This window comes from Helianthus annuus, chromosome 10, assembly GCF_002127325.2.
Source record: "Helianthus annuus cultivar XRQ/B chromosome 10, HanXRQr2.0-SUNRISE, whole genome shotgun sequence".
Classification (NCBI taxonomy): Eukaryota; Viridiplantae; Streptophyta; class Magnoliopsida; order Asterales; family Asteraceae; genus Helianthus; species Helianthus annuus.
The window spans coordinates 170,910,788-171,054,966 of NC_035442.2; the positions used below are offsets into that span (position 1 = coordinate 170,910,788).

Sequence of the window (144,179 nt, forward strand, 5' to 3'; positions counted from 1 at the left end):
GTTCACTTATAGGCGAGCATGTCTTCGCGATACACTAATTCTGACCCATTTACTTTGACTAGACATTTCACGTCGCTTATTTGCTTTGCGATGCATAACCGCCATCTTTGCTTTTGATTGCTTTTGCTTCATCTCATTCTCTTCATCCAATCATCTCACTCGTTTCATTTCATGTTTTTCTCTTCTAGAATGCCTCCTCGACGCGACAACCAGATAGCTACTGCCGAGCTGGCGGAGATTATTGCGCAGCAGATGGCTGCTCAATTTCCGAATCTCTTTGCTCAATGGAACCAGGCCAACAACAACAATGGTACATGCAAATACAAGGATTTTAGCTCGGCTAAGCCACTCAAGTTTAGTGGTTCTGAGGGAGCAACTGGGCTTCTTCAGTGGTTCGAGAGCATCGAGAACACTTTCCGTCATGTGCAGTGTCCTGACAATCGCAAAGTCGAGTTTTCTTCAAGCGTGTTTCAGAAGAGGGCTCTTACATGGTGGAATGGGGTTATGAGAGATCAAGGTGCAGAAGTTGCTCTAGCTCAAACATGGGCTCAACTGAGAGCTCTTATGATGAGGGAGTTTTGTCCTCGTCATGAGCAACGAGCGTTGGAGAAAGAATTTGATGTGTTGAAGCAAGATAGTGGCGAGCACAGGGCTTATACAGATAGGTTTGAGGAGCTGAGTCTTCTTTGCCCGACTATGGTTACCCCACTCGATAAGGCCATCGAAAGATACATCGACGGCCTACCTGACTCAGTACAAGATATCCTTACTGGTAGCAACCCTACCACACTCCGTCAGGCAATCGAGTTATCGGCGACGTTGACTGAGTCGCAGATCCGAAAGAATAAACTACACAGGAAGGGTGACAAGGGCAAGAAGCAGTCGGCAGACAAGGAGGACAGTAAGAAAGGTCAGAACAAGAAGGGAAAGGACTCTGGTTCCTCAAGGGGGTCAAGGAAGCGTAAGGCTTCCCAAAATTTTGCTGTGACTGCCCAAGCTAACCAGGCAGCTCCCAACCAGCCTCCAGCAAAGAAACCCTACTCAGGAAGTGCACCTTTGTGCAATCGATGCAACAGTCACCACCAGCCACAATATCAGTGCCGTTACTGTACTAACTGTGGGAAATCAGGCCATCTTGCCGATGTTTGTCGGTTTGCTCAGAATCACGCAGTCCAGAACCCTGCTCAACAGGTTGCTCAGCAACAGGGTCAGGCTGCACGACCAAACTACCCACCAGGTGCATGTTATAATTGTGGGGATCTGACCCACTACAGAAATCGGTGTCCAAGACTAGTCAACCAGAACCAGAATGCAAATCAGAATCCGGCACCGGCTCGAGGTCGAGTCTTTAACATGAATGCACAAGAAGCACAAGCAGACAACGAGGTGGTGAACGGTACGTTCTTTATTAATAAATAGCCAGCATCTGTTCTTTTCGATTCGGGTGCCGACAAGAGCTTTGTGTCATTGTCTTTTGAGACAATGCTTCGCGTGTCTAGAACGAAACTAGGTAAACCTTTGACAGTAGAGGTTGCCAGTGGTGAACCCATTGTTCTTAATTCTGTTCTACGCAACTGCCAGTTGAACCTTAACGACCATATTTTTCCTATTGACCTCACGCCAATGCAACTTGGAAGCTTCGACGTTATTGTGGGAATGGATTGGTTATCCAAGCATCGCGCAGAGATAGTTTGTTTTGAGAAGATTGTTCGTGTGCCGCTGTCTACAGGCGAGATCCTACAGGTTCGTGGTGAGAAGCCTGCCGGTGGTCTCAAACTCATGTCTTGTTTTAAAGCACGGAAGTATCTGCGAAAGCACTATGTGGCTTTCTTAGCACATGTTACAGCAGATAAAGGCAAGGGTAAGTCTATTTCAGATATTCCTGTCGTTCGGGATTATTCCGAAGTATTCCCTGAAGACTTACCTGGTCTACCTCCAGCACGCCAAGTCGAGTTCCGTATTTATCTCGTACCTGGTGCAAATCCCGTTGCCAGAGCTCCATATCGTCTTGCACCGTCCGAGATGCAAGAGTTGTCTAAACAGCTGCAGGAACTCTCCGACAAAGGTTTTATCCGTCCTAGCTTTTCACCCTGGGGTGCTCCCGTTCTCTTTGTAAAGAAGAAGGATGGATCTTTTAGGATGTGTATCGATTATCGTGAGCTTAACAAGCTTACCATCAAGAATCGATATCCCCTACCTCGCATTGATGATCTCTTCGATCAATTACAAGGCGCATCTTACTTTTCAAAGATTGATCTACGATCTGGATATCATCAGCTTCGTGTACATGAAGAAGACATTCCCAAGACAGCGTTCCGTACTCGTTATGGACATTACGAGTTCACAGTCATGCCATTCGGTTTGACTAATGCTCCTGCTGTTTTCATGGACTTAATGAATAGGGTCTGCAAGCCTTATTTAGATAAGTTCATCATTGTTTTCATTGACGACATTTTGATATATTCTAAGACGCGAGCTGATCATGAGCAACATCTTCGTCTTACATTGGAACTCCTAAAGAAAGAACAACTTTTCGCCAAATTCTTCAAGTGTGAATTCTGGCTTAAAGAGGTCCAATTCTTAGGACATATTGTCAACAAACAAGGTATTCATGTAGATCCCTCCAAGATCAGTGCGATTAAGGATTGGGATACACCTACTACCCCTACTGAAGTTCGTTCTTTTCTTGGTCTAGCGGGTTATTACCGCCGCTTCATTGAAAACTTCTCAAAGATTGCAGTTCCTCTAACTGCTCTAACTCAGAAGAACAAGCCATTTGATTGGGGAGTCAAACAAGAGGAAGCGTTTCAGACCTTGAAACAAAAGCTTTGCGACGCACCTGTCCTAACATTGCCTGAGGGCAACGATGATTTCGTCGTTTATTGCGATGCATCTAAATTGGGTCTTGGCTGCGTCCTGATGCAAAGAAATAAAGTCATAGCATACGCATCAAGACAGTTGAAGATACATGAGAAGAACTACACCACTCATGATCTTGAGTTGGGTGCAGTTGTCTTCGCTCTTAAGATCTGGAGACACTATTTGTACGGAACAAAATGTGTGGTTTTCACTGACCACAAAAGTCTTCAACATATCTTCAATCAAAAGGAACTCAACATGAGGCAAAGACGTTGGGTTGAACTTCTAAACGACTACGACTGCGAGATTCGCTACCATCCTGGTAAGGCGAATGTCGTAGCCGATGCATTGTGTCGCAAGGAACGTATTAAGCTTCATTGTGTACGTGTCCAATCTGTTATTCAAACCGATATCCAAGCTCGTATTTCTCAGGCTCAACAATCTTGTGTTTCACAAGGTTTGATGAATAAGGAATTTCCTTATCACATAACACATGCTCTTGAATTAAAAGACAATGGATCGTACTATTTCATGGACCGTTTGTGGGTCCCAAGCCAAGATGATCTTCGTACCTTGCTTATGGATGAAGCCCATAAGTCTCGTTATTCCATTCATCCTGGCTCAGACAAGATGTATAAGGATCTTCGTATTCAGTATTGGTGGCCTGGTATGAAGAAAGACATTGCCTTATACGTATCAAAATGCCTTACTTGTCTTAAGGTTAAGGCTGAACATCAGCGTCCTTCTGGTTTATTAGAGCAACCAGAGATCCCAGTTTGGAAATGGGAAAACATTACTATGGATCTCATTACTAAACTCCCGCGCACAAAGAAAGGTCACGATGCCATCTGGGTAATCGTTGATCGTCTTACTAAATCAGCGCATTTCTTGCCAATCCGTGAGAATTATTCGGCTGACAAACTTGCTCAAATCTACGTGGATGAAATTGTAGCTAGACATGGTGTTCCTTTGAGCATCATTTCTGACAGAGATGCTCGTTTCACTTCTCATTTTTGGAGAACCATGCAATCTGCTATGGGGTCCCAACTTAATCTGAGCACAGCCTATCATCCGCAAACGGATGGTCAATCTGAAAGAACAATCTAGACACTGGAGGATATGCTTAGAGCTTGTGTGATCGACTTTGGTGGTAGTTGGGATTCACATCTTCCGTTGATTGAATTCTCCTACAACAACAGTTATCACTCCAGCATCAACATGGCTCCTTTCGAGGCTCTCTATGGTCGAAAATGTCGTTCACCAGTCTGCTGGAATGAGATTGGCGAGGCTCAACTTACTGGACCTGCCCTCATTTTAGAGACAACAGAAAAGGTAAAGAAAGTTCGTGATAACCTTCAGACAGCTAGAAGCCGTCAAAAGAGTTACGCGGACCTAAAACGTAAACCCTTGGATTTTCAAGTCGGTGATCGTGTATTACTTAAGGTCTCACCTTGGAAAGGTGTGATCAGATTTGGAAAGAAAGGAAAACTTGCACCTAGATACGTTGGACCATTTAAGATCGTCGAAAGAATCGGTAAGGTAGCCTACAGACTTGAGTTACCTCCTGAACTTGGAAATGTTCATCCAACCTTTCACGTGTCCAATCTCAAGAGGTGTTTAGCTGATGAAAACCTCCACATACCGCTTGACGAAATTCGTGTTGATAAAACACTGAAATTTGTTGAAAAACCGGTAGAAATCATGGAACGTGAAGTCAAGTGGCTCAAACGCAAGCGCATTCCTTTGGTCAAGGTTCGATGGGAATCTAAGCGTGGACCCGAGTTTACTTGGGAACGTGAAGATCAAATGAAAGCAAAATATCCGCATCTTTTTCAATCAGTTTCCTCTAAATAAATTTCGGGACGAAATTTCCACAAGTAGGGGAGACTGTAACATTTGTGCCTGTAATCATCATGAACAGTTCAATTATCAATAAAATAATGTTATTTTATCCCAAAGTTTGTTTGGTTGTGTTTTTGCTTTTTTCATGTTTTGACTTTTGTTCAAATTCAAACTCTACATCGTTTCTGGAGAATTATACGCAAACTGGTGCGTAAACGTACTCAGTTTAATGCGACAAATACTCCGGAACATCAACATATACTCAACATACCTTAAATAACCTTTACATAACTTAGAAATAAGTTTTGAAGGCTTTGGTATAGCAAAAACAAGTTAATTCGCTTACAGGGACTAAACTTGACAAACTGCGAAAGTATGCCAATTTGAACTGTAACGGACATTCCGGAACATGTCCATAAGTTAAACATACCATAAATATCCTTTACATAGCTTAGAAATAGGCTTTGAGGGGTTTGGTATGCTAAAACAAACTTTTGGATCATTCAGGGACTAAAAGTGTCAAAAAGTGCATAAGTTTGCACTTTCGCGCATAACTTACGTTCTGAATACATCCGGACATCCAAAAATTTATGTAAGCATCATTATATTATGCCTTAGTGTTTGGCATGAGAAAAATCCATTCGTCGCGTCATTTGGATCGTCTTTCACGCTTATGCGCATTCCGTCGTAATTAAGCGAACATCGCGATCGTACGGCCAAACGAACCGACATCCGACATATTTTTGGGCATGTTTCATGTCCACAATGTTTAGGCATCATTTTAGGGCCTTAAAGATGGCTTTACAGGTCTTAGAAGGGCTGGAAATAGCTTAAACACGCAAGAGGGACCAAAAGTGTAAATTCTGCAAGTGGTGCAGATCAGAGAGGGCCAGGCGGCCCGCGTGAGTTTTGCCCAAATGTGAGGCGGGCCGCGTGAGGATGTCTGACAGAAGATTTTGCATTTAATGCAGAATCTGGCCTTTCGTTCGATCAAAGGGCGATGCCTTTTCACCCAAATGGAGGGCCAAGGGTCAAGTTCACTGAATTTAACCCCTGGACACATGTACGCACGAGATCAAGGCACGATATTCGATAAAACGATCCTAACGGTTCCACCTTTCCTATAAATACCCCCCCCTTTAGTGTAAAAATCACAAAATCAGATCTTGAAGCTCTAAGTTGAAACCATTGTTTCATACCTGAGCTATTTGATCTTGATTTGCACTCGGGGACCCTCCGTAAGTCTTCTTTCGCTCTTTTATTCGCTTTTCGAGTCCGAAAGTCAACGTTTTGTTGACTTTCTGCATTGACCAGCTTATGGTCGATGCGAAGTTCATGGAACTTCATAACGTGAGCGTGATCACGATGGTCATGGTCCGTAGTGACCATACCTACTGATCACCACGTTATCTAGGCTCGGTGACGAGTCGTAGTTTCGGCCAAAATGTGCATTCTTGCATATTTTGTAACCAAACTACTCGTGGGCATCAAAGCCGTTTGTTTTGATGTCAAACCTGTTTCTAAACTTAGTTAAGCATGTTCTAACATGCTTAGCTCGTCACTTTTAGTTTAGTGCTTATATAGGGTCGTAAGTTAAGCGATCTAAACCATCGCTTATGCTTTCGAACCCGACCCATTTGGTCGGTCATTAGGACCTGACCAAACACATTAGGTGACCATAGCTATAACCTTCCGAGGTTATACCTTGTGGTCACGATGTTAGGCGTTCCAGACGCGTTCTACGCGAGCGACGCGTTAGGGTAGCGTAAGCTACCTAAACAGGTCGTGATGGACCGTAAGCACTTAGGTTAAGTTTCATTTTAGTATGTAGGCTTTGTTGAACCATATTACACGAGTCTCCATACTCGTTTGGTTTACGAACCCGCGTACTATCCGATCTTCCGATTTGGTCCGGTATATTAACATAAGCTACCTATTAGGTGCCGTTGATATTCCGTGATCTTTAGCATTATCTGGTTATTATACAAGGAACTCAAAGCAATCTCAGGTGAGTACATAGAACCCCATCTTTTACTGTTTTCCAAACTGTTTTGGGGTGAAACACATGTGCCTATCTGTTACATTCATGCTTTCCATGTTTTCACATCATATGCCTGCTATGTTGTTAGTACATTATAGTACACGATTTCATTACATTTTATGCTATGTATGCCCATTGTGTGCGTACTTAGTACATTGATTTACATGAACATTTCTGTTGCATATGTTTACTCAGCATATGGACACATTGATTTACATAAACATTTCTGTTGCATATGTTTACTCAGCATATGGACACATTGATTTACATGAACATTTCTGTTGCATATGTTTACTCAGCATATGGACACATTGATTTACATGAACATTTCTGCTGCATATGTTTACTCAGCATATGGGCACATGCCTTCATTTTGTTATGACATTTGGTTTGTTTAACATGGGACAATACATTCATTAACATTAGCTACGCCGTTCGTTAGTAGGTAGTGGTACCATAGGAATTGACAACTCCCATTCCTGAAGTCCTGGGTTTGATAGGACTGGAAGGAATGACCGAATTCGATATACATAACTTAGATAAACCTTTAATTTGTTTAAGGGTTTATCGCCGCAGTCTCAAGGCTTGGATGTATGCATAGTTTACAATACCGCATAAATGTTAATATCAATAGAGCATGCATTTTCCGCAGAACATAACGTTGATTTAAACCACGTTTTACTTCAACGACTTGTTTTGTGCATATGGTTTAAGTTGATACATTTCGCTTACCATACATGATACATTTTGGGATGCACAATACATGATTTACATTGAACATAAACACGTCGACATTGACATACACACTTGGTGGTTTACATTTGAACATAAACATTTGACATGATTTACAATAACACTTGACATTTGGTTTACACATGAACAATTTACATGGTGGATTGGTTTGGGTAAGTGATTTAAGTAACGTGGCGTATGTAATATGATACAAACATGGTGGATACGCCGCTGGTACTTCCTATATATAAATGTTTGTATAATATTACATATCGTGGCGTTATCTAAGTCATTTCAGTTTAGACACATTACACTTTACATAAGTAACATATTCTTCACAAGACATTATTTTCACAAACAACTTATCTTACTCAACTCATTTTACTTGGTTATTCGTTTAACCTTGCACTTATCTATACATACCGTTTGATGTTATCGTTTTTTTCAAATGATTTACAAAGCAAAACAAATTACAAGGTTCATGACTGACTGTTATTAAACATTCTTTAAAACTCAAGTCATGAACCCCATTTTCACAAAACCTATGTATCTCACAGGCATTTTTATGCTGACGTACCTACTTTCACATGTGTTTTCAGGAGCTATTCCATAGGACGATGATCATGATTCTAGGGCGGACCTGTGCCTTAGAGCCTAAAAATGAAGTTTGAACTAGCTTAATTATGTTTTGATTTCCGTACTCTCTTTCCAAGACAATGTAACACCTTTGTTTATAAATAAAATACAACTTGTATGCCATGGTTATGAAACAATTTAATTCTGTCCACAACACTCCCCGGCGTTTCCGCCGCGGTTGCATGTTATACGCGGCCGGGGTGTGACACCTCCTCCAACCAGAATTCGCACTTGGAGAATTTGGCGTAGAGCCGGTTCCCCTGGAGTAACTCGAGAACCAAACGTAGATGTTGCGCGTGTTCGGTTTTCGTTTTGGAATAAATCAAGACATCGTCGATGAACACGATGACGAAACGGTCAAGGTAAGGCTTACACACGCGATTCATCAGATCCATAAAAACCGCGGGTGCGTTGGTTAGACCAAAGGGCATAACAACAAATTCGTAATGGCCATAACGGGTTCGAAAAGCGGTTTTAGGAATGTCTTCCTCTTGAATCCGTAGCTGATGATATCCTGAACGCAGATCGATTTTAGAGAAACATGATGCACCTTGTAGCTGGTCAAACAAATCGTCGATTCGGGGCAAGGAGTATCGGTTCTTGATGGTTAGCTTATTCAATTCCCGATAGTCGATGCACATCCGGAACGATCCATCCTTCTTTTTTACGAAGAGGACTGGCGCGCCCCAAGGAGAGGTGCTTGGGCGAATAAAGCCTTTTTCGAGTAATTCCTGGAGTTGATTCGAGAGTTCCCTCATTTCGGATGGTGCGAGTCGGTAAGGGGCTTTAGCAACGGGGTTAGCTCCAGGAATGAAGTCGATGCGGAAGTCGATATCATGACTTGGTGGTAGTCCGGGAAGATCGTCAGGGAACACCTGAGGAAATTCACGAACCACTGGAACGTCTTTGACTTCAACTTTCTTTTTCTTTTCCTTCTCCGCTACTACAATGTTGGCCAAGAAAGCTCGGTATTCCTTGCGGAGATACTTGTTAGCTTGGATGCATGACATAAGCTTAAGACCTTTCGACGCTGTTTCACCATACACACACAATAGATCACCATTTGCGAGCGAGAATCGAATCATCTTTTCAAAGCACACAACTTCAGCATGGTTTTCACGAAGAAAGTCCATGCCTATTATGACATCAAAGCTTCCGAGTTGCATTGGAATAAGGTCAACTGGGAAAATGTGATTGTTGAGTTCGAGAGTACAATCACGGAGTACTGAATTAATGGCAATAGTTCTTCCCGTAGCGACTTCGACTTCGAATGACGAGGATAAATAAGAGCGCTTACGACTAAGGAGCTTCTCGAATTCAAACGACACAAAGCAGTTATCGGCTCCAGTATCAAACAAACATGATGCATAAATACCATTCACAAGGAACGTACCATTAACCACGTTGTTATCCGCCTGAGCCTGATGGGCATTGATGTTGAAGGTTCAGGCATAGGCTGCTTGCTGCTGTTGCTGAGGCTGCTGTTGCTGCTGAGGCTGCTGTTGCTGCTGGGGTTCTTGCTTAACCACCCTGTTCGGGCACCTGTTTGCAAAGTGGTTAGGGTCACCACATGCAAAGCAGACTCGAGCATTGGCTGCTGGTGCTTGAGCTGCTTGTTGGCCTTGAGGGGCAGGGAGTAGAGCTTGGTTGACAGTGGCTTGAACTGGGGCTTGACGGGGACCATAGCGACAGTTCGCAGTGAAATGACCGTAAAGGTTGCAGTGAGCGCAAAAACGACAAGCCAGACCCACTGGATGATGATAAGAGCATGTCGGGCAGAGTGGGTGAGGGCCTGTGTATGCACGCTTCGCTGGCGGTGCATTGATCACTGGAGCTGAGCGCTGGTGCTGCTGCTGTTGAACTGGTACAGCTTGAAGAGGAGCAGCAGTAGTTGTCACAGCACAGTTCTTGTTGCTGGAGCTGTTGTTGTTGTGCTTCTTCTTCCTTCTCGACGACTTGGAGGGTTGAGCAGATGAGACGGTGGGTGTTGCGGTGGCTTGGTGCAGAGACTTGGTTTGCTTATCCCAGAAACCAGACTTTACTCGCTTGTCATTGATCTCAGCGGCGAGTAGGTAGGTTTCTTCGATCGTTGCTGGCTTGGAGGTGTGAACAAAATCTGCTACACAGTCTGGCAGAGCTCGGATATACTTCTTGATGGTCATTTCTGGAGTCTTGACCTGATCCGGACAGATGATACTGAGCTGCTTGAAGCGAGCAGTGAGAGCAGCGTTGTCTCCGTCCTTCTGCTTAATGACCCAAAATTCATCCTCCAGCTTTTGGCGTTTATGAGGAGGGCAGAATTCATCGATCATAATTGCCTTCAGTTCCTCCCATGTCAGCTCGTAAGCTGCATCATTCCCACGCTTGTTTCGTTCAGCAGTCCACCAGTCTAGGGCACGGGACTGGAAGACGCCAGTAGCATTGAGAGTGCGGAGATTTTCGGGCATCCGCTTTGTCGCAGAGTGACTTCGACCGAGTCGAACCAATGAAACATGGCAGTAGGGCCATCCTCACCGGTGAACTCCTTTGGTCCGCATGCTTTAAACTACTTGAAGCTAAAGGCAGCCTTGCTGGAATCCTTAGGGTATCAGCATGAGATCCTTCCGACGACTTGCTAGCGTTTTCATACACCTCACTCACAGCTTTCGCCACGGATTTGGAGATGATAGCAGCGAGACGTCTGTCTCTCTTTTCTTGGCGGGTCAGATGTTGACGTGATCCAGACGACGACATGGTCTGCAATAGACATCGTCACAGGACTCAACACAACGTAATTGAATCTCACCTCACACGTCTAGATTACTAAAGCTTAGGAACACGTCGAACACACATCACGAAATCTCATAGACATAAAAGCACAGAATCCACATAACCACAAAAGCACATAAGCAAGTAGAGCACAGAAGCACATAGTCACGGAAAGCACATACGCACTAAATCACAGAGGCAGGTAATGTCACGTAATTCCCCTATAAGCACATATAGCATTCTGACTGCCTCAAGATCCTATCATTCAAAGCTCGCGTGTCGTTCGTATAGCATATCGAATAGCATCGTATTCTCCTAACTTAGTCGTACAGCATAACATAGCATAATATCGTCTGGATTGCAGCAACTGGAGATCAAATGGGGATAGAATAACAGTACGAGTCGTGTGTGTTGATCGAAATGGTAGTAAAATCAAATAATGACCAAAATATAAATACGTAAACAGATAAAGCACACCAAAAACACATAAAATCAACGAGTCATCCGAGTACGCGACTGCGGTTCTCAGAATCAAAACACATAAAATCGAGAGATAGATTGTCTGCGGCTACTAGACATCGACTACCCTAGGCAGCTCGACTATTCACAGTTAGACTTGTCATCATTTGCGACTTCTAGAGGTTGTGTTTCTGCCTCGATTCTTGGGCATTCCACACGCGTTCCCTAGGTCATACTTGTGAGTTCAGGTCGTTGGAGTCCGTCGAGGCCTTGGTGAGATAAATAAAGTCCAGAACAAACTGCCAAGGTTAGGGTTTCACCCCTTGGCTTAGCAATCTCTTCCTTGTTTTAAGAAAATTTAAGGAGATTGAGCAGATAATTTCGTCGAGAGTTCACGGTCTTCACACCTATTCTTGATGAAAATTCTCCTCATACATTTTTGGAAAACAATGCGATAAGCATGAAATAATAGATGAAATCAGCATTAGTCAGGCAATTTAGTCAGGAGTTTGCGGCTTTCACGCCTATTCCTGACCAAATCGTTTAACTTTAATTGGAAATTCGGGTGCAGTGATAGTGAAGAATTGCAGAATAAGGCACATAAACTGGGTCTGTTGGTTCCTAACTATAGTCTAGGTCTCTAAGACAGCGACCCGGACTAGGTCGTGTCTAACCTAATTCCCTATAGTTATGGCTCTGATACCAATCTGTCACACCCCAACCGATGGCGGAATCATCGGGGCGTGGCACTGAGCGAAACAGATTGTTCAGAAGTTTCCATAACAACTATTTATATAATCCAGTTAAAGATACGTCCCATACCGTATCCCGAATAAACAAACATGTCATTACAGATAATCATCCAAACAAGAAATTCCGTTCCGACAACTCAGATTCAAATATTATTACAGCAATTGTTTATCTGCTTCTAGACCCCTATTCTGTTGACTTTCTGGCTGTAATGCTAGAGGACAAGATCTACAGACAACTATGCCTCAGACGCTTGTTCTTGGCAGACAACTATTTGTTGGGGGCTTCTAGAAAATTATTCTAGCCTCGCTTTCCTAGCAAAGAAGCATCCTAATTACCTGTCACATACGTTAAAATAAAGTCAATACATAAAATGTAAAGGTGAGCATACAAGTTTGATAATAGCATATAGAGTTCGAATAGTTTACGCATAACCAGCACGTACACAGAGGAGAACGAAGCATGTTAATTATCGACATGGACCTATCGATACCAATGACTGCGGGTTGACCGTCGTAAATCGATTGATTAGCTTGATTAGCATGTTAATTATCGACATGGACCTATCGTTCACACGGGGGTTGATTGATGAATCGATTAGCTTGATTATTGATTGATTAGCTTTATCGCGTTGTTACTTCCTACTATTCACAGTCGTAAATCGGTCGCATTGATTAAACATTCGATCATTTCATTTAGACAACACTTACTCCACATAATACAAAAAGTAAAGAGAAACATTAACAGTCAAAGAAGTAAAAGTTGACTTGGACTTTGACTTTGACATTCGAGAACACGGGGTGTTACATGAACTCCCTGAATTCTGCCTTCAATATGCCATAAAAGTGATTGATCTTCATTCTTTCAGTCTTCACAAAATCTCCACAGAACTTCATCTTATCCATGAAAGTGTTTGATATCTCGTTTATGGTCTCGTTTTTCTGTCGGAGTCGTAAGAAATCCTCCTGAATCTTATTAATGGCCGACTGAGGACAATGATATCTCATGAAAGGTTCCTTAAATTCTTGCCAAGTCATCATTTGGAGTTTATCCTCACCTATTTCCTTGCTATGCGCATCCCACCAATCTTTCGCCTGGAAAGAGAGTTGACCAGTAGCGAACATCACCTGGTCTTCCTTTTCACACCTACTTCGTATAAATACGGCCTCTATATTGGAAATCCATCTTTGGCATGCGATTGGGTCAATTTTACCATCATACGTTGCAGGATTGCATGCCATGAAATCTTTATATGTGCATCGTCGTTCCTTGCTTTTAACTTTAGAACCCTCAATCAGTTCCTTCAATTCTTCTATCTTGCTGGTCATCATTGCATCCACAATTCCCAATACCCGCTCTCCACTTCTTGAGCTAATTGTGGAAGATTAGCTTGCATAACCCCTTCTGCCACTTCTGTGACTTTGCTATTAAATGCTTCTTGTCAAGTCATATCATCGCCATCCTCATTAACGTTTCTTGCATCGGCCATCTACACATTGTCATGTTTACGTTTAATACAAATCATAAGCTTTCAATACATCATAGTTCATTAGTCCGTATTTACTTCATTCACATTCTTACATTTTAAACTTTACTCGCCTTTTGAACTTTCATCATTCATTCGTGTCATTTGACACATTACTTTCGAATTTTATAAATTTCTTTCTATCGTAACCACTAATCGTGGTTACATATATCTTATTAGGCCTTATATAGACCCTACACGAACATTTAATAGGCCTTCGAACAATTTGGAAACTCAAAATACGAAAAACAAAACAAAACAAAAAATTTCTCAGCGGACTTGATTTCCGCTAGCCGTCGGCGACGGCCTCACACCCCGTCGGCGACGGGCTCCCTAAATGTGGCGTCGGCCACTTGTCCGTAAACAGCAACTTAGGGCGTCGGCCCAAAAGGGGGCGTCGGCGACGGCTGGAAGCCCGTCGGCGACGGCCTCCCGATTTGCTGAAACGCTGCTGTGCTAATTTTTGCTGATTCGACCATTTTCCGGGTTCGTTTTTAGCCATATGGTTCCTGAAACTCCCCGTATGGCCCCCATACTTACTCCTTTACGTACTTAGCTTAAATATTATATCCCAAGCACAATACACATACTAGCGTTTTACCAAAAACTTAAATTGTTACCTCATGGCGATTTTGGAGCAAGCACACTTTCGAACGAGCCGTCGGTTTGAGTTCAAGCATCACATCATATGCTCAAATCCCTCAAAACTTGGCTCTGATACCAACTTGAAACGCCCTAACTTATCATTTTCAAAAGATCTTAACGTGGATAATAGATGTTAGAAATTTCGGCATAACCCGTACGTAAATAGACCACTAACACCTGTTTTATACGATAAACCATTTCTACATAAACATCTTGACAAAAAACCCAAAACGGAACGTTTAAGTTGTTTACAACAAGACTACCACTAATAAGTTTTTAACCAAACCATAAAGACATCAAAATACTACACACTTTAAAATATATAAGACCAAAAGTTTAGACCACGGTATATTCACTTATAACGGAAGCGTGTAGTGGGCGTAGATCAAGTGTGCTCATTCCAAATCGTCCGACCCCCTAGATTGAGGATTTACCTACATTCAACATAAACAAATAATTTAGTATTTCCTCACTAGTACATCTAAATAATAAACCGATTTGTTTCTTCCACGGTATTACATCATTCAATTACTTAACTAACCGTTAAACGGTTCGTTACATGCTTGCCTCAAGGTAGAGACTAAGCATACTTTTCCTAACATACCGGCATACTAGTAACATTACATAACTTCCATTCGATTCGTTCATGACGAACAAACATATTCTTTACATTCTTACCTCATTCTCCGATCCAAGAAGGACGGATCGAGTAGACTTTCATTCATTACATACATAACTTCCCATACCAGGTTCAACTAAAAGAACCGGATATGATGCATTATCTTTCATAACTTATTCATTCCTCACAATCCGTTTATGACGGATCTTACTTTTGCTTTCGAAGAACCATAGATTTCAAATCTCACAATTTTAACATAACAACACAATTCAAAAATGAGACTATTAAACATATGACAACGTTATAGAAGATGATGTACACTAACGTACCTCGATCTTGTGAGCTTTCCGACTTCCTAGTGTTGGAACCTTCTTCTTTCACACCTATAACAACACGTTCATTCACTTATTTAGTTCAACTAAATTTCATTCATTCTTCTTCCAAATCACACATATTATTCTTTTAATCATTCCATCAAACACTTGGCGGGTTTCGCATTTACGGGACATTTACCCAACTAACTAAAACATGTTTTTGGGCTAGTTCTTTTAATTATTCAACAATAATCAAGCAAACCTTATTCTATATCAATTTATCTAGTGTTTATACACCATTAACAGAATTATTCATCAATGATTCACATGCATGACACTACATGGTCATCCTAATTCACATCTCAATTTCATAAAGTGGGTTTTTTACTAGAATCTTTCAAATAACCTAAAATCAAACCTGATTCTTGTTCTAGAAGGTAATCCTAACTCAGATTTCTCACATTTAGACACAAGAATTCGAGATTGGGTTGAACCCCTCATTCTACAATTCATGATTCCAGAAATTAAACTTACCACTTCAGAAATTGAGGCTAGCTACTCGAATTTAGGGTTCATGCATTAGATTTCTCCTTTGATTCAGGTTCAATTGCATGATTTGATGATGTTAGGTTTTCACCCTTTTGCCCTGCTCCCTTGTTCGATCGACCAGAATCCCCTCACACACTCTGTGTGTGGGTTTTAATCCCTTTTATTTTAATTACCTCAATTTTTGATATGTTACACCTTTAGTCCCTCAAGTTCACTTATTTATTTAAATTTTAGACTTCACCCCTTTATTATTTATATCATGCATCAAAACCCCATTAACTAAGTTAAGTTTTTTAAATAAACTTTTTTACTTATCAAGTAAACATTTTTGGGGTGTTACAAATATCTTTTGATAACGCCTTAAACAATACGAATGCGGTAATGCGTTTAAAATTAAAATACAATCCGATTTGTGAGGGTATTTTTTTCCATAGTCGATGTGTTGCACACATCATAAATTTGGCCGTTCAAGACGGTTTAAGAGTTATTGAACCACAAAAAGAAGCTTTCAAAAGAATGTTACGAACTAATACGAAGTATATTTAGTAACACGCAAAGACATGCAAAATATGTTAAAACTTGTAAGGAAGCGGGTCGAATATGCTTAGGACCCAATTGGGACGTTGCTCATAGGTGGAACTCGACTTGCACCATGTTTGAAAAAGCTATTTTGCAAAAGGAAAGTTTGATAGAATTTCATAACCTTTTGGCTAGTCGTAGAAAGTGTTCTCCTTACCACCCATTGGGTTGGGCTACTATTGAAACGATTACACGAGTGCTTCAAGTTTTCAGAACATCAACAAAGACTTTATCGGGGGTTTACTATCCAACAAGTTCATTGGTACTTCACAATTTGTTTAAAATGTGTTTGAAATTAAACGAGTTGTCAGTTAGAGGTAGACCATATTGTGACATGGCGGATACGATGAAGAAAAAACTAAGAAAATATTTTAAAGAACTACCGGCGGTTTTCACTTTTGTCGCCGCTCTAAACCCTTGTTTTAATATTTTTGGAACCGGGTCTTTGATTGAAAAAAATTGCACATGAGTTGAATTTAAACACCACTCAAGAACCAAACTTTGGTGAAATCGCAAAAAGTCGTTTCAACGATCAACTTTCAAAATTGTTTGATGTTTATGTAACAAAATATGGTACAACCTCGTCACACATTTACGAGTCAATGAGAAACGCCGCTTTCGGTGAAGGTTCAAGTCAAATGGAAGATACCGATTTGTATGTTTATAACCAATTGTATGATGAGTCGAATCAAATGCATCGTGGTAACACTAGTAGTAGTGAACTCGGTCGGTATGGTGGGTTGAACTTTCTACAAATGATGAGTTCACAAGACTTTAAAAATTTTGATTTGTTGGCTTGGTGGAAAAGTAAGGAAGATCAATTTCCGATCTTAGCCACAATGGCCCGAGATTTACTAACGGTCCAAGCTTCCACGGTATCTTCGGAAAGTGTTTTTTCTATTAGTGGTAGAGTGATTTCGATAAGGAGGACTCGACTAACACCAAAGGCGGTTGAGATGTCGATTTGCTTGAAAGATTACTTGGATGCAGCAGAGAGATGTCAAGACACATGCTCACTCGAGGGAGAATTAGATTACGAAGAAGAAGTTTACGAGGACGAGGTCCAAGCTGAATTGATAACCCCAATGACCGACGAAGAAGCCGAATTAGATGAATTCCTACGCAATAGTTCGAGTTCGGGTTTGGGTTCGGGCGAAGAAGATTAAACAAGGCTTCTCAATATTATAGTTCCACTAAATATATATATATATATATATATATATATATATATATATATATATATATATATTAGTGGACCTTCTTGCGGATTAATATTTTAAGCTTATGTAAAACCGTTTATCGTTTGTTACGTTTATCGTTTGTATTTTCATTATTATGTAAAACCGTTTGTTGCGAGACTTAATGAATGTTTTAGCTTTTTATACTTTAATTGTTAACTTTTTATATAAAAAGCTGAATTTAAAAAAAACAGCAAAAACAGCAAAATATGCTGAAAAACAGCAAAAAAAAATAGTTCTGTGAACATTCTGTTACAATTCTGCAGCACCGGTTTTTTACCGGTTTTTTTAATCAGTTAATTTGTGAATAATAAAAAAACCAGTTTTTTTATCAACCTATTACAACCAGTTAGGACCGGTTACAGATTTTCCTGGTAGAAACCGGTTAATAACCGTAACCGGTTATTGAAAAACCGGTTTTTTTTGTATAAAAACCGGTCCGGTTAATAACCGAAACCGGTTATAAAAAAAACGAGACTTGTACACCTCTATCCCCACCCCAAAAACCTAACCCCACCCCCTCCCAAAAAAAACTAAAAAAAACCTAACCCCCACCCCAAAAACCTAAACACCCCCCCCCCCCCACCCACCCACCCAAGCTAAATGCTAAAAACTAAACCCCCAAAAAAACCTAAAAAATCTAAAAAACACACAAACTTTTTTTATTTTTTTAAATATTTTTTACTTAAACAACATCACTGCCAATATAATCAAACAACACCCATTTCATATAGAATACCCAAACTCAAACACCCATTTTATATAGAATACCCAAATCAAAGGAAAACCCAGCAAACATAATCAAACAAACATGCTGTAGAATACCCAAATCAAAGGAAAAGCCAGCAAACATAATCAAACAATCATGCCTCTCTAATATAAACATCCAACACCCATTTCATATAGAATACCCAAATCAAAGGAAAACCCAGCAAACATAATCAAACAAACATGCTGTACAGACCCATCAGGCTGGATGAGTCCCAAAAATCAAAACTCATTCAAAAAACAAAATGTGAGATTGCAAATAATAACAGAAACAAGATCGAACCTTTGGACCCCCACCAACCACCTGCACCAGAACCAGCACCGACTCCCGAACACCCCACCGCTATCACCGTCTTCTGCCACCTCCCACCACCTCCTACCAACACCTCCCCACCGCCGTTCTCTTTCTCTCACCTCGGTGAGAGAGAGATGAGAGAGAGAGCCTATCAGAGAGAGAAACACCCTTCAAATGCATCCCACCATCGGCATCCCACCACCGCCGTCGTCCTCTTTCTCTTCATTGAATATGGGTCTTCATTGAATCCGGGTCTTTATTGTATCTAAAGTATCAGCGGATCCGGATCTTTCTCTTCATTGAATATGGGATAAGAAAGGGGGTGGCGAATGGGGGCGGCGGTGATGGTTTTCTCCGGTGATTAGGTTTTGAAGGAGTCTCCGGCGGTTAGGTTTTCTCCGGCGAGTTTCATGTCTGGTTTGGGAGAGATGAGAGAAAGATGAACATAGAAATCCTATTATAACTTCAAAATATGAAATGAAGAGAGAGAGAGGGGACATAAATGAGAGATGATAAGTGAAGTCTGCAACTTTAATAGAAAGACAGAGGAGTGAGAAGAATGATTTGACACTAGGGGGTAAATGACCAATATACCCTTTAAGTTGGCATATTCTGATTGGTTAAGAGTGGTTCTCGCGGTTCTTACAACTGGAGATGGTTTTCATTTTAGCGGTCCCCTATATATATATATATATATATATATATGGGGCCGCTAAAATAGGAACCACCCCCAGTTGTAAGAACCGTGAGAACCACTCTCAACCAATCATATTATGCCAACATAAAGGATATTTTGGTCATTTACCCCATATGTCAAATCTCCCCAACCTCTCTCTTCAAAATATAAACCCTTCATGTCTGCCATTTCTTATGCATCATCTTCTCATCCTCTCTCTCTCCTTATTTTCCTGCAACATACACACAAGCCGCACCCATACACACTGCCCCCCTTTCTATCTCCGGCGACACTCGGCGTCGGGTCTCCGGCCATTCACACACCTCCCGAACCACTCATCTTCCTATGCTACACACCATCCTAACTGCACCCATCTTTCTCCGATGAGATTTCCATAAAGCCAACAACGACTCCAGCAACCTGTCGTGATAACGTTTCCAGCCACACTCATCCTTCCCCATCCACTCATCTCTCTCTTGCATACGCTCTCTCTCTCTCTCTCTCTGGTCCACTCTCCTCTCTCCCTCTTCTGTAAATACAACCGGCCACCACCATGAATGGCGGCGGCACGGCGGCGTCAACTGACAACATCATGGTGACGGGTTCTTGGATGACGATAGTAAGGTGATTGATCTTTTCGGGTTCAATTATGGGTGTTGGGTCTCGGAGCAGGAAAGAGGCAGCAATAGACAACACACACATACTGCTTCAGTCACGAGTATGTTCACCTCTGATTATATTTTCATTCTTTGTAATGTTGATTTTTGGCATGAAAAGTATACATAAGAGGAGACAAACTGTTAGTGTAGACTACATATGCTTGTTGATATGTTGAGCTATTAATTTGGGGTTTTCTGTACATAAACTAGCTGTGATTAAATTAGGAATTTGGAGTTGAGAATCTACAACCACCATCATCTCTCTTCATATCTCTCCTGATTTTTGATGTTGAAGATGATGATGTCTATTGCTTCGGGTTCATGTTCGGTTTGGCTGTCGAGTTAGCGGGTCAGATTTCGGGTCGGTCAACAACGGTCAACAGACTTGGTTCGAAGTCCGCCGGCAATCGGTCAGAGATTGTTCGGGTCAAACTTGGTTCGGTTATGCTTCAACGAGTCGGGTTAGGTCAATAAAGTCAACCTTGGTCAGCGCCTCGGTTAACTGTGGTCAACGGCTTCGGTTTATGTCTCGGGATTCGGGTCAGTTTTGGAAGTCGGTCAGCTTCAATTTCGGGCTCGGTCGAAGATTGGTAAAGATTTTACGGGGCGATTTATTTCGTTATTTTTATAGTTCTATTTATTTTCGTGAAAACGAGCTCGAACCGATTCGATCAAAGTATTCTTACGTTTTGATATAGTTGACAAAAATTGATATTGTGATTGATAATTGAATTTTGAAAATTATAACAACAACTTATGTTGTCGGGGCGACCAAAAACAGAGGAAACTCTAACCATTTTTTTGTAACGTAAAACGTAAACTTTTTAACGTAAAACGTAAATTTTTAAATGTAAAACGTAAACTTTTTAACGTAAAGCGTAAAACGTAAAACGTAAACTTTTTAACATAAAACGTAAAAACATAAATTTTTTTAACGTAAAACGTAAGCTTTTTATCGTACAACGTAAAACGTAAACTTTTTAACGTAAAACGTAAACTTTTTAACGTAAAACGTAAACTTTTTAACGTAAAACGTAAACTTTTTTAACGGAATACGTAAAACGTAAAAAGTTTAACGTAAAACGTAAAAAGTTTAAAAAGTTTAACGTAAAACGTAAACTTTTTTAACGTAAAACGTAAACTTTTTTAACGTAAAACGTAAACTTTTTAAACGTAAAACGTAAACTTTTATGTAACAACTATTTAACGTAAAACGTAAAACTTTTCTACGTAAATTGTAAAACGTAAAAAACCGTGTGATAAAACGGCGTCTAAACAAGGGGCGTGAATACGGGCATAAAAAACACCACGAAAAAAACGGGATGTAAAAAACGCCGCGTTAAAACGGACGTAAAAAACGCCGCGTTAAAAAAAACGATGCTTGAAAAAGCCGAACGTAAAAAACGGCGTGCAAAAACGACCCGTTAAAAAACGATGCGTGAAAAAGTCAGGCGTAAAAACGGAAAACGTAATTTTTTAACGTAAAACGGAAAACGTAAACTTTTTAACGCAAAACGTAAAATTTTAACGTAAATGATGGCGCGTTAAAAAAACGACGCCTGAAAAAGCCGGGCGTAAAAAAACGGCTCTTCAAAACGTTTTTTTTTTAAACAAATCTTAAAAAAAATATAATAAAAATCTAATTTCAAAAAATTCTTTAACAAAAAAATATGTTTCTTAATAAAAAATAATTAAGACAAAAAAGTAATTAATGAATTAAACAAAAAAGGTAATTAAAAATTAATAATTTAATATACATAAAAAGACAAAAAAACAATTTTACTTATTTACCCTTTAACAATAAAATATTAAAAACATAATAAGACAAAAAGTTTTTAATATTAATTTTAACTACTTTCAATCTCATCCATCCATCTTCTTGATCTAATGGCCAGAAAGTGGTTCTCGTGGTTCTTACAACTGGATGTGGTTTTCATTTTAGCGGTCCCCTATATATATATATATATATAGGGAGCCGCTAGAATGAGAACCACCCCGAGTTGTAAGAACCGCGAGAACTACACCCCACGGAGCGCCGTTCGCCATGATTTTTTTTTTTACAAGTAGATGTGTATATTATAAACACAGCCGTAAAAAATCATGGCGAACGGCGCTCCGCGGGGTGTAGTTTTTTACACCACAAGTTTGGTGAAAAAAAAAGAAAAAAGAAAAAAAAATAAAAAACACCAAACTTGTGGTGTAAAAAACTACACCCCACGGAGTGCCGTTCGCCATGATTTTTTACGGCTGTGTTTATAATATACACATCTACTTGTAAAAAAAATCATGGCGAACGGCGCTCCGTGGGGTGTAGTTCTCGCGGTTCTTACAACTCGGGGTGGTTCTCATTCTAGCAGCCCCCTATATATATATATATATATATATATATATATATATATATATATATATATATGTATATAAACGGGATCGAGAGAAAACGCTCAAAAGTGTGAGAACGCTTCCTGGCCCAACACGTGTCACCCGGCTTAGAGAAGGGCGGAGGGGCTTTTTTGTCCTTTCATCTTCTGCTTTTCCAGTTCCGCTTTTCCCGATATTGTTTTAATTTTTGGTTTTTAAGATTTTTGGCGTTAACCAAATTCAATAATTTATGGCGTTTTAATGATTTCATTGTATCAACATTTTGACGTTTATGGCGTTTATTCACATCGTATGCCATTGGAACCCTGGGGGCAGGAAATCTATTTGAATGACGTTTTTCAAGGGGTTTTAAACAAGATGGCTCATTGTTCTATTATTTTTTATAAACATTTTGGCGTTTGGGTTATCTTGGCGTTTTACAATTGTTGGATTATATTTCAGCCACAGTAAAAAAAAATACAAGCGAAGAAAATAAATTAAAAATCCTAATCGGATCTCTCTTCACAATATTCACTGTCATCAGTCTCTCTGTTCTTTAATAGTACAAGAACTGACACCAAAATATGGCGTTTTATGTAAAACTTAACAAACCCATCGGTTTGATTATTTTCCCTGCTCGTCTGTTGAAGTGGCTGTTTTGTGGATGTTTGGGGACATAGATCTATGACGTGTGGGTGGGTTTTTCGCTTTTTCTTCATGTTGATCTTCATCTTTATCATCATCCCACTCTTCAGTGTCATTGATCTCTTCTCCTCATCCAAGCCTTCTTCAAGAACAAAAAATACAAAATGCCATATGACTGTGTAGGACCGTTCTAAGACCCGAAAAGTCAGTCGAAGTAGTTCATCTTTACATACGAAGGCGGAATCAACGTAAGTAAAGTAACAACAGCTAATCCTTTCAATTCCTTGTGTTTATATTGCTTTCTAGTAAAATTTCAGCAGAGTTTCGGCACCGTAGCACACACATACGTCGTTACAAATGAAGAACCGCCCAAGCCTATATATAGAGATCTTGGGTCGCTTATGTGACATGTCATAAAAGCGATCCAGCACCTTTGTCACATAAGCGATCCAGGCTAGTGTCCTAAAAGCGGTCCAAGACTAAAACCATGACACAAAAGCGGTCCTAAGTCTATATTACACAATATTTACATTTTGACCCCTATAGACCAATCTTGACTTCAGACTTTTTGTAGACGCAGTCAACAGACATTCCGTGCATCAACAGACTCCCCCTTGGATGTTGACGTAGTCTTTTTAGCATCTTCAGATCCATAGTCTTCAGTCTTTGTATTTTCACCAACTTTGTCTATCATCTCAAACATTCTTCACAGGTTCCTGGACTGACTTCTAGCTTTATCTACAAGCTTCCCATTAGCTGTTGATCCAGACTCCCCCTCTCACTGACTCCCCCTCTCATTATGCTGGAATCTTGAGATGTCTAGATCAAGCTTTTGCAATAAGCCTCCGTTAGGAAATATCGTCCAAACCTGTTACTCAATCAATAACATTACAATCTATCTTTTCAAACAATAAACACTAATACAATCAGTTTTAGAAATCCACTCAAGTTTTCAAGTTTAAATTAATAACCTTGAATACTTGATTAATCTACCAAGTTCAACTTAATGACCCTGGTTGATCTTTTAACGAAACAAACTGATTTAGTGAAACAATTTTCCAATTTTCTAAAAAAATAACAAGTATCAACTTAATGAACTTGTTTATAACTTTGAAAACAAACATTTTCCAACAATGTAAGCTCTCCTCGATCTTCGGCTCAGAATCTCCTGCATCTGCTTCATCTTTCCAGAATCCGACAATCAACTTTCCACTCTGGTTTGTCGAAAATAAAGCAGAAAAAAAATCTTTTTGGATTTTAAGATGATCTAAACTAAGAAATGAAATAACAGAAAACTTAAATTGCAGAAAATAACCTATTTACAAATTTGTTTTTGGCGAGCGTGTCAGGGAATCATATCAGCTTTTCAGACAGATTACAAGTATCGTTAAGCTACATAACATACTCAAATTTAAACAATTCACTTCGATTGTCGATATACTGATCCATCTTAAATTCTCATACAAACCTCAATCTATTCAGGATACTGTTTAAGTGTTTTAAGAACATAGATCAATTCATGTGTCCCACCTCTTGAATATACTCCCGTATCCAGAATCCCAATATTCAGTCTTACAGGCAAGAATACTACAATGATGTCTGTACATAAATTAGGGTATGCGAGAACTGAGGGATCTCAGGTCAGAACTTCCGTTCAGCAGAGAGATATCAGCTTCGACTTTGCAATGTGTTCCCTTTAGAGAATCTTTTAGCTACAACAACTGATTATCAATTTTATCGTCTAATCAGCTGAGGGCTATAATGCTATGTTTCAAGCATTTTGGTGAAAGTATTAGCCAAGGACTAGGTCAGAACCACCGTTCAGCAGAAGTCCCGGAATAATACCCCAGACATCATAGAGTATAACCGCCTAGTATATCAGAATACGAGACCTTTCAAACGAGATTTCAGGGGTTACCTATATATCCAAGTAGTGTTCCCCACGAATTTCACCAGTTTGAATTTTTTAGGTTTATATCCCGAATAAATCTACTAAATGTACGAAAACCTATCGACATATCATTAGTGAGACTGTTTAACTCATTTTGTCTTTCCAAATCTTTAGCATACTCTAATTGTCTAGCTGATGTACTATCATTTTCCCTATATACACAAACTCTTTTTCAATTTTATCATGTTTTTGGATTTTAGCATTTTTTACTGTTTTTGTATTTTTCTGAAAAATAAAATATGTACACAACTAACTATCTCCCCCTAAATACCAAAACACGTAAAAAATCGACAAACCATCGCAGATTGTTTCTCATCTTCATCCGCAATAGTATTCTCATCAACGCTCACAACCCCATCCGACACCGAAAGCAATTTCATACCATTAAGTTTTAACAAATATAGAAACCTATTTTTATCAAAAGCTTTGGTATGCAAATCAGCTTTTTGTTCGTCAGTGTGGATTTTCTCAATTCGTATCAACTTTTTCTCGAAGCAATCGCGAATAAAGTGATGACGAATCTCAATATGTTTAGTTTTAGCGTGATGTACTGGATTTTTAGTTATATTAATCGCAGCCTCATTATCAACAAACAGAGGTGTGTTAAGAAACTGCAAACCGTAGTCGCGCATCTGTTGCTGTATCCACAGGATCTGAGAGCAGCAACTGCTAGCAGAAACATACTCCGCTTCACATGTAGATAGCGCCACAGATGTTTGTTTCTTACACTGCCAAGTAACCAATCTCGGACCAAAAAACTGGCATCCTGCAGTTGTTGATTTCGCGTTAATTTTGCAGCATCCGAAATCCGAATCGGAAAACCCTTCGAGTGTAAAATCGCCTTTGCGAGGATACCACAACCCCAATGTGGGTGTGCCTTTTAAATAACGTAAAATCCTCTTCACAATAATCATGTGCGATTCTCTCGGGTTAGACTGAAATCTTGCTGCGAGGCACGTTGGGTACATGATGTCAGGACGTGAAGCAGTTAGGTACATCAAAGAACCTATCATGGATCGATAAAGTGTCTCATCAACCCTGTCTCCGGTGAGATCTGGATGAATCCCATGATTAGTCGCAAGTGGGGTAGCAGCTGGAGTAGAACTTGACATTCCAAATTTCTCCAGAATATCATGCACGTACTTCGTTTGATGAATGAAAATCCCTTCAGGAAGTTGTTCAACTTGTAATCCCAGAAAGAATTTCATCTCCCCCATTGAAGACATTTCAAATTTCTGCTTCATCACCTGTTCGAAATCTTTGCATAATTTTTCATTCGTCGACCCAAAAATAATATCGTCTACATAAATTTGTACTATCAGAAGATGACCATTAACGACTTTCGTGAAGAGAGTGGCATCCACTTTTCCACGTATGAACTGGTTAGCGAGTAGGTGTTGAGACAAAGTCTCGTACCAGGCTCTCGGCGCCTGATGTAGACCGTACAACGCTTTGTCCAGCAGATAAACTTTGTTCTTGTGGATTGGGTCAGTAAAGCCCGGCGGCTGACCAACATAAACCTCCTCTTTGACCTTCCCATAAAGAAACGCTGATTTAACATCTAACTGAAATACTTTGAAATTCTTCCAAGACGCAAATGCTAGGAAAATTCTGATAGCCTCTAGTCGTGCAACAGGAGCATAGACTTCGGTAAAATCAATCCCCTCCTGTTGACTAAAGCCCTGAACAACGAGTCGAGCTTTGTTCCTTACAACCACTCCTCTGTCGTCCCTCTTACATTTGAAAACCCATTTTGTATTGATTTTTCTTTGACCATCCGGTAAATCAACTAACTTCCACACACCTAACTTCTCAAACTGACTTAATTCTTCTTGCATCGCTATGACCCAAGAGTCTTCAGTAAGCGCCTCTTTGTAAGTTCGCGGTTCGACCTGCGAGATAAAACAACTTAATGAAAATTCAGTTTGTAAAGGTGCTACTGTAGAATAAAAACATATTAAGCCCTGGTCAATTTGACGTCTCGTTCGAACGCCCGATTGCAATTCTCCTATTATCAATTCCTCTGGATGATACGAAAGAGTTCGCGGCATCACTTCGCTTGGAACATCTACATTTCTATCCAGATTAGTAACATTCTGCTCTGCATCTTGTTCACCAACTTGGTTTGTTTGACTTGACAACTGGATCTGCTCCCCCTCAAGATCTGAATCACCATGGTAAAAAACTGGCATGTTTTCAGCTTCTTGATCATCATTCACCTCCGACTGATTACCAGGAGCAACTTCATCATCATGTTCACCAGCGTTACTAGGACCTGCTTCAGCATCATTTGAAGTCTCCCGAGGTCTGCTAGAATACTCTGCTGGAAACCTGAGCGACGATTCATACTCTCGTAAAATATCCAGCTCATCAAAGAAATCTTCCTCTTCCTCGGATTCTTCTCTCATGTCAAACGATTCCCAAAGTTTGTCATAATTATAACGCCATGAATCACCAGGATTCTGAGGCGGCATAGTATAACCTTGACATTCAACATTTGCTGCTTCAATAATACGCTTTTCACTTGGAACAAAGACATGCCGTGTAGGACCTGAATATCCAACAAATATTCCTTCAAAGTTCTTTGAACCAAACTTGCCATTCGGCTCTATTACCGTACAGGGTGACCCAAACGGTTCTAGATACTTCAAATTTGGCTTGCGTTTATTGATAAGCTCAAAACACGTCTTGTTGAACTTCTTCACAGTAAGAACTCTATTGAGAGTATAGCATGTAGCAGAAACAGCTTCAGCCCAGAAATTGATTGGTAACTTGGAATCTGCAAGCAACGTTCTGGCTGTCTCTATTAGTGTCCGGTTCTTGCGTTCTGCAACTCCATTTTGCTGAGGAGTGTACGGAGCACTAAACTCATGCAGTATACCTCTTTCATCACGGTATTCCTCCATCTTACTGTTTTTGAACTCAGTACCATTGTCACTTCGAATTCTACAAATCGGTCTCTGGTACAGATTCTCAATTTTCTTAAACAAAACTACCAAACTATCAAAGGTTTCGTCTTTCGTTTTCAAGAACATGACCCACGAAAATCTGGAGTAGTCATCAGTCACGACCAAACAGTAGGAATCTCCTGTTATACTCTTAACATTCACTGGACCGAACAAATCCATGTGAAGTCTTTCCAAAGGTCTCGAAACTGAATTGACTTGTTTTGTAGGGTGTGACTTTTTCTTCTGTTTACCTCTGACACAGCTTATGCACTCCCCTTCCAGATGAAAACCTTTAATATTCACTCCTGTGACCAAGTTGTTATGCACTAAGTGATTCATTTTCCTTGGGTGAATATGCCCCATCTTTCTGTGCCATAACCATGACTCTTTTTCCGTTGCTCTGGACACAAAACAATGAGCCTGACCCGTGGTTGTAGTAGCAACGCTCATGTCCAACACGTACAGATCGTTGACTCTTGGTGCCCTCATGATGATCCACTCTTCAGGTATCACAAATCCTGGTTTCAAGATCAAACATTCTTTGTCGGTGAAATGAGTAGTATATATCCTGTCACAGATCTGGGAGATACTCAGCAAGTTGTTCTCCAGCTCAGCAATGTAGTTTACTCTCTCAAACGTGATAATGCCATTTGATAATGTTCCTTCACCTATGATCCTGCCTCCTTGATTACCCGCAAAACCCACGTAACCACCATTAATGTCATTCACATCATACAGCAATGCAGTCTTCCCTGTCATATGCCTTGACGCTCCACTATCCATTATCCACCTGGATACAAGTTTTGGAAGATCCTGCACATAACAAATCATCATTTAAACAACTTCAAGAAAGATGCCGATTCATGCTTCGCAATCCAAGAAGCTCCGGCAATTCAAACTGTTTAGTCAAACATGGTGTCCACCCAGGCCTTATCAGCCTTAGGTGTAACCGTGACTTTAGCAATTTGAATTTTGAAATTCTTAGACTTAAGAGGTGGATATTGTGCATCATAATCAACCGTAATTGATTCTTCAGCCTTTTTCACCTCAGAAATTGAATCTTTCTTCTCAACTTTTGGTTCAATTTTAGGTTTCCACACCTGTTGAGCTACTGCAACCCTCTTATAAACTTTATCATTTTGATTTACCAGCTTCTTTACGGGTTCAGTTTTTACTTTCAAATTGTCAATTTGAACATTTTTCTTCCCAACAACTTTCTTCTCAATATACATCGGTGTTTTACCCTTCACGTCAACTTTCTTTTGTTGAACCTTCACAGCTTCAGTCTTAGGCTTCACATATGTACACTTTCGTGCAATATGACCAACCTGTTCACATCTAAAACACATACGAGTATCAGCTACCCTACTCGTGCCTTCAGACTGAGCCTGTGAAGCTCTCTTCTCAAAAAATTCTTTGTTTGATTTTGTAAAAATTTCTTTTTCTTCATCAGCAAGTGAACTTGAACTATTCACAAACCTTTTCTTTTCGACAAACCTCTTGTTTGCAACATTTCTTTTATGAAATGGTTTAACCCCCTTATAACCACCCGACCAATTGTTTCTGTTGTTATTGTAAAAACGTGGTGGATAAACAGTTTTCTTGTTGTAAACCCTCTCTTTCTTTCGACTCAAATTGTTCACTGCTGACAACTCAACTTCGACCAGTTTGAAAACATTTGTCAATTTGTTCAGATTAACATTCTCTAATGGAAATTCAGAATCCGAAAACAACTTATCCGATCCCGACATCTTGTACATGACAAGATCAGATTCATCATATAAGTTGTTTTTGGACTTTTGCTTCGGAATGTATTTATCTAGAAAACACCCATCCTCCTCAGAAGTGTCACAATCCGGCTTAAGCAATTTGTCTATCACACTTTTCACCACATCATTTTGGACACCCTCTTCATTGGAAGACGTAAACGTGACATCAATGTTCTCAGGAAGTGTAACATCACTTTCTTCCTCAATTTCCACCAAACTAGACTGCTTTTTCGTGTAATTGTCTAAAATTGGCGGTGGAACTTTGTGAAACCCTACACCCGTTCCATCAGAAAACACGTCCTCACCAGCTTTGTTTTTTCCTATAGGTTTGGGAACGATGTGCTGCAAAACAAAGCTAGCTGAGCTATAACTGTTTAATTTCAACTGAATTCTTTCATTTTCAATCTCAATTTCTTTAACCTTAAGTTTTAATTTTGCAATCTCATCCAGTTGTTCATTAATTGATTTTTCTTTTAATTGCAACACAGCTCTTAGATGTTCGTTTTCTTTGAATGTTTTTCCGTTTCGATCATCACTGTCTTTCACAACACTTTTAAGTTTCTCAAATTTTTCGGAAATCTGACAGTTTTCCAGAATTAACTTTTCATTTTCAGTTGTAATTTTGTCACATTTAGTTGTTAATTCATTAAACCGTTCAGTTGAAACTTTTAACTCTGTGTCACGATCGAGAATCTGATCTTTAAAAGTTTTAACTTTTGATTTCAGATTTTTCAATTTCTCATCATTCAAATACGTGACAGTACTACAAAAATTGCATTGTTTGTTGCAATTTTTGCAGTCAACATTTCCATTGACTTTATTACCTGACCTGGATGTTGACACACTTTGACTGACCTTCTCTTTTGACTCAGAAACAGAAATAGAATCTACCTCAAGTGCTTTCGCAGCTAGCACTTGGTCAGCCATTTTCTCTGAATTCTCAGTTGTCAACTTCCAAGTCACATCGATCAACTCCGTATCAACCATCTTTGATCTCTCAGTCTCTGCGTTTTCTTTCTTCTCTCTCTCTTCTTTTTCCTTTCTCTCTTTTTCTTTCTCCTCCTCAATCATCTTCGAAGTTGGTGTTCCCCACCACTTATGCTGCCAGTATTCATCCTCTTCTTTGTACTCCTGAATGATGGCTTCAATATCTAGCGTTTTGTCATCAATCGCCACATTGCCATACCGATCAAGATAGCACTCTCTGTCTGGATCCCAACGATTTGCTCTTCTTGCTTCCAAGTATACACCAGAAAGTCTAATAATCTTTGTTTCAGCAGTCATCTTCCTGTATTGGTACTTCTGTTCCTCTGTACGATCATCCTTCCAAGGAATCGGTTCATCATGACTTGCCATGAAAGCATAACCAATGGCATCATCTTCCGGCAAAACCTCTTTGCTCCAATCGTAACCCTCATCATCATAGATCACAGCTAAAGCCCTTGACTTTTCTCTTTGCTCCTCAGCCTGCTTTAGTCTGGGCGGCTCCGATTTATTCTGATGGTAGATTGCCTTCTTGTAATAATCGTCACGAAATGGATTTTCAGATTCATCAACGTATGCATTCCGACATTCTCGCTTGAAATGGCCCTTTTGTTTGCATTTAAAACACGTCACTTTTGACTTATCGAACCCAAGCTTTGTTGACGGACCACCAATTGATTTCCTCTCGGTAATTTCCATAAAGCGTTGCGCACGTCGAACAGCACTTGCCATTGCCCAACGAATGTCAATAAGCTCCATTTCCTCGGGGTCTATCTGATCGTAGTCTTCTTTGGTCAGATTTGTATTTCCGATCTTCCCGGCTACCAAACCTTCATAAGACTCCAAAACAGACGCTAGAAAAACCATCTGTTGCTTGGCCGATTCTTCGTCAAAGTTCTGTGCATTCTTTAAATCGATTGCAATGTTGCAAGAAAACTTCGCATCAGAACGATTTGCAGAAGACGTAGATCCACTGTGATAACCACTGTGACTTCCACTGCTTGAACTGCTTTGACTTTCTTTGTTTGTTGAAGAAACATTCTCAGCAGAAAATGCCGTTTTCGGAGAAGTAGCTTTCGGCATCAAGCTTTTTGGATAATACAGATCCAGATTCTGCTGAGAGGATGAGTGATTAACTTTGTATGCTTTCTTCAACTCTAGCTCATGGCTTTCAAGTCTCTCAATCACAACATCTGGTTTCAATTTGTCAGGAGCAATAGTGTTCTTTAACATCAGTGCGTAGTATCTCCAATCCAATTCATCAGGTAGTGAATCAAACAATTTATCAACTATCTCATCATCAGGATAATTGATCTCATGTCGAACAAGTTCCAGCTTAAGATGACCAAACCGTTCAATCATTTTACACACTGATTCATTTTTCATACATCTAAACATATCAAATTCTTTCCGGAGAAGTTTCTTCTTATTCTTTATAATCTCAGTACTTCCTATACACTTTTTATTGAGTGTATCCCATAAATCTTTTGCATTTGAGTAATCGATCAAAGAAATGATGTCTTCTCGGACAGATTGGAAAAGCAATGCTACACACTTTTGTTCTGCCACAAAATTATCAATTTCTTCAACTGATCTCAAAGCTTCACCATTCTTCTTTCCATTTGCATAGCCATTTTTCATGCTTTTCCAGCTTGGAAATGCAAATGCCATCATCCAATCTTTAAACTTTGTTGCCCACCTACTATAATCCTCTATAGCCATAAGCTTTGGGGGTTTGTTGAATGTTCCGAATGCGCTCTCGGACTCCCATACTTCTTTCTTTCTTTTTTTCGGCGGACTTTTATCTTTATTGCTTGATGACGTATCGTTGTTGTCAGTACTACCCGAGAATGCGTACATATCGCTGAACGGATTTAAGAAAATATCATCCATTTTGATTGTACCTGCAAAATCAAACAACACTTAGAAAAATTTTGGTTTTGAAAAATATCAGTTCACAAAAGCGATCCAGAGTATGTCCAAATAAACGGATCAGACACTTATGTCTTTTCGAGCGATCCAACAAAGTGTATGTATGAGCGATCCACACTTTGTCAGAAAAGCGAGTCACAACTGTTATTCGAGCGATCCAGAAAATGATCGTTCGAGCGGTTCAAGAGATGATCGTTCGAGCGGTCCAGGTAATGTCCGTTCGAGCGATCCTAGCAGTGAAAATGTCCGAAAAAGCGGTTCAAGATGTAATTTCGCGCGATTCAAACACAATTATGTTCAAATAAGCGATCCTGAATGGTTATTTCGAGCGGTTCAAGATTGAATTTCGAGCGGTCCTCGATGTTCGAAAACGCGGATCAAAGTTTTTATCTTGTTTTTACCACTTTTAATCCGTATTTTAACCTGATTCTTTCTAGGATTTGTTATTAGTGTATTTTACATGTTATACTCAAAATTCAGACAATTTCAACCGTTGGAACCACTGAAAACCGAAAAAGTATGAGAGAAAGTGAGTAGAAAAGAGAGATTTCTGCAGATCTATGCTGTCGTAGTATGAACTCCTCGTCCTGAGCTCTGATACCACTTGTAGGACCGTTCTAAGACCCGAAAAGTCAGTCGAAGTAGTTCATCTTTACATACGAAGGCGGAATCAACGTAAGTAAAGTAACAACAGCTAATCCTTTCAATTCCTTGTGTTTATATTGCTTTCTGGTAAAATTTCAGCAGAGTTTCGGCACCGTAGCACACACATACGTCGTTACAAATGAAGAACCGCCCAAGCCTATATATAGAGATCTTGGGTCGTTTATGTGACATGTCATAAAAGCGATCCAGCACCTTTGTCACATAAGCGATCCAGGCTAGTGTCCTAAAAGCGGTCCAAGACTAAAACCATGACACAAAAGCGGTCCTAAGTCTATATTACACAATATTTACATTTTGACCCCTATAGACCAATCTTGACTTCAGACTTTTTGTAGACGCAGTCAACAGACATTCCGTGCATCAACAGACTGGCATTAGTATCTTTTTCTTGAACTTTTGTCCATCTCATGCAGCAAAATCTTACTGAGTTACTCGCCTCCCCTAACAATTCATTCAGTGAAACTTGACGAATAACAATACTGAATATCCAAGAAAGCATATTAGCCATCTTTGATTTTTTTGGCGTTTTACAGTGAGTGGTGTTTAGTAGTATTGGCGTTTGTTTGTTTTTTTTTTTTTTTTTTGTTTGATCAAATGGAAGTTTCTGAGATATATCATTTTATAGGATCTCTTTTTGGCACCTAAATTAGGCGATGCGTTATTATAATAAAGTATTCGTCTTTTCAGTTACTGTTTGTAATTATTGTTTTTGACAAGTTTTATCTCTGAAGTCTGTAACACGTCCCATCTTTCAAGTTTGGCATTTTATATTATAATATAATAAATTTCCCCTATCTTCAGTTTTTCTGATTTGAAGTTACGGTTTCTAGTTACATTTTCAAGTTTGTTTTTTTTTTTATTTTTTTTTGGGGTTTTTTATAATACTTTTTGAAACTAATTTTATTATAGTTTCGGAGTTTTGGGGGCGTTTAACATGATGATATCGTTTAAACAAGCATTTTGGCTGTTTTGGCGTTTTTATTTATACAACAATCAACTGAAAAGGAAATAAAAAAAAAAAGAATTCATAAAAAAAGTTTTTTTATAATACTTGTCCAAAGTAATTTTATGATGGTTTGATAAACGCCAAAGGTGTAAGACATTTGCCTTTTTGGCGTTTTTATTAGATATGACGTTGTTTATTAAATAAAAATCAACTGAAAAAGAAAATTAGACAAAATAAATACTGATCTTCAAATCTTCACTGTCACCAGTCTCTTTCTTCTTTTGAAGCATCTTCACTGGTTGTTTCGACTTTCGTATGAAATTAGCCTCTTTTTCTATAATTTTTGTCCATCTCATGCAGCAAAATGTTATTGAGTTTACACCCTTTCAGCCAAAATGTTATCTTTTTTGGCTTTTACCGAGAAAAAGAACGCCACAAAATAAACCATCTTAAAACTGTAAATTTGATCATGCTAAAATCAATAAAGTATTGTTGTATGGTGTTGGATAACATTCTTAATCCTCAGTTAAGAAAGATAACTGACAATGTTGTCCACACCATACAGCTACACTTTATTGACAGCAATATATTTGATGTTTGGGTTTTCTGGCGTTTATCAGTCGAATGGTATATATTAATATGGCGTTTGGGGTTTTTGTTTGTGTTTTTTAACTGAAGGTCTGACTTGTTGTATATATAGGATTTTTTGGCGGTTTTTTTAGGCGGGATTTTACTATAATTAAGTTTGGCATTTTATATCTAATAGCGTTTTTAGCAGAATGCTGTGTGATTTTTGTCTTGGCGTTTTATTTTCATGAGATGGCGTTTTGTTTGGAGTAGTCAAAAGACGTTTTTACCCTTAATGAAGTGCGTCCACGTAATAAAATTGATGTTATTTACGAAAATGCCACCGCGCCAATCTAGTACATAGATTGTTTTGATCGGACGATCGATAAGCGTTCTCACCGTTCTCACACTTTCTACCGATTTCTCTAAATCCTGACCCTATATATATATATATATATGTATATATATATATATATATATATATATAATTGCGCTAAAATAAGAACCATCTCCAGTTGTAAGAACCGTGAGAACTACTTGATCCGGGGCGAGTTGGACCAATTTTTTTTCATAAACGTAGATGCGTGTATTATAAACACATTTGTAAAAAAAATCAAAAAAAAAATGTCGTGTGTGTAGTTTTGAGCACCACAAGTTTGTGTTTACGGGTACCGTAAATTTTCTGGTAAGATTTACGGTACCCGTAAACACAAACTTGTGGTGCTCAAAACTACACACACGACATTTTTTTTGAATTCTTTTTTTTTTACAAATGTGTTTATAATACACGCATCTACGTTTATGAAAAAAAAAATTGGTCCACCTCACCCGTACGGTGTAGTTCTCACGGTTCTTACAACTCGGGGTGGTTCTCATTTTAGCGGTCCCCTATATATATATAGAGTGGGGATCCTACGGAAAGTGTGTTTTTCCTAGAAAGTCTAGGAAGCGATCTAGGCCATCCAATGGGTGTGTTTAATGGTTGAGATCATCTTGGCGGCATTATGGTAATATGTGTTTCTTAAAAATAGGATTATTTAATTAATCAGAGGTAGATATGTCGTTTAGCTTGTTTTAAATATGGAAATAATTGTCATTCCATAACCACCCCACATTTCTTGCGATTTTCTCTCTCTCTCTCTCTCCCTTTCTCTCTCTCTCTCTCTCTCTCTCTCTCCCTCTCTCTTCCTTCTATCCTTCATGAAGAAACACATCAAGAAAACACATCGTATTAATCTGCTTGCTAATCTGCTTGCTGTTAAAACACAGCGTCAAGAAATCCTCCAGCATTACCAGCATGGATGGTAAAACACAGCGTATGAATCTGCTTGCTGTTAAAACACAACTGTATGAATCTGAATGCTAAAACACAACTGTATGAATCTGCTTGCTCTTAAAACACAATTGTATGAATCTGAATGCTAAAACACAACTGTATGAATCTGCTTGCTGTTAAAACACAACTGTATGAATCTGCTTGTTGTTAAAACACAACTGTATGAATCTGAATGCTAAAACACAATTGTATGAATCTGCTTGCTGTTAAAACAGAACTGTATGAATCTGAATGCTAAAACACAACTGTATGAATCTGCTTGCTGTTAAAACACAACGTCAAGAACATTCTGGTGGTTTCCAGACATGATTAAAAATCGATACAGACCAGATAATAGTAAACAGAAAAAGAAGTGTATTTGCCATATCCGCAATCAAGAATTGTGTTTGAAGCCATAACTATATCTCACGTAAAAAATGATTTACGAATAAAGTTGATCAAGATTTTAAAAGGAACGAATGAGAATTTGATTGATATTTACATCTAGTAGTAATTCGCAAATCATGGAGAATCAGTTACCATAAAATCGTGCATAGTTAGTTAATGAGATATAAATTCCAAAATTAAAATAAAATGTCAAATTACATAATTGCCCTTTTAGTTAAAATCCTTCAATGCCACATGTCACGTTCTGATTGCTTCCTAGACTTTCTAGGAAAATAAGGCTTTCTACCCAACTCCTACTATATATATATATATATATATATATATATAACACATATGTATAATTTAGTTTTTTTATACAAACAATTAAGTAAATAAACCAATTTTCTGTTTAAGCTTAATTAAATAACTAATTAAACCATTATTGATTAATTAATAATTAATTAAAGAGTAAATTGTCAAAATTGTCCCTGAGGTTTGGGCCTGTTTGGCAGTTTCATCCAAAACAAGTTTTTTGTGCCATATTGCCCTTGCATTTGGCATTTTTTTGCCATTTTCATCCAAATTTCTAATTGGGTTTGTTTTTATATTAAAATGAGAAGCACTTTTGTCTTTTAGCTAACATACAACACATTAAAGCTTGGTACAAGTTGTTAATTGCATACACATAATCATCACACCACCACCACCCTATCACCGCCACACCACCACTCAGTCACCATCATCACCAGACCACCACAACACCATCACCAGACCACCACTCAGTGACAAACATCGTCACCACCACAACCCCTCACCACCATACCACCATTCAGTCACCCCCCCATCACCACCCCACCAACACCACATTTTCACCACCGGTCGAAGCCCAAATCCAACGCCACCACGGTACTCCCATTTTCACCACCACCTCTGCTTCCGGCCGCCAGACGCCATCATCAACCACCGCTATCGGACTTCACCACCACCTCTGCTTCTGGTCACCACCAGCCTACCACCATCATGATACCCTAACCCAAATTCCAACCCTCACATGCCAAAATCAATATCATAATTCACAAAATACCTAAGTTAAATATTACATACCAATAGCTGAATTTAAACTCAAACAACACCAAAACAAAAACATATAACCAAAATTCAACAGTCACCTACCAAAATCCATAAAAAACATCACTAAAATACACACACCGGAGCACGTCCACTTCATATTCAACATCTATTCACTGGAAACAGAATTTCCTTTTCTATGACGGTGAAGGACAGTGTTGGCAACAGTGGTCAAGGCTGCGGCGACTGGGTTTACATCGGAATGATGAGGTGCGATGGTGGTCAAGGGTCAACAAAGATCTCCGGCTGCGGCAGTACACTATGGTTTTGTGGTGATGTCGTGAGGATACGATCAGCTTAAGAGAGAGAGAGAGAGAGAGAGAGAGAGAGAGAATAGGTTTGGAGAGAGAAAGAGAGTGAAGAGGTTTAGGTTTAGGTTTAGAGAGAGAGAATGGGGTGGGGGTGAGTGGGGTAGGATTTATAATTACGTTTTTTATTTTTATATTTAAAAGTTAAGAAAAAAACAAACCCAGTTAGAGGTTTGGATGCAGATGGAAAAAAAATGCCAAACGTGAATGGCAATATGGCACAAAAAACTTGTTTTGGATGAAACTGACAAACAGGCACAAACCTTAGGGATGATTTTGACAATTTACTCTTATTATAACATATATGTTAATTGTTTAAAACAGCTTATTGATTAAATAATGTGTTTTAAAATAATAGAAAAGGAAGCAGTGAGTAACCAGGGAGTCGAGTCGAACTCGAGACCTCCTAGGTTTTTACGTGGAACAACACATCGATCAACCATTGCACTGTATGCTTCTTTGATATTTGTACAATGTTAGGTTTCTTTTATATGAACACATATAGAAGATTCGCAGGATTTTGATAAAGATCGATGCTTGTTTTCTGTTTCCCTTGGGCGGAAGTTTAAACATATGGTCAAATTCTGCTTAAAAGAATAGCGGGTGGATGTTATAACACAAATGTCATGATGGTGGAGTCTAGTAGCGAAACCAAAACTTTTTAATCGGGGGTCGTAATACAAATTTTGTAGTTAGTATATTTATAAATTTGTGCTTTTAAAATAGAACTGTTTTACATTTTTTAATTATTATTTTTATTTTCATTAATTGGTTTTCGCAACGCGAACGATTTCTTTTATTATTAATTTTCATTGGAATTTGTTGGAGTTGATGAAGTTTCAATACTTTTCTTTGAACGACATGAATTTTTTTTAACGAAAAGTTTGATTACTTTTTTTTAATGGTTAAATTTGCACATCATGGGAATTGAACCCATGACCTCGACGTATTCTACACCTTATCAAACTCACCAACAACATTGGGCTATTTCCAATGGAAAGTTTCATTACTTGGTTTGGGTTTTTTAAGCAAAACATCTTACGAGAACATGAACTTTTACAAAGGCTTCATTAAAAGACAGTTTCCCCGACATATTTCGGCTGGCTAAAAATAAGGAGAGCCTTGTGTCGGATAATTTCGCGGACAGATCTGGTAATCATCGGTGGGCTTGGGATTGGATACGGGATCCTTCATCGACGGCTGAATGGGCTCAGACCGGCGCCATCATGGCCATTTTACAGCAGGTGCACGTCTTGAATGAGCGGGATCGTGTTGGATTAATCGGCTGTTTACGGTTCACGGGTCACATGTAGTGATCAAAGGGCTCGAGAAGATTGGAGGAAGCCTCCGCCGCCGGCGGGTGTGTCGGTCGGTGGAGGGCAGGCGTAAAAGAAGGGTTCGGGACTGCTATACAGCAGAAGATGGAGACCGGGAGGTGGTTCGTGTCAGTCGTTGTCATGCGGGTGAACACCGGTGTGTCTCGTAGCTCTTAGTCATGATTAAAAGCGTTGAAAAGGCTGTTCGGATGTTAGTTGCGGGTTTGTGCAGCTGTTATACAAGGGTGACAACAGGAGAATATTTTGCAAGTGCCTTGATCAACTTGTTTCGTGATAAGTCGTGATGTTAATGAACGGTGTTCAACGTTATGCCATGTTACATGTTACGAGCGTGGTGTTTTTTTTATTCGGGTTGAACCAAGACATTGGACGTGATCGAGGTGAAGATCGGGTGTCCGTTAGATGTCATAGTGGTTCGAAACCGAGGTGATTCGGTGCTGCGGTGAAGGCGTAAACAAACACCGATTAAGGAGGTGATTGTTGGATTAATCGGCTGTTTACGGTTCACGGGTCACACGGTTAACAGATCGTTGGGTCTTCGACAACAGCGAAGGAGTTCAATTTTCCGTTAAAGATGTGAGGAAGCAATTAGCGGAGAATGACGGTTTGACCGATGCCGGTCGACTGTTTAAGTGGAACAACTGGGCTACTCTGAAAGTTAATTTTTTAGCGTGGCGTGCGTTACAGGACAAAGTGGCGTCGAAGTGCGGGTTGATGGAGAGAGGAATTCACATTCAGAACCAGTTAAGTGATAGATGTGGGTTTGGTCGGGAAGATGTTAATCATATCTTTGTTTCCTGCCTGTTTGCCAAGAGTATCTGGTGGAATGTTTTTGTCTGGCTGTGAATTCCGTTCCAAGCGTCGATGCCCTCGTTATCAGAGATCTTCGAGATTATAGACACCAGCCCTGGCTCGAGGAAATGGAGAAAGATTGTCCACCTTGTGATTTTAGCTACAATTTGGAGAATATGGCTAGCTCGCAATAAGAAGACCTTCGATGGAGTTTTCATTCCGGCGAAAAAAACTCTTGAGATCATCAAGGAGGATACATATCTTTGGATGTGGTACAGAAAGAAGTCGGCTTCTCTTGACTGGAACAAATGGTCTGATTTTGACATTATTGAGCTGTTGTAATGTTGCCTAGTCCTTGTTTGTCGCTTTGCTTTTGTTGTTTGTTATTTCATTCCAGTTCCTTATTGGGTTCTATATTTATATATAGACTTTTCGCCGTTAAAAAAAAAACAAATTGTTGTAAAACCTTATATTAAATAATAACCTAATTATTGGGTAATTAATTAAGTAAATATCTTGAAAGCTGAAATATATAATAAAACATACAACTAATAATCGGTAGACACCAAAATTTAATTCATAGTTGCTAAATAGCTAATAAATTCATAGTTGGAAAATAACTAATAACTATATAATAGAAAAAGTTAAAACAAAAAATAAATAACTTACTTTGATGATGGATTCACTTTCGAGTGTTGGAGTGGGAGAGTTAGAAGAGTCTTGAGGTAGATTGGAGAGGTTTTTCTTTTTTTCTTGAACAGTGGGCAGTTGTTGACTTGGGTTATAAAGAGAGGCTATTTTTATTGGGAAAGTATAATAAATAAAAATAATATTACCAATTTAATCTTGAAAAGTGGGCCAAATTTATTTTAAAGCCAATGATATTTTATTATTGAGTCTATTGCCATTTTAGTCCCTGTGCTTTAGGCCAATTTGCCAGTTTAGTACAAAGGTTTCATTTTTAACATCTGGATCCAAAAAGGTTTCATCGTTGCCATTTTGGTCCAACTGACTTAACTTCATCCATATCTGTTAAAGCTGCCAAGGGCATTTTTGTCATTTCATTTTTCCTTTTATTAACCGTTTTTGCAATTTTGAACCTAAGGCAGCAATTAAGAAAAAAAGGATTAATAAAAAGAAAAATGAAATGACAAAAATACCCTTGGCAGACTTAACAGATATGGATGGAGTTAAGTCACTTGGACCAAAATGGCAACAATGAAACCTTTTTGGATCCAGATGTTAAAAATGAAACCTTTGAACTAAACTGGCAAATTGGCCCAAACCACAAGGACTAAAATGGCAATTAACTCTTTATTATTTAACCCATTTGTGACATTCCCTCTTCCCTGTTCTTCCTCTCTAGAATGAAAACACGAAGTCATAACAGCCATTTAACCACCGCTTGCCGTTGTCGCACCGTTGCATGCCGTCTTCGGATCGTCGCTCGCCGGCCGGAAAGCCTTCAAACATCTCTTTTTTTTTAATTTTAAAGTGTTATAAAAGAAAATCAAGAGGGTCAATTATAAGGAAGTTTTTCGGCTCAGTACTCCGGTAAGCTTGGAATTTGGCCGGCCGGAGGGTCAACTGATCACCCTGACCCTCCTGTGGTTCCGTCCTTGCTTTTATCATTTGTGAAATTATTTTTGTACATTTATTACGGGACTTGAATTGAACAGCAGACTTACTATAGTTTTAATTATTTCATAAAATTCTTATAGACTGGAAAAACTCTTAAGATCATTCGTAGTGGTGAAGTTTCTGGGCGTTTTTTGGTTTGAGAACGCCCCTCCACGCCCTCATCTCCGCCCCCGTGAGTGTTTTTTTACTAAAATTAGATTGGAGCGTGAAATATTCCACGCCGGAGAGAACTTGGAGGTGGCCAATCAAATGTAGGTTTAAACATAATGCCCAACAAATAATTTTGATGTTTTTTTATTTAATTTTATTAAACCCCTTTTTAACATAATGCCCCATAATATCCACATCCTCACTACACCCATTTTAGAAAACGTTCCATAATGCCCCATTGCTGACTGGGCTGCCACATGGCGCAAAACGCCCAAGGGTAGGGGCATTACCACTACACATGATCTAAGGATTTGTTAGAAGTTATTAAATTTGTATTAGGTTTTAAGATATATTTTTTTATAAGCTAAGTCATACACCCTCTAATAATACCTCCTAAATCTATATTTTTATTTATTATGAAACTTAAACCTTCAACGTTAAGCAAAGGTACACATTTTCCATACATACTGATATCGCTAGACGTTAGACTAGGCTACAAGCCCGTTGGTTCTAAGATACAGTTAAAAATGAGATGGGCCATATCTATGACATACATCTTATCATGTCTCTTCACTTATTGGTTTACAAACAAGTTCGTCTAAAACAAGGAAAGCATTTTTTAACTGTGGTCATTTAACTAAGAATAGTTCGTCCTCAAGTACTTTCAAGTTAGTATTAATCGGTCCGATTTAGGTGCCCAGAGAGGTGCCAAACATACCTCATCGTTGATTTGATATATTGATAAGGCGAATACCCGGTCTATTCAATGCTAGGCCGAGTATAAGGGCCACAAAAAATCTATTTTCATCCTATGAACTTTAAGGTGCATGAAGTTTCATATTTGATTTTTAAGTGGAGTGATAGAGACTTCATTTCACTTAGGTTAGTCTAGGTCAGAAGCAGACCTACGTCAAGACAACCCCCCCCCCCCTGAAAACTTTGGCAATACTGAATAAACATAATGACTCGAGCACATGGAGCCATCTTCTTATTTTTCTGTCAAAAATAAAAATAACGGACTAGCTGATATTTCTATCGGTTAATGAAAGAGCCCAATGCACAAAAAAATGCATGTTGGGTCTTTGAAACAGTTAGATCATTTTGATAATAATAAGTTTGATATGTTTTATTTTATCGAGAAGGTCTACATTTAAATAGATTGATAGATATTTTTAGATTCATAGGCTTAGTTTTTTAGATTTCAAACAACCATTCCACATTTGTTTATACTTAGAGCAGACAGTATGGGCTAGCGTCCCGAGCCACCTCAGTTGGGTGGCGCCACCAACACCACCCCACCTTAGCCAATTGGGGCTCCATCCATGGCCTCAACCATTGCCATGGCGGGCGTGAGAGGAAGAGGATATGACCCACTTGTATCATCCAACCAAATTTGTTTTTTTAATATAGTTAAAAGTGGTTTTAAAGGGGGTATTATCCCACACCGTCCAAGTTAACGATAAAATCCCTTGCTTACATAGCACATACGTGGCTACACCACCCAGCCTTATACTTTTTTTAAAGGAAAATGCTACATGAATACTTTTATATAATTAATAGACTATAACATGGATCCTTTAATTATTGGAAGTGATTTTGATGATAGAAGTCAGTATTAGACCACAAAGTTCTAAAAAATCTATCAAGAGTTCTTTGAATTTTGAAATCAAATAAATATGCAAAATTTGTTTTGTTACTCTTGTGCCAAAATTTACTGGATGATGTCGAAGAAGAGTCAAAAGAGAATCTTGTCTCATAGTGTTTGAAGAACATGATATGTCTAGTTATTCTAGTGAAAATATCTTATAATAATTAGGGTAAATTACTTTTTGAGTCCCTGTGTTTTATGGGTTTTAACCACTTGAGTCCAAAAGCAAAAAGTTTAACGACCTGAGTCCCCATAAGCATTTTCTTTAACTATTTGAGTCCAAATTTTTAACACTGTTAGAATTATTCAGTTAACTTTTGTTAAATGACCAAATTACCCTTATACTTAAAAAAACCATTTTATTATTATTAATTAAATATATAAACAAATTCCATCCATTATCTCCAGATTCATTCACATCTCTCTACCTAATCACTTTCTCTCCCAAGTTCTCAACAAAACAACCACCACCATCATCACTCCACTACAACCACCACCGTCATCGCCGCACCAACACTGCAGCACCACCACCTCCACCAACACCGCAGCACCACCACCATTGTAGCCCCTCCACCACCGCTGCACCACATCGGAAAATGCTAACGAAGAATGAAAGCCAAATCGGAGACGATTAAGGGCATGTTTGGGTAAGCTTATTGAAACAACTTATTGACTTATTGGCTTCTTGGAAAAGTCAGGATTTTGTGACTTATTGACTTATTGGCTTTTCCCCCTCACATACACCCTCTTTGCCAAACATCATTTTAGAGCTTATGACTTTTCAAAAAGCCAATAAGTCAATAAGTTGTTTCAAAAAGCTTACCCAAACATGCCCTAAAGCTTACCTGTGACTACTACCTTACATCGTTGTTGTCAGCCACTATTTACCTGCACTAGTTGCTGTTGAAGTTTGCTTTTTAAATCAGAAAATTTTTGGGGATGTGAATCAAATAGATTTGGGGGATGTGAAAGATTATAGATCTGGTTTTGGGGATTTTGGGGGACGGTGGTGATTCAGATATGGGGGGCTGGTGATTCAGAAGATGCGGAGGGTCGATCCAGACTTTAGAAGATATAGGGGTTACTTGGAGATTGGTGTCAAAAAGTGTATAAAACCAGTGTAGTACCCTCTTGTATGAGAGTTGAATGTTTAGTAGGTTCAGTTTAATCCTTGTATTTTTATTCTCATCGACAAGTATCATCATTTTTTAAGCTGTACACACACTTTTTTCTGAACTTTGACTTTTTTTTTGTGGTACAAAGATGAGTTTGGCTCCAAAACCAAGAGGCTAAAAGGAATTGGTATTGGTGCTTCTGACGTTCCTATTTCCCTTGATGACTTCCGGAAACTTCAACGATCAGACTTGGTATTGTTATTTTAATTTGTAAATTATCGTTGATGAAATAGATATTTGACTCGTTACACGTAATCGACATGTAGGAATTAAGGAAGCACTTGGAAGATCAAGTTGCAACCATTGACCAATTACAGAATGAACACTGTGTAGCCACTGAGCTTCATGAAAGTTGTATTAGCTTTATTGGGAGAGATAGAGACAAAGAAGAGAGAGAAATTTAAATAAATTAATTTTTTTATTTTTTAATGGAGGGGTAATTTGGTCATTTAACAAAACTTAACTACAAAATTCTAACTGTGTTAGAAAATTGGACTCAAATGGTTAAGAAAAATGCTTATAGGGACTCAGGGCGTTAAACATTTTAATTTTGGACTCAAGTAGTTAAAACCCATAAAACACAGGGACTCAAAAAGTAATTTACCCTAATAATTATTATGGTAACTTAAAAATGTGAGTTCAAGGTAATTGATGAAAATATTATTTTGGAAAAAAAGAAACACAAATCATGCTATACGTTGGTGTTCTGGTCTCTATAAAACAACAATCTACTTTGTTTTAATCTATGAGGCAATTTGTCATTTGTTAAATTTAAATATTCTATGACTTTGGTATGTATATTCATTTGTCACATTTAATAAAAAAAAAACAATATGACGTTAAAATTGTTACAAAACACTGTTCTCTTTTATTTTGTTTTGCTAAACTAAATTTTAGTTAAATAAAAGTAACCATTGTATATTCGTTTGTTACGTTTAATAGAAGATATGACATGAAAATTGTTAAAAAACACTGTTTTTTTATTAACATTTTGCTAAACTAATATTTAGTTAAATAAATATAGCATGTTTCTACAATAGAAAACCTTAAGGAATTAGCATAAATCAGTTCATAATTTATAAGTAATAAGTTTGAAACTGATTTTATAAACAAAAAAATATACAATTGATAACTGAAAAAATCATTTTAAAGGGTGAACAAATATATTTATTTGGTTTTATTCTAAACACATATAAATAACAATTAAGTATTATCACTTAATGACCAAACACAGTCAAACAATAAAAATAATTTTGAATTAGTACAGGACTATAGGACAGGGATGAGCTCGGTATCATCCGGTACCGAACTGGTAACCGAAAGTATCGGTACCGAAAATTCCTAAAAGTAGGTACCGGTACCGAATATACCCGGTATGGTACGGTACGGTTCAGTACCAGTACCGGTTCAGTACCGATACGGCACCGGTATTTGAGGATAAAAAGTAAAAACCGGTAAATACTAGTACCAAACCGGTACCGAAAATGTTAAAAGTCGGTACCGAATCGGTACTGAAAATGTACCCGGTTCGGTAAATTCGATACCGGTACCGGTTCGATACCAGTACTGGGTACCATTTGCTCATCCCTAACTATTGTAGACTAATAAACTACAAAGATATATATGAGATCATGTCTGTAAAATGACTTTTCTCATGAAGTAAATGAACTCTGTATTTTTAAATCATAGTTTCCTCTTTAAAAGACAAAAAATAAATAAATTTTTATTACAACTAAAAACACCATGAAGTCTTGTGATGACAAGTGGGTTTGGTAAAACAACGCATTTTCGATGTCTTTGATGAAGAAAATTATATCAGTGAGGGGTAGTTCTGCAAATTGTTGGGTGGAGACCCGCGTTAGGGAGGATCCCGACGATGGACGTGCTGATGAAATAGAATATTCTGAATGGGCCGAATATATGTTGTCGATGTGAAGCTGCATGTGAATCGATTGACCTTATTTTTACGACTTGCGGGTTAGCTTGCGTGGGGTGGCAGAGTATTAGCAATTGGTGTAGGATTACCCCTATATTTACCTTCTCTTTAAATGACTTGTTGGACATTCATAAGTTTGTGGACGAAAACCTTAGAAAGAAACAAGCGATTCATGCTATTGTGCTTGTAGCGTGTTGGTGTATCAAGAAAGTTAGAAATAATCTAATCTTCTCCAACATTCCCATAAAGCTCGGAAGGATCATTAGCTAGGTGAAGACTTATAGCTTATTAAGGATTAAGAATAGGGCTAGAAACTTAAATATGCTTCGCTGCTGTAATCTCCGCCCCCTAGCTGTTGGCTAATGGTGGGTGTTGGTTGTTGTGTTGTTTGAATGAAATGAGCTGTTAAAAAAAACTAAAAACACTGTAATTAGGGTTGTAATCGAACCAAACAAACACGAACAAGGCCATGTTCGTATTCGTTCGTTGAGGCAATTAACATGTTCGCAAACTATCCACAAACGCATTGTGTTCGTTAAGGAAATTCAGTTGTTTATGAAAAGTTTGTGAACACCGATCTCGAACACAAACGAACGCATACGAATAAAAACAAACGTAAATGGACATTTAACTTGAAAATAAAAAATAAAAACATTGTTAACCTTAAACATTGGACATAAGTAGTTAAATACAAACATCAAATGATAAATTAAAATAAGAAGTCTACTATAACAACCAAATGATGAATCAAGTTTAACTAACTTATACATAAGTATTCAAAGTTTAACTAACTTAGACATAATTATCCCAAAAAATGTCTTGAATGTTCAAATTTTAACTAATTTAGAAATAAACAGCGTTTCAAGTTTTCAATACGTTTAAATAAAAGGTTTATTATTTATTATTCTTTTAATTTAACATAATCAAACGTAAACGAACGAACATGAACAAACGTTACCGAACGTTCACGAACACACTCAATCAAACGAGACCTTTGTTCGTGTTCGTTCGCTAAGCTAACCAAAATTTTTTTGTTCACGTTCATTCGTTAAGCTAATCAAACAAACATAAACAAACTTCTCACTCAACAATTCACAAACTGTTCGCTAAACGTTCAATTCATTTACAACCCTAACCATAACCACATAATCTTTTCTTAAAATACAATATCCAACACCACCGTCACTCCAGTCGTCCACCAAAAGCTGATTTTGTCCGTTTGAACATAAAAATCTAAAAAGAAACGTTTAAAGGACTAAACCAAAACGTGTTACATTATACAGGGACTATTATTCAAACACAAAGCACCCTTACACATGTCAACGAGAGCTTAAATTCAAATTTTGACCCCTGCAAACAAACCCTCACTCCAAAATTCAAAATCACACTCACTCACTCACACAATTTCACCCCAAAATCACCATCATTCTTCCAGTTCCACCTACAATAATATCTCTCATGTTATTCTAGAGAGAGAGAGAGAACCTCTCATTGAATTTAAACAACTGTGTTTCTAGAGAGAGAAACATTCAACGCAAAATCTAGGGTTTGAATAAACTGCTTGTGAAACAGGATGAATGCGGTAGGTAGACACGGTCAAAGTCAAAGATCCGGTGCGTCTGGAGCTCATCACCAGCGGCAATACTCCGATAACTTTTTGGAAGCCACATCTTCGTCGGCTAACGGCCGGTGGCTACAACCGGCTTCCAACGCTTCTTCTGTTAGTATATTTTTTAGTTTTTTAATGTTTATTTGTTGTTTGAATTGTTTAGTTGTTTCGATTTTCGAATATTGTTTAGATCTGGTTGTTTGTTGTTGTAGGTTAGGGTTATGAATTTGATTTGTGATTGATTTGGATTGTAGGACTTTGGTTATCAAGGTGCTAGAATGTATAATAATAGTAGTAGGAATGTTGGTGCGCAAAGGTCGTTTAGCGGTGGGAGTGATTTGTTTGTTGAGGCGTTGACGCCACCGCGACAGAAGCACGGTGGCGGTGATGACAACAATGGATTTAGTCCTGGCTTGTTAGATCTGCATTCGTTTGATACCGAGCTTATCTCCGAGGTAAGTTCGACTTCTTTCCCATTGTTGGATAAGTTGTCGTGTTATATAAGTTGTCGTGTTATTCTGATTTAGATGCATTCGTTTTATGTTTCAATTTCATGTATTTCTAAGAAAGAATCAAGAATCGATTAGCATTTGATTGTATCTGTTATTGTTAGGCAATTTTTATAACCATTGTGATGGTTAAACTGAAGTTTTTTTGTTTGTTAATATGCCGACAGGTGCCTGTAACCGGAACTTATGGTGCTCCGATGTATAACAGTGATCGTGGCAGAGGCTTTGATGATGTAGAGACATATTTGGGGAATAACAAACAGGCTAGTAAAGCTCGAGGTTTGCCTGATAACAGTCTTTTAAAAAGTTTTGCTCCAGAAAAGGAGAAGGCGAGCAATGTTGCCAAGATCAAAGTTGTGGTAAGCTGATCGTAGTCCGACAATCTAGCTCTTTCAATACAACTATAATTGACGTAATTTGAAGTTATTATCTGAATGATTGTATTTGTTGTTTTTGAAGTGGCTAATGTTGGTTGAATTTCAGGTGCGCAAGAGACCCTTGAATAAAAAGGAGTTAGCAAAGAACGAGGAAGATATTATTACTACTGAGCCCCATTCCAATTGCCTTACAGTTCATGAGACAAAACTCAAGGTTAGCACTAGATAATGTCACATCTGACAGTTGAAACATGTTAATGTCACACATTTATGGCACTCTGGATATGCTCATATGCATGTGCATACTTGAAATTTCTATTTTCTTGTTTTAAAAAGTAAAGTAATTTTTGTTTTGTTTTGGATATGCATGAAAGTTGATGCATGGGCTTGACATTTTGAATGCTAAAAGTAGTGCTGTCTCTGTTTGTGTATGAATATGCCATATCCTACATATGCATAAACAAGAAGCATAAAGTATTGAGAAAAAATAAAGAAGAAATGACAAGCAGATGATGCCTACAATAAAACAAATAGAAAAGACAAGTGTGTATGAATAAGAAACAAGAAGAGAGTGATGGAGAGAAATAGAAGATAGATGTCATAATCATAGTTATTTGGACAATGAGACTGTAAATAGTGCTTTCAGATTTTTTTTACAGTTTACATCATTGGATCTCTCCAATCATCTATCTAATGTTTGTTTGAATGGATTTAACTGAATTTATCATGTTCCCAAAAGAGTCAACAATAGTCAAAAGTTGCATATAATTGCACATTATCCATCATTCGCATTCATAACATTGGTGGTCTTATCATAGTTTCACCAACTTGATCATCACCATCCTGCAGGTTGATCTCACGGAATACATGGAGAAGCATGGATTTGTTTTTGACGCGGTACTAAATGAAGAGGTTTCTAATGATGAGGTTAGCAGTTGGGTTGACCGTTGACCAGAAACGCTTTTAGTCCATTTATTTTTTAAAGTTTATAAGTTATTGTATTTAAATAATTACCTAATTATATAACTACAATAATAATCTGTTTTATAGTCTAGTGAATTAAGAGGCTGTATGCCCTAAAATCATAGTTATCAAAAGCGTGCGCTTTTGGCGCCTAGGCGTTTTTTTCTGGGCGATTCCCAGTAATTGCGCCTTTGATTCCTAGCTAATTACTGCAGTATTTTTTTCTTTATTAAGTTGTAATATCCCCTTTTTCTGCAGTATTTATAGGGATTTTACTAACAAATGATATCACTAAAGATCAAAATCTCGTTTAGTAATATTCAGTTTGTATTAATTTGTAAATTCCACTTTTTCTGCAGTATTTATAGGGCTTTACTGCAGTATTTTTTTGCTTACTCTTTTATTACTTTAATGAACTATTTGTTTTCGAATATTAACATGTTGGTTTTGAGTATTTTGTTATCTGAGACTTTTTAAATGGAGTATGAACATTTTTGTTTTGGTTTTGAGTACTTTATTGCTTTAATGAACTTTTTTGTTTTTTTTTTATTTAAGTGCGCTTTTTTTTCTCAGGCCCACGCTTTTTTTGCGCCTATCGCCTAGGCCCTAAGCGGAGCCTAAGCGCCTTGAGTGCGCTTCACGCCTTTGATAACTATGCCTAAAATACATTTATATGTTCCCATTTGACCTTTAGAAATAAAATGTAATTCTAACTGTTGGTTCTTAATGTCTTCATAGGTTTATCATGAAACTGTTGAGCCCATAGTTCCAATAATTTTCCAACGTACCAAAGCTACATGCTTTGCGTATGGACAAACAGGTACACTAGCTTTAAATAACATTTCTTTCAAAATGGTCTGGTTTTAACTTCTAACTATATTCTGTTCAGGAAGTGGAAAGACTTTCACAATGAAACCCTTACCTCTTAAAGCATCTAGGGATATCCTCAGGCTCGTGAATCATACCTATCGTAGCCAAGGTTTTCAGTTGTATTTTAGCTTCTTCGAGATCTACGGTGGGAAACTCTACGATCTCCTCAATGACAGGAAGTACGTTCCATCACTATGTTAATGTTTGATCCTACTTAAGTCTTAAGCGGATGTTTGGATGTGCATTATCGAATTATGCTAGTTAAAGCGGTAACAGTCAGTTGTCGTGTTTGGATGAATTGATTCTATTACGCTATCACTTGTTTGAAGCATTACCATTATTTCAATGATTTAAGATTTTTTAAACGAGTAAAATGCCATTTTCGTCCCTGAGGTTTGGCCAGTTTTGCGACTTTCGTCTAAAGGTTTGTTTTTTCGCATCTGGATCCTAAAGGTTTGAACTCTTGCCATTTTCATCCTGCTCGTTAACTCCATCCATTTTTCTCCTTTAAGTCAAGGGTATTTCAGTCTTTTTGGTTAACTTAAAGGGCAATTTGGTCTTTTTTAAGGGTATTCAGTCTTTTTACATAAAGTGAAAAAGACCGAATTGCCCTTTAAGTTAGCAAAAAAGACGGAAATACTCCTGGCTTAACGGAGAAAAATGGATGAAGTTAACAAGCCGGATGAAAATGGCAAGATTTTAAACCTTATGGATCCAGATGCAAAAAACAAACCTTTGGACGAAAATCACAAATTTGGCCAAACCTCAGGGATGAAAATGGCATTTTACTCTTTTTAAACCGTCAAGAAAATATCTTATTATAGCTGATGACAAAGCAATCAATTATTTCTAATTTTCTAGTATTTTAACAAAGTGATTTGACTCTTGTACAGGAAATTGTGCATGAGGGAAGACGGTAGTAAACAAGTATGCATTGTCGGTTTACAAGAATACAAAGTCTCAGATGTGGAAACAATAAAAGAGCTAATCGAAAGAGGGAATGCAACAAGAAGTACCGGAACTACTGGTGCCAATGAGGAATCTTCTAGATCTCATGCCATACTTCAACTTGTCGTCAAAAGATCTATTGACGGAAGCGAAACTAAACCTCCTAGAGTTGTTGGGAAACTCTCGTTCATAGATCTTGCTGGAAGTGAACGCGGTGCAGATACTACGGACAATGATAAGCAAACAAGGTAATATAATTTATTATTCTTTTAATATTTTATCTGTTTGTTAAATTATCGGGCCTTTTTTGACGTGGGATCTGAAATATGTGATCCAGAATGGAAGGTGCTGAGATTAATAAGAGCTTGCTTGCATTGAAGGAATGCATAAGAGCTCTTGATAACGATCAGGGTCATATTCCGTTTAGAGGCAGTAAATTAACTGAAGTTTTGAGGGATTCGTTTGTTGGAAACTCACGAACTGTTATGATTTCTTGCATTTCACCAAATGCTGGATCTTGTGAGCATACGCTTAATACCCTACGATATGCCGACAGGTAACTACCGAAAACTTGCTTTATAAAGGTGGCAAAATGGGTGAGTGGGGTAATGGGTCAAACTGGGTTTGGGGGTCGATCATATTCCCAAAACACTTCTTGTCCAATATTTTAAACATCTTATAAATAAGCGTAAAATGCCATTTTCGTCACTGAGGTTTGGCCAGTTTTGTGACTTTCGTTCAAAGGTTTGTTTTTTTCCGCATCTAGATCCAAAAGGCTTGAAATCCTGCCATTTTCATCCGGCTTGCTAACTCCATCCATTTTCTCCATTAAGTCAGAGGTATTTCCGTCTTTTTTGTTAACTTAAAGAGCTTTTCAGTCTTTTTCACTTTATATAAAAAGACTGAATACCCCTGAAAAAGATCGAATCGCCTATTAAGTTAATAAAAAAGATGGAAATACCCTTGACTTAACGGAGAAACATGGATGGAGTTAACGAGCCGGATGAAAACGGCAATATTTCAAACGTTTTGGATCCAGATGCGTAAAAACAAAAGTTTGGACAAAAGTCCGAAGGTTTTTTTTTTCCGCATCTAGATCCAAAAGGTTGAAATCTTGCCATTTTCATCCGGCTCGTTAACTCCATCCATTTTCTCCATTAAGTCAGAGGTATTTCCGTCTTATTTGTTAACTTAAAGAGCATTTCAGTCTTTTTCACTTTATGTAAAAAGACTGAATACCCCTGAAAAAGACCGAATTGCCTATTAAGTTAACGGAAATACCCCTGACTTAACGGAGAAACATGGATGGAGTTAACGAGCTGGATGAAAACGGAAATATTTCAAACGTTTGGACAAAAGTCGAAAAACTGGCCAAACAGGGACGAAAATGACATTTTACTCTATGAATAATTATTGTTAAATATGATCATAAAAGCTTTATTATTGCAAAATTAATCTTATTTATCAATAAAACGATTTTAGGAAAGCAGTTTGCGTTAAATATTTACACTATTTGTGACTTTCAGTTCATTTCCTTTTAACTAATTATTTTGTTGTGCCACTACTAATTAACAGGGTGAAAAGTCTCTCAAAAGGGAACAAAAAAGACACGACTTTTAGTTCCAAGGAACCAACAGCAGTGTCGATGTCTACTACTGCTTTACCCCGAGTTTCGTCATATGAAGATAACATGGTTGATTCATATCTTGAACAAGTCGAAGAAGACGATTATGAATCCGCAGAAGAGTTTTATGAGGCTGAACAACCGTCATGGAAGAATAATAACTCTAAAGTTGAACCTTATAGCTTCTCAAATGCACCGGATAAGAACAGGAGAACCAACGGTCAAACAAAGTCAAAGGAGCTACCTAAAGCTGAATCAAGAAACTGGAACCCTGATGACGAGTTGAATGCCCTTTTACAGGTATCTATTTTACATATATTTAAAATTTTAAGAGTAAACTGCCATTTTGGTCCCTGTGGTTTGGTCAATTTTGCCACTTTAGTCCAAAACTCAAACTTTTTGCATCTGGGTCCCCATGGTTTCAGTTTTATTGCCATTTTGGTCCAAAAATGAAATCAGGTCATATTTGTCTTATAAAATCCTGTTATTTTGTCATTTTCCGCAGGGGCAAAATGATCATTTCTTTTTTATAAATAAATACCATATTTTATAAGACAAATATTACCTGATTTGCCCCTGAGGAAAATGACAAAATTGCAGGATTTTATAAGACAAGTATGACCTGATTTCATTTTTGGACCAAAATGGCAATAAAACTGAAACCACAGGGACCCAGATGCAAAAGGTTTGAGTTTTGGACTAAAGTGGCAAAAGTAACCAAACCTCAGGGACCAAAATGGCAGTTTACTCAAATTTTAATTAGTGTAAGCACGTAATAACTTGAGGGATCAATCTCAGGAGGAGGAAGATCTTGTCAATGCGCACCGGAAACAAGTTGAGGATACCATGGATATTGTTAGAGTGGTATGCCATAAATCTATTAAGTTAATTAGTAATAAAATTTTACGAAAAATATCAATATAGTTTATTTTGTTTGGTGATTGTAGGAGATGAACCTATTGGTGGAGGCAGATGAACCAGGGAACCAGCTAGACGACTATGTGGCAAAACTGAACACAATCTTGGCTCAGAAGGCTGCAGCCATTTTACAACTACAGAACCGTCTGGCTCATTTTCAAAGGCGTCTTAGGGACCATGATGTGTTATTGTCATCTGGTCAGTAAATGGTTAGGATTTGTTGGTCAGAATATGGAAGTTAAATCAGTTGGGCTTTATACAGTATTTTGGGTTACAAAATATTCACCCTGGTTATGGGTCAAATCTTGTCATTCATTGTTGTTTCATGCTATGTAAACTCATGATAAAAGATGATTCATTTTCGATTTTCCCCCCTGATTTTGTTGTATCTTTGATGATCTACAATTGGGCTGCGTGTGGGCAATTACCGATAAAACACACACGGGCCAATGATCTCTAGATCAAGTGGTGGAAGGTTTGCATTTCTCTTGAGAGATGCAGGTTCAACTCCCACTTGATGGCAATGATAGGAGGCACAGGAAAACCTGGGCTGGATTCTTGAGCCAAACGGGTTTTACTGGTAATTTCAGTGTCGTGCCTACGGGCGGGTGGATTACTGGGTTTTCCTTGGAATTGGTGGTGGATTCGGGTTACTCTCGGAGTACTCTGTTTGTCCAGTGGGTGTCTCGAGAGTGTTCGGGATTGATTTTGTTGGCCATTCAAAAATAAATAAATAAAATAAAACAAACACTGAGTAACAAAATAAATTTCATATTTGAAAAACTATGTACTATTAATCTTTTTATTTCATTTTTGAAAAACTATCTACTATTAATCTTTTTAGATATAAGTACCTTGTTGAAAAAACCATTCCTGTAAAAAGGATATTTTTCGTACAAAGTGTAAAAAGTCTATATAGACATGATGTTTTAAATTTTAGGCATAATGTTTTATACTCTTTTGGTATGATATTATATAGAAAAACATCAAACATAACAATTTAAAACACAATTAAATATGCATGAAATCTAAAACACCATGCGAAGAATTAAATCAGTGTTTTAAATTAAATATCTAGAATACATATGATAGTGTTATAAATTGTCGTGTTTGATGTTTTTCTATATTATACCGTATCAAAAGAATATAAAACACTATATCTAAAATTTAAAATACCATGCTTACATAGACTTCTTACACTTTGTACGAAAAATGTCCTTTTTTACACTAACCTTACCTTGTGTGTATATATTTCATTTTTGAGATTAGTGGTTTCAGTCTATCTCTGCTTTTGACTCTAGAAAAAGCAACGTATAGAAAAAAAAAACAACTCTAGATATTGATTGTGCTTGAATTTTATTATTGTCATCGTGAAACATACAACCAAAGATAATTGTCTTCTTTGATCTCGTGTATTACATTAGAGTTGAATAATTGATACCATGTGAAATAAAAAAAATATATGTATTTATTGAATTTTTCACATTGAATTTTTTAAATTGATTTTTCTTAAGTTATACATTTTTGTTTATATAATCTAAACATATTATTAAAATTAATAGTAAATTTGTTATTAAATAATCTATACTATAAGAGGATTTTAAGTCGAAATTGTAGATAATAACGAGAATTAGTTTGGAGAACCAACAGTACTCATTAAATTAAAATAAGGTGTAAAAATAAGATGCAAGTAAAAGCTATAATATTGAAGGAAAGAGTAATTAACTAGAATCGTTTTTTAAATGTTAGATAGATTAGATTATATTATTCAAGTAGATTTATCATCCGTCGCAATGCGCCGGGGATTCAATAGTTATATATCATGTTAGATGGAAGACAAATGTTTCTCACATGACCACGAGACTGTGTGTAAAACCGAGAAAAAAAAATAACTAAGTCGATCTCTAACTCGCACATTGCGACAGACCTATCAAACGGGGAAAAATAGATGCGCTGCGACAGACATGTCAAACAGGAAAAAATAGATGAAAAAACGTTGAACGTCACACGCAAGTTGCGGCGTGTTAAGTCGGAAATTTAAAATGGCACGTTAAACGGAGAACTTATGAAAGATGAAAAGTATATAAGAAACTAAAGTTGAAAGTAAAAAAATGTTGAGATTAAATTGCACAAGATGAAAAGCTTTGAATTGAAAGTAAAAAAAATTAAAGGGGTTAAATTGCAAAAGATGAAAACTTTTGAATTAGAAGTGAAAAATCAAATTAATCAAAGGGTTAAAATACCAAAGATCGAAACTTTAGACATAAATTGCCAAAGATTAGAACTTTAGACTTAAAAAAGAAATCAATTAAATAAAAGAGATAAATATATTTAGTTAAATTGATGTTTAATATTATTATCTTCTAACTTGTAATAAAAGACTCCATATAATGACACATGTCATTCTCTCTTTCAATCTTATAAATTTTATTTATAATTATTTAATTATTTAATAAATTTCTTTTAATATTAATATTAATAACTAATATATAGATATCATTTATTTTTATCCTTATCTTTATCTAAGATGAATAAACAACTTTAATTTTGCAATTTAAACCCTTTTTTTTTTTTTACTTTTAACCCAAAGTTTTTCATTTTTTACAATTTAATCCCAACTCTTTTTTATTTTCAATTTTGGTCAACCATACTTATCATCTTTTCCAAGTTTTTCGTTTCGTTCTAAATTTTGTGAGTTAATGCACCGCAATGTGTGCGTGGGGTTCAACATTTTCTTCGTATATTTTTTCCCATTTGACTGGTCCGTCGCAACACATCTATTTTTCTCCGTTTAACAAGTTCGACCAACGCGCAGGTCCTGGATTGACTTAGTTAATTTTTTCTATGTTTTACATTTCGGTTTAATTTCTCTACAACGAGCGTTCGTGGTTCACAGATTTTACGTCTGCTTTTCGCTCGACGTTATTTTTTTCGTTTTTATTTATTTTTTTTTACGAGCTTTTCCGGTGTTGGTGGTAGCTGACAATGGTATAGCATTGGTACTACTTGACACAGTTTTACAACAACCGTTGCAACGCAGGGGCTTAATACTAGTTATTTAATAAAAGAGATAAATAAAAAAAATAAGGGTGAAAATTACCAGATAATGATACGTATCCAAAAAGGATTTTTGTTTATTAGTATAGAAAGAAGAAAGATTAACTAATTAAGTATAAAATGTTAAAAATTCTCGATCTATTGATAATGAACTACATTTTTTATCTATATTTGATATTTGAGGAAAATGTCATTTTAGTACTTCAGATTTGGCCACTTTTGTTACTTTAGTCCGTGTGTCATTTTCATCCAAAGACTTTGAAATCTTGCCTTTTTCATCCCTGATGGTCAATTTTTGAGGGTCGAAAGTCGTTATAAACTACCAACCTCAAGGATGAAAATGACAAAAAAAAACCAAAAATGAAAAGACTGGAATGCACAAAAAAATCGTTTTCGATGAAACATGCAAATATGCCCAAACCTCATCAACGATTTTGACAACTTACTAATAATAATTTAAAAAGTTAACATATGATTGTTAACCGATCAACTAGATGTTTTATTCAGTAATCCATTTATTGTCACCATAACATATTTAAAACGAGCCTAACTTGAGCAGCATCCGATATTTGAGAACCACATACTCTACCATATGTTTGTTATGTAGACCGAACACATGAACCAATTTAATTCCATGATATCGACGTTTTCTTATACATAGGGGCTGGTGAAGGATAATCGAAAGGTAAGAAGCCTACAAAAGCTTTTTTTTACATGTATTATGGATAAATAGTTGAATGGTAAACATTTTAAAACTGTTCTCTTAGTCTTGACTATAGTTAGTACTATTATTTTTTCTTAAATTTGATATAAAATTTGAAATAATCATAGAGTTTGGGATTGAAATTTAGTGATACTCATATACTAATATATTGGATCAATGTTATGAATAATGAAAAGTTAAGGGGGTGTTTGGAATTGCTTATTTTAGTGACTTATTAGCTTATTAACTTTTTGAAAAGTTAAAAAGTGTTTGGGTGAAACTATTTTGTGAGGGGAAAAATCAATAAGTCACCGCATTGTGACTTATTAACTTTTCTAAAAAGTTATAAATTGTTTTGAAAAGCTAAGCCAAACATATACTAATTAATATAATTAGTTTATCTATTAAATATATTATTGTATGTTATTGCATCAACATTTGCTATTTTTTCACTCAACCTAACTTTTAGCCGGACTCAAAAGTTGGCCCTTGATGGGTCGGTTTTGAGGCGAGGAGGGGGAACCAATGTGAAACCTACCGCGATGAAAAAAACGGACCACTTTTTGGTGGAATCGATTTAAAATCAGATTGATTCAGGTCGACACGTTAGTTTTGTTTCAATCTAGTTTTTAACGCACCTCTATCCTACAAGGATACACCCATTATTATTATTCACAAATCACAAGACCTTTTTTGCCTAATTAAAAATTTGCAGTACGATGCTCAGTGGCGAAGCTTGAGACTTCTGACCGGGGAGGCGGAAGTCACCGGACCTAAAATTTCTATAAAACCGGGGGTTCGAAAACGTATATACCCAAAAATTTCTATACGAAAACTACATACTCTCTACTCTACTACTGAGCGAAAAATTCGGGGGGTCGGTCGCCCCCTCCCGCCCCTTGACGATGCTACTATGCTAGCATCTAACCTAATTAACCTAGAAAAAATGAACTTGTATTTATCAACAATATGATTATTATCATAACATTAATGATATCACCATTATCATGTTCATCTATACTATATAATAAAAGAAACCATTTTTAGGACACTTGTCATCATATTAGACCATGTTTTATAGATAAGTATTATTGTAGGTTAATCTTTTCTAATTAATTATAGATAATCATCCTACTAAATATTATTTAGTTTAATTTCTTATGGATAATTATTATTTAGTTTAATCTCCTTCTTATTTATAATATTATTTATTTAACTAATAGAGTAAATTACGATTTTGGCCCATGTGGTTATATCACTTTTACTCTTTTAGCTCAAAAAGAATTTTTAACATCTGAGCCTCCAACGTCTTTTTTTCTAATCTTTTTGGCCCCTAACGTCTTTTTTCTAACCCTTTTTCCCCTAACATTTAATGGATGGGGTTAGTGTTAGGGCCCAAAAGGGTTAGAAAAAAAGACGTTGGGGCACAGATGTTAAAAAAATCTTTTTTGGGCTAAAATGGTAAAAGTGATATAACCATAGGGGCCAAAATCGCAATTTACTCTAACTAATATTATTTATCATTTATACATTTACGGATTTTTAAATACTGAGTTAAATTTACTGAGACTTCGTCAACAAATTTTGCTACAACAAAATAATCTATTTATATCAATCTAAGTTTTTATTTATACTATACTATATAATAAAGCATTAATGTGTGACACAAGTCGTTCATTGTAGATATTTATTTTATGATTTTCTCGCCTCACTTTTAAACTTATCTTATATTAATTAAATAAATAAACGAATAATGAGCTAATATTAAATTTTATACTACTTTAAATTTCGAATACCATTCTTCTATTTTTCTAATAAAATATTATCCGAAATTGTAAATTGTTAATTTAAAACATTTTAAATAAAACAAATTATTTATCACAAAAACCAAACTTTGTATTAATATATTAAATATTTTTATTTTCACTATACAAAATTACATTTACTAACTTTTTTATTATTTGGTTTATAAAATTACATTTAATTAACTCGTGTAATAAATGAGGTTTTTTAAAGATGTATTATTATATTATTTTGTAAACAATATTATATTTATTCAACCCGTGTAAGACATGTGGTTTTAAAGATATAATTTTTTTATTTGGTATATAAAATTACATTAATTCAACCCGTACAATATGGTTCTTATATATATAACTTTTTATTATTTAATATATAAAATTATATTTATTCAACCCGTGCAATAAAGGAAGTTTTTAAAGATATACTGTTTTATTATTTAGTATATAAATTTATTTACTCATCCCGTGTAATACACGGGGTTATAATGTAGTTTATTTATATTTGAAATTAGGTTTCCAAACTAAACTAACATTTGAGGGTATGTATAGTTTAATTCCAGTTTAATTCCATGATATCGACGTTTTCTTATACATGGGGGCTGGTGAAGGATAATCGAAAGGAAAAAAAGCCTACAAAAGATATTTTACATGTATTATGAATAAATAGTTGAATGGTAAACAATTAAATATGTAGTCGCTTAGTTTTGACTATAGTTACTATTTAAAATTTTAAATTAATTAGAGTTAGGGATTGTATCTTATTGATATCTATTTACTATAATAAAAAAACTAATTTTTGGATACGTGTCATTCATTAAAGGTATCCTCAAATCTCTATTTATCTTATATTAATTAAATAAATAATAAATTAATCTCATACTTTAATAAAATATTATCCTCAAATCTAAATTGTTAAATAAATATACTTTTAAAACAAATACCTCTCTTTTCTACTTATCTTTTATTAAATATATAAATAATAAATTAATATTAAATGTTATCCAAATTTATTAAATATAACTTTTTTATTATTTGGAATACAAAATTATATTTATTCAACTCGTGTAAAATGAGGGGTTTTTAAAAATATTTTTTTTTATTATTTACTATACAAAGTTACATTTATATAATCCGTGTAATACACGAAGTTTTTAAAGACATAACTTTTTATCATTTGCTATGTAAAATTAGATTTATTCAACACGTGTAACACACGGGGTTTTAAGGATATATATTTTTTTTATTATTTGGTAGATTTTTCAACCCGACTATACATGATTTTTTTTTTAAAGATACGTCGTTTTTAGTATCTAATATACAAAATTACATTTATTTAATCTGTATAATACACATGGTTTTTAAAGATATAACTCTTTTTAGATCTATTTAACACGTGTAATATATGGGTTTTTAAGGAAGTAATTTTTTTTTATTATTTGGTAGATTTATTCAACCCGATTATACACGGGTTTTTTAAAGATACGACGTTTTTAGTATTTAGTATACATATTGCATTTATTTAATCTGTGTAATACACATGGTTTTTAAAGATATAACTTTTTTTATTATTTGATATATAAAATTACATTTATTTAACCCGTACAATATACGGGGTTAATAAAGATCTTACTTTTTATTGTTTAATATATAAAATTACATTTATTTAACCCGTGTAATATACGGGGTTCTAACCTAGTACTAATATATTGGATAAGTGTTAGGTTATTGGGGCGGTATATGCCTCAAAAAACCAATCATAGCACCCAATGGTGTCGTCCACACTGCGACGAAGTGCGGTATCGGGCAAAAATAAGATGGCAGCGCCATCACCTTCACGGCGTGATGGTTTGTAACATTTTTGGTTTACACACAATTGGTCCCATCAAATCGAAGAAGAAGACAAATTGGTCCCTACAAGTCCGTCGGAAAATCGGCCGGAAACCTGCCGGAGAATCGGAGAAGAAGACAAAGGCGATTTGATTTTGAAATTTTTTTTGGTTTAACACATTTGGTCCCTGCATTTTCTCAAATATCTAAAATTTGTTTTTAAAACTTGGTTTTTAAAATTAGTTTTTAACATAAATGGTCCCTGCATTTATGAAAACTTATTTTATTTAATGTTTTTTTTATTTACTGTAATGGTTTTTAATTTAAGAATTAGAAATTAATTAAAAAGATGAAAATTAATTAATTGAGTAATTGACTACATGCTCTAGTGACATAACGCCTCATAAAGCCCATGTGTGACGTGACATGACATGTGTCGCATAACGCCTCCAAAGGGACTTTATGACTATGGATGGCCTTATGAATGATGAAAAGGCCAGTAATTGGAGGTCATGAATCTCTATCTCAAGTACAACTTTACCCATTTAAAAAATAAAAAAATAAAATACAAAACTAATCAATTTTTATCGTGAGAACTCGAAAGCTAACTAAAAAAACCTAAAAACATACCAATTTTTTTATTAAATATCGTTATTTTTTATATATAATTTTTTTTAAAGTTTTTTTATATACACAAAAACTAGCGAAAATTTGTAAAAAAAAATGGTATGTTTTTTAGGCTTTCTTAATTAGTTTTCGAGTTCTCGCGATAAAAGAAGTTTTTAATTGAACCTTCCCAAAGACAAATTATATAAATGTAATTATTCAACATATACAAAGACCATGGCAGGGAATAGTGTTTCCCTGCCATTGGTCGAAATTGGCGGCCGACATTCCCCTATTGAACCAACCATTTTATTATTTTATATCCTTTTTAAAATTACGGTTTCGCCTCAGTTTAAAATTACGCTTTTCTCCCAACTTAAAAATATAATAACCCTTTTGCCAGCAGGTCAAATTTACGATTTTGCCCTTGGTTCAAAAATTACAATTTTACCCACAGCTTATTATTTTATACCCGCTTTAAAATTATGGTTTTGCTCCCAGTTTAAAATTACGTCTTCGCCCCCAGTTCATAATAAAATTATGCTTTTGCCCCCAGCTCAAAATTACGATTTCAACCTCATTTTAAAATTACTTTTTCGCCCCTAGCTAAAAATAAAATTATGGTTTTCCTCTACCTCAAAATTACGATTTTACCCTCGGTTCAAAATTATGATTTCCCCTAGTTCAAAAAAAATGACTTTAAACCCAGCTAAACCGAAAATACGATTTCGGCCTCGGTAACAAAAATTACGCTTTTACCCTCAGACAAAATTACGTTTTCGCCCCAGTTCAAAATAGAATTTTGTCCCCCCCTCAAAAATACGATTTTACACCAGTTTATTATTTTATACCGACTTTAAAATTACGTCTTTGCCCGCAGTTCAAAATAAAATTATGGTTTTTTCCCCCAGCTAAAATTTACGATTTTCCCTTCGGTTAAAAATTACGATATCATCCTCAATTCAAAATTACGTTTTTGCCCCCAGTGCAAAATATAATATGGTTTTCCCCTAGCTAAAAATTAGGATTCTACCCCGGGAAAAAAAATTGATTTTTCCTCCCAAGTAAAAATAAAAATATGACTTTGCCCCAGCTAAAAATCGTGTCAAGGAGCTGTCTAACACGCTTTTTACTTTTTCTTTCTAGCAAAACTATAATATTGTTTTTTTAATTGATTGAGAATTATTCGACCATCGCCCCGCAACGCGGGCTGGGCATCACCTAGTTAGTAACATTTGCTATTTTTATTCCCTCAAACCTAATTTTTAGCCAGACCCAAAATTTGGCCCATGTTTGATATGATCCGCTTTTTACCTTTTAACTAGAGGTGTAAAAAAACTAATTTGGGCCTGGTGACCCACAAAACAAACCCGGTAATAAACTGGTTTGGCCTAAACCAGTTTGGGTCTAACCTGAGCCGGTGGTTTGATACAGATTTTGAAATTTATGTGTGGAGAATTGGTTCCAACCCGAACCGGTTGAATCAAACTAAAGAAACTAGTAAAAACCGGTTTAAACATTAAAACCCATTTTAAAACCCAATCCAAATCGGATTGGATGGGTTGAGGTTTTCAACCCTAAAATCAGTTCTTTAGCCAACCCGATTTGGGTCAAGCCGGGTTTTTGTACACATATACTTTTAACAATAAGTCCAAGATGGCTACCCCCATTATTATTCATACCCCCCCCCCCCTCTTTGCTTAATTTAAAATTTTTTAGTACATGCTAGCTTCTTACCTAACCCAGAAAAAAAAAAAAAAGGAAAATGAACTTGTATTTATCAACATTTTTTTCTTTGCCTAATTTAAAATTTTGTAGTCCGATGCTAGCTTCTAACCTAACCTAGAAAAAAAGGGAAAATGAACTTGTATTTATCAACAGTAATGATTATTATTATTATTATAACATTAATGATATCACTATTACCATGTTCATTTAATTATATTTAACATTAGGTGTCCAAACTAATATAACACTAAGGGCATATATGGTTCAGAAAACCCAATACACAAAACTTCATATTTTGTTTTTTTTTTTCTATGAAAATTGTTTATCATGATCCTTACTAGATGGGCCTGATTTCAAGTGATTCAACAACAAGCCCACCTTTCAAGTGAACACCATTAATTTCTCTTAAGCTCATTTTAACCTCCTCTTCACACATTCCCTGGTTGTAAAACTCACCCAATTCTATCTCCAACCATCCATCCTTTCTCTCCAAACCAACCCTAGCAACATTGTCTTCAAATCTTGATCTTGAACCTTCTTCAACCTTGTTTTCACCACAAACACGCTCTAATGATCGTTTCACGCATGCATTGTGAGACAATGTTACCGTCCCTCGCGAACAAAATTCACCAACTTCAACCAAAACCTCACATGGTACAACATCTAAACCATAGGCACGATGATGAGCGACTTTAACAATCAGATATGCTCTATACATTGTGTTTGGTGACAAAATGCGGGTGTCGATCTTTCCTTCTATTTCAAGCCAACTTGTCATTCTAAGCTCTACAACTTCAGCAAATCTGTTATAAAGGCCGGTTTAAGTTAATACAAACAAGGCCGAGATATGTTTAATACATAACCAATTTTAAGTACAGAACTCTGAAACCACATAAAAACATGTATCTGTCGTTTTTTCTCTTTTCTCCTTCACATTATATCTGGCCATCACTACGTATAAGTACTTATACAATTTTCATCGTATTCTGTTTGAACTTACTTTGTACCGAATACCTCCCTATACAAATATGTTATATACATTATACACCAACCTTGATTCGATAACGGGTTTCCAACACCAAAAGAGAGGATTGGCTGACCAAGCAATGTAAAGCTTTCTTGCACTTAGCTTGTAACACTTTTTACCCGTTGCTTTGTCTATAGAGAATGCCTAAGATACAAATGAACCAAAAATCACAAACCACCAAAACAAATAATAAAAAAAAAATTTAAAAATTTAAAAAATAAATCTTAAGAACAATTAATCTTGGATAAATGGTTATAGCATTTAAATACCTTGAGGCCATGATCAATAAAAAGTGGACTAGAAAGTTTAAAGAAAAGCTCCTTCTTAGATTTATACTTCACCGGAGACACGCTTTCCGATATGATTTCTTCGTGATCAGGTGGTAAGAACCTATCCCACAACACGTCCGACTCTACAGCCACTCTAAAGACCGAAGCCACCACCGCGGACCTACAAGCATCGCGTGGTGACCCTCGGGACAATATGTCAGCTATGCAATCTGCCGGCAAACCCTCCATGAGTTCTCACCAAAAAACTAAAGGTAAATAAAACAATGAATATATAACTTCAGTTTTATTGTGTATATTGTACACATGATGACAACATAAGGTGTAGATATGAAGACATATTAATCCGGTTATGTTTGGTGGGCTGGAGATCCATAGTTATAATTAATATAATTAAGTGTGCGCACGTTATAAATTTGGTAATGTGTCAAAGATGATATCGATGGCTACAAAACTGCAATCACGACGGCACAAGTGGGATGGGCAAGTTGGCCTAGTTAAAACAATTTCTTTATCAAACTGAGACTATATACGATGTTTGAGAACCACATACTTTTAGGGCCCGTTGATGTAGACCGAACAAATGAACCAATTTAATTCCATGATATCGACGTTTTCTTATACATAGGGGCAGAAGCGTCTTTTAGAATTCACGTACCCTGTTCGAGCTTGAAATAATGTGCCATTCCGTAATGTTTTATGATTATTTAAAAAAAGATCACATTGGTATTGGGCTCAATAAACCAAGTGTCAAGTGAGCTAAATTCTAAACCATAAAAATGATTGTAAATGGGTCTATATTGGAATTGGTATGTGTTTACTATTTAAAAAAAATAACATATACATATCGGATTTTTTTTTAAATCGCGTGCCTCTCGAAATCACGGGCCTTATGCGGAGGTCCTCCCCGCACACCATCAAAGCCACCAGTGCATAGGGGCTGGTGAAGGATAATCGAAAGGCAAGTTGGCCAGTTGAGACAAGTCACTTTATCAAATTGAGACTATATATGATGTTACAAAACGTAAATATCTTCCGGCTCTACGTTGATAATGGATATAAAGGCTAGAATCTTACGATAAGTTCAAAAATTACAAGGACCGAAATTATCATTATTTTTGTTTTAATAAATATTATTTTGACTTTTTTAATTCTTTACATTATTTTATTTTATATATATAAATATAGGTAAAGAGTACTATACAAATAGCCTTATCGTACATTACGTACGCTATAATCTCAGCCGTCAGATCATCTTCCCGCATAGTAAAATCGCATGTTGTTTTTTTTATAACATTTTCGCATGTGATAAATTTTGATGAATTCGCATGTTGTTTTTTTGTACCAATTTCGCATGTGATAATTTTGATGAAATAGCATGTTGTTTTTTTATAACAATTTCGCATGTGATAATTTTGATGAAATAGCATGTTGTTTTTTTGTAACAATTTCGCATGTGGTAATTTTGATGAAATCGCATGTTAAAAAACAACATGCGAAATTGTTACAAAAAAACAACATACGAATTCAATGCGAGAAGATGATCGGACGGCTGAGATTGTAGCGTACGTAATGTACGATAAGGGCATTTGTACGTTAACCTAACCCTATAAATATAAATATAAAGATAAAAATAAATATTAAATAATAACTCCTCTTTTCACTTCTTACTATCTTATTTTATTTATTTACTAGGTTATAACCCCGTGTATTACACGGGTTGAATAAATATAACTTTATAAAAAAAGTTACATCCTTAAAAACTTGTATTGCATGGGTGAATAAACACGTGTATTACACGAGTTGATTAAATATAATATAATTGGCAAACACATATGGTCGTCAAGATATGTTTTTTTTAAATGAACTTTGATGTATTATAACATTTTACTTTATTTTTTATTTATTTATTTATTATTAGGTTAGAAATTATGTAATACACAAGTTAACATTTTACTTTATTTTTTATTTATTTATTAATAGGTTAGAAACTTAAGTATTACGCATGGTTAAATCGATGAAATTTTAACTTAAATAGTTATTAATAAGCGGAAAAAGTAAAAGAAAACGTTAAAAGAAAAAAATGTTAATTTTTTTTAATTTTCATGTACGATATTATAGTTTTACTTTCATATTTGATTAGGTTGGTATAGTAGTAGCAGAGAAATTAACAATAAATATTTTTTTTTTTGCTCCTTTTGAACTACTGGTGATTGATTGGAATTTGGAAATAATTCTTAATTGAGTCCGGTTCGTCATCAGGTTCATTACCCGTCGATTATTAGATAGTAAATAAAGATAAAGATTATAAACTTTTATATAAACAATTAAAACTATCTTTATCTTTATAAATAATAAAAATGTTCATATATAGTTTTTCATTTTATTAATTAATATATGGTTATCAGTTATCCTTATTATTATCATCAAAATCTTTTAATTTTAATAATTAATATTTGGTTATCACTTATCGTTATTTTTATCATCAAAATCTGTTCTACAAAATTTATTTGAGACCACCTCATAAAGCGACATGTGTCCGCAAAGTGGTTTCTTTTATTATATACTATAAATATAAATTATACATGAGAGATATAAAGTGTATTATCAATCCTAACCCTTTGTTGATAAAGTATATTGTAGATTTTCGAAACCAGAATATTACATTCAAGGATTTTTCCTCTAATGCAAGAATACCCCCAAACACCCATGGGCTCATGTCATACTCGTTCTAAGACTATAGGGTATGGTCATAACTCTTATGGTCTTCATGACCCTTCACATTAGCGCCACGTCACTCACTTTTATTCCATCATTCAAAACCACTACCCTAAGGGTGTGGTCATGACCCAAACCACTATTCTCTTATTTTATTTTATTTTTGTGAAAAAAGAAAAGGAAATATTGAAAAAAGAAAGGAGGCCCATGGTTGTCATGGTTTAATCCATGCCAACCATGGTGGATGAGGCAAGAGGATAAGGTGATGTAGCAATTCAATAATAGTCCTACATGACGATTGATGACCAAACCATGCCCCTCACATACTTTAGCTAATGCAGCTACAAAAACACCCATTGCCAAAAAGTGGTCAAGTTTGTCTCTCAACAAACTAATATTGACTTTGGTTGACTATGATGCTTATTAAATTCTTTTTTAAACATTTATTCAAACAAATATTTTTGTTATTTTTTAGTATTTTTCATACTAATTTTCTTGATTTTTCTTCAAATTTTGCTATGATTATAATTATAATTTAATTAAAGTTTAGCTATGTTTCAGATATTTATAGTTTCCGACTTTGCTATGTGTTTTACTAAACTATTTTTGTAATTTTCTAAAAATAACAACTAATCAACTTTACAATAGATTTTTTTTAATTTAACTTTTAATTATTTTTCTCGATTCTATTAAGTTTTTAATTAAATTAATTTAGTTATTTTTTTAAATATTTATTTTCTATCGATTTTTATGAACCTTATTAAAAAAAATTAAATATTGATTTTCTCAAAATTTCTATAATTTTAATTCAATTATTATCTATTATATTTGAAAAGGTAGGAAATTACAAATGTAGACATCTTCAATGAATGACACGTGTCCAAAATCAGGTTTCTTTTATTATATAGTATAGATTTATAACTATGTCGACGTTAAAAAAATTAGTTTATTTTTAAAGAAAGAGGATTATTAGGTTCATACCACTTATAAGAAAAACGTCTGGAATTTAAGTTTCGCTTTAGGTTGTGTCGTTAATGACCTTGGGTCAAGTTTGTTACATACCAAATCGTAACGGGATAAAATTGTCATTTAACTTTATCTAGTTTGTTATAAATGTTGGTTTCAGTTAAGGACAAACGTGGCAGAGAGCTGTTCAATACATAAGACAAGTCTTAAGTATAACTAGTTATAAAAACTATCGCCGCGTTGCGGCGAACTTTTTTTGTTATTTAGTCTGTGCTTATATGTGTTTGAACTCACTACGATCGTGTTGCACATGGAACCGCTGACAAGAATAAAAAAAAATGTAGAAAAAAAAACACTAAAAAATAACCTAAAGAAAATCAACTAAAAAGTTGTATGGTAATGATGTTGTTCGGTACAGAGATGAACAAATAGTAATGGGTACCGGTACCGAATTTCCTGAACCGAAAGATCCTAAGTACCAGTTCGGTACTGACATTTGGCGTTCCTGGTACCGGTTCGAGACCGGTTTTTACCTTCATATACTGATACCGTAACCAGGGTATCAGTTGGCACCGAGCTCATTCCTACACCTGAAACTAAAAAAAAGTTGTACGATACCGTTGTTGTTCGTATGGTACCCGTGATCAGGGATGAGCAAATGGTACTGGATAGCAATACCAAATTTCTCGAACTAAAAGACTATCAAACTCAATCGGTACCAACTTTTGGCGTTTTATGTACCAGGCTGGTGCTGGTTTTTACCCATGTACCGATAACAAACCCGTATTTTTGATACAAGTACTGATTGCCACCAAACTTAAAAAGTAAAGAAAATAATAATTATTATAATATTAAAATAATAAAACTATAAAAACTATATATAGTATTTTAGTATATTATAATACATTTAAAGTAGTGTTCATTGCATTGGTTTTTCAATATATAGATAATTTGTGAAAGCGCATAGTAACATTTATTTGGCACTTTAACTGTAATACATAACACAATTAATTAACTACATGATCCGTTCTTCTTCCCTCTCCCATCATATGATGACCAACACTCCGTATAATAAGTAGGGATGAGCATTTGGTACCGGGTACCGGTACCGGTATTTACGGGTAAAACACCGGTAAGTATCGATACCTAACCGGTGTATTTGGTACCGATACCGGTACCACTTTTCCCCATTTTTCAGTACCGAACGGGTACCGTGCTCATCTCTACGTATAAGTAAATACAGATTCTACACATGATTCTATTTAAAACTTATTTTATATTAAATGGGCCCATGTACAGATGCATTTAAAGCTGTAAACGAACCGCACGAACATTGTTCATGTTCGTTTGTTAAATAGATATACGTGTTCACGAACTATTCATGAACACTTACCGAATGAGATTTTATGTTCATGCTCGTTGTTAAGGAAATGAACGTTTTCGTGTTCGTGTTCGTTTGTTAATTTTAGGCAACAAACGCAAACATACGTTCATAAACACAAACTAATGTGAATGAACACAAACGGAAACAAACGAACACAACGTTCGTGAACAAAAAATATAACACTGTTACTTATTGAATATTTTATTGTCGGAATTTTGAAGCATTTAAATAAAATATAAAAACTAAAAACACTAATGAACTATCGAACATAAACAAACATATTACCGAATGTTCACAAACATAAATGAATGAATGTAGCTTCTGTTCACATTCGTTCATTTAACTAAACAAACGGAATTTCTTGTTCGTGTTCTTTAGTTTAATAAATGAACGTCCCGTTCGCGGACTATTCGTTAAACTTTTGATTCGTTTGCAGCCCTGGATGCCATTGGCGAAGCTTAAGTAGGGCGAGAAGGGGCGGCCGACCCCCCGAACTTTTCACTCAGTAGTTGAGAGTATGTAATTTTCGTATAGAAATTTTTGGGTATATAGGTTTTCGACCCCCCGGTTTTATAGAATTTTTTAGGTCCGGTGACCCCCCCCCCCTTCCAGTCGAAAATCTCAAGCTTCGCCACTGCTCTATACCATCCTCGATCGGATGATGGGTTTCCAACATCAAAAGAGAGTATACGTTTAAGATAAGATCTTGTCGCCCTCTATTCAATTCAACTGCCAAACCAATCATTTTGTTAAGTATTCAACATCAACCCGCCAACACCAATAATCATTTTGTTAAGTATTCAACATCAAAATTTAAAACACATGCATTTACTTTCTGATTTGAAGGTTAATCACCAAAACACCCTTAATTAGCAATGCAAACAACATTTTTTCTCCTCAAAAAGAAACCATAAGAAAACCAACAAATGGTGACATCGCCAAATATTTAGGCATTACTTTTTTTTGAACCGAAGAAGTTTTTTTTGAACGAATTTAGGCATAACTAATTACAATTTACAAAACCAAGGAAATACGAACTGATCGAAACCAAACCAAGGAAATATGAACTGATGGAAAACATAGTCTTGTTTATAATTAGGGAACATGACTAGGGCGGATCTAGCATGGGGTAGGGGTACTACTCACGCTACCCTTCAACTTTTTTGACGAAATACATTTTTAGTGCAATTTTTTTTTCTATTTTACCCTGTTCAACCCCTCAACTTTATATCTAGGTCCGCTACTTCCATATTATAATACATATAAGGCTACTCGGTGCGGAGGACGGCCCTGGCACGTCTTCCTCACGTGTAATCATTCCATTCTTCCTGCTCTCATTCTCACTTTTATTTACTAAAGAGATACTTATTCTCATATTAGAGGGTGTTTTCAGTTTTGTAGGTTGAATGATTACTTAGAGCTCACGATAATCAGAAATTTCTCCAACCTGTGGACATAATCCAAACGATCTTGGTTTAGTGTTTCTTCACCTATGAAAGATTTTCTCTTGTTAGGTGCTATGAATAAATAGTATGATAGTAATCATTTTTCAATCATGTCTCTTAGTTGTAATTAGAGTTACTATTTAAACTTTTTAGTTTCATATAAAAGTTAAATAATCATAAAGTTATGATACTAAATATTGAATAACGATTTAGATAATTAATTAAATAGTTGTAGGTATTTTTAAACAATGCATTATATATTGTGGTATGGACGGCCGGTGTTATCTGCGTTAACATCGGCTCACCTTAAATGTTACTAGTTGTGAAAGAATTAAGGGTTAAGACCATGGGGTATGGTGGGGCGGGGGTTGGGGCTTGGGTTGGGTATTGGTTGAGATGTGGAACGGGGTGGTAGACATGAGAAACCCACAAGAACACACGGTATGGTGGGAGGGGGTTTGGGGGGCGTGGGTTTGGTGAGCTTGTGGGCTGATCGGTTGGGCTGACCCGCTGGGCAGACCCAATAACACAAATTTAATTTTTTTAATAATTTTAAATAAAGAAAATTACAAAAAAAGAAGATTACAAAAAAAAAAAAAAAAAATCCTAACTTTTATATTTGTTTTTTATCTCTTCTCTCAACGCCAAGACTATTTCTAACTCGTCACCCTGTAGGTGATCAATCGGCTGGGATAGAATTTTCAAATCATCCCGTCTTTGTTTCAGGGCATCTCTAGCGGCATCTCTAGCTTCTTTGCTCCTTCGTATTTCGGCCCTTTGTTGTTGGAATACGTTGAATGTATCCAACTTGCATGAAATGTCATCCAACTGTTCGATGTATATTCCCCTACGCGAGCCAGAACTCCCAGCTGAAGGCGACGCTGTTTGTTTTTTAGCACGCCTTCTTGAGCCATTTCTTCCATGCTCAGGCCGGTTGGACTTGGGATGAGGCCCTTGACCTTTTGGAAGACGAGTTAGTTTCGCTACCAATGGGGATAGTCGACCACTTTGGATGGAATTTACAAATCTCCCAACAATGCATGAAACGGAAGTCGGTCTTCATCTTTGATTTGTATGCGACCAGTGCATTTGTCAAAATGTCGGCTTTGGTTTCACCACTTTTAGGATTTTGCTTTGCTTTATTTAAACACCCACTAAATTTTGTAAGTTGGGTGCTTATTTCGGTCCACTTTGAGGATAAACTATCGTTTTCACGATAAGTCTCCCTACCCGTTTCTTCATGGAATTTCCTACTAACCCATTCCCACAAGGCGGTTCGATGTTGCGAATTTCCTATTTTAATAAAAAAATATTAATATATTACAAACTCATATAAAAAATAACCATTCCATTAATATAAACTAAGGTTAAGAATACCTAAAGTTAAATGTTGAGATTGTTCACACCAAGCCCTCGCCAATGCAACTTCTTCAGCATAGACCCATTTTTGTTGTTTTCGTTTGGCGGTTTCAACTACTTTATCCTCCTCGGTTTTTTTCTTATGACTTCTTTTTTTGATGGGTTTCGATGCGGAAGGACCCTCTTTGGGTGGTTGAGTTTCGGGAACGGATTCGTTTAGTGAAAGGTCGATGGAGGTTGGTGAAAGGTCGATGGGCGATTGTGAAAACGGGGTAGGTATTGAATCTTCGGTTTGTGGGAAGTTAGTATATAAACGATTCCCGATATACGATGCATAACTTGCTAATTCGGGCGTAGGAGAGTGTATGAAAAACGGACGAGCTATTGGACGAGTGGGTGGTGGGCTAGGATTATTTTCTTGGAATCCATACGGGTTGCTCGGGTTAAAAGGACGGTTGTAAGGATACATTTTTTCGTTTTGTAGAAGGAGAATTGAAGATGTACAGAAGATGTGGTTGAATGTGGTAAAAATGGAAGTAAAATGTGAGTTTTTTATAGTGAAAAAATGGAAGAATTTTTTTTTTTAAATATAGCTGTTGGCCAACGGCTCTTTTCTTTAGGCCATTCACAAACCGCCATGTCACCTTGCTCCCCGCCCGGCTTGAAACCCAAGCCCCAAGGGGCCACGCCAAAACTCCTGCCCACCCGGGGTGGTGACTTGGACGTTTTACCCCAACCCACGCCCAAACTCCCGCCCCATACCCCACGGCCTAAACAGGTAACGCTGGGCAGACCCAATAACACAAATTTAATTTTTTTAATAATTTTAAATAAAGAAAATTACAAAAAAAGAAGATTACAAAAAAAAAAAATTCCTAACTTTTATATTTGTTTTTTATCTCTTCTCTCAACGCCAAGACTATTTCTATCTCGTCACCCTGTAGGTGATCAATCTGCTGGGATAGAATTTTCAAATCATCCCGTCTTTGTTTCAGGGCATCTCTAGCGGCATCTCTAGCTTCTTTGCTCCTTCGTATTTCGGCCCTTTGTTGTTGGAATACGTTGAATGTACCCAACTTGCATGAAATGTCATCCAACTGGTCGCTGTATATTCCCCTACGCGAGCCAGAACTCCCAGCTGAAGGCGACGCTGTTTGTTTTTTAGCACGCCTTCTTGAGGCATTTCTTCCATGCTCAGGCCGGTTTGGGCTTGGCGAATCATCCAAAAGGTCCTCAAACTCTTGATCTCGTGCATCAGATTGGGCTTGGGATGAGGCCCTTGACCTTTTGGAAGACGAGTTAGTTTCGCTACCAATGGGGATAGTCGACCACTTTGGATGTAATTTACAAATCTCCCAACAATGCATGAAACGGAAGTCGGTCTTCATATTTGATTTGTATGCGACCAGTGCATTTGTCAAAATGTCGGCTTTGGTTTCACCACTTTTAGGATTTTGCTTTGCTTTATTTAAACACCCACTAAATTTTGTAAGTTGGGTGCTTATTTCGGTCCACTTTGAGGATAAGCTATCGTTTTCACGATAAGTCTCCCTACCCATTTCTTCATGGAATTTCCTACTAACCCATTCCCACAAGGCGGTTCGATGTTGCGAATTTCCTATTTTAGTAAAAAAAATATTAATATATTACAAACTCATATAAAAAATAACCATTCCATTAATATAAACTAAGGTTAAGAATACCTAAAGTTAAATGTTGAGATTGTTCACACCAAGCCCTCGCCAATGCAACTTCTTCAGCATAGACCCATTTTTATTGTTTTCGTTTGGCGGTTTCAACTACTTTATCCTCCTCGGTTTTTTTCTTATGACTTCTTTTTTTGACGGGTTTCGATGCGGAAGGACCCTCTTTGGGTGGTTGAGTTTCGGGAACAGATTCGTTTAGTGAAAGGTCGATAGAGGTTGGTGAAAGGTCGATGGGCGATTGTGAAAACGGGGTAGGTATTGAATCTTCGGTTTGTGGGAAGTTAGTATATAAACGATTCCCGATATACGATGCATAACTTGCTAATTCGGGCGTAGGAGAGTGTATGAAAAACGGACGAGCTATTGGACGAGTGGGTGGTGGGCTAGGATTATTTTCTTGGAATCCATACGGGTTGCTCGGGTTAAAAGGACGGTTGTAAGGATACATTTTTTCGTTTTGTAGGAGAGTTGAAGATGTATAGAAGATGTGGTTGAATGTGGTAAAAATGGAAGTAAAATGTGAGTTTTTTATAGTGAAAACATGGAAGAATTTTTTTTTTAAATATAGCCGTTGGCCAACGGCTCTTTTCTTTAGGCCATTCACAAACCGCCATGTCACCTTGCTCCCCCGCCCGGCTTGAAACCCAAGCCCCAAGGGGCCACGCCAAAACTCCTGCCCATCCGGGGTGGTGACTTGGACGTTTTACCCCAACCCACGCCCAAACTCCCGCCCCATACCCCACGGCCTAAACAGGTAACGCTGGTAGGGGGGGGGGGGAATGTAACCAACCAATCAAATCCTCTCATTCCTTTTTTTAGTTCAGTTATATATTATTATAATAGGTAATTGGGTAGTAAGTACTAAAAACTTAATTACATACCAAAGATGAAAAAGTGAGTAAAACATCATAACTATTTGATAATGATGTGACATTCACTTTATAACGTGAAAATAAAAGAGAAAATTACCAAAATAGCCAAGAAAAAGTTTGATTTACCAAAATAGGCACCTCATGAGTCTTTGGAGAGGGGCATCACGAATTCAAATGCGCGGGATGCCTCTTTTAAGACCCCTCATGCGTCTTTAAATATGGAAGTGACACGTGTCTCAATGATTAGGTAGACTACTCTAATGCCTCAGGGCAGACTCCTCCAACATGGGCGGATCTACGTTCATACCTACGGGTTCACACAAACCCACTCGGTTTTAAATTACTAGTAGAAAGGCTATTAAAAAAAATCGGATGAACCCATAAATAATTTGAGGGATGAACCCATAACAAAACTATTGATGCGGTATAGTGGTAAAGGGTTAGCTTTTTCAAACTTGAAGTCATTGGTTCGAATCTTCGTTTGTTCATAGTTTTTTTTTTAAGTCTAAAAGACTAAAACCCAACTTAACCAGGCAAACGCAGTGAGTGACTGAATACAATTATCTCACATTTGGGCCTTTGGGGTGGTTATTACAAATACAAACATATAATATTTTGTCTTTTTCTTTCTTCATCTTACATTGCACTCTTTGCTATTCACGTTTAGTATTAACTATATTTCATTAGCTTTCGCTTCATGTGTGATTCCTTCAATAACTTGTTCTTTTTCTGACTCCATCGGTTAGGGAAGTGGATCTTCAGACTGGAAATGTACATGGCGTTCCGTTTGATATAACACATTTACTATACTAGAATATTATCGTGTATGTTTGTTCGGATAAAGCTGGACATTGTATCACAGAATTTGCAGAGGAATTGAAATCACAAGTTTATAGGTATAGTATTTGGAACTTTAATTTAATTCTGTTCTTTGTGTTTCCAGATCAAAAATCCTACGAATCATCGATTATGAATATTTTGGAGAGGCCCTACTCTTTTGGCACTATGTACATTCAAGCTTGTCATGAAGCTTATAATTTATTTTATTTCAACGTATATTTATAAAGAACATCGTATTTATGTTACGTTTTTTTAATTTCTAATGACTGTTTTTTTTTTATTTCAACCTTACCCGACCCGAACCGTCAAAAACACCTTGAATTTTTTTTACGTCTAGTCCTATAAAATTGGAGCATCTACAAACAATGAACCCACTGGAAAAAAATTCTGGATCCGCCACTGTCCTCCAATGCCTCAAGGCAGACTCCTCCAATGCCTCAGCAGACTCTTCCAATGCCTTCATCCAATGTCTCAGTAGACTCATCCAATGCCTCAGCAGACTCTTCCAATGCCTCAGACAGACTCTTCCAAATATTTTAAGAAAATACTTTAAAATATTTTAAAAAAATACTAAAAATATTTTTTAAATATATATTTTTTTAATTTAAAAAAAATATTTTTTAAATTTATATACGTAAAGTATATTTTAAATTTTTATACGTAGAGTATTTTTTTAAGTATTTTAAAGATATCTTTACGTATATAAATTTAAAATATTTTTTTAATTTTAAAAAATAATTAAAAAATTAATTTAAATACTTTATTAAAGTATTTTTTTAAATTTTTTTATGTATTTTCTTAAAATTAGCCAAGATATCTTTATGTATATAAATTTAAAAAAGTATTTTTTTTAATTTAAAAAAATATATTTAGTATTTTTTTTAAATATTTTAAAGTATTTTCTTAAAGTATTGGAGGAGTCTGTTGAGGCATTGGATGAGTCTACTGAGGCATTGGATGAAGGCATTGGAGGAGTCTGCTGAGGCATTGGATGAAGGCATTGGAAGAGTCTGCTGAGGCATTGGAGGAGTCTGCCCTGAGGCATTGGAGGAGTCTACCTAATCATTGAGACACGTGTCACTTCCATATTTAAAGATGCATGAGGAGTCTTGAAAGAGGCATCTCGCGCATTTGAATCCGTGTTGCCCCTCTCCAAAAACTCATGAGGTGGCTATTTTGGTAAGTCAAACTTTTTCTTGGCTATTTTGGTAATTTTCTCAAAATAAAAACGAATTAACCATTACAAATAGTCTTGTTTTCTTTTACGCTAACTCAGCTTTTAACTATACCCACTCATCCATTTTTGCCTCATAACAAAATTTGTCATAATTCCTTGTTTTTTCTTTGCCCAATTTCAAATAATAATAATAATAATAATAATAATAATAATAATAATAATAATAAATTACAGGATGCTAGCTTCTACCCAAATATACTTGTATTTATTAACAAAATTAATTATTACTATTATGACACTAATGAGTAATGATATCTCAATTACTATGTTCATTTATTCATATTTGACATTAGGTTTCCAAACCAAAGAAAACAGAGGAATTTTTTTTAATCATAATCAATGACTAGATTGGCCTGATTTCAATTGCTTCAACAACAATCCCTCCTTTCAAATGAACACCATTTACTTCTCTTAAGCTCATTTTAACCTCCTCCTCACACATTCCTTGGTTGTAAAACTCACCCAATTCTATCTCCAGCCATCCATCCTTTCTCTCACAACCAATCCTAGAAACCCTGTCTACACATTTTGATCTCAACCCATCTTTAACCTTGTTTTCATCACAAACATGCTCTAACGATTGTTTCGTACATGCATTGTGAGACAATGTTACCATCCCTCGCGAACACAAATCACCAACCTCAACTGAAACCTCACATGGGACAACATCTAAACCATAGGCACGATGATGAGCCACTTGAACAATGAGATATGCTTTATACATCGTATTTGGTGACAAAATTCGGGTGTTGATCTTTCCTTCTACTTCTAGCCAACTCGTCATTCTAAGCTCTACAGTTTCTGCAAATCTGTCATAAAGGTTGGTTTCAATTAGTGTACAAACAAAGCAAAGTGTTGTTTAGATATAACTATAAAAATAGTAAAAACATGTATACTTTGCTTTAACTTTAATATACTTGACACAATTATATAACCACGTAATATATTCTTTTTCTCTCTCCCATTATATACTACATATATGGATGTTTAATTGTTTATATATAATTAACTATGTATTGAATATGGCTCTATACATATCGATTTTATACACTAACCTCGATTGGATAATAGGTTTCCAACACCAAAAGAGAGGATTGGCTGACCAAGCGATGTAAAGCTCTCTTGCACTTAACATGTAACACTTTTTACCCGTTGCTCTGTCTATTGAGAATGCCTATGAACCAAAAATTATAAACCATCAAAATAAATAATAAATAAAATAAAAAACTGAATGTTGAGACACAATTTATTTATGGATAAACACCTATGTATATCTCTGTAAATACCTTGAGGCCTCGATCAATAAGAAGTGGACTAGAAAGCTTAAAGAAAAGCTCCTTCTTGGATTTAAACGTCACCGGAGACGCACTTTCCGATATGATTTCTTGGTGATCAGGTGGCAAGAACCTATCCCACAACATGTCCGACTCGACAGCCATCCTAAACACCGAAGACACTACCGCGGACCGACATGCATCACGCGGAGAGCCACGAGACAGTATGTCAATTATGCAATCCTCGGGCAAACCCTCCATGCCTGAAAACCAAAGTTGAATGAAATAATGAATATATGACTTTAGTTTTGTTGTGTATGTAAGTATAATATTATACACGAGATGATGACATTAGGTGGAGATATGAAGAAAGATATATATATATATATATATAGGGTAGGGTTCATGAGTGAACAATGACTTATTTGTGAACAAAATGAACTTATCATGACCATTGATTTTGTAGATCTAGATTTTTTCTTTAATGACAAGATTGTAATTATCTTTTGTAACTTACAAGTATTTTAATAGACAAAAGGGTATAATTGTATATTTCTATCTTCATTTAATTAATTAATTTTTTCTCTCTCCTGATTTCTCTTTTCAATTAAAAGAAAATTTAATTACATTCTCTATATTTTTTCCTCTCTCACATATTACCTTACTTAATATTTCATAATTCTACAATAATACAAACATTACAAATATTGTTCCAGTTAGAACACAATTAAAAATATTTAATTACATTCTCTATACATATATGTATTAGATCAATGTTTGATGAAAAGATGTATAGTGGAAACAATATGTAGTAATACACAAGTGTATAAGTCTGATATATGTCGACATGTACACACTATGTAGTTGAATAATACACAGGTGGATACGTCTGGTATATACCGACCCGTATACACATATGTACTTGAATAATACACAAGTGTATAAATCTGGTTTATACTAACTCGTGAAAACAAGATGTAATTATACACAAGTGTATAAGTCTTATATATACTGACCTGTATACACATACGTTAAAAATCATAATTTAATTAGGTTTAATATTTAATTTTTAAAGGAATATAACAATTTATTTAAAAAAAAAAACATTATCCCTTCAATCTCTTATAATAAAAATAATAGAGAAATAATTAAAAATGAGAGAGAGGGAGAGTTAATTGAGGAGAAAATTAAGGGATTTTAATTAAAAGTACTTGGATAATGTCAATCTTACCCTTTTAATCTAAAAAATGATCAAGGGCCAAGATTAGTTCACTTAGTTCACTCTCAAATAGTTGTTCACTCATGATCCTAATCCTATATAGCGGTTATATATCTTTTTGGTGGCATGCTAATCCATTGTTATAATTAAGTGTGCGCACGTTACATGCTCTATGTAAGTATGCGACCGGTAATGTGTCAAAGTTGACCACTTTTTTATATATTATCAATGGCTATAAAGTATACACATCGGCACAGTGGGATTTGTCAAGTTGGTTAAATTTAAAACAAAAACTTAGCGTATTTTGTACGTATAACTAGTAGATGCCCCGCCCGCGTTGCGGGGCGATAGCCGAATAATTTTCAACCAATTAAAAAAACACCATTATAATTTTGCTAAGGAAAAAAAAAACAAAAACAATGATAAGACCGTAATTTTGAGCTCAGGGCAAAACTGTAATTTTTCAGAACTAATGAGCCAGTGTTAGGCAACTCCTTAACACGAAAAAAAATAAAATCGAGTAAACCAATTAAAACAAAAAAACCTTTATAGTTTTGGTAAAAAAAACTAAAATGATGGGAAAAACGTAATTTTTAACTGAGGGTGAAATCATATTTTTAATTCAGGGATAAATCGTAAACTAAATGGACCAACGGGCGAGTGCCAGGAAGTTGCCGGCACGAGTGTGATTTTGCACTCGGGGCAAACTTGTAACATCACCAGGAAGGCAAAATGTAAATTTAAGTTGAGGGCAAAATCGTAACCTAGCTGTGAGAAAAAAAAAAACTAACGGCGAAAGTATAAATTTATACAGGGCAAAATGGTAAATTTGAGCCGAGGGCAAAATTAGAATTTTTAGCCGGGAGGAAAAGCTTAAATTTATTTTTTAGCGTGGGCAAAAACATAACTTTGACCTGATGGCAAAATCGTAATTTTAAGGGGAAAAACTAATGGCAAAACTGTAAATTGAAACGGGTCAAAATCGTAATTTTTAACCGGGGGCAAAATCGAAATATTTAGCTGCGAATAAAAGCGTAAATTTATTTTTAAGCGGGGGCGAAAACATAAATTTAAACTGATGGCAAAAACGTAAATTTAAAGCAGGACAAAATCGTAATTTTGTTGGGCCAATAGGGAAGTATCAGGCAGCTGCCTGGGAAAAAAAACAAAAAAGAGCCTGCCGCCCTTTTTAGCCAATTGAGGCTAGAAACTATTGAATGATGACGTAATCATCATATAAATGTAGTAGTTGATAATATGTGGAATATTGGCATTTGATCGAGACTGTGATGTTTTAAATATTATCCGGCTCTACTTTGATTTGAAAAAAAGGTTAAGACCTAACGTAGTGGGGCGCTTTATAGCGTCGTCCAATACCGAAACAGGGGGCGCTATAGGGGTGTTTTTTGAAGCCAGCACGATACATATAGCGGCGTGAAGGATCTGCACATTGTTTCTCTCACTCACACACATATATATACACATACATATGTATGTATAATTGAAGGGTTATATAACCCTTTACCACTACGGGGATACAAGGGGATGTTCATTTGAGAAGAAAATTATTGAAAGAAGAAAAAGAAGAAAGGACATATTGGTAAAATACTAATTCATTTATAACTTATCTCATTAGTTTTTCTCATTTTAATTAATTAGTCAACTAATCATTAATTATCCTACATATAATCTACAAAACCTACACATATTAAAATTTTCCTACATATACCTTACACATTATAGAATTTTATCCTACACACGTCGAAATTTATCCTACACACCTCGAAATATATCCTACATAACTCGTAATTTATCTTACACACCACCTTTTAATTTATTTTACACTTTAAATTAAGTTGTTTTTTAATTTGAAAAACTATATATTTTGAAAAGGAGTTACAAATTTAAGTTAGTTAGTTAGTTATTAAAGGGGAATATTACAATTTAATGATCTATATAAAGTTTTACCAATATACCCTTATATTAAAATTAAATGAAGTAAATTTAAGCATTCTTATTGGTTGAAACTTTTTTCTTTCTTCTTCTTACAAAAAAAATTCTTCTCATTTGAACTCTCCACTTACCACTACACCCTCTTGTTATATAAAGCCCCATAAAACTCATCTCTTACGTATTTCGTCACTTGTCACATAACGCCCCAAAAGGGTCTTTATGGACCCATATTTTGATTTTCTTTATTTTAAAAATATATTTTTTCTCTAGTTCTTTACGTTGTTGTAGTTACAAATTTTAATGTGCTTGGCTATTAAAGATGAAGACTACAAATTAGTGACCTATATAGGTTTACCGATATTATAATAACGAAGCATTCTTATTGGTTTAAATTTCATTTATTTTTTTTTTCTTCTTACAAAAAAGTTCTTTTCATTTGAACTCTTTATTATATATTATTATTGTTATGCATCGTTTATATCACCATTATTTATTAGGAAAATTGGTATTTAATAAAACAACCTTTAACCGGTTGGTAAATAATAATCCAACCTACAGAATTGGTATATAATAATCCTACCTATCTACATGTTGGTACTCAATGAACTTCTGTTAATTTTTTTAACTGAAGTTAGTTTTTAAGTTTTATTTATTCCACAAACAGTCCCTGTAGTTATAAGTTACTAGTTTGAAGTTTTATTTATTACACAAATAGTCCCTGTAGTTATAAAAAAATCATAAAAATCCTAAAAAAATCATAAAAATTCTAAAAAATCATAAAAATTCTAAAAAAATCTAAAAAAATAAAAAAAAAATTATAAAAAATCAAAAAAATTCTAAAAAATCAAAAAACGGGCAGAGTTTCCTCTGGTTTTGGACGACCCCGACAACACAAGTTGTCGATATAATATTCAAAATGCAACAATCAATGAAGCATTAAATATCTATACGATTTATACGAAACTAAAATGAAACTTAAACAAACAAACCCAAATCAGATTCTGATTTTTGAAATAAACTGAAGTTTTAAACGAATAATGTTCCAACTCTTACCAGAACCGAGACGACTACGTGACCAAACTGACCCGACTAGGACCTGGATTCGAACCAAGCCTCACTAGACCCGAAACCAAGTAAACCAAAATCAAATTTGTAATAAACCGGACCTGAATCGAAGCTAACCAGAGAGAGAGAGTCGGTAGGTGTGGGTGGGTGTTTATCGGAGAGGAGGGGGTAGAGATGAAGGGGAGTGGGTGTTGTTTCGTCGGAGATGGTGTGTCACACCCCCAAACTACCACCTAGGGAGTGTCCCTGTTAGGCGTGTGACGAACTGTCAATGAGCCACTAATTACATTGAACTCACAAGTTTCAAAATAAAACTCTCTATTAAATGATAAAATTCCAATATGAGTTTATACGAAAACCAAAGTGTTCAGCGGAAGCGTTATCAAAACCATACGTTAAATATTCTCAAAACAATTGTATGAAAACCAATATTCCAATAAGTGAATCCAATCAACACGACCCATGACCACTCCAGCTACTTCAGACAGCAAGTTCCAAATCCATATAGCCTAACAACCTGCGAGCATGCAACAAGTGTATCAGACAACGCTGGTGAGTTCATAGTTTTACAAAAACGTTGGTTACCAAGTGTTTAATTAATCCATTGAAGTTAATTCCGAAAGTAATGTTGAAAACAATGTTGATAATATCCCAATACAAGACGGCTTCTGATTATTTTGCCCTTTCTCCAATGCTCCTATCAAAGCATTGGTCATGACCAGGTCATTAGTTCAACACCCGTCCTCCCAGATACGGGGTGAGGTTGCCAAACCTAAGTAGCGCTACTAACTAATACCATGTTACCTTCCTGGTAACCAAACAACACGGAGGGACTTTAAAGGTGATAGGAAGAGTATATTATCCAACATTCCCGTTTTTACCCAAAAGACTTGTCCCTCCCAGGAATACCCACTGACTGTCCCAACCACCGGGACGCATGCTCAAGAGAAATGAACTCACCTTAGGTTTGCTCGGTAAGACTAACTACCCGTTTATCAGTGGATCAAACGTCCTAGCACGAGTACCAATAATAATCAGTTTCAAGTTTACTTATACGTTGTACACATTTACTCACGTAGTATACCTTCATCAATAGACATAATATGACACTTCAAACATACACGAATTCCATCATTTAAAGTATATTCGCATACTAAGTACTACACATATAGAGTTATACCTTGCCTAACACATATCCAACATTCAAGTAACACCACACTTCAAACATACAAGAATGTGCAAGTTCATGTACTACTCGTAGCCCGTAAACCCAACATGCGAGACCCACGCCCAGTTATTTAATTCCCGCAGCCCATCCGCATCATATGTGTGGCGGCCCACCTTCTAATTTATTTGCTTTACGTGTGAAGCAGCCCAAGTTAAGTTCATTGGTGTGTGGCCCAGATTTAATAAACTAGCCCACATGTGTGCGTTCAACCATTTTGTGCGGCCCAACCCACATCTTGTTAACCCTTACTGAATCACAACCATAATTACAACCTCTACCCTTTGATCCCAGATTCATATTTCAAATCAATTCAATTGACATATCATCCATCGAACCCACTTCTATTCGGCCAAAGAATCATGTTTCAATTATATGTCATAATTAATACTTCAACTATTCTAACTTATCTGATCAAACCGATTACTAGTATTATCCATTATCACAAAAATACACATAATATCCCACCAAGACTTAAACCACAACCTATGGCATTAATTAATCGATCATGTCATGCACAGCTTTTAATACAACCATCATGTATTACACAATGAATTTCATGATTACACTATCATGCATCTATATCCCTACCATCATACATAATAATACAAATCATTAGCATGATACGCAACCCGATTTACCGATCAATAATTCGTTAATATTATCATCCATATATATCAACACCACACAATATCAAATCACGAAGCCAGGATACGCATAAAGCGGGAGTTAATTCGGTGCCGATTATACTAACCAAGTGTCCGTGAGAAAGAGAGAGAGCCGAGTCGGGAGGAGGATGGCTTCAAGTGCTTCCGGCGTCACCTTTATTCCTTCGGCAGGTCATGCCATGTTACGGCCGTGAATAGGGTGCGACCAGATGTTCCATTGATGGCTGCTGCTGTGAAGGGACGATGGGGGAAGGGCAACAGTCGCTATTTGCATGAGGCTAGGGTTAACAAGGATTGTCTAAGAGAATGTGCTTAGGGTTTGCTGCCTTGAATTCTTTTTGAAATAATGAATACATACATGCACAAACGTGCTTCAAATAAGAGGTAGGCGGTTCAGGTTGGGCTTCGGGTAGCATGGGCCGAGAATGCAAAGAAGGTGTGTGTGTGTGGGCCAAAAAGGGTGGGCAGCCTCAAGCCTAATTAGTTGTGTGCTAAACAAACGGCCCAAGTTATATTTGTTCCCTAGATTAACTATTCGACACATAAAACGTTTTGACGATTTCTTGTAGTTAACAATTAAACACAAGTGGACATATACAATCACGTTAAACGTTAAGCAATTACATTACAGTTTCCGTTAAGCAATTACATTACAGTCGTAAGTGTTTACAAGTTTTATTATCGAAGGGGGGGGGGGAGTTATGAAAGAGAATTAACAAGATGCAGGAACACGTGACTGAGAGACATTGACCTTGGAAGTCCGGGTTGTCACATCATCCCCAACTTGAAAGAAATTTCGTCCCGGAATTTGACGAGTACGCATAGTGCAGTGAAGTGATAAATCAAGATTGATGCAGATTTTCCCCGGATTGTCACATCCTCCCCATGTTACAGAAATTTCGTCCTCGAAATTTAGGCTATATTATACTCTAGACTCCAATTATGAGTTTGTCGATAATTCACTAAACACGTAGTTAAATACGGTTTCACGAAAGTTCACTAAATAATATATAAGTCACATAGCATATAAAGTCAGATAACATATAAATTCACATAAGTTATATTTCTTTATTTGTTCAGGAATAGTGTTCTAATTGTTCATCAACGTTCGAGTACAACCCATGTGTAATTCCGTAATTCCCCGAATTACCGTTATGTGAGTGTTATGCATGAATGAGTGTTTGAGGTAATAGAGTTTGTGTTAATTGTGTTAAACTAAAAATGTCTTGCTCTTAAGTAGAAACACAAGTTGAGTTAATAGGAGCTTGATAATGAAGAATGTTGTGACAAGTTATGCTAAGCTCAAGAGATGCTCACAAAAGTTGAAATACGAGTGTGTCATACATCTGTATGGCATTGCCTGATGCATTTAACATGTGTGACCGGGGGGGTTGTTGCACTAAATATAACTTGGGTGAGCTATACGCCTTCGAATTTGGGGACTTGCAAAAAGGCAGTGTTTAGTTATCATGGATGTTGTATATCAAGTAACCAACACTTCACGAAGCAAGTGTATCTAATGTATATCTAGAGCTTACCAGAATTGAGGCGAATGTCGTACATCATAAACGAAGGGTCGACGAGATAAACCGAACTGGAAATGTGTTAAGGTAGTTTGTTACAGGCTAAAATGCTCAACCCTCAAATCACGTGTGTCGGGTGCACCACCAAGATTTTCTCGAAGCAAAATATGTGAATGTGATAAAGTGAGTGTAAGAGATATATGTTTATGTATGGTATCGCTACCGGCGATCAGAACTGGTGCAGTCACCCCTATCGAAGATCAAAGGTGATGCCATCGTATGTAAGAATTCGAGAAAGAAAATATAATTTCTTGGAACAGGTGATTCAAGCAATTTAATCAATCGATTGAATGAAAACTCAAGTTAGGCATTAATCCCTATTTCAGACTGGTATCATCTTGACTCGTTCGTTCAGAGGGAAAAGAGATTTTCAGTTGATATTGATCGTGATATTTTGGTCGCAGTTGGTTGTAGTAGATGACCAGCCTTCGGTCAAAGAGAGATAAGCATGGAACAAAGAGGTCGATGAAGCTATACATGAGTATGGTGCTTTCACACAAGAGGGAATTTTGACCTTGGCATACCTTACGTAAGTAATAATTTTATTTTTATGTTCTTGCACTTGATGATCTTAAGTATGACTCATTCCTCGAGTGACGTTCGTAGAGAGTGATTTAGCCAAGCGAGGATTAGCGTATAACAGGGTTATGCAAGAACTATGGTATTCATTTTAGCACAACAAGATAAGACGCGAAGAATACACCAAAACGCGGTTATCATCAATCTGTTCCATCTAATTGTTTTAGAATCATGAGTAAAGTAGCAAATCCGATGATGAGGATGTAGCTGGTCGCAAACAAGAAGTATAAATAGAAATAAAGTGATGTACCAGTCGATGGAAGCATTACTTTGAGGGTGTTGGCGCAAGAAGAATTATCTATGAAGGTGATAGTTGGCTAAGTCTGTAGCATCTCGGTTAAATCAGAGCGTTCTCTACAGTCGTCGAGCTGCTCGTATGCGAATAAGGATAGATTCACTAAGATCCATGTAAGTAATTGAGTACGCAATTAGTTGAACATGTATGCAACCAAGTTTGAAGGTTTGAACTAAGACAGGTGTACTGGGGACATCACATATGTCGCCAAGAGGTTTCATTACAAAGGCGTGTAAAGGCGTTCAAAATGGTATAGTGATGATAACAATACATCACCATTTTCGGAGATCAATATTGAAATGATGGAGCTGTTCTTATGGAAATCCGTTTGCAGAGTTAGATATGTTAGGATGAAAACCAGGTTAGACTAACGATAAGTCACAAGGCAGTATAATGGGGCCAAAGGGAATTTTATAGTTAAGTGCAAGGGGTAAAGTATTAGTGTACGAGGGATTCTTCATACTTCGTTGATATGCTGATGTCGAAGAGCTTACACTAAGAGTCTTGTAGGGTTTAGATCGAGATAACAGGTTCTGATGAGAATCTTAGTTTCACCAAATTTCTTACATGAGTAAAAAGAAAAATAATGGGGGATTCCCGTGATGATAGCTCATTGTGTTCGAGAACATCTTCGGTCTAATAGTTGCGCCTATCAACTACCGCATGGGTTTAACTGTTCCAGTTAGTCGTTGAGTGGTTTATGAGAACTTCTACTAGCGCTACGGAAGTTATAAGCAAATAAAAAAAAATATCACAGGTTACACAAAGATTCACATGCATCCACAAGAATGGTGGAAAGAATAAGGATCAAGATTGAATAGAAGTCAATCATCGCCATAACTCCAACAGATTGTTGAATCCCCAGTTATGTCGATTAATGGGTCAGAATCCCTTTCACACTTGCTAAGCCTCACTGGGACTCACATGCACCCCACATTATTATTATGTGTGCACCCATAATGATAATGTAATTTGCATGTTTATCTCAGTTCCTCTTAGCTTGTGTCAAAAGGTTCCTTAGATTCGAGTAGCAAAACGAACGTTGTCAAAATAGTAAAGATCACAAAAGTCTAGAGGTTATGCCATACTAACACTGCATCATAAGGTAGACAAATAATTACATGTAATTAATCATACTATAGTGCTGAGTGTGTAGCCATATGCAACGTCATAAGTAGGTGTACGCTAGGCATGTAATGCATAAGGTAAATGAAAAACAAACCTTGCAATCTGAAGCTGAGTGTCATGGTCGATTTCAGAACTGTTCGGTTATAGTCTGGTTTTATGAAAACGTTTTAAAACCAAGTTCACTATAACCAGTGGCTCTGATACCAAACTGTCACACCCCCAAACTACTACCTAGGGAGTGTCCCTGTTAGGCGTGTGACGAACTGTCAATGAGCCACTAATTACATTGAACTCACAAGTTTCAAAATAAAACTCTCTATTAAATGATAAAATTCCAATATGAGTTTATACGAAAACCAAAGTGTTCAGCGGAAGCGTTATCAAAACCATACGTTAAATATTCTCAAAACAATTGTATGAAAACCAATATTCCAATAAGTGAATCCAATCAACACGACCCATGACCACTCCAGCTACTTCAGACAGCAAGTTCCAAATCCATATAGCCTAACAACCTGCGAGCATGCAAAAAGTGTATCAGACAACGCTGGTGAGTTCATAGTTTTAAAAAAACGTTGGTTACCAAGTGTTTAATTAATCCATTGAAGTTAATTCCGAAAGTAATGTTGAAAACAATGTTGATAATATCCCAATACAAGACGGCTTCTGATTATTTTGCCCTTTCTCCAATGCTCCTATCAAAGCATTGGTCATGACCAGGTCATTAGTTCAACACCCGTCCTCCCAGATACGGGGTGAGGTTGCCAAACCTAAGTAGCGCTACTAACTAATACCATGTTACCTTCCTGGTAACCAAACAACACGGAGGGACTTTAAAGGTGATAGGAAGAGTATATTATCCAACATTCCCGTTTTTACCCAAAAGACTTGTCCCTCCCAGGAATACCCACTGACTGTCCCAACCACCGGGACGCATGCTCAAGAGAGATGAACTCACCTTAGGTTTGCTCGGTAAGACTAACTACCCGTTTATCAGTGGATCAAACGTCCTAGCACGAGTACCAATAATAATCAGTTTCAAGTTTACTTATACGTTGTACACATTTACTCACGTAGTATACCTTCATCAATAGACATAATATGACACTTCAAACATACACGAATTCCATCATTTAAAGTATATTCGCATACTAAGTACTACACATATAGAGTTATACCTTGCCTAACACATATCCAACATTCAAGTAACACCACACTTCAAACATACAAGAATGTGCAAGTTCATGTACTACTCGTAGCCCGTAAACCCAACATGCGAGACCCACGCCCAGTTATTTAATTCCCGCAGCCCATCCGCATCATATGTGTGGCGGCCCACCTTCTAATTTATTTGCTTTACGTGTGAAGCAGCCCAAGTTAAGTTCATTGGTGTGTGGCCCAGATTTAATAAACTAGCCCACATGTGTGCGTTCAACCATTTTGTGCGGCCCAACCCACATCTTGTTAACCCTTACTGAATCACAACCATAATTACAACCTCTACCCTTTGATCCCAGATTCATATTTCAAATCAATTCAATTGACATATCATCCATCGAACCCACTTCTATTCGGCCAAAGAATCATGTTTCAATTATATGTCATAATTAATACTTCAACTATTCTAACTTATCTGATCAAACCGATTACTAGTATTATCCATTATCACAAAAATACACATAATATCCCACCAAGACTTAAACCACAACCTATGGCATTAATTAATCGATCATGTCATGCACAGCTTTTAATACAACCATCATGTATTACACAATGAATTTCATGATTACACTATCATGCATCTATATCCCTACCATCATACATAATAATACAAATCATTAGCATGATACGCAACCCGATTTACCGATCAATAATTCGTTAATATTATCATCCATATATATCAACACCACACAATATCAAATCACGAAGCCAGGATACGCATAAAGCGGGAGTTAATTCGGTGCCGATTATACTAACCAAGTGTCCGTGAGAAAGAGAGAGAGCCGAGTCGGGAGGAGGATGGCTTCAAGTGCTTCCGGCGTCGCCTTTATTCCTTCGGCAGGTCATGCCATGTTACGGCCGTGAATAGGGTGCGACCAGATGTTCCATTGATGGCTGCTGCTGTGAAGGGACGATGGGGGAAGGGCAACAGTCGCTATTTGCATGAGGCTAGGGTTAACAAGGATTGTCTAAGAGAATGTGCTTAGGGTTTGCTGACTTGAATTCTTTTTGAAATAATGAATACATACATGCACAAACGTGCTTCAAATAAGAGGTAGGCGGTTCAGGTTGGGCTTCGGGTAGCATGGGCCGAGAATGCAAAGAAGGTGTGTGTGTGTGGGCCAAAAAGGGTGGGCAGCCTCAAGCCTAATTAGTTGTGTGCTAAACAAACGGCCCAAGTTATATTTGTTCCCTAGATTAACTATTCGACACATAAAACGTTTTGACGATTTCTTGTAGTTAACAATTAAACACAAGTGGACATATACAATCACGTTAAACGTTAAGCAATTACATTACAGTCTCCGTTAAGCAATTACATTACAGTCGTAAGTGTTTACAAGTTTTATTATCGAAGGGGGGGGGGGTTATGAAAGAGAATTAACAAGATGCAGGAACACGTGACTGAGAGACATTGACCTTGGAAGTCCGGGTTGTCACATCATCCCCAACTTGAAAGAAATTTCGTCCCGAAATTTGACGAGTACGCATAGTGCAGTGAAGTGATAAATCAAGATTGATGCAGATTTTCCCCGGATTGTCACATGGTGGCCGACACCACCGTAACGGCGCCGGCACCACTGATTCGCCGGTCGCCGGCAATGGAGAGGAAAGAGGGTGCAGGAGTTTGAAGTGTGTGTGGTGATCTGTGGTTTGAGTCTTGAAGATAAAGCTCAGATTAAAGGTTTTGAGGAGATTAGTTTTTTTTTTTTTTTTGGTTTAGGAGGGAAACATAGAGAAGTAGTGGAAACGGCTGATTCTAAAAGGGGGATTAGGGTTCACAAGTCTTTTAGAATTTTTATGATTTTTTTTTAGGATTTTTATGATTTTTTAGAATTTTTTTGATTTTTTAGAGTTTTATGATTTTTTTAGATTTTTTAGAATTTTTATGATTTTTTTGATTTTTTAGAATTTTTTTGATTTTTTAGAATTTTTTTGGCATTTTTTTTATTTTTTAGATTTTTTAGATTTTTTATAATTTTTTTGATTTTTTAAGATTTTTTTCTGTTTAGAATTTCTACGTTTTTTTAGGATTTTTATGATTTTTTTATAACTACAGGGACTGTTTGTGTAATAAATAAAACTTAAAACTAGTAACTTATAACTACAGGGACTGTTTGTGTAATAAATAAAACTTAAAAACTAACTTTAGTTAAAAAAAATTAACAGAAGTTCATTGAATACCAACATGTTGATAGGTAGAATTATTATATATCAATTCTGTAGGTTAGATTATTATTTACCAACTGGTTAAAGATTGGTTTATTAAATACCAATTTTCCTATTTATTATGTTATGCATCGTTTCCTTGATAGTTATTTATTTATTATTAATCATTTATTATTCTACCAGATATAACACATGGCGTAACTGTCAAGTTAGTTTTTCAATATTTCTTTAAGAACAAATCACATCAATGGGCACGACTTTACAATTGTACCTTACACATTTTCAACATGTCTCACTTTTACACTAATTACTTATTACTAAATTCTATTTAATAAACAATTTTCAATTCAATATTTAAATTTATATTTGAGAAAAATGCCCGGATAGTCCCTGTGGTTTCGCCTTTTTTCACCTATAGTCCCCAACTTTCTAAAACTACCTGAATTAGTCCCCAAGTTTTCATTTTTTGTTCCCGGATAGTCCCTGTGTCTAACTTCAGTTACTTTTCTCTGTTAAAATGATGTGAAATGACAAAAATACCCTTTTCTTAAAAGGCCAAACCACAGGGACTATCCGGGCATTTTTCTCTTTTTATTTATAAAACCCCACTACCACACTTCATCTTCAACCTCCACCCACCATCACCCTCCTCCACCCTCCACCATCACCCTCTCTCTCTCCCTCTCCAATTCCGGCGAAAGTCCGGCGACTCACGGTGGAACCAGGGTTTTCCGGCCGTTTTTCATGGTGGAACCAAGGTGTACCCCCCTTAAACCGCACCTCCCGAGACCTTTTTCAGCATCGGTTTTCCGATTCAAGCTGCGGGGATGACACTTTCAGCTCCGGCAGCAGCGTTTCAACAGGTTCACTCCGGTAACATCTGAACTCGTCATCTTCTTCATCTCGTTTTTCATTAGATCCTTTTGGATCCACCCCTTTTCTGGTTCCTTACGTGATTTACAGGTGGTGTCGATAGTGGTGGTCGATGGAGACGACGATGGTAGACGGTGGTGGCGTTCCGGCAACAGCAGCGCCGCTCGCGGCGGCTTTGGTTCATACGGGCTTCAAGTTTTGGTTTCATCTAGTTCAACTCAGGGTTTCCTCGGTCCAGGTTTGGAGTCTCGGCTCGTGTCTCGGTTTGATACTAGGTTCAGTTTCTACTCGGATCAGATTCAATGTTCGGTTCCAGTTCGAGTCTCGGTTCAGTTTCTGACAAATGATTCCGGTGCAGGTTAGTCTTGGTTCAGGTTTTAGTTTTGAGTTTACTCGGTTCAGTCTCCGGTCAGTTTCATTTTAGTCATTTTTGTTCGATTCGTTGCAGTGGTGGTGACTCCGGCTCGAGTGGTGATTCGGTTCAGTTTAGGTCTTGGTGCAACTCGGTTCGGTTCCGGCTCGGGTTGATGGTGGAGGGTGGAGGAGGGTGATGGTGGGTGGAGGTTGAAGATGAAGTGTGGTGGTGGGGTTTTATAAATAAAAATGAATAAGATGCCCGGATAGTCCCTATGGTTTGGCCTTTTAAGGAAATGGTATTTTTGTCATTTCACATCATTTTAACAGAGAAAAGTAACTGAAGGTAGACCCAGGGACTATCCGGGAACAAAAAATGAAAACTTGGGGACTATTCAGGTAGTTTTAGAAAGTTAGGGACTATAGGTGAAAAAAGACAAAACCACAGAGACTATCCGGGCATTTTTCTCTTTATATTTAAACATATTTTACATGGTTTTAAATTCCATAAATTTGATAAAGAGACCTATCATGCTTCAACAATATATATACTTGGTGAAGTCTTGTTTAATAATAATTTATATGATAAAATTAAAGTTTCTTTTGACAAATGAATATGACACATTTACATCTATAAATTTAAATCTAAACTCTTCCTTTCAATAAGTGCATGTCTCTGTTAAATGAATAGTGTAAACTGATAAAATTAAATAGGACCAAAATAAAAATCCTATGTATACATCATTGATGAAAAACAAAGCAGACAAAATCATTGGGAAGGATGACACCGTTACTTGCCACATGTGTTTTTGGCTTAGTTGCCACGCGCATCTTTGGCTTTTCTAGAACATATACCAAGGATAACGATAATCTATGTTTTTAAGGGGAGTCGGGGCACCCATACGGGTACCCCTCCCGGGTTCGACGAGGCACCAGAACACCGTCGTCATCTATGCAGATTAGACGGGTTGGTTTTGTCACAAAAGTTACCCGCTATCAAATGTTGTTGTTCAATGCATATGTTGATCTTCGGATTAGCTGGTGGGTTTTGATTGGTTGAGATATTTGACTTTAAAAATAATAAAAAAAAGTTTATAACAAGGGTAAGGCACCGCCAGTGTTTTGTGGCTAAAAGATAATTTTTAAGTTTTTTGACATGGCGAGTTTTGATAGGTTGGGCAAGATTCCCAAATAAGTTGGTTGTCAGTGATTCCGGATCGCAGTTAAAAATATCAGTCACAATTACAAGAGGTGAAGAACACAGTAAATATATACAAAAGGATAGTTATTAGTTAATTATGCAATGAATAAGTTGGATAATTGATGACACAAGTTTATGTAATAAAATTTACTTAAAGAGCAGTTCGTATCACTCAACCATCACTCTCACATATAAGAACTTAGAACTTTAATAATTCAAATTATTACATATCGCCATATCGTTGTATAATAATTCTTGAATACAACATTTAAAAACTAGTAACATGTTTCGTGTAATACATGTAATACGCTTGTTCATCTTTCTAGCTGCAACGTAATATCTTTTTTTTCCTGAAAAAGATCGAATTGTCCTTTAAGTTAACAAAAAAAAAAAAAAACCTAAAATACCCCTAACTTAACGGAGAAAATGGATATAATTAACAAGCGGGGGGAAAATAGCAAGATTTCAAACATTTTGGATCTAGGTGCAGAAAAACAAACATTTGAACGAAAGTCACAAAATTGACCAAACCTTAGGGACGAAAATGACATTTTACTCTATAAAATAAGTAGTAATGAAATAATAGAGTTAGGGATTGAATCATATAGTGATAATATATGGGATACTGTTATAAATAATGATAAGTTAATTAATCAATAGGCTAAAAATGTTATTAGTATATTCGTTAAATATATTATTTTAAGTTATTAATCAATAGACTAACTAAAATTATTAGTATATTCGTTAAAAATATTATTTTAAGTTATTTTATCATCATTTGCTATTTCTTTCCCCGGCCTCAACCCAATATTTAGGCGGATCCAAAATTTTGGCCCATGTTTGAACTGATCCACCTTTTACCTTTAACAAGAAGCCCTATACCGATACACTCATTTTCACAACTAGTAATTTTATCCGCTATGTGTTACGGCGTCAAAATGTATACGGCAACGTCAAAATATATAGCAACTTGAATTTATACAAACAATCGATGAAAACATATATTTATTCACAATTCCCCCCTTTTCTTTTTCTTTGCCTAATTTGAAGAGTTGTAGTAGGATGCTAGCTTCTAACCTAACCTAGAAAAAAAAAAGGAAAATGAACTTGTATTTATCAACAATATTGATTATTATAACATTAATGATATTACCATTACCATGCTAATTAACTTATATTTGACATTAAGCTTTTCCAAACTGAATTTAAAATATTGAGTGTATGTATGGTTTAGAAAACCCAACCACACAAAAATGTAAAATACACAAAAAGTTACAAATTGTTTTTTTTTTTTTTTTTTTTTTTTTATTTATTATTTTTTTTTTATAATGAATGTTGTTAATCATGATCAATTGATCATGACTAGGTGGGCCTGATTTCAAGTGATTCTACAACAAGCCCTCCTTTCAAATGAACACCATTGATTTCTCTTAAGCTCATTTTAACCTCCTTCTCACACATTCCTTGGTTGTAAAACTCACCCAATTCTATCTCCAACCATCCATCCTTTCTCTCCAAACCAACCCTAGCAACATTGTCTTCAAATTTTGATCTTGAACCTTCTTCAACCTTGTTTTCACCACAAACACGCTCTAATGATTGTTTCACACATGCATTGTGGGACAATGTTACTGTCCCTCGCGAACAAAATTCACCAACTTCAACCAAAACCTCACATGGTACAACATCTAAACCATAGGCACGATGATGAGCAACTTTAACAATCAGATATGCTCTATACATTGTGTTTGGTGACAAAATGCGGGTGTCGATTTTTCCTTCTATTTCAAGCCAACTTGTCATTCTAAGCTCTACAACTTCTGCAAATCTGTTAAGAGATATGTCCGATACATAACCAATTTTAGGTATAGAAATGTGAAACCACAAAAAACATGTATCCATCGTTTTCTTCTCCCTCACATTATATCTGACCATCACTACGTATAAGTACTTATACAATTTCTACATGATTCTATTTAAAAACTTATTACGTATCGAATGCATCCCTATGCAAATATATAATATAGACCGACCTTGATTCGATAACAGGTTTCCAACACCAAAAGAGAGGATTGGCTGACCAAGCAATGTAAAGCTTTCTTGCACTTAGCTTGTAACACTTTTTACCCGTCGCTTTGTCTATAAAGAATGCCTAATATACAAATGTAGCAAAAATAACAAACCGCCAAACTAAATAACAAAAAATACAAAATATTAAATCTTAAGATCAACTTATTCTTGATAAATATATCTTTAAATACCTTGAGGCCATGATCAATAAAAAGTGGACTAGAAAGCTTAAAGAAAAGCTCCTTTTTAGATTTATACTTCAACGGAGACACACTTTCCGATATGATTTCTTCGTGATCAGGTGGTAAGAACCTATCCCACAACACGTCCGACTCTGCAGCCGCTCTAAACACCGAAGCCACCACCGCGGACCTACAAGCATCGCGCGGTGACCCTTGGGACAATATGTCAATTATGCAATCTGCCGGTAAACCCTCCATGCCTGAAAACCAAAAGTCAATAATAAAACAATGAATATATAACTTCAGTTTTATTGTGTATATTGTACACACGATGACAACATTAGGTGTAGATATGAAGACATATTTATCCGGTATGTTTGGCGGGCTGGAGATCCACAGTTATAATTAATAATAGAGTTAATTCCTAAAATCGTCCCTGAGGTTTGGGCACGTTTGCCATTTTCGTCTAAAATGACACTTTTGTACCAAATTGCCCCTAACGTTTGTAACTTTTTGCCATTTTCATCCAAATCACTAACTTAGTTTATTTTTTCTGTTAAGTTGAGGATATTGGATATGAAACTGTCAAATATAAAACCACAGGGATGATTTTGGCAATTTACTTAAACCCTTTTTAATTTATTTTATTTAATTATTTTTGTTACATATATAATAAAAAAGAATATATATGGAGTTTTTAGAAAAATAATTAATAGTTTTGTCACATAATTTTTATAAATTTTCATCCAAATCACTAACTCAGTTTATTTAAATTTTATAAATTTAAAACAGAAATTAATTTACAGCTTCTTTATATATAAATCAGTTTTATAAAGAGAAAACGTCATTGGTGTGCAACACATAACAATCGATTACAACTTTTAGTATTTATCAGTTGTAGAGATAGAAAAAAATTGTAAAACGTTACATATTTTTTAAATGTGTTGAGCACCTATGAAATATGTTGGTAGAAATAAAATATTTATTTAATTAAGATTATGAGTGTAACTAACTAATACCTATTCTGAATGGCTTGAGTAAAGAAACTTTTGGTTCATAGCATTATAATTACAATTTGGTGGGTAATTTTAAGGTTTGTGTTTTTCCTTAGGAGCGCATTTAAAAGAGTAGAAGATGAATTACAAACTTGGTACATATGATAAGATTTTTTTATTTGACCTTTTTAAATAAGGTCACCAGCATTTTAGTTTTATAAAATTTAGAGGTTTAAGTAGATTTTATTTTTATAAAATTGATCTATATAAAAAATTAGAAATTAATTTCTGTCTTAGTTTATAAACATCCTTCGCCTTAATAGAAAAATTAACTTAGCTAGTGGTTGGATGAAAATTTATAAAAATTAAGTGACAAAGCTATTATTTTTTTCATATAAAAATTGCATGTATATTCTTTTTTATTATATATGTAACAAAATTAATTAAATAAAATAAATATAAAAGAGTTTGAGTAAATTGCCAAAATCGTCCTTGTGGTTTTATATTTGTCAGTTTCATCCAAATATCCTCAACTTAACAGAAAAAATAAACTAAATTAGTGGTTTGGATGAATATGGCAAAGAGTTACAAACATTGGGGGCAATTTGGTACAAAAGTGTCATTTTGAACGAAAATAGCAAACCTGTCCAAACCTCAGGGACGATTTTAGCAATTAACTCTTAATAATAATTAAGTGTGCGCATGTTATAAATTTGGTAATGTGTCAAAGCTGAATTTTTTAACTTTTCATATCGATGGTTACAAAACTGCAATCACGTCGGCACAAGTGGGTTCGGCAAGTTGGCCAAGTTAAAACAAATTCTTTTGACCACCCGTAGTGAGGTTTTTTGACGTTTTTTTTTTCCAAAAAAAGCCCAAACACGCCTGGTAACCGCCCCCGGGGGTTTTTTTTTTTTTCAAAAAAAATGCTGGAGCGTGCTTTTTTAAACGCCTTCAACTTTTTCTTTGGCCAATAAGACCGTTGCCAACAGTCCAAAATAACGGCTACATTTTTTTTATTTCACTTGTATATATAGGGTCAGGATTTAGGGAAAACGGTGAAAAGTGTGAGAACGGTGAGAACGGTTATGGATTGTCATATCAAAACAATTTATGGACTAGATTGGCGCGGTGGCGTTATCGTAAATAACATCAATTTTATTACTAGAACGTGCTTCATTAAGGGTAAAAAGGGTAAACATCCTTTCATACATAAAACACCATTAAAATATAAAACGCCAAGTAAATACAAAACGCCAATTTTATTACTGCGTAGTTTTTTCTGTGTTTTAGTTAAGGTCTTGGCCTACAAAAACGCCATAAAATATAAACGCCAAGCTTGAAAGATGGGACGTGTTACAGACTTAACAGATAAAGTTGAGCAAAACTGGATACTTTATTAATTGCATTTATTGTTATAATAATATCCCGCCTAAACTACGCGCCAAAAACATCCTATAAAGAGAAACGTCTCAGCACCTTACATTGATCACACCAAAAAAAACAAAACACCATGTTTCCTAAATACCGCTCACTGTAAAACGTCAAAAAGTTAAGAAAATCAACGATGGCAAACATCGTTTCTTGGATATTCAGTATTGTTCTGCATGAACATTCGCTGAATGGTTTGTTAGGTGAGGGGAGTAAGATTTTGTTGCATGAGATGGACAATTTTCAAGAAAAAGAGACTGATGACACCCATATGTCATTTTGTCTTCTTTGTTCTTGAAGAAGGTTTGGATGAGGAGAAAAGACCGATCCCAGTGTAAATGCTATTTTGGACTCCATGATGATAATGAAGATGACGGACAAATAGCATCCACCCACACGGCGTCGATCTATGTCTCCAATATCCACAAAGCCACTTTAACAGACGAACAACAAAAAACCACACCAAAACCAAAACGCCATTTATTTGTGACAGTTCTTGTAGTTTCAAAAGAAGAAAGAGATTGATGACAGTGAAGATTTGGAAGATAAATTGCTTCTATTTTTTTTAATTTTCTTTTTCTGTTGTTTGTTATGTAATTTTCAGCTAAGAAAAAATACATTAATTCTCAAAAAAAATATATATAATAAAACGCCATATGGACAAATGCTTGTGAAACGTCATCATGCCATAAAACGCCCAAACTCCCAAACTATAATAAAATTACTTTGGACAAGTATTATTAAAAACTCAAAAGAGAGTATAAAACAATGTGCAAGAGAATAGAACAAAGTGTCATCTTTATCTAAACGCCATTAAAAATACAAAACGCCAAAATCTCAAAAAGACGGGACGTCTAACAGCCATAAACAGATAAAGTGGAACAAACAGTAACTACAAACAGTAAACTGAAGCGACGGAAACTTTATTACTAACATTTATTATATTAAAAGTTACTCCATGGGGAATTGAATTTATTTATCTTTTCAAAATGCCATAATTACCTATCACTTTATAGGACTGCATCCTACATGGCGGAAAAAAAGTCATTATAAAAGTATAACATGTAAACACAACTTAACACTCCACACATTATCTAAAACGCCACACATTATCTAAAACGCCACACATTGTCTAAAACGCCATACAACTTAAAAAAATGGCTAAGGTTATTTTATGAGGTTTGAGAGGTCGGAGAGACGTTTCACCCTAAAGTTCTCTAATAGGAGAAGTGTGAAGGTCAAGACAATCAAGGCCATACTTAATATGGATGAAGGGGTTCAGAGGGATATTCTGGCCCTTGGGGTTCAGAGGGATATTCTGGTCCTTGGGGTTCCAATGGCCAACGATTGTGAAAGAACTTGAAAGATAATAAGAAGATTGGAGAGAAAAATTCCAGCAAAAGATGATGACGACGACGACGATGATGATGATGATGATGATGATATTGACGATACTCCTTTATCAACAGTTAGCAGTTGGGTGGTGCATGAAGAAGCAGGAACGGTTAAAGTGGCTTATTGACACGGGGTGGAATATTCATTGCTGATAGAGGAAATGTTGAAGACAGAAAGGCTACATCTTCTTGAACGACTCTGTGATTTAGCACCTTCGAACGATGCAAGATCCAATGTTGTAATGATATTTAAGTATAGGCTACAGCAAAGAAGAGACGAGATGATGGCGTTATACGCCAATGCAAAATATGATGATAATGAATCTGAAGAAAGTGATGAACAAAGCGACGGGTACATCTCTGATGTAATCCCATACACAGAAGACTATTAGTTTGTTTTGATTTCGTCTTATTGTAACCTTATGAAATATTAATGAATGGTAATGAATTATTAACAACGCCACGAACGTCAAAAATTTACCGTTATAACATATATGAGATTAATTCACCTGGGAATGCCATAACACCAAAAAAATTATCTTTGTGACACAAAAACAATTAATTCAACGAGACAGATCCAACAAAAAAAAAACAGTAAAACGCCAGGTAGTTATTGAATCTAATTAACACAAAAATAATCTTAGACGCCAAAAATGAAGCAGCATTGTGACACACGAAATTGGGAAAAAAGAAGATTAAAAAGACAAAAAAGCCCCTTTGACCCTGATTATATCCCGCGCCACGTGTTCTATCAGGATGCGTTCTCACCGTTCTCATACTTTAGGGCGTTTTCTCCTGATCCCGTTTCTTTATATATATACTTACCTTACACCACATTTTATACAAACCAAAATAAAAAACCTACACATACAACCTCAAACTACAAACCATTTCTATAAAAAAAATGAATTCCGCCACTTCTTCGTCGTCCGTCGCAAATTTTTATTACAAAGAGTTTCTAGCGGATGAGGGTGACGAAGATGACGAGAATGGCGAAAGATGGTCAGTTCGGTATGTTCCAAACGAGGGTGAGGAAGAAGCGAATGACGAGGAAAACGAAGGTAACGAGAATGGCGAAAGCGAAGACGAAAATTAAGACGAGTAATATTATGTGTTTGTGTTTTATTATTTATGTAATTTTTATTTAATTAATAAAATATTAATAGTTTTAATTTGAAAAAAAATAATAATTGGGTAATGATAGGTTAGGGCATTATACCACTACACCCGTCTTAAGATAATGCCCCATAATACCCACATCCAGACTGAACCGCCACATAACGCAAAACGCCCAAAAGTAAAGGCATTATCTTCCCTTTCTACTACACATGGCCTTATCAAATTGAGACTAGTGGCGGACCCAGGATTTTTTTTTACCGGGGTCCCATTTTCGGTGTTAAGATTTTTTACAACTAAACGTTAGAATTTTCGGGTCAGTTGTCGTTCAGGTCGGGGCGGGGCGAGAAACTTAACAAAATACAATGATCATATAAAACCATATATGATCATTACTTGTTAGAAAACAAACAGTAAACAAAAGATGGCATTGACATGAAAAAAAAAACATTACAAATATTTAAAGTTATTCCTACGAAAATCAAACGGATATAACTCAGCCAACCATAAATCTTTTAAACATAGGCCAGCACAAAATTATCATCCAAGCTCAAGTTACTACACGTAAGTAATTCGGTTGTTACCTCACTAAAACTTTCACCAAACTCTTGTATTTGCATTTTTTTATAGTGGACGATGCAATAATATTACTATGTTAATATACATTATTTACATTAATAAGGATTAAATAATATTGGTATGTTATTCCCAAGAATGATCAGCCATGGTGGCAGCAATTAATCCTTCTAGAATTATTCAAAAGGGTCGAACCTAAGACCTGTTTGGAGAGAAGGAATTTACCACCACACCAACCTTCCTTTTGATGTTATGGGGTTCAATTAATTATTTTTATGGGGTCCTTATAAAAATTAACATACCGATTCTACTAATTTTTTAGAAAACATTGGGGTCCGTGGACCCCGACCCATCTTATGTGGGTCCGCCCCTAATTGAGACTATATATGATGTTACAAAACGTAAAATATCTTCTGGCTCTACGTTGATAATGATATAAGGCTACTTAGGTTAATGATACATTGATAATGATATAAAGCTTACTTAGGCTAGAATCTTGTGATAGGTTCAAAAATTAAAGGACCAAAATGATCATTATTCATTTATTTGCTTAATTCTTTACATTATATTATTACTGCGAGGTTTAATAAGGAATATTAAAAAAAAATACAGAACATTGTATTTAACATGTTGAATTTTAAGACCCATCCTATGTAAACACAGGTTTAAGAAAGAAATTTGCATTTATAATAATAATAATAATAATAATAATAATAACAATAATAATAACAACAATAATAATAACAATGATAATAATAATAATGCAAATACATGTTCCTTCGTAATTTCGAGCTTCATAAAAACTTTATAAAAATTTGAAGATTTCAACATGTTGTCGTTGTTTTATTTCGAAAACGACTAAACAAAAAGCGGAAGCTTGATCTTGACTGTGTTCGGTTCTTCGTTAAACTTGATATTCATCCATAACATCATAGCAATCACCTAAATATCCAATATCATCTCAAACGTTAGTTACATAATGCATATAACGTAGTTAGATAGCCTTCACACAAGTTTGGAGTTGAAGATTGCGAAAAAAAAAAGAAAGAACCAGGCGCAAGAAGAAAACATTCTAGCGCAATCTTGTGTCAGTTCTGACGCAATACATATGACATCAGTCAGAGGCGCAACCTTGTGCCAGGGGGGTGCAACCTTGCGTGACATCAGACCAGAATTTTTCCCTTTTAGTTCTTTTTACGAAAATCTCCGTAATTTCTTGTATACTTATCCGTTTCGCTTGAAACTTGTTTTTAAATAACCGAAACACAATTTCTCACATTTTAACCCATAATCCATGACCCGGATTCATTACTCTTACGTTCTACGCTATCGGTTCGCAGTTTATGCGCAAAATTATTTGACCCGTTTCAAGATTTGAGCACTAAGCTCAAATCTCATCCATTCTCTCTATACCTCCTATTTCAACACTGAGACTTCTACTTGCTTGTACCACAACTTTACTTGTGGTTGTTTGTTATAGGAAAATCATTATTTTTTCTGATTTTATCCTCCGGTTTTATAATTTAAGACAATGACCCATTAGGAGACATTAAGCCAAAAAGGCTTACTCCTCGGAAAGGTCTAACTTATTATAAAACTCATTATTAATCTACCTTTAAGGATCGTTTGCCCAATTTTTCATTTGAGGGCGTTTTGGTCAATTTTAGTCCTTTTAACCACGAAGGACATTTAAAAGCTTGTTTTGACCAAGTGAGCACTTTTAACCTATATTATATTTAAAATTTATTGTGTTTCTAAAAAAAACATTATATCACCGATTAAGATTATTAGATATACCTCACTTTAGGTAATCCAATGTCCACCCATGACTAGATTAACTCTCATCGGACACGTACCTGACGCGAGTTGAAGTATTGACCCGTTAGCAGTGCTTTGCAATTCGATATACTAACTCGTGGCAATGCATGCCCACAAATCATGCTTGTAATCATGAAACTTAACAAACGAAATATTAAATATTATTTTCAAATGGTGATAACATCACCATTTGACCTATTTCTTGGCTCACCCTTGCACATATCGGTATAACCAAACATTGTTTACTGTAAAAAGGATATTTAATTATAGTTTATTTCGTTTGGCCCGCTATGGTCCGCTACATAGGGTTCCGTTTATAATATTTTTTTTATATTAATAACCGATGTATGATTATTCACCACTTCACTTGCTCGACCCATTTTGGTTTGCACCATCAAGAACTCATTTTTATTCGTTTGACCAGTTACGGTTCGCACCATAGAATCCCGTTTCAAAAATTTATCATGTTTATAACCAATATATGGTTATTCGCTATTTCGTTCCCTTGACCCGTTATGGTTAACACCATGGGGTCCTATTTCTATGATTCTTTGTTTATTATCAAATTATAATATAACTAATTCTACCCATTTTGACTTGTTTCATGGCTTTCACCATGGAGGTCTCATCTTAACATTTCTCCTTTATCGCGAACATTAGTTCGTCATAACTTATCCATTAACGTTGTTTGGTTTATAAAGTAGCTAAACAAAAGCGGAAGCTTTAACTTCGGTTGTGTTCGGTTCTTCATTATGCTTGATCTTCATCCAAAACATTATAGTTATCACCTATATGCAAAAACCATCTCACACGTTAGTTATAAGATGAATAAAACATAACTTAAATACTCATGTTCATCAAAATCATCAAACAAAAAGAATTAAAGGAAGCCCGCCGTAAGCTACGACATGTATGCCATAGCCTACGGCACACGAAATAAAGAAAACAGCAGTTAACCTCTGTCGTAGCCTATGGCAGAGAGCCGTAGGTTACGGCACCCTCTTACTGCATTTTATTCTTCTTTTGCCCTTTTTTTACTAAAAATCCCGTAACTTTCCGAATACTTATCCGTCTCACACGAAATTCATTTCTACGTGTTCGTAAAACATTTACCCACATTCTTAATATGTAAACCTATGATCCAGATCTATAAGTTTACGTTTTTCGCTATCGGTTCTAAATTTATATAATTAAATATTTGACCCGTTTGCATGTTTAAGCAAACAAACCTATGAATTTACATTCTTTTTGCAAGAACCACAATATCTTATGACTAAACCCCAATTACCCGGGTTATTATCCTTGCGTTACGCACATCCGTTACCCGGTTTGCGTTTAAACCTATTTGACCCTTTCAACCTTTCAATGGCCGAACTTAATTAGTTCGAATTCTTTTTCAAGAATTCAAAATCTTTCGTTTATGACCCATTATTCGAGTCCATCCATTTATAGTCTGCGTTCCCGTTACTCGGTTTACGCTTGCCTTCGTAATTTAACCCATCAACCAGGTTATTACCGAAGTTATTACTCACGCACCTATTCTGGTATGCGTTATAACTTTGTTTTGATCCGTTTGGTTGTTCGTATGAAATCAATCATTTGGAACAAACCAAACTTATTATTATTAATTCATTATTTTGACCCATTTGGTTGTTTATGTGAAAGCTATCACTTTAAACAAGCCAAACTCATCGTAACTCTTTATTTTGACCCGTTTGGGTGTTTATGTGAAATCCATCAATGTAAACAAACCAAACTCATCATAACTCTTTATTTTGACCCATTTGGATGTTTATGTGAAATCCATCACTTTAAACAAACCAAACGTGTCGTTACTCGTATTCATCCATCCGGTTCATTCTTCTGAAATCCATCACTTTTGAATGAACCGAATTTCACGAGTATTACTTCATTATTCACATATATCAATACAAAACTATTAATGAAATCCTACGAAGCGTAAAGCCACGTACCTTATAGCTTTTCCTTCAAACGTGCGTTCGCTCCGGCTTGACTTCCCGAAGCTTCACCCGAGTTACCTAAAGAGTGTAACCCATTTATTATTAGAACATTGTTATCCACTTCCATGACATGTAAACTTGCCCAAACTTTTAATCATAGGTTCTTATTAACAATTCTCATTCATTATTCATAACTGATAATTCTTTTAGGCATTTCGTCAAACACCTTGTGGGCATAACTTTTAGCTAGCTATGTTAGTTAAATTTAGAGATTTCTACCCAAGTGATTTCATCGGCTAACTCATCGTCCAATAGTAACGGATTACAAGTAGTGTATACAAAACCCCACATACCGGCAACAATTGCATAATACATAGACTCAATCACTGTTAAGTATAATTGAAAACATTTGAGGTTTTGGTAAAACAGTTTGGTAGAAAAAGATAATGTACTCACATTGTTGACTTAGGTAAAACTATATCTTCCTGTTGCTTATCCTGGTTATTATCTATTAAAAATAAACAATGTACACACGTTAGTAAGATAACCCACATCACATTAGCCATACAAAACGAGACAGAACTCCAACGACTGAGTCAGGCAGAGCCTTAACATGCGTTACGGAGCCCTAGATCAATCGGGTAGGGTAACAAATATGTGATCGGGGGTTATAATACTTACAATGAGGTAGAGCTTCGCTTTTTAGGGGTATAATACCGGATAATTTTCACCTATAAGAAGTTGAGAGAGAAGAGAGACTGAGCGAGTTGCAACTGATGCTGAACTGCCCTATTTATAGTTGTTTTCGAAGCCGATCGCGCCCCACGATGCCCTAGGGCCATGCCCGTCGCGGGCCGCCACACACTTGTAGCTAGGTCTAGGGTTGTTGGTTCACGAGTTATAGACTTGACACGTTGTGGGGACACGTGTCACAATGCAGTGTCCGGCAAATAAAGGCCGTCGCGCCCCGCGACACACCTAAGCCTCATTCGTCGTGGGCCGCGAGCCACCTAAAATAATGATTTTGTTTGTTTTTTTTTTTTGATGAAATCTAAGTTATACGAGTCTACTATAGCGTATACGGGGTATATTTAGGGCGTTTTCGGGGTGTTAGTGGTGTTTTATGAGGGTTGTTATAACTGTAAACACATTAGTGTTAAATTATCAGACCACTACATAGCAACTATCACAATTAAGCTAGATTAATTTCATAGATTACTTATTTCTTATAAAACCCACTTTCTCATACACCAAGATGGTACTCTAACACTTGATTCTTGCTAAAACTTTCACAATTTCAGTTAAGATTAAAGCCATAGGTCTATATTACACCTTACTTAGGCCATACTAACAACAATTTCTCAAGAACTCAATCAACCAAGTTCTTCCATATACACATTATAACTCAAAACGAAAATTTCAACATACCTTGTGTTAATTATGAATGGATGAATGATAATCTCTAATCATGCACGAATTTAGGCCCCTTATTGATCTTCAATTTGATGGTTTTGGTTCAAAGAAGGATTTCTCCTTCTTTCTTTCTCTCTGGTCGTCCCCTGAACATACACAAGTGTGTGTTTTGGGGTTTAATTTCTTTTTATTAAAATTAGTTTCCTAATTGCCCATTTCAGCTCTTCATGTATTGTTTATTATAAAAAGGGACACTTTCAATGTTTTATTATCTATCAACAAGCAACTAACCAAGTTAAATTATAATAGTATTCATGTATATAATATTTACCATCAAGGTAAATATTAATGTTAAATATCAGATATTTTTAGGGGTGTTACACTGTGACATCCTCCCCCACCTATATTTGCGACACCCTCGTCGTGATGCTTGAATGCTTTATGGTTTTTCATGAGTTGTATCGCAGATAATGTCTTGCCTCAGTGCCTTGCATCCGAAACCAAGGTTGTTGTGTATACATGGTATCCTTTGATGATGTAGAGGGTGTTTATAAATGTTACTAGAACGAATTTTACCCTTCGATAAAATCCCGGACTAGCCTGTGTATCCAAGTGTTCAAGCCCAATCCCAAGCAAAACAACCTTTGAACATTTGGCATGTGACACAGCTTCCTCACCTTCAATGTAATGATGTTTGCTAAATAGTTTAACATAACTGAGGTCATCAAAATCTTTTGAAGCCCAATAAGTACAAGAAGGAAGTTGAACCATTTGATCAAACTATTTCCACATAGTATTAAGTTTATGATAATATTCAGACACGGATGTGCCATTTTGACTCAATGAGTTAATCTTTTGATATAAACCAAATATATCAAGACCCATCTATATTATCATACGTTTCTTTTAAGTCTTGCCATACTTTAGAAGCAAAGTTTGAAAAAACCTGACCCATATATAATTCATCTGATACATAACCTACTAAAGGGTATAAAATTAAGAAAACCTAACCAATTTTTTTTAGTGAAACACTAAATATCCGTCAATTCCTAGTCTGGGCAAGAGTTTTCTGATAAGAATTAGTCATTAGTCAAACCACCAAAAAAATATGGGGAAATTATGAAAATGTCAGGTTAACCAAACCACTTTTCAAATTTGTCACCCTCACGCGGCGGTGGAGAGGGCGCTCCCGAGTCTGATGCGTCCGCATATGGGATGTCACCACGTGTCCAAATGAAAGGAGTGGTCAGCGGCCTTGGCTAACTCTTTAGAGTGGTTTGGCTGACTCTTCGGAGTGGTTCGACTAACCACTCCAAGTGGGTTGGCTGACCACTCCAAAGAGTCAGCCAAACCACTCCGAAGAGTCAGCCAAGGCCAAGCCACTTGGAGTGGTCAGCCAACCCACTTGGAGTGGTCAGCCAAACCACTCCAAAGAGTCAGCCAAGCCACAAGCCGACGCATCAGACTTTTGATGCGTCAGCCGCTGACCACTCCTTTCATTTTTACACGTGGCGACATCCCATATGCGGACGCACCAGACTCGGGAGCGCCCTCTCCACCGACGCCTGAGGGTGACAAATTTGGAAAGTGGTTTAGTCAACCGACATTTTCATAATTCCCTAAAAAATATTCTCACACATGTCTAAAGGACTAGAATGCAGTGCGATGTCGTTTAGCCACGTTCCCATACAGCTTCTACACTACCACACTCACACCACTATTTTTCTCCTTCACGTGATAGAGCGTCTTTCGAAAAGCGAATTTTTCCTTTTTCTTTTCCTTTATTCTCTCCACCACTAACAATCCTTAATCTCTGCCGCCGATGTCGTCATCACCGCCACAGGAAATCTCTCCACCGTCTCCTCTCCAACCGTCAGTAATCAACGTTACAACTCCGCCGTCATCCTTTCCCCTATTTCCACCAACAAATGCAAGTTCTGAACCGGATCCATCATCACCGGTTCAAACTCGATCCGGTAATAATAATAATAATAACTCTGCATTGGTTTCTCTTGAAGTTGGAATCGGCATTGGCGGTGCGGTTGTGCTCGTGTTTGTTGCTGTTTTTGTTGTGTGGTACAAGAGGCGGAATACACGACGTTGTGCCGCAGCTGCGGATGATCAGTTAGGGTTTAAAGGTTAGTTTTTTTGGTGATTTTGATTAGTTTTTGTTCGTGTATGTTAATGGCTATAGATATTGATGTTGTTGATTTGACAGTCAATATGGAAATGCTAGATGAGTAGATTCAACTTTTAATTTATATGATTCCAGACTATCAGAAGAAAAAAGCTACATCAACTATCTATGAATCTCATTTGTTATCATACTAGAACTATTTTTACTTATTTCTTTAGTAGTTTTCGTTTAAGGCATATCTATCGTATTTGTTTTCGTTTGGATTGTAATAGTTAGTGCTTGTTTTTTCTGCACCAAATTGCTTAAGTTTTGGTCTCATATTGCAATTATGGGATATATTGTTACATTAGTAAACATTTCTTGTTGCTATGCATTTTGTAGATGGCCTTGGCGGTGCACCTCAAAACTGGCAACATAATGTTCCTCCATCAAGGGAAAATACGAATGGATTGCCTCCAAAGTTCAATAATTCGCCATCTAATTTTCAGTTATCTTCATTTAGTTCTTCAGTCGTTCCTCAACCACATTCAACAAGCAGTGCAGGCTCTGAGAAGCCCAATCCAACTAACATGGCTTATGGAAACAATAAGACTGTATTTACATATGAAGAGTTAGCAAATGCAGCTGATGGCTTCTCACAAGCCAATCTTCTTGGTCAAGGTGGTTTTGGGTATGTTCATAAAGGAATCCTTCCAAATGGAGAAGTAGTTGCCATTAAACAATTGAAAATTGGAAGTGGACAAGGCGAAAGTGAATTTCAGGCTGAGGTTGCTACCATTAGCCGTGTTCATCATAAACATCTCGTTTCATTGGTTGGATACTGCACTTCCGGGCTTCAGAGGATGTTAGTTTATGAGTTTGTTCCGAACAACACTCTGGAGTTCCACCTCCATGGTGGGTAAATTTTTCACATGTCACCCATTATTGAACTTTTGAAAGTTTTAGGGGCGGGAACATTGCGTATGGTAACATGTAACATTATTTATATGGTCAAAACATGTCAAGTTAGGTTAACCTGACACAATTTCCTTCAAAAAAAATATATATGTTTTTTTACAATAAATATGTACATTAAATAGGTAACCCGCCAACCTGACTGGGTTGACCCGAACCCGTTAGACTAAACCCAAACCCACGAATTTTATGTTAGGTTCATGTCGTGTTTTTGGTCCGGGTAAAAAATTCACACCCATAGTTTTAGGTGAATAGTATTAGGTTTTTGAAAGCAGGATCACTCAAATGAATTGCGATAATGTATGCAATGGCCACCCTAATATTACAAACAACATTTTAGGTCTAAGAGCATTCAGATCCGCCAAATTTTGTGATTGTGTCCTTTATATTATAAAAAGTGGTTGTGAGTGGAGTAGAAAGAAAATGTTACTGTTTATCTGTATATTTGAGGGGACACTGTTCATCCCTTTATAAGATTTTTAATATATTTTAAAAGTGGTTGTGAGTGGAGGGGAGAGAAAAAGTAATGATAAAGTTATAAAAAAAATATTATCTAACTGAGAGGGAGAGAAAAATGTAGTGATTTTTACTGTAATTATAGGGTAGAAATGATGGAAGAGATGTGAATGCTCTAAGACTCTATTTTGCTTCTTTACTCCCTTAAAAAGTTTTCTAAATGGACCAAGATATGGTCATTCTTTGATTGTTTAGTTTAAAAAATTCTTGACACGGAGTTAGTCCTTTTAACTTTCGTGCGGCCTTAGATAACAATCTAAGTAAGCTTTTTCGACTTAATGTCATTGGATCTATGTAGCAGAAGTCTTGAAATGGATTGTCAGGTCGCAAATAAAGTGCTTGTAATACTTGAACACACGTACGCAAGTAAAACACTTTGCATTACTAAAGAAAGTTTCATAAAGGTGGTAGTTGTTTACAAGTTGCCAGAGATGTTTCAAATGAGATCCAAATTGCCTATTTATACTACTTAGACTTGATCTAGATGGTTTCATATCTAGATGATTCATATACACAAATCTACATGCTAGTATCAAGTTATGTCCAAGTTAATGTCTAGGTATTCATACAAAAGTACCTTGGATATTTAAGGGTTCTTTCTAGAGTGTTCCGAAGTAACTTTCTAAGTCAACATTTCTAATACCTGTAAGGAAAAGTCTAGTGTCATTGATGAAATGTCTTGATGTTTCTAGGTCCTTCTGGGTAACTTTTTTGGTCTATACTTTGTACCAGATTTCGTAGAATTCCGTCCAAGTCTCGATGATTCTAGATTTGCCTGGAGAGTTCTAGATGTCGGGAATTGCGATTTGAGTTTAAGTGGGCTATGACATCCTCCCGCACCTATATTTGCGACGTCCTCATCGTGATGCTTGAATGCTTTATGATTTTTCATGAGTTGTGTCGCAGATAATGTCTTGCCTCAGTGCCTTGCATCTGAATCCAAGGTTGTTGTGTGTACAAGGTTTCCTTCGATGATGTAGAGGGCGTTTATGAATGTTACTAGAATGAATTTTACCCTTCGATAAACTCTCAGACTAGCCTGTGTATCCAAGTGTTCAAGCATAAACCCAAGCAAAACAGCCTTCGAACATTTGGCCTGTGACACAACTTCCTCACCTTCAATGTAATGATGTTTGCTAAATAGTTTATTTTGGTTATCTAAAATACTTAAATCGATGACTTGTGTTACCTACAATCTTAACTTTGCAATTATAGTTGGAATGCCTAAGCTTATTTTCTTATGATGTGTTATTATTAGCATAATACCCCAAGCCATACTATATAACTTGGTAATTATTATGGTTGGAATCTTATTATGCCCTTAAATGAATTGAAACTATATTCAAGTAGGTTACTCACTTGTAAATATTGTCTGAAAAAGGCTACATTGCAAATCTTGCAAAATCCCAAAAAGGAAAATAATGCTCCTTACTTTAGGAATTTAGGAGATAATATCCACATGTGGGAGCCTAACACAACACGATCAATTGAGAAAATGCCTAAGAAAATGCTAGAAAAAAATGTTGATATTTGTACAATATTATTACGACAGCTTTTAGCATATTGTCAACGATTGTACCGGTTTATCCATGAAAGATAGTGCTTTATTGTTAGGGTATCAACTACTCATATTTTTAGTCTTATTTGATATAGGTTATAATTCCAAAGGGTTGGTTAAGTATAAGAAGTTATGAATTGAATCAATAATTAGAAAAGAACAATGAATCAGAAGAATATATTTGGGGGAACTAGACTCAAATCATTTCATTAATTCATAAGACTAACAAAGGAAAACAAGTGCTGAAATAGTGGAAGGGAACAATTGCAGGTAGTAAACCACGTTAGGCATGGGCATGTGTGACAAGGGAACTTTGTAAACGGACAAAGCATACCCAAAGTGTATTATCTTTAGCAAATTTGTAAACGGATATCGGTTCACTTCACATAGTATTAGAACCATTTGGATGTTTGAATTTAATGTTAAGTTCAGAAACGTCTATTGTATCAAAAATCCATTTTTTCTGTCTTAACCATGTGTTGACTAGCACTATAGTCAACAATCCAATCATTATTGTTAGTAACAGTGGAACTACCTGAAAACCCCAAAACACGTTTGTAACAACCATTAGCACAAAAAAATAAACAAATTACCTCCTAAATTAGCATTTTGTGAGCTTTCATCATTATTTATTACAATTAGAAGACCTAGGAGCCTAGAAACTTGATCTAAGTTAAAGTGGGGATTAAAGAAGGAGAGGGCGGATCATACTTGTTTGACAAAGAGTTGTTCGATGTGGTAGACCTAGTACCTTGATTAATGAAATGACTTCCTTTTGATTTTGATGTGCACAAAATGCAACATATAAATTACATCAATTGTGGCTTAAAACTAACCCTTTTTTAGTACTAATGTTGGAAAAAATATGCTTTTGTCTCCCTTTTGTATTTTCAGGATTAAATGAGCTCAAAACAACGAAAGAAGCAAAAAGACAGCAAAATCTAACATAAATACAAGAAAAGGAAGAAAAGTGATATGCCCGACCCCCCGACAGCATCTCCCCAAGCAAAACAGAAAAGCTAGAAGACTGAACACGCCCCGTGAGCACGGGGCCGTGCCCAAGAAGCAGCAGAAAAGACAAACCTATAGAAGCTTCTATTGCCCACCACGGGGCCGTGCCCAGCGGACACGGGGGCGTGGTCAAGTTGCTGCAGGCGCATTTATTGTAATTGCGAATTACAATTAATGAAGAGAGAGAGTGTCAGATGGACACGGGGCCGTGCCCAGGCTTCTGTTCAGCCTATAAATATGAGTGCTTGGAGCTCTTGCTACTCATCCCTTGGCACACCACCTCTCTCACACTTCACCCACCACCCACCACCACCATAACACCATCATCCACCACCATCATCCATTGTCCATCATAGAGTGTGTGAGTCGTCTCGGGATCCAAGATTGATCGTAAGAGTTCTTGACAATCAAAGGCCATGTTTGCCTAAGTCTCTTACATCACTTGGTGAAGACAAGTGTTTAGTGTAATACTTTTTATTTTTAATCTTTTGCACTTTTTAATTGGTTTTGTATTAATGACTTTAATTACTAGTTTCTTATGTTGAAGGTGATTCTTCCTTATCGTTTGTCCGTGGTGTCTTGGCGTTATTTTACTGTCTATATAAAATAAAAGATTTTCACCATTCATATCTCCACGGTCTATATGGAGGTATGTTGGCTACCTGGTCGGGGGTTAAGGGAACAGTTTGGTAAGAGTCTTGCCATTGTTCAGTGTATAGATCCTGCAAAGGACCTGGGTCAAATTTAGTAGGACCTCCTTCAATACCCAAAGGTGTTGGATGGCGGGGGTCCAAACTCTTTGATCCCCTCATAAGTTAAACTACTATTAAAACTTTAACCCGGCTACTTAGGACTGTATCCCTGCTGACTCAGACTACTTAGCCGAGGGTAACGTCGCCTTCAAAAGAGGGGCCTACCATATTATGCATTAATAACTTAATTAATTATCTTTCAATAATCCGACCCTTTAGGATTGTATCCTTGCTGACTCAAACTACTGGGTTGAGGGTAACATCACCTTCAAAAGAGGGGCCTACTACAATAACTAAGATAATCTCTTAAACAAGTGCAAAAGTGCAAAAATAATCAAAGGTTACACTTACACACGAGTCGGATCCAAGTGATTCATCTTGTCTATCTGTTTTTTATTTTTATTTTATTTTCAGCATTTTAGTTAATTTTATTTTCTTATTTTAAAATCTTTTTTCTAACATTTTGATTTGATTAGACGTTGAGGATAAACCGGTACTAAAAGATCTTGTGTCCTTGGACGACCTCGGTATCTTACCAACACTATACTACGTCCACGATGGGTGCACTTGTCCATATGTGTGTTTAGTGTTACTAGATATCGTGTTTTATAAATTTAAAACTTGACTAAAAGTGTAAAAATGGCTTAAAATATACATCTAATATATATAACACCTCGCACACATCAAGTTTTTGGCGCTGTTGCGGGGGACACAAGGATTTTAAGAAAGTTAGGAATCAACGGCCTAATCATTTTTTTATTTTTCTTTTTATTTTTAGGATTTTCTTTAATTTTTCAACTTCTGCAGAACTCAGCACGGGGCGTGCCCGCTGAACACGCCCCCGTGCCCAATCATTGGAACTGGCAATCTTGTTTTAAGTCAGACACTAAGCTGAACACGGGGCCGTGCCCACTCAACACGCCCCCGTGCCCAAGATTCAGTTACTGAAAAAAGAACCGTAAGATCCCGACGGTTGGTAATTTCTGACACAAAAATGAGTGATAATGATTTTTTTTTACTTTCGGCACTCTTATGGTACGTGGTGTCAATTATGTGGAGGCAAACATAAAGAATTAGAATGTTATTTTCTAAATTATAAGCCCCACTATATAGACTCACCGTCTCCCTATAACCTTAAGAGGGGCGAAAGTAAAAATAATCACTATCTCTCCCTTGAATGCGTCCAACCAGATATTCTAGGAGAAATGCTCCTTGACGAGTTATTTCAATTAGAAAATCTAGTTCTAAATTGGTTAGAAGAGCTTAGGAAGGATTTCATTAATCCATCCCAAGACGATGACCAAGAAGAATTGTTGGGGTCGCATGAAAACAACCTCGTTGTTCCCGATCTTACCTTCAACTCTAGTAAAGACTTGGACGATAGTCGTCCTTGTGCCGATTGTGCCGTGAAGGACTCCCCATCGACTTCGTTCGATGCATACATAGACCTGAGCGATTCGGCATACACCTTCTTTAACAAGAGCCCGGAAAAGGGTTGGACTTGTCCACCTACAATTAGCATAGGAATCACCCTCACCGACAACCTCTTGCGTTCTCGTCTTAGTCTAGAGCAATTAAGATATCTTAGGCACTTTGGGGTTGTTCCATCAAGTAAGGAACCACCCGATCCAGATTAGTTCCTTGAAAATGAGAAACTCTATAAGACAGCTTCCAGACACGGGGCCGTGTCCAGGTCAACACGCCCTCGTGTCCACCCAAAGATTCTCCTCTGATTTTATCAGAATACGGACAAAATGTGTCAGGATTTTGTCTGCACACGGGGCCGTGTCCAACGTGTTGTCATTTTCTATAAATGCAGCATGATTCCTGCTCATTTGGACCACTTCAAAAGACAGAGATTCCTGAGATCTTCACTCATACTATCCTAGGTATGTTCTAAAAGAAGGTTCTCAAGAACCATCTTGTCTTTTCCATTTTTGTCCATTTCCTTCTTCTTCAATTTTCAATTAACACATCCATTAGAGTTGGAAACTTCATGATTTCAACCTTTAATGTGGTATTTGTAAAGTTCTTTACTCAAGGGATCTTGTCTAAAATAAGTTATACAAACTTTGTTTAAATTATTGAGCTTAAAGTTAACCTATGAACCAGGAAAATAATTTAAAACTTCCAGATCCCTTGGTTTAAAAACTTACAGACACCTAGACACGGGGCCGTGTTCATTGAACACGGGGCCGTGTCCGAGGAATTGTTTTGCAAAAATTGAACTCTTTTTGGTCTGTCTTCCCAGAATGGCGAGCAGAACAAGCGGAACATATTCATCACACGCAAGGAGCAAACGACAAGGGAGGAGATCATCAACGGCGGAAGATTCTCTTGTAAACTATGTTTACGCCCTAAGAGAAGCTATTGATAAAATGACAGGGGTGGAAGAAGCATTGGTCGACCGTATTAACCATCTAACGGTGGGACTGGAAGGGTGTCTCAGGGAGGTCAACCTCTTGCACCAGAGGTTGAACATCCTCGCATCTCCTCCTTTGGTACCTATAATAAACCAAAGGGCATGGAACGTGGTGCTTGAAGTCATCATACCAGCCGAGTGGTATGCCATGCACCCGGGACCCCCTCGTGACGTATTACAATGAGTCCCGGTAGGTGTTCTCCCTCCTCCGAGAGATGTTGAGGAAAATGAAGCCGCTTTCTTCCTCCCAAGGGAGATAGAAGAATGGCTTTGACAACATCTAGGAGATAACCTTCGGCCAAGAGTCCTACTACACCGGGACACTATTCCCGAAATTTTCTCAACAAAGAAGTAGAACTCTTTATGATAACTTTATGTACCAGCTGACCTATCTAGTTAAGAATTTTTACTTTTTAATTTTCTAGGATCGTTATGTATTTCTCTATGATTTTTAATAAGATGATGGTTTTAAGGTTTGGATGATGTTGTAAGAAATAAAACACACTCATGGTGGTAAAGGATAACAAGGGAACCGAGAAACATAGCCCCATGCACGAAAACAGGACCGCCCGACAACAATTCCTTCATTACAACAAGTTCAGCACGGGCCGTGCCCGCCCAACACGGCCTCGTGCTTCACATCCTGCAGAAAATTGCCCAGTTCAGGTAACTGGACACGGGCCGTGTTCGCTGAACACGCCCCCGTGCCCAGGCTTCTGTACATCTTCTTTAATTTTTGTCGCTGGCACCTGAACACGGGGTCGTGCCCGGTCTCCACGGGGCCGTGTCCAGGATGCCAGTAACATAGAATTTTGCTTTTATCACCATTTTACACATTCAATCAACCTAAAAACTTATTTTTGGGACACATTGAGGACAATGTGTAATTTAAGTGTGGGGGGATGCTAAAACCTTGAATTTTGCAAGTCCTAATAACAAGCCTTACACAAAACTCTATTGGAACCGCTAATCACCCCAAAAAATTTTTCAAAAAAAAAATTCAATTTTTTTACTTGTCTAAGTTTAAGTTGGGAATTCAAGTCTTAACAAGGTTATATTTTTACAAGTTTACAACCGATAGCGTCGTAATAAAAAGAACCAACATAAGAAAATTATGAAAAGGCATGACAAACTTAGTTAAAATTTGATTATATATACTTGATCACATAAAAAAAATACCTTTTTCCCACAAAAGTGAGTTTTGAGCCTTTAACGAGCATACAAATATATATCTTTACACTAAATGCTCATTTTTCGTTTCTTGTGTGAATAGCCGCTTGGTTCGTACGACTCTAGAACTTGCCACAACAATACATTCCCGGTCCTTACCAACTTAAACCCGAGTAAGTAAATGATGGAGGCATTAGGACTAACCCTTTTTCTTTCTACACCATTATTTTTCATTTTTTTTTCACCTACCCAAAATCCCCTTAGTTAACCCCTTTGAGCCTAAACCTTTTCATTTCTTAACCCAAAACCATCACCCTTTTTACCCACCTAAACCTTTTTATTTTTAACCCTTTATTTTAGTAACAACGTTCGGTTTTCTAATGACTCTTCATTCATCAAAAAAAAAAAAGAGAAAAAATTTTGATGAAACCAAACAAACAAACAAGTTCATCAAAAATAACCTTGCTTGAAACAAGTGGTTCATCAAAATAAAATAAAAAAATGTGAAAAATAAAAAAGCCTTTAAAAAAAAAAACCGAAGTTTGTTACACTTTTCGCCTTTTCTACTAACCACTAACCCAACCACCCACCTTTAGCCCAAGCCTAACTCTTCACCCAAAATGTTCTCTTGATATTTACAAAGGTATATAGTTAAAAAGGAGGAGGATTGATTGCTTGGCAAGCTTATGGTAGAAGTAAGTTCCATGCCGCTCTCGAGTGATTCACTAAAAATAGACCTTCGGCCGAGTGTTGAGTGATTCCCCCGTGAGGTATGTGAACTTGTATATAAATGGAACTTTAAAAGGTATGTTATGCCCTAATAAATAATTTATCTTATGAAATGTTTTTAAATCATGACGAATAGGATTGTAAATAAATAAAAATAAAACCTAAATAATCTTGGAATTCCCGACACTCTATGACAAGCCCAAAAACCTTCTCTTCTACCCATTCCATTTGTGAGTGAATAAAGCCACATTATAAAGAGTTTTGCTTGAGGACAAGCAAAGATTCAAGTGTGGGGGGTATTTGATGTGCACAAAATGCAACATATAAATTACATCAATTATGGCTTAAAACTAACCCTTTTTTAGTACTAATGTTGGAAAAAGTATGCTTTTGTCTTCCTTTTGTATTTTCAGGATTAAATGAGCTCAAAATAACAAAAGAAGCAAAAAGACAGCAAAATCTAACATAAATACAAGAAAAGGAAGAAAAGTGATATGCCCGACCCCCCGACAGCATCTCCCCAAGCAAAACAGAAAAGCCAGAAGACTGAACACGCCCCGTGCTCAGCGAGCACGGGGCCGTGCCCAAGAAGCAGTAGAAAAGACAAACCTATAGAAGCTTTTATTGCCCACTGACGTGCTTGTCGTGGTACACGCAAATTTAATCCAATTACAACTAATTAGCTAGCGGTAAGTGGGTATCGAACACAGGGAGTTTGTGGAATATGTGCTATCTCAATGTATGTCTAACTAACTAGATTAATCTAAATTGCAAGAAATGTAAATTTCAATGTTTGGGTTGAATGGTTTTAATTATCTAGAGTTACTAAATTAGAATACAAATCAAAGTTAAGTTTTGTAACAGGATAAGAGGGTAGTGATCATCCCGAGTTTCAAGTTTTAAGTGACAATCAAGGTTTATGTTCAACTGGAAAGAACTACATAGACATAGCTCATGCAAGATCAATTGTTTGTGATGAAAGGGAACTAAGTACTCGGATTCCTAGAACGCAAGGTTGTTACCCGATGACCAATCAACATATATCCAACCCTAATCCCTCCCATGATATCTCGATTGCCAACGGCACCAAGAACGTATGGTTTAGAACTATGATCAAACATACATAACCAATTTACAAACACCCAATCAAACACCATAATAAACTAACAACACATGCACAGTTTAATATTCCAGAAATTAAAGAACAAACATAATTGTCACAAATAAAACCTTACACTCAAGACGATCACCAAGCAAACCTAGCCGCTCATAGTGTCGTGAATCGTCATAACAATCAAACCTTTGTCCAATGGAATCAAAAACAAAGTCTTCATGTTTAGACCACTCAAGAACACAAGAGGATAGCCAAAAATCGCCCCTAAACTACTCCAAAACCGTCCACCATGATTGGCATTGAAAAGACACAATAAAACATCATAAAATAGGGCAGTTACACATTTCTCGCTGGCCTCCACCGTAAGCTACGGTGGCCACCGTAGCTTACGGTGGCTTGGAATGGCTTACAGTGGGTCTCTACTGTCTTACGGTGGTAGAAAAATGCTGGGGGCTACCGTAATTTACGGTAGCTACCGTAAATTACGGTAGGCTTCAGCATGCAATTTTGTTTATAGCATAACTTTTTCGTTTCAACTCCGTTTTCTTCACCGTTTTCGCCTACGTTCTCGTAATTTCGTCCTCTATAATGCTATCATCTTAATTCTTCCATACCAATAATTGATTTTTTTCATTTATTCTCCGTCTTTCAATCTCCAATCCAGTCGCGCCTATTCGAAGCTTCATTCCCACACTTTTAAGCCCCAATGTACCTGAAACACAAGCAACCATAGTTATCTAATTCTAGACAATTACTCGATTAAATGTGGGATTTTAATATCGTTTATACCACTTAAGGGTTGTCCTATGGACCACCCGTCACATCCCCACACTTAACCATTGCTTGCCCCAAGCAACCCGTTCAACAAAACACAATTTATTCAAGCGATCAAGCACAAACCAAGCAAACAAATGTCCTCATTTACTAACTCTTTCTTAAAATTGCACATGACACACCCCTCACAAAACTCTCCTCTCGGCGACAAGCAATAACTAGCAAAGATAAGCTAGATCACACTTAAAGCAAACGGGTGGTTACACGACAATAAGCTTGTAATTAAATCGGTCATTCGCCTAAATGATTTGCTAAATATGCACGTGAATCAAAGGAACTTAGAGGTTGTAACGTGGCAAGGCAAATGGGTTGGAAATGGAAATGGAAATACATATGCGAAATAGCTAACGATTCAACCCGGTCTTTTATTTCTAACTAAAACAAAACATAAACAACTATATACAAACTATCTCATTCATTTTTTTTTCATTTTTATTGCTTTTTCTTTTTTTCTTTTCTTTTCATATCTCTTTTTTTTCTTTTTTTTTCTTTCGATTTAATAAACATAACAAACAAGCATACTGGAACAAGATGATTATACTAATATACCGAGTCAAATACGGGTTAATTTTTTTTAGAGAAAGTAGGCACAGGTTAACAAAAGATCGGCTTCAAGCTCAAATGGGCTACTAAAGTCCAAACCCCCGCCCCTTTCGCTACCATGCTCATATATATAACTTATGAGGTCCAACCCCCCAAATCCCACACTCGCACACACCAAGACGAGGCTACCTAATTGCCCTTATCCTTTTCACATGCATATCAAGCTAAGGCCTCAAACCGCATTCAAGCACAAGTTCTAATGCACCACCACCCATTGCCACTCTCATCAAGAAAAAATGTATTCTAATAAATTCAGGTAGTGGCTCAACTCTCACCAAGAAAGAACAAGGGGATATGGGTTGCCAGTGTGTCATGCAATTTAATACTCAACTGTTCAATTTGGACCATTTTTCGCTTGATTTTTTTTTTAAAATTTCACATTTTTTTCAAAATTTCCCCTCATTACACTTGGGATACATTGTCCCCAATTTATGGTTTTGAAGGGAAGACCGCTTAAACCACTACAAAATCAAAAGTAGCTTTTCCGCTCAAACCCAAATTTCTTTTTGTTTTTTTTTTAATTCTTATTACTAAAAACACCACCAACTTTCACAAGCCATCACTAAACATATCAAAACACCACCCATCCACCCAACCATGAACATAAACATGAATATATACAATGGTGCACAAAATGAGAACAAAACATGACCTGATCCGTAAATCAACAGTGTTGGTAGTGATGCAGCCGCGGTGATCGGATAGGAACATAAGCATCTCTTGGATTCTCTGATATCTCAGCGGGGATGTTGCCAAACATCCCCACACTTGAATCATTGCATCCGCGAGGATTGAAACGTAGTGACCTGCCAAAACATAAACACAACACCAAAACAAAACAAAACAAAACAAAACAAAACAAAACAAAACACAAATACAATACTCTACATCCTCGGGCTGCCTCCCGAGAGCGCTAAGTTTAAAGGTCTTCAGCCAGACCATACCTGATAAGCGTTACGGTGGTCTCAATGCAGACTTACCCAAAACATTTCCAACAAATGCCCGGAAATTTACATGCCATCTCCATAAGTTTGTCAGTATAATTGGCATGTTTAGACTGCACTTGCGGGTTTCTCTAATCCACTTAATGATGTATACCCTGATGTCTTGTAGTTTCACCCTTCTCATCTTCTTCCTCGAATCCTCTTCCCCACACTTGTTATTTTGAAGGATTGATATGGGAAGAGGTTCGGTACACATATTCATCTCCTCAGACTGTTCTGCCTCATCATCTGCACACACTATCTGATCCATCAGTGACTCTTCATCAGATAAAGGACTCATTGGTGTGGTATTATCCTCCACAACCTCCTCCTTCATGTGAGAATAATCTCTAATATCATCAGGTAATGGTGAAAGGCGTTGTTCTATTTCTATCTTCATTTTTAAATTTTGACACTTAGAAACTAAATAGCTGATTCGATCTTCATCGGAAAGGTTAGGTGCTGATAAATGCTGCTCGAGTCTGGACAAAGTTACTTCCAATATAGCAAGCTCTTTCTCCTCCTCAGTCTGATAAGTATAAACACCCTCGGGCTCAGAATATTCTTCGGGATGATATTGTTGATATCCCTGATACGGTCTTAATATGTGTGCATCCATCATTTTTTTATTCCAATACTTTGGGTTTTCTGAATACACGTGCACACATCATAATCATAAATGTGATCACGACCGCAACAAAAACATAGACCATCCGTCCTTGCCTCATAATAAACATCCTCGTCCCGATCATATCCATCCGAGTAATAATCATCCTCCATCTCTAAGTCATAATCATCAGCGTATGATGGAGGTGGAAGCTGTGAAACATAAGACACCAGTTTTCCATGTGCCCTCCTATAGTGGGCCTCGTGGCAACCGATACATGGATGACGTGGACCCCCGCACAATATACACATAGAGAAGCTGAAATCTGTGTAATGCATTGTCATCCTGCACAACACAACTCAACTACCAAGTGTAAATCACGAATATCAAAGGAAATCTTTTTGGGATTTTTATTTTTATTTTATTTTTTTAACTAATACACAAGATAACACACGTTGCGCACTACTCCCCGGCAACGGCGCCAAAATTTGACGTGCTGTCGTAATCACGCAAATTTAATACAATTACAACTAATTAGCTAGCGGTAAGTGGGTATCGAACACAGGGAGTTTGTGGAATATGTGCTATCTCAATGTATGTCTAACTAACTAGATTAATCTAAATTGCAAGAAATGTAAATTTCAATGTTTTGGTTGAATGGTTTTAATTATCTAGAGTTACTAAATTAGAATACAAATCAAAGTTAAGTTTTGTAACAGGATAAGAGGGTAGTGATCATCCCGAGTTTCAAGTTTTAAGTGACAATCAAGGTTTATGTTCAACTGGAAAGAACTACATAGACATAGCTCATGCAAGATCAATTGTTTGTGATGAAAGGGAACTAAGTACTCGGATTCCTAGAACGCGAGGTTGTTACCCGATGACCAATCAACATATATCCAACCCTAATCCCTCCTATGATATCTCGATTGCCAACGGCACCAAGAACGTATGGTTTAGAACTATGATCAAACATACATAACCAATTTACAAACACCCAATCAAACACCATAATAAACTAACAACACATGCACAGTTTAATATTCCAGAAATTAAAGAACAAACATAATTGTCACAAATAAAACCTTACACTCAAGACGATCACCAAGCAAACCTAGCCGCTCATAGTGTCGTGAATCGTCATAACAATCAAACCTTTGTCCAATGGAATCAAAAACAAAGTCTTCATGTTTAGACCACTCAAGAACACAAGAGGATAGCCAAAAATCGCCCCTAAACTGCTCCAAAACCGTCCACCATGATTGGCATTGAAAAGACACAATAAAACATCATAAAATAGGGCAGTTACACATTTCTCGCTGGCCTCCACCGTAAGCTACGGTGGCCACCGTAGCTTACGGTGGCTTGGAATGGCTTACGGTGGGTCTCTACTGCCTTACGGTGGTAGAAAAATGCTGGGAGCTACCGTAAATTACGGTAGGCTTCAGCATGCAATTTTGTTTTCAGCATAACTTTTTCGTTTCAACTTCGTTTTCTTCACCGTTTTCGCCTACATTCTCGTAATTTCGTCCTCTATAATGCTATCATCTTAATTATTCCATACCAATAATTGATTTTTTTCATTTATTCTCCGTCTTTCAATCTCCAATCCAGTCGCGCCTATTCGAAGCTTCATTCCCACACTTTTAAGCCCCAAATGTACCTGAAACACAAGCAACCATAGTTATCTAATTCTAGACAATTACCCGATTAAATGTGGGATTTTAATATCGTTTATACAACTTAAGGGTTGTCCTATGGACCACCCATCACCCACCACGGGGCCGTGCCCTGCGGACACGGGGGCGTGGTCAAGTTGCTGCAGGCGCATTTATTGTAATTGCGAATTACAATTAATGAAGAGAGAGAGTGTCAGATGGACACGGGGCCATGCCCAGCGGGCACGGGGCCGTGCCCAGGCTTCTGTTCGGCCTATAAATAGGAGTGCTTGGAGCTCTTGCAACTCATCCCTTGGCACACCACCTCTCTCACACTTCACCCACCACCGACCACCACCATAACACCATCATCCACCACGATCATCCATTGTCCATCATAGAGTGTGTGAGTCATCTCGGGATCCAAGATTGATCGTAAGAGTTCTTGACAATCAAAGGCCATGTTTGCCTAAGTCTCTTACATCACTTGGTGAAGACAAGTGTTTAGTGTAATACTTTTTATTTTTAATCTTTTGCACTTTTTAATTGGTTTTGTATTAATGACTTTAATTACTAGTTTCTTATGTTGAAGGTGATTCTTCCTTATCGTTTGTCCGTGGTGTCTTGGCGTTATTTTACTGTCTATATAAAATAAAAGATTTTCACCATTCATATCTCCACGGTCTATATGGAGGTATGTTGGCTACCTGGTCGGGGATTAAGGGAACGGTTTGGTAAGAGTCTTGCCATTGTTCAGTGTATAGATCCTGCAAAGGACCTGGGTCAAATTTAGTAGGACCTCCTTCAATACCCAAAGGTATTGGATGGCGGGGGTCTAAACTCTTTGATCCCCTCATAAGTTAAACTACTATTAAAACTTTAACCCGGCTACTTAGGATTATATCCCTGCTGACTTAGACTACTTAGCCGAGGGTAACGTCGCATTCAAAAGAGGGGCCTACCACATTATGCATTAATAACTTAATTAATTATCTTTCAATAATCCGACCCTTTAGGATTGTATCCTTGCTGACTCAAACTACTGGGTTGAGGGTAACGTCACCTTCAAAAGAGGGGCCTACTACAATAACTAAGATAATCTCTTAAACAAGTGCAAAAGTGCGAAAATAATCAAAGGTTACACTAACACACGAGTCGGATCCAAGTGATTCATCTTGTCTATCTGTTTTTTATTTTTATTTTATTTTCAGCATTTTAGTTAGTTTTATTTTCTTAGTTTAAAATCTTTTTTCTAACATTTTGATTTGATTAGACGTTGAGGATAAACCGGTACTAAAAACTCTTGTGTCCTTGGACGACCTCGGTATCTTACCAACACTATACTACGTCCACGATGGGTGCACTTGCCCATATGTGTGTTTAGTGTTAGTAGATATCGTGTTTTATAAATTTAAAACTTGACTAAAAGTGTAAAAAAGGGCTTAAAATATACATCTAATATATATAACACCTCGCACACATCAGATTTAGAGTTCTGTAGATACCCAACAATCTCATAACATATATCCACAATGTATTCTAATTTGTTGCAATGTGTACACTTCATATTAGGATTTGGACCCCTATTAAATTTTTTCTTGTTTTCAAAAACTTGACTACTTTTTTTAAAACAACGTTTTGGGTTTGGTTTTTTGAAACAAAAATGTTTGAGTTCTTGTGAGACTCTTCCCTAGATATGATTGAGAAAGTATATTTGACTTAGGAAAGAGAGTCACTAGTTAATAAGTTTGTCCTAACTGGTTGGTACACATCATCAAGACTCTGCGTTAATTTTAACATATGACTAAGGTCATTAAAATCTTTTGAAGCCCAACAAGTACAAGAAGGAAGTTGAACCATTTGATCAAACTATTTCCACATAGTGTTAAGTTTATGATAATATTCAGACGAATATGCCATTTTTGACTTAATGAGTTAATGATGTAAACCAAATATGACAAGACCCATCTATATTATCATACGTTTCTTTTAAGTCTTGCCAAACTTTAGAAGCGAAGTTTGAAAAAAAACTTATAATTCATCTGAAACATAACCTACTAAAGGGTTAATATCTTTATAAGTTACGAGAAATCCCACTAAAGTGTATAAAATTAAGAAAACTCAACCAATCTTTTAATGAAACACTAAGATGTTGTTTGGCAACTTCTGAATGATTAAGTGCTGAACCAGTAAAAGGTCTGAACCATTAAGAAGCAGTATAATGCTTAACCATGGCCGACCCTGGGGGTGGGCGGGGAGGACCATCGGCCAGGGCCTGATATTTCGAGGGACACGTTATTTAAAAAAAACCGATATGTATATATAAAATATTTTTTTTAGTAGGGTACACACATGCAAACACCAACATAGGCCCCCTTACAAAACTATTCTTACGGTTTAGATTAGTTATGAACCCATTTGGCATTAGGTTTAGAACTTTAGTTAGCGCAATACCCAATTTCATTAAAGTCACAACCCAACCGATGGCGGAATCATCGGGGCATGGCACTGAGTGAAATAGATTGTTCAAGAGAATCCATAACAACTACTAAATGACAATATTTTTAAGGTTTAACATCCCATACTATTAAACAAATATTTCAAAATAGTCATTACAGATATTCAGTCTCAAAAACAAATTCAATTCCGACAACTCAGATTTTACTTGGTGAGTTTCTAGACTTCCTAACTTGTTCGCAGCATAACATCCAAATCAACCTGTCACATACGTTAAAATAAAAGTCAATACATAAAGTAAAGGTGAGTACACAAGTTTGCATAGATATAGTAATAAAAGCGTTTTATGCATAACCAGCATGTAATACGTAATGGGTGAAGCATGTAACTATCAACAATGCTACCACCTAACCACGAGACTGCATTATAGAGTATGTGCGACACATGTTCACCGAAGCGAACACGTGAAGTAAAGAAATGTGATCCCTAGAAACCCCTGTCACACAGGTGCTGAGTCTAAACTATAGTACTATCGTTGCTAGAGGCGGTCTAGTGTAACACTGTGTAAGCATAGTAACAAGCATTCAACAAATCACGTATAGTATGCGGGAGCGGTTAGCGTTTATAAAGTGTTTGCGTTGTGTGTTGTGTTTTGATAGAGAACGTATGTAACACCCAAAAGTGCGTTAAACGAAAATGAGTTCGAGTATACTCACAGTGTGTGTTTAGCAAGTAAACACAATTTGGATTGGATTGAAGGGAGTGCCGGATCAGCCTGCGTACGGGAACAGAAGCATAAGTCTTCCAAGTGCTGACACGGTCGAAATCAGAGTGTCGAATGTGGTGAAAAAGCGAGTTAAGTATCCGACAGACTATCCGGACGGATGGGCTCCATCCGAGCGGATGGGTTCCATCCGGACGGATGGCCATTCGGGTGGATGGTCTGTGGTTGTTTGTGAATCGTTAAAAATTCTGAAGTTTTGCTTAAAACGTTTTAACAGTCGTGATAACAAGAATTAGACCACAGAAAGCGTCAGGGTCAGGTTATGCGGACGGATGACTGAGCTGAAGTTTTGGTAAAAGTTTTTCTCAAACAGCGGTTTTGGTTAACGGTGACGGATATGTTGACGGATTCAAACAAGGGAAAATACCAAGCCTAGTTCATTCGGACGGATGGGCCTTGCCCATTTGATCGGATGCTCTGTTCTTGATGAAGAATCATGCTCGACCCTGTGGAATGAGTCGAGAGTCCGATTGAATCCCGATTCCACCATTGTTTTATAATAGTCAAAGAAAGTTTACATGTAAGTTGAAAAATGTGAAAATCCTTTAGATCTTGAATCAGTCTCGATTAAATGATGCTCCACAACAGTTTGCCTAAGCAAAACGAGTGGAAACCACCTTCGAGAGGTCTAAAATCGGTGATTTCGAGAAAAAGCTAAAGCGTGTGTGTGATTTTGATGAAGAAGATGGAGTAGAAGTGAAATGGGATGAAGATTGAAGAAGATTTGAGAGAAAATGCTTACAAAAAGGCCTTGAATTGCGACTGAGACTGGTATTTATAGTGTTGAAATGGAGACATAAGACTGGTATTTATAGTGGAAAGCGAAGTTTAAGGCGGTGCGCGATATACTGTGTCCGGATGGCTCCATCCGGACGGATGGGCCCCATCCGGGCGGATGGCCCATTCGGACGGTTGGGTTGTGTTTGGTTAGTTTTCCAACTTTGGTTCGTTTGTTAAGCGTTGCATTGCATTTTATCGAGTTGCAAGTGAGCGTTTGAGCGTATAAGCGTTGCGTTGATAACCACATAACATTCTAAACAAGTAATCACACAAATAGCACACATAACATAAATAAATCCGCGTTTCCAGTTTGCGTTGAGTTTGCGTTGCGATAAGCGTTAAGTAACAAGCATTATAAATAGCGTTTAAATGCGACAATTTTAATTAAACAAGCGCTGTAATATGCGTTGAAAATACAGTTTAACCCATAGCGTTAATCAAATCTCGAGAGTACAAGCGTTCACGAAAGAAATACGATAAAAGTAGAAACAACTGAAATAAGGGTTGTTACAGTCTCCCCTACATTAGGGAATTTTGTCCCGAAATTAAGTGGTAGACGTAACAAAGAGTTGCGGATATTTAGCTTTCATATCACTTCCGAGTTCCCAAGTGAACTCGGCGCCCCGTTTGCCTTCCCAGCGAACCTTCACTATGGGAATGCGAGAGCGTCAAAGTTTCTTGGTCTCTCGGTCCATGAATTCTACTGGCTTTTCCATAAAGTGCAGAGTCTCGTTTACTTGCAAATCTTCGAGAGGGACGTGAAGATTTTCCTCAGCTAGGCACTTTTTGAGGTTTGAGACGTGGAAAGTCGGATGTATGTTGCCGAGTTCCTCCGGTAATTCGAGTCGGTAGGCCACCTTTCCAATTCTTTCCAGAATCTTAAAGGGACCCACGTATCATGGCGCTAGCTTTCCTTTCTTGCCGAATCGGATCACCCCCTTCCAAGGTGAAACCTTTAGGAGTACGTGATCTCCGACTTCAAACTCAAGGGGCTTGCAGCGTTTATCGGCGTAACTCTTTAGACGACTTCGAGCTTTCAAGAGATTGTCTCTTATTTGGTGGATCTTGTCCGTCGTTTCTTGTATCACTCTGGACCAGTGATCTGAGCGTCTCTGATCTCGTGCCATACAATAGGCGATCGCCATTTTCTACCATATAATGCCTCGAAGGGTGCCATTTGGATACTAGCGTGATAACTGTTATTGTACGAGAATTCCACTAAAGGTAAATGCGAATCCCAATTACCACCAAAATCTATAACGCACGATCAAAGCATGTCTTCAAGGGTGCAGATTGTGCGCTCAGTCTGACCATCGGTCTAGGGATGAAAAGTGGTACTGAGATTAAGAGAAGTACCGAGAGCGGACTGAAAAGTCTCCCAGAGACGTGAGGTAAAACGACCATCGCGGTCAGAGATGATGTCACGAGGAGTCCCGTGTCGACAGATGACTTCGTCGGTATAGAGTCGTGCAAATCGTCCAACCTTGAAGTCTTCTCGTATCGGTATAAAGTGTGCGGATTTCGTAAGACGATAAACGATAACCCAAATGCTATCATGACCTGAAGGAGTGCGAGGGAGTTTCGTAATGAAATCCAAGGCAATACTCTCCCATTTCCACATCGGGATCTCGGGTTGTTCGAGTAAGCCAGCGGGTCGTTGGTGTTCGGCCTTAACTTTCGAGCAAGTTAGGCATTTCGAAACATAGAGAGCGATATCCTTCTTCATTCCCAGCCACCAATACCTGGAACGAAGGTCCTGGTACATCTTGTCGGCACCGGGGTGAATGGAATATCGGGATTTGTGGGCTTCAGTCAGCAATATCTCTCGGAGATTATTGCGACTAGGGATCCATATACGGTCGAGATAGTAAAAAATACGGTTTGGCTTATTCACTTATTGATTTTCAGTTCCATAGATTCTTTCTTCCTTCAAAGTGTTCTCGAGAAAACAAGCGTGTTGAGCGTCGCGAATGAGGGCTTCGAGATCGTGTTGGGCTTGAACGTCGCGAACGCTATTCAAATAGCTTCGCCGACTGAGGGCATCGGCTACGACGTTTGCCTTACCTGGATGGTAGCGTATCTCGCAATCGCAGTCGTTGAGAAGTTTAACCCATCTGCGTTTGCGCTTGTTTAGTTCCTTCTGTTTCAAGATGTGTTGTAGGCTCTTATGGTCGGTGAAGACCGTACACTTGGTACCATAAAGGTAGTGTCGCCAAATCTTCAACGCAAAAACAACTGCACCGAGTTCGAGATCATGGGTAGTGTAGTTCTTCTCGTGGACCTTGAGTTGGTGAGACGCATACGCGATAACCTTGTCTCGTTGCATAAGGACACAACCAAGAGCAAGGTTAGAGGCATCGCAATAAACAACGAAATCGTCGTTTCCGTCGGGAAGTGTTAGGACGGGTGCGTTGCAGAGCATGAACTTGAGGGTTTGAAAGTGTCACACCCCGATTTCCACGTGTCTCACCGGTGGGCCCGGTGGGGGATTACCGTGACGATGTTGGCAACCATATAGTCAAACCACACAATTATATAATGCACAGCGGAAGCATAAGATAAATATATAAACTCTTCAACCTCTGGTTGTAATATCAAATGTATTACAGGGGTTGAATATATTCACAGTGGATCGTAAATAAACATAAAGTATTTGTTCCATCAGATACTGCAATCAAGCTTGCGAGACTTATCACGACGCTAGGGAGCTAATACCAGCCAATTTTCGTTTAGGTACCTGCACTTAATCTTTTTGGGGAAAATACGTCAGTTTACACTGGTAAATACATTCAACTGACACATTTGAAAATGTTTATTAAAATTGATTTGAATGCACAAGGCACAAACTCTTTTATAACTTGGGAAAATTCATAATGATCTTGTGAACGTTTTACATGTTCTTTTATGCGTTCAGTAGCCCGGGTCGTGCCGGGTTAAAGATTTATAGACACACCACGTTTGCGTAAAACCGTAGTATAAAAACCAACGGCTACGTCTTTTAATTTTAATGTCGACACTTTATACCGGGTGTACGCCTACACCGGGATGTCGATGGTCGTGGCCATTTCGTAAAATGATGCCAAGGATATCCGGGACAACGGTCATTAAACCCCCCAAAGGCTTATAAGCAACAAAACTGTTTAAATGAGCCGATCATATTTAATCAATTAACCACCTAAGCGATGGAATTATATAATGCTCAATCAAGCGGTATTAATATACCGTAACCCAAGCCCATATAGGGGAAATAAGTTAAAGTATTTACCTTTGCAAGTATATTTCCTTAATTGGATTCCGATAGCTTTTACTGGGGCTCCTAATCTGGAACGAAGGTTTTAATTAACCTCTTAGAATCCTAACGGGTCGTTATAATGGCCGTAGCCTAGACCGGTTGGTTCCGATATATATATAGATATGGTTTAATCGCGCGGAAAGGCGAAAACCGAGAATGGAGTGTGATTCTGTCCCAACAAGTTCAGAGACTTGTTTTATATGGGTTAATGGTTCACACTCTGGATTTTGGGGTTCAAATGATATAATTTGACCCGTATCGGCTAAATTATGAAAACTAGTTTCATAAGCCGAACCGTGCGCGCAAAAGGCGAAACGGTTAACCATGAGAGTCGTACGCTTATTTCCTAATGTCAATATGCCTTAAATGGGTTGTGGTATCAGTAGGATACCTCCCGTGACGCCCGTAACGAGTTTAAGTTAGTATTATGCCCCGTAGGGGCTTTTCGGTCATTTTAAAGACTTTAAAAAGGGCTTTTCGAGTTCTACAGGAAATCTGAGTTTCCCGAACAGCTTATAAAGCTTAAAATACTTTATTTATTATTTAAAACCAGTAGCAACTGGAATCGGGTCAAAAGACCTTGTAGAACTCGTGTTTTGGCCGAAAAGGGCATATTCGGTATTTACCGAACCGTAGCCATAACCGCAGGTTATGAGCGAGGTAAAAATTATTAAAAATCTTTAAAATTCCCACAATATTATTTTAATACAGTCGGTAAAAGTTTTGGTGACGAAATCTTGGTTTAGATAGGTGTTATGCTAATTGCGCCGTTAATTACTAAGTTTATTTTAAATGCGCTTTTTAGCATAACTCTCATTCTAGACCTCGGATTGACGTGAAACTTTAAGGACATGCTTATAATTTAATAAGCAAGGTTTTGGTCCGTTCACGTGTCCGAAATACTCGTTTTAATTTTAAAAGGCCGTTACGGTCAACTTTTAGGCGAATGACGGAATTGCGCAAAAGACTCGGATAACTCATGAACCGACCACAGAGGTTTATACCAACATGTGACCTGGTCCTAAGAGAGTCCTAGGGTATATTTATACCTCACTAAAACGGGTCAGAACTGAAGTCAAAGCAAAAGTCAAACTTTTGCGACTTTCGGCTCCGAACCGGTTCAATATAGCAAATGATCGATTCAAACGAGCGCAAATAAGTTTATTTACTTATTATCATGTTTTATGATTATCAAAACAGGTTCCATAACATCTACATTACAGATTATGCATAAATCGCTAAAATAGCTTTCTGTTGACTTTTTAACCGCACGTTTGACTCGACATTTGACATAGTTAGAGTGGTGATCAGGGGGAACCATTTTAGAGGTTTATTACCCACATAAATACCAACTCATAACCACCTTTGATTCGTCATAAGACTGAACCATTACTGATTTATTGTAAAGTCAAACCGTAGTTACGACGGTTTGGTTCTTAGCCATTTACTAAGGAAATGTGAAACCACAAAGGGTTAGATCACTTACAGAAGTTGATTCTTGCTTAGAGAGCAGAGAAGGGTGCTTGGGAGCTCCTTAGAATGACCAGAGGTGTATGTTTAAGTTGTGTGAAAGTTATGTGCAAAAATGTGGCTATTTATAGCCAATGCCATGCATCAATGATCATTACAACCACCCACAACAGTCCAGGGATGATGGGTAGGTGTCCCAGAGGGCTATGGGTCGAGTAGGGGGCGCCCATGCCTCATTTATTGGAGATTGATCGTTCACCATGCTCAAAAGTCAAGAAAACATCAACTTTCTGCATCTGGGCACTTTACGCGACCCGCATGGGAGTTCCCATGCACTTTAACGCGGGTCGCTTGAGTTTAAGAAATCAGACGCGTATTTGAGGTGGCTCGCGGCCCGCCTCAACTTAAGCCTAACCTTCACGCGGGTCGCGAGAAGTCTGTTTTTCAGATTTTTAAAATCTTTTGTCATGATTATCAGAATCCGGTAATTAATAACGATATCTTTCGTAATGATTTACCTGACCTTTCGGGTTTGAAGGGGTAACTTTGCGGTTTGGCCCTCGGTTATTTACCGATAGGGGCCTCGTGTTATTTACCCGCATTATAAAGTCCCTTGTTAGTTTATTATTTATTTGGAAAGCCTTAACTTTCACTGTTGACGCTTTTAACCCTTCTTATACGAATTTGAGTATAACTCTTTCGTTTAAGACGGAACTTCGCGGAATTTATACAGTATATTCTGGTGAGCGTATAACACTGTTACGAAGTCTTGGGAACGTTAAAGGGTCACTCAGAGGTATAATTAAACATGTTGACACAGTTAACCCCTGTAGTTCGTAATCTCTCACTTTCTTCCGCGTTTCGCTTCCGTATGATTTATGATTTATTCGTTTGAAGGTACTAGCATTTATTTAGGGTTACTATACAGTATATTTACCCTTGTTGACATTTATAACCCTCGAATTTATATACTTTCAAGGTTTGTCAAAATCAGTCCTTTATTTAATATCAATGCCACGTGTAAACAAATGACACGTGTTAACACATTATTGGACACAAAAATTCGAGGTGTTACATCCTCACCCCCTTAAAATAAATCTCGACCCGAGATTTACTCAAATAAATAGGGGTACTTTTCTTTCATTGTAGCTTCGACTTCCCACGTATATTCAGGACCTCTACGAGCATCCCATTTGACTTTTACAATCGGTACGTGCTTTCTGCGAAGCTTCTTTACCTGTCGATCCTCAATCGACAAAGGTTTTTCTATAAACTTTAAGCTCTCATCTATATGCACATCTGTGTGTGGAATCACCAACGATTCATCGGCGAAGCACTTTTTGAGATTGCAGATGTGGAACACATTGTGAATTCCATTGAGCTCTTCAGGCAAGTTCAGTTTATAGGCAACTAATCCGACTCGTTCAATGACCTCAAAAGGCCCTATGTATCTCGGACTCAGCTTGCCCTTCTTGCCGAAACGCATCACCCCCTTCCAGGGTGATACCTTAAGCAACACTTTTTCACCTACTTCGAAGTGAAAATCCTTACGCTTTGGATCAGCGTAGCTCTTCTGCCTATCGCGGGCAGCCTTGAGACGTTCCCGGATCTGGACAATCTTGTCCGTTGTCTGGAAAACAATCTCTGGTCCTGATAGTTGGACCTCCCCTACTTCCGCCCAACAAACAGGCGATCTGCATTTCCTACCATATAATGCCTCAAAAGGCGCAGCCTTTATGCTGGTGTGGTAGCTATTATTGTAGGAGAATTCGATCAGGGGTAGGTTTTTATCCCAGTTACCACCTAAATCGATCGCACATGCACGAAGCATGTCTTCTAGCGTTTGGATAGTACGCTCACTTTGACCGTCCGTCTGTGGATGGTAAGCCGTACTAAAGTTTAAACGCGTGCCCAAAGATTGCTGGAAACTTTTCCAGAAGTGAGATGTGTATCTAGTATCCCTGTCGGAGATAATAGACACAGGTATGCCGTGTAAGGCTACAATCTTATCAACATAAAGTTGGGCTAACATATCGGAGCTATACGTCTCCTTGATGGGTAAAAAATGAGCTGATTTAGTCAGCCTATCGACTATGACCCATATTGTATCATTTCCTTTCCTGGTTTTGGGTAACTTGGTTATGAAGTCCATAGTTACGCATTCCCACTTCCACTCGGGAAGTTCAGGCTGTTGTAGCAAGCCAGATGGCTTTTGGTGCTCTGCCTTGACTTGAGCACAAGTCAAGCACTTTGCTACGTGGGCGGCTACAGACTTTTTCAAGCCTATCCACCAATAATTTGCCTTTAAGTCTTGGTACATTTTGTCTGCACCCGGATGGACTGAGTATTTGGAACTATGGGCTTCCTGGAGAACAACATCTCGTAGTCCTCCATAAATCGGAACCCATATACGTCCGTTCAGCCTAAGAATTCCATCCTTGCTAAGAGTCAACTGCTCCTCAGTTACTCCCAGCTTTTCATTAGGATAATTAGCTTCCAACACAGCCTCACGCTGCGCAGCTAATATCCTTTCCATCAAATTATTCTTAACCTCAATGCTCTTGGCATTGATTCGAATGGGTTTTACCCTTTCCTTCCTGCTCAAGGCATCGGCGACCACATTCGCCTTGCCGGGATGGTACCTGATTTCACAGTCATAATCATTCAGGGTCTCCATCCAACGGCGTTGCCTCATGTTCAACTCTTTCTGGTTGAACAGGTGCTGGAGGCTTTTGTGATCAGAATAAATCACAAATTTAATGCCATAAAGGTAGTGCCTCCACAACTTAAGTGCAAATACAACGGCACCCAATTCCAAATCATGGGTGGTGTAATTCTTTTCATGCACCTTTAATTGCCTTGAAGCATAGGCAATCACCTTGCCCTTCTGCATAAGCACACACCCCATGCCTGTGTGTGATGCATCGCAGTAAACTACGAATTCATCTGTACCTTCCGGTAATGTCAACACAGGTGCGTTGCTTAGCTTTTGCTTCAGTATTTCGAAGGACTCTTGCTGCTTTGGGCCCCAGATGTACTTTTCTTTCTTCTTGGTCAAGGAAGTCAAGGGCGCAGCAATCCTCGAGAAATTTTCAATAAATCTCCGGTAGTATCCTGCTAACCCCAGGAAACTACGAATTTCGGTAGGCGTCTTTGGCTCTTGCCAGTTCATAACCGCCTCTACCTTAGCGGGATCCACTTGGATACCACGCTCGCTCACAACGTGTCCTAAAAACTGAACCTCTCGTAGCCAGAATTCACATTTCGAGAATTTGGCGTAGAGTTTCTCACGCTGTAGTAATTCAAGAATGCAACGGAGGTGCTTCTCGTGGTCTGTTTGGTTCTTGGAATAGATAAGGATATCGTCGATGAAGACTATGACGAATTTGTCCAAGTACGGCTTGCGAACGCGATTCATGAGATCCATGAACGCAGCCGGTGCATTTGTGAGCCCAAAAGGCATCACTAGGAACTCGTAATGACCATAGCGAGTCCTAAATGCTGTCTTATGTACATCTTCATCTCTGACCCTTAGCTGATGATAACCCGACCTTAAGTCGATCTTTGAGAAGTAGCTTGCTCCTTGCAGCTGATCGAATAGATCATCGATCCTTGGTAAAGGATATCTATTCTTTATGGTAACTTTATTTAGCTCTCGGTAGTCGATGCACAACCGCATCGATCCGTCCTTCTTCTTTACAAATAGGACAGGAGCTCCCCAGGGAGATGAACTAGGTCTGATAAAACCTTTCGCCAGCAGTTCATCCAACTGGGTCCTCAGTTCTTTCATTTCCGTCGGAGCTAATCTGTAAGGTGCTCTTGCTATCGGAGCCGCTCCGGGAATGATGTCTATTCTGAACTCCACTTGTCTATCTGGTGGCAAACCAGGTAGTTCTTCGGGAAAAACCTCGGGGTATTCAGAAATGACGGGAAGATCCTCGATCTTCGGCTTTGGTTCTTCTATTATCACCTGAGCCATGTAAATTACACAGCCTCTGTTCAAACACCTTGAAGCTTTCAGCATAGATACGTCTTCGGGCAATCCGTAATGCGTATCCCCCCGAATGGTAAGAGATTCACCACTCGGAGTCTTTAAAACTATCTGCCTTTTGCCGCAAATGATTTGGGCCTGATTACGGGATAACCAGTCCATGCCTAGCACAATGTCAAAACCCGCAAGTTTGAAAGGAAGTAGAGATAAAGGAAAAGAATGGTTCCTAATGGACATTTCACATCCTTCTAGAACAGTAGAGACGGTCTCTATCGTGCCGTCTGCTAACTCTACTTCGTATTTCACGTCAAGGGTTTTGATAGGCATATTAAGTAGTTGGCAAAATTTCTGGTCTACAAAGGACTTATCAGTGCCAGAATCGAATAGTACTCTTGCAAATATATTATTTACGAGAAAAGTACCTGTAAGCACATTGTCGTCCTTAACCGCTTCCTTTGCATCCATGCGAAAAACTCTCGCATTTGACTTCTTAGTCTCTTCCGCCTTCTTGGCATACTTTGGGCAATTACTCTTTATGTGCCCCTTTTCGCTACAACCATAGCAGGTTGCATCCTTTATCTTTTTGCACTCCACGGTCTTGTGATCCTTGGACTTGCATAGCCCACAGGATGGAGTCTTTTGTTGCGACTGTGAACCAGACGCAAACCTACACTTCCCGGAGTGAGGTTTCTTGCAGACCTTGCAGTGAGGTCTTCCATCAGCTTGCCCCTCCTTCTTTGTCTCCGACCCTTTCTTGCTCTCACCGTTTCCACGGTGCTTTTTCCCAGACTTTCGTGAGGTATCATCCTCACGTTTTCGCTTTTCAGCCTCCTTGCTCCTTTGTGCCCTCAGACGGACAGCATCAAGTGTAAGAGACAAGGAGAGGTCAGTAACTGACCTGAAGGTCGTCGGCCTAGAAGCCTTCACACTGGCCTTGATTGCCGGCTCTAAGCCCCCAATGAATCGGGCAATCCTTCGAGGTTCTGGTGTCACAAGATATGGCACCAGGCGTGACATGGTGTTAAAGCTTGTCAGATATGCTTGACAATCCAGGTTTGTCATCACTAGTGAGACAAAATCCGCCTCAATCTTCTCAACCTCATGTTGAGGGCAGTAGTTTTCTTTTATGAGGGCAATAAACTCCCCCCATGACATTTTGTATAAGGCAGACTTACCTGAAGCCTGCACCAGAGCTCTCCACCACGCCAGGGCCTCGCCCTTGAATGACTGGGACACAAACTTAACCACGTCCCTCTCAGCGCACCCGCTGATGTCCACAATTGTGTCCATCTCGTCTAGCCAGGTGATACAGTCAACCGCACCTTTCTCCCCTGTAAATTCCCGGGGCTTACATGATACAAAGTATTTGTAGGTGCAACCCTTAGCACTGGATGCATCAGTATATTCTCTATCGCGATGAACGCTGTGCTCAGTGGACGAGTGTTTGTCGTCATCTTTCTTGGGTTCAGAGGGTGGTTTGGAGTGTGTCTTTGGTTTAGAGGGTGGTTTTGACACGGTTCTGCCTTGGGACTCAGTATATTGACGATCAATAGCTGCCTGAACAGCATTGTCAATCAGAGCCTTCAGTTGTGCGCCTGTCAGATGCACTGACGCATTGTCATAGTCATCTTCATTTGTGTGGCTGTTCTCTCCATTGGGATCCGCCATTGTAACTTGAATCTGTTACAGAAGATAACAAAATTTTATTTAGGAGATTATTATATAATTGTCTTTTATGACAATTTGTCAACCATGGTACAGAGACCATATTTGGTTAACTTTTTATTTCATTACATATTAGGATCTGATTATATCCTATTTCAGCTATATAGGTAATATTGGCGGCATAAAGCCTAATCATGATGATGTTTTATAATATTAGCCGAGATTTCAGAGAATCAAAGGCATAGAGAATTGAACCGTAGTTCTTTTATCTCTTTCTTGCAGGGAGTCATAGACCACCACTGTCTTTTGTCGTTATAAGACAATTATTATGGCCCATACAAACTTAACCACGTCCCTCTCAGCGCACCCGCTGATGTCCACAATTGTGTCCATCTCGTCTAGCCAGGTGATACAGTCAACCGCACCTTTCTCCCCTGTAAATTCCCGGGGCTTACATGATACAAAGCATTTGTAGATGCAACCCTTAGCACTGGATGCATCAGTATATTCTCTATCGCGATGAACGCTGTGCTCAGTGGACGAGTGTTTGTCGTCATCTTTCTTGGGTTCAGAGGGTGGTTTGGAGTGTGTCTTTGGTTTAGAGGGTGGTTTTGACACGGTTCTGCCTTGGGACTCAGTATATTGACGATCAATAGCTGCCTGAACAGCATTGTCAATCAGAGCCTTCAGTTGTGCGCCTGTCAGATGCCCTGACGCATTGTCATAGTCATCTTCATTTGTGTGGCTGTTCTCTCCATTGGGATCCGCCATTGTAACTTGAATCTGTTACAGAAGATAACAAAATTTTATTTAGGAGATTATTATATAATTGTCTTTTATGACAATTTGTCAACCATGGTACAGAGACCATATTTGGTTAACTTTTTATTTCATTACATATTAGGATCTGATTATATCCTATTTCAGCTATATAGGTAATATTGGCGGCATAAAGCCTAATCATGATGATGTTTTATAATATTAGCCGAGATTTCAGAGAATCAAAGGCATAGAGAATTGAACCGTAGTTCTTTTATCTCTTTCTTGCAGGGAGTCATAGACCACCACTGTCTTTTGTCGTTATAAGACAATTATTATGGCCCATAGGCACTACACCTCTAATGGATGTTTTAGTATGGTTGGCCCGTAGGCACTACATCTCAAATGGATGTTCTTAATAAGGTTGGCCCGTAGGCACCACATCACTAATGGATGTTTTTTTATAAAGTTGGCCCGTAGGCACTACATCTCTAATGGATGTTTTAATATGTTGGCCCGTAGGCAATGCATCACTAATGGATGTCTTTATAATACTGGCCCGTAGGCACTACATCACTAATCGATGTTTTAATAATACTGGCCCGTAGGCACTGCATCTCTAATGGATGTTTTAATATGTTGGCCCGTAGGCAATGCATCACTAATGGATGTCTTTATAATACTGGCCCGTAGGCACTACATCACTAATCGATGTTTTAATAATACTGGCCCGTAGGCACTACATCACTAATGGATGTTTTAATAATATTGGCCCGTAGGCACTACATCACTAATGGATGTTTTAATAATATTGGCCCGTAGGCACTACATTACTAATGGATGTTTTATATACTGATCACCTTTATTGGTGATTTAACCCACGATTTATAAATCATTTAGTTGGGTTTTGTAATCCTTAAAGGATTATTGTATAAGAATGACGTGCGTGATTTTAACGAATCACATCTGCCATGATTGTTAACATGCGTACAGAGGTTAACAGGGAATCAGAATCTTTTCAATTAGGTCGTACCATCTTGGCTGGATCTTAAAAGACACCAAGCTAGGTTTCACCTTTCAAGATTCTTACTTAGGCAGATCAATATAAAAGGAATGGTTTTGATTTATTTTATATATATTAAAACAAAACTCATAACATACATTCCAAAAATCTTCAAATACAATTACATGTTGCCCTAAACGGGTCTTTCAAATAGTACATACCTCCATAGAGGTTTAAAAATAAGTGACAAGTCCACGCAGGGACTAATACAAGATAGGTGCCCATGTAGGGACTAAAAGATAAGTCCACGTAGGGACTGAAATACGATAAGTGTCCACGCAGGGACTTATTTCAAAGTAGAAATTACATTCGTACAACTATTAAGGGCTAATGGTCACGTTTCTTCTTTTTGCCCTTTAGTAGGTTCGCCAAGCCCTTGAGAAATCCTCGGTGGCTTTTCTTTTCTTCCTCGAACTCTCTCTCCACACGATCTAGTCGATGGAGTATTTCTTCCTGTTCAGGAGGAGAGAAACGTGGTTGTGGCGCTTGATGTGGAACTGGAGGTCTGGGCGGTATTGGATACCCATGAGCTGAGTAGTCCGGTGGCCCCATGTTTCCATGTGCTCCGTCAGGGTAGCGCGCATTATATCTTGCCGACACCACATATGGGTCGCGCTCATAGCCGTAGTTGTATTGTGCTTGTGACGGTTCGAACGGATTGTAAGCCGTTGGACCCGTATAAGCAGGTATGGGTTGGTCATACCCAAATGGTGGCGAATTTTGTGCAGCTGGTGCGGAGTTCGCCTCCTGTACAGGACTTGAAGGTCCTTCTTCTTGTCTCGTTGCATAAGGACACAACCAAGAGCAAGGTTAGAGGCATCGCAATAAACAACGAAATCGTCGTTTCCGTCGGGAAGTGTTAGGACGGGTGCGTTGCAGAGCATGAACTTGAGGGTTTGAAAGTGTCACACCCCGATTTCCACGTGTCTCACCGGTGGGCCCGGTGGGGGATTACCGTGACGATGTTGGCAACCATATAGTCAAACCACACAATTATATAATGCACAACGGAAGCATAAGATAAATATATAAACTCTTCAACCTCTGGTTGTAATATCAAATGTATTACAGGGGTTGAATATATCCACAGTGGATCGTAAATAAACATAAAGTATTTGTTCCATCAGATACTGCAATCAAGCTTGCGAGACTTATCACGACGCTAGGGAGCTAATACCAGCCAATTTTCGTTTAGGTACCTGCACTTAATCTTTTTGGGGAAAATACGTCAGTTTACACTGGTAAATACATTCAACTGACACATTTGAAAATGTTTATTAAAATTGATTTGAATGCACAAGGCACAAACTCTTTTATAACTTGGGAAAATTCATAATGATCTTGTGAACGTTTTACATGTTCTTTTATGCGTTCAGTAGCCCGGGTCATGCCGGGTTAAAGATTTATAGACACACCACGTTTGCGTAAAACCGTAGTATAAAAACCAACGGCTACGTCTTTTAATTTTAATGTCGACACTTTATACCGGGTGTACGCCTACACCGGGATGTCGATGGTCGTGGCCATTTCGTAAAATGATGCCAAGGATATCCGGGACAACGGTCATTAAACCCCCCAAAGGCTTATAAGCAACAAAACTGTTTAAATGAGCCGATCATATTTAATCAATTAACCACCTAAGCGATGGAATTATATAATGCTCAATCAAGCGGTATTAATATACCGTAACCCAAGCCCATATAGGGGAAATAAGTTAAAGTATTTACCTTTGCAAGTATATTTCCTTAATTGGATTAAATCACCGATAGCTTTTACTGGGGCTCCTAATCTGGAACGAAGGTTTTAATTAACCTCTTAGAATCCTAACGGGTCGTTATAATGGCCGTAGCCTAGACCGGTTGGTTCCGATATATATATAGATATGGTTTAATCGCGCGGAAAGGCGAAAACCGAGAATGGAGTGTGATTCTGTCCCAACAAGTTCAGAGACTTGTTTTATATGGGTTAATGGTTCACACTCTGGATTTTGGGGTTCAAATGATATAATTTGACCCGTATCGGCTAAATTATGAAAACTAGTTTCATAAGCCGAACCGTGCGCGCAAAAGGCGAAACGGTTAACCATGAGAGTCGTACGCTTATTTCCTAATGTCAATATGCCTTAAATGGGTTGTGGTATCAGTAGGATACCTCCCGTGACGCCCGTAACGAGTTTAAGTTAGTATTATGCCCCGTAGGGGCTTTTCGGTCATTTTAAAGACTTTAAAAAGGGCTTTTCGAGTTCTACAGGAAATCTGAGTTTCCCGAACAGCTTATAAAGCTTAAAATACTTTATTTATTATTTAAAACCAGTAGCAACTGGAATCGGGTCAAAAGACCTTGTAGAACTCGTGTTTTGGCCGAAAAGGGCATATTCGGTATTTACCGAACCGTAGCCATAACCGCAGGTTATGAGCGAGGTAAAAATTATTAAAAATCTTTAAAATTCCCACAATATTATTTTAATACAGTCGGTAAAAGTTTTGGTGACGAAATCTTGGTTTAGATAGGTGTTATGCTAATTGCGCCGTTAATTACTAAGTTTATTTTAAATGCGCTTTTTAGCATAACTCTCATTCTAGACCTCGGATTGACGTGAAACTTTAAGGACATGCTTATAATTTAATAAGCAAGGTTTTGGTCCATTCACGTGTCCGAAATACTCGTTTTAATTTTAAAAGGCCGTTACGGTCAACTTTTAGGCGAATGACGGAATTGCGCAAAAGACTCGGATAACTCATGAACCGACCACAGAGGTTTATACCAACATGTGACCTGGTCCTAAGAGAGTCCTAGGGTATATTTATACCTCACTAAAACGGGTCAGAACTGAAGTCAAAGCAAAAGTCAAACTTTTGCGACTTTCGGCTCCGAACCGGTTCAATATAGCAAATGATCGATTCAAACGAGCGCAAATAAGTTTATTTACTTATTATCATGTTTTATGATTATCAAAACAGGTTCCATAACATCTACATTACAGATTATGCATAAATCGCTAAAATAGCTTTCTGTTGACTTTTTAACCGCACGTTTGACTCGACATTTGACATAGTTAGAGTGGTGATCAGGGGGAACCATTTTAGAGGTTTATTACCCACATAAATACCAACTCATAACCACTTTTGATTCGTCATAAGACTGAACCATTACTGATTTATTGTAAAGTCAAACCATAGTTACGACGGTTTGGTTCTTAGCCATTTAC

At 37.2% G+C, this 144,179-nt stretch overlaps 5 protein-coding genes and 1 long non-coding RNA gene across 7 annotated transcripts; 3 read left to right on the plus strand and 3 right to left on the minus strand.

Moving 5' to 3' along the window:
• Window positions 1-43,824: 43,824 nt before the first annotated feature.
• Window positions 43,825-45,010, plus strand: LOC110895468. 2 transcript variants are annotated; one of them, XR_004869931.1, is made up of 3 exons: window positions 43,825-44,563; window positions 44,670-44,773; window positions 44,848-45,010. It is a non-coding gene; the product is annotated as an uncharacterized LOC110895468 (long non-coding RNA). The 2 variants fall into 2 exon arrangements; XR_004869930.1 differs by having other exon boundaries at window positions 43,825-44,559.
• A 2,784-nt stretch (window positions 45,011-47,794) lies between these two features.
• Window positions 47,795-54,713, plus strand: LOC110895469 (kinesin-like protein KIN-13B). The gene is made up of 12 exons (XM_022142790.2): window positions 47,795-48,237; window positions 48,381-48,581; window positions 48,803-48,994; window positions 49,119-49,226; window positions 49,862-49,939; window positions 50,714-50,795; window positions 50,865-51,024; window positions 51,739-52,041; window positions 52,131-52,349; window positions 53,369-53,717; window positions 54,216-54,281; window positions 54,365-54,713. Exons 1-12 carry the CDS (start codon window positions 48,091-48,093, stop codon window positions 54,539-54,541), a joined length of 2,082 nt encoding a protein of 693 aa, XP_021998482.1. The 5' UTR covers window positions 47,795-48,090; the 3' UTR covers window positions 54,542-54,713.
• Window positions 54,714-64,318: 9,605 nt separating this feature from the next.
• LOC110895470 (F-box protein PP2-B15) lies at window positions 64,319-65,751 on the minus strand. Its single transcript, XM_022142791.2, has 3 exons — window positions 65,355-65,751; window positions 65,111-65,229; window positions 64,319-64,861 (listed from the first exon to the last, which is right to left on the minus strand). Exons 1-3 carry the CDS (start codon window positions 65,601-65,603, stop codon window positions 64,396-64,398), a joined length of 834 nt encoding a protein of 277 aa, XP_021998483.1. The 5' UTR covers window positions 65,604-65,751; the 3' UTR covers window positions 64,319-64,395.
• A 12,397-nt stretch (window positions 65,752-78,148) lies between these two features.
• LOC110895471 (F-box protein PP2-B15-like) lies at window positions 78,149-79,525 on the minus strand. Its single transcript, XM_022142792.2, has 3 exons — window positions 79,186-79,525; window positions 78,955-79,073; window positions 78,149-78,708 (listed from the first exon to the last, which is right to left on the minus strand). The coding sequence occupies exons 1-3, from the start codon at window positions 79,432-79,434 to the stop codon at window positions 78,243-78,245; spliced, it is 834 nt and encodes a 277-aa protein (XP_021998484.1). The 5' UTR covers window positions 79,435-79,525; the 3' UTR covers window positions 78,149-78,242.
• Window positions 79,526-96,068: 16,543 nt separating this feature from the next.
• LOC110895472 (F-box protein PP2-B15-like) lies at window positions 96,069-97,216 on the minus strand. The gene is made up of 3 exons (XM_022142793.2): window positions 96,968-97,216; window positions 96,740-96,858; window positions 96,069-96,534 (listed from the first exon to the last, which is right to left on the minus strand). The coding sequence occupies exons 1-3, from the start codon at window positions 97,214-97,216 to the stop codon at window positions 96,069-96,071; spliced, it is 834 nt and encodes a 277-aa protein (XP_021998485.1).
• Window positions 97,217-109,484: 12,268 nt separating this feature from the next.
• Window positions 109,485-110,701, plus strand: LOC110893205 (proline-rich receptor-like protein kinase PERK1). The gene is made up of 2 exons (XM_022140321.1): window positions 109,485-109,800; window positions 110,181-110,701. The coding sequence occupies exons 1-2, from the start codon at window positions 109,485-109,487 to the stop codon at window positions 110,699-110,701; spliced, it is 837 nt and encodes a 278-aa protein (XP_021996013.1).
• The last annotated feature ends 33,478 nt before the right edge of the window (window positions 110,702-144,179 follow it).

What these genes read in the sequence shown, in the direction of transcription:
- LOC110895469 (XM_022142790.2), top strand. Translation starts at nt 48,091, where the DNA reads ATGAATGCGGTAGGTAGACACGGTCAAAGTCAAAGATCCGGTGCGTCT. An exon ending in ATACCGAGCTTATCTCCGAG is followed by an intron (nt 48,582 to 48,802) that starts GTAAGTTCGACT and finishes ATATGCCGACAG; the next exon opens with GTGCCTGTAACCGGAACTTA. An exon ending in TTGCCAAGATCAAAGTTGTG is followed by an intron (nt 48,995 to 49,118) that starts GTAAGCTGATCG and finishes GTTGAATTTCAG; the next exon opens with GTGCGCAAGAGACCCTTGAA.
- LOC110895472 (XM_022142793.2), bottom strand. Translation starts at nt 97,216, where the DNA reads ATGGAGGGTTTACCGGCAGATTGCATAATTGACATATTGTCCCAAGGG. An exon ending in TTATTGATCATGGCCTCAAG is followed by an intron (nt 96,859 to 96,967) that starts GTATTTAAAGAT and finishes TTTGTATATTAG; the next exon opens with GCATTCTTTATAGACAAAGC. An exon ending in AAACCTGTTATCGAATCAAG is followed by an intron (nt 96,535 to 96,739) that starts GTCGGTCTATAT and finishes ATCTCTTAACAG; the next exon opens with ATTTGCAGAAGTTGTAGAGC.
- LOC110893205 (XM_022140321.1), top strand. Translation starts at nt 109,485, where the DNA reads ATGTCGTCATCACCGCCACAGGAAATCTCTCCACCGTCTCCTCTCCAA. An exon ending in TGATCAGTTAGGGTTTAAAG is followed by an intron (nt 109,801 to 110,180) that starts GTTAGTTTTTTT and finishes TGCATTTTGTAG; the next exon opens with ATGGCCTTGGCGGTGCACCT.
- LOC110895470 (XM_022142791.2), bottom strand. Translation starts at nt 65,603, where the DNA reads ATGGAGGGTTTGCCGGCAGATTGCATAGCTGACATATTGTCCCGAGGG. An exon ending in TTATTGATCATGGCCTCAAG is followed by an intron (nt 65,230 to 65,354) that starts GTATTTAAATGC and finishes TTTGTATCTTAG; the next exon opens with GCATTCTCTATAGACAAAGC. An exon ending in AAACCCGTTATCGAATCAAG is followed by an intron (nt 64,862 to 65,110) that starts GTTGGTGTATAA and finishes CCTTTATAACAG; the next exon opens with ATTTGCTGAAGTTGTAGAGC.
- LOC110895471 (XM_022142792.2), bottom strand. Translation starts at nt 79,434, where the DNA reads ATGGAGGGTTTGCCCGAGGATTGCATAATTGACATACTGTCTCGTGGC. An exon ending in TTATTGATCGAGGCCTCAAG is followed by an intron (nt 79,074 to 79,185) that starts GTATTTACAGAG and finishes TTTGGTTCATAG; the next exon opens with GCATTCTCAATAGACAGAGC. An exon ending in AAACCTATTATCCAATCGAG is followed by an intron (nt 78,709 to 78,954) that starts GTTAGTGTATAA and finishes CCTTTATGACAG; the next exon opens with ATTTGCAGAAACTGTAGAGC.